This window comes from Mastigoproctus giganteus, chromosome 6 (assembly GCF_048544385.1).
Source record: "Mastigoproctus giganteus isolate SK-2022 chromosome 6, ASM4854438v1, whole genome shotgun sequence".
In the NCBI taxonomy this organism is placed as follows: Eukaryota; Metazoa; Arthropoda; class Arachnida; order Uropygi; family Thelyphonidae; genus Mastigoproctus; species Mastigoproctus giganteus.
In genome coordinates, this window is record NC_143580.1 from 216,386,270 (window position 1) to 216,530,448 (window position 144,179).

At 37.4% G+C, this 144,179-nt stretch overlaps 2 protein-coding genes across 3 annotated transcripts in view; both read right to left on the reverse strand.

The window, feature by feature from the left end:
• Positions 1 to 6,098: 6,098 nt before the first annotated feature.
• On the reverse strand, positions 6,099 to 75,885 carry Dbp21E2 (putative ATP-dependent RNA helicase Dbp21E2). The gene is made up of 13 exons (XM_090376414.1): positions 75,732 to 75,885; positions 62,492 to 62,568; positions 55,331 to 55,606; positions 47,146 to 47,319; positions 41,787 to 41,987; positions 39,491 to 39,562; positions 34,167 to 34,251; positions 28,793 to 28,899; positions 26,730 to 26,931; positions 22,568 to 22,719; positions 17,548 to 17,640; positions 14,443 to 14,595; positions 6,099 to 6,212 (listed from the first exon to the last, which is right to left on the reverse strand). Exons 2-13 carry the CDS (start codon positions 62,546 to 62,548, stop codon positions 6,099 to 6,101), a joined length of 1,686 nt encoding a protein of 561 aa, XP_090232540.1. The 5' UTR covers positions 62,549 to 62,568; positions 75,732 to 75,885.
• A 13,875-nt stretch (positions 75,886 to 89,760) lies between these two features.
• Positions 89,761 to 144,179, reverse strand: part of LOC150084966 (neuroglobin-1-like) — an 83,457-nt gene continuing 29,038 nt past the window's right edge. Inside the window, exons 1-4 of one of the 2 annotated variants that reach the window (XM_090376726.1) lie at positions 127,463 to 127,659; positions 121,289 to 121,587; positions 108,845 to 109,076; positions 89,761 to 91,361 (exon numbers count right to left, since the gene is read on the reverse strand). In XM_090376726.1, coding sequence (XP_090232852.1) covers positions 91,191 to 91,361; positions 108,845 to 109,076; positions 121,289 to 121,485 — 600 coding nt within the window. In that variant the 5' untranslated portion in view covers positions 121,486 to 121,587; positions 127,463 to 127,659 and the 3' untranslated portion in view covers positions 89,761 to 91,190. Of the gene's footprint in view, positions 91,362 to 108,844; positions 109,077 to 121,288; positions 121,588 to 127,462; positions 127,660 to 144,179 lie in introns of those variants that run through there. The other variant, XM_090376725.1, reaches the window with a different exon arrangement.

Below are 144,179 nucleotides of genomic sequence, written 5' to 3' on the forward strand. Positions count from 1 at the left end.
TTCAGACAGGTAGTGTGGATGCTTAAACATAACTAAACTTTGCAGTAACAATATGTATTTTTTTGTTTTTAGAATAACTGGATTTTAATGATTTTTTTCCAGAATATTTATTATTGCAATAAAAGTTTTTATAGTTTCAAGTAATTACAGTTTGTTTTTTTCCTTACTTTATTTCACCTAATTGTCATCAAAATTTATTGAGAAATGTTCGTTTTTTGAATACTGGTATTAAGATTTTGAGCAGTATTGTAAGCCCTAGTCTGAACTACAACTGCAGTCTTGTCTAGATGATTCTGCAATGCTGCTTTATCCAGTGACTCCATTATTTTCCCAGTAACAGAAGTCAAACTAATAGATCTGTAATTACTCGTGTCACCCTTTGATTCTGCTTTGTGAATTGGGGACACATTTGCATATCTTCAGCCTGTGGGGACCTCTCCTGAATCTAAGGACGCTCTCATAATTATGGCTAAGAATTTGCTTACTTCCTTTTGCTGCCTCCTTTAATATAACCAGATAGATTCCAACCACCCCAGGCCTTTCTTATGTTTAACTTCAACAATTTCTCCTCCATTTGCTCTCAATTTTTACAAAATCATTTAGCTCCTCGTTAGAGTTTGATAAACTTCTGGCCTCAGCTTCCCTATAGAATGCCTCATGTGTGAATGTATATGCAAAATACTCATTCAGTTTGTCAGTTACCTGGCCAGGATCATCAAACGTTGAACCATCAATATCAAGTGGACCAATCTGATTTATCCCCTTTCTAGAGTTTACATGAGTAAAGAAGTCTTTGTTGTGTTTCTTCGCAATCTTTGCCAAAGATTTCTCGTTATCGGCCTTTGCTTATCAAACCATCTTTGTGATCTGATTTCAGACTAATTTATATTGACCATAAGCTTCTATGTTTCCTGATAATTTAGATGCATCCCATGCATTTTTCTTCTTTGCCACGAGTCTTATTAGCATCTGAATTTAGGTGTTAACCCAGAACATTATTTCTTAGTTGGTATGAAAATCTTAGCAGCTTCCAAGATTAATTCTTTTTAAATGTTTCTTGTTTAGAATTTGCTGTTAGTAACATCATAGTTAGTCCCACTGTATAGAATTTAAAACCTGTCTGAGACCACTGTAGTCACCTTTATGAAAGCAAAAACTCTTTCATTTAACAAATGGTAGTTACATTTTTAAGTAAATCCCACGTTGGTACACTATGATTACTACCACCTAGAGGTTCCTTTATCCGAAGATTCTTAATGCATGAATAATCGCTGCTGATAATCAGATCAAGAGTATTACTCCCTCTGGTTCTCTCTTGAACAGGCTGCTGTAGAAAACAATCATCCAATAAATCCACAAAAGTCTTGCTAGTGTTCAGTGACAAATTCCACTCAATATCTTGGAAGTTAAAATCTGCATTATAAAACATTCTGATTTACTGGCCCATCTATATCTCTGTACAGTTGTTCGTTGTACTCACCAGAGTCATTAGGTCTATAACACACTCTTACTCTCATTTTTGCTTTCCCAGTGCTTATTTCACATCAAACTGACTCAACATTGCATTGTCCACCCATGTCAACTGGATGCACTGCTTTAAATTTTATGTGTTTCTTAACTAACAGCATCACCTCTCTTTCCTTTCTATATTTTCTGTACACATTGTACTCCGCAAATTCCAATTCTGCATTCCTTATATTCTGCAGCAGATAAGAAAAATGCATGGGATGCATATAAATTAACTACTGTACAAGCTAGTCTGTAATCATGTCACAAACAAGGTTAGGCAAGTGAAGGCAGATTATGAGAAATATTTGGCAAAGGATGCAAAGAAAAACAGGCTTCTTTACTTATATAAACTCTAAAAGGAAGGGGATGAATCACATAGGTCCACTTGATATCGATGGTTTGACTGTAGATGAACCTGCTCAGATAGCTGCCAAACTGAATGAGTATTTTTACATCTACATTCACACATGAGGAGTTATTTAGGGGAGGGGAAGGTCAAAAGTTTATCAAACTCTAACAGAGTTAAATGATTTTGTAATAACTGAGAGCAAAGTGGAGGAGAAATTGTTGAAGTTAAACATAAGAAAGGCACCTGGGGTGGTTGGAATCTATTTGGTTATATTAAAGGAGGCAGCAAAAGGAAGTAAGCAAATCCTTAGCCATAATTATGAGAGCATCCTTGGATTCAGGAGAGGTCCCCATGGACTGGAGATATGCAAATGTGTCCCCAATTCACAAAGGGGGATCAAACAGTGACACGATTAATTACAGACCTGTTAGTTTAGCTTCTGTTCATGGAAAATAATGGAGTCACTGGTTAAAAAAGCATTGCAGGATCATCTACACAAGACTGCAGTAATAATTCAGACACAGTATGGGTTTGTTATGAGGAAATCTTGTCTGACCAATTTGATTGGATGCTATGATGTGTCCACAAAGGAACTGGATGAAAAAAATAATTTTGATATCATATACTTGGATTTCAGGAGAGCTTTTGTTACTTTGTTACTGTTGCACATGGAAGACTACTGTACAAATTGGAGCAGTATGGCATTCAAGCAAGCTGCCACAATGGATAAAATGATGGTTGAGTGGGAGAAGACAGAGTTGGGCCCGTTGTTTTTTTGTATATTTATCAATGATATTGGTGAAGGTATATCAAGCTTAATGTCGAAGTTTTCAGATGATACAAAGGTTGGCAGGGTTGTTAATGACTAGATTTTCTAGATCTTGTTGCAGTAGCATACTGCAACAGGATCTAGAAAATTTGGGCAGATGGTCTGAGAAGTGGCAATTGAAGTTTAACATTTACAAATGCAAAGTACTGCATATAGTAGCAGTAAGCCCAGAGAAATGTGCCAACTGTGTGGTGTTACACTCAGGGAAGTGGAGAATGAAAGAGACCTGGGGGTAATTGTGCAGTCAGATATACAGTTTTCTGAGCAGTGCAGATAGGCTGTCAGAACATGCCATGGGGTCTTGTCAATGATATACAGGAATTTTGCTAGCAGGGATAAGGAGGTGATTATCCTCTTGTATAAGGAAATGGTCAGACTACACCTTTTGTACTGCGTACAAGTCTGGAAGACTCATTTTAGGAAGGATGTAGAGTTGTTAGAATGAGTACAGAGAAGGGCAACAAGACTGATGAGGGGAACAAAGGGGTGCTCTTACAAAGAAAGGCTTAAGTTCTGCAAACTGCAGCATCTGGAGACTAGGCATCTGTGAGGTGATTTTGAGGTGTATAAGGACTTGAATGGATTGGGCAGACCCAATGCTGATGGGATTGCTCAGATTATAAACCTGAGGTGGCATCAACTGAAATTGAGGAAAAACAGTTGTCGAATAGATGTGCAATAATTTGGCTTTAGTCAATGGGTAGTTGATTGCTGGAACAAACTTCCATTTGTTGTGGAAGTTGATAGTTTAAATAAGTTCAAGGAAGAAGTGGACAAACTTCAGGAGCGAATGGATGCATGAACTGGGAAGTTCTTTTTTTTGGCTGATGCTGTATAAGCTTGTTTTCTTGTGTCATTTGTATGCCTCTACTAATATCTGTGTGACATCACATTTCTGATATCTCAACAATATCCACCTTTGACAAGCAAGCACTTTAAATTTATTTACTATACTCCTAGCACTGGTGTACATGCAAGTATATATGCACCTGTTCTTACTCTTAGTAACACAGCCCATGTATTTATTTGTTCCATGATGGCCCCCAGTAGTTCTTGAAATTCCCAGTCCCTTGCTTTCCTGGCTGCTGCTCATTCCAATAGAAGCAGTGCAAGAATCATTTCACCTTTGCCTGCAGCTACTGTTAATCTATTAGTATGAGAATCTCACAAATAATATTAGCTATTTCAGGCTGTAAGTTAAATTCATTGACATCCATTCACCCTTGAAGATATTTCCAGTTTGACAGAAAGAATTAAAACCAATCATTTTGAAATTAAATCAGATTTTTCCCTTCCTTCCAAGGGAACAAGTTCAAGTCTAGCAAGAAGTAAAGCTGTCATATGAACGGAATAGAATAGAATGCTTTTGTAAATAAAATTTTTCTAAGTTCAAAAGGTTACCAACTACCACACTTTGCTTAATATGCTATTTCTCACCAAGTCAACAAATTTAAGCCTATGTAATACATGGAAGGGTAACTACTTTTGTTTTCCCCTTTCCTCATTTGAATTTGGTTTTCTAGTGAGTTCACAGAGTAGAAATGCCACAAATGAAGAAAGTAGAGGTTTTCAATTTTTAATTATAGATGGAAGTCAGTATTATGGTATTATAATAACCTGAAAAACGTATGACTAGACTGTAAGTTAAGTAACTCTATTTGCAGCGCAGTTTTACTCTGGACCCCGTATCTTAATTAAATATTACATAAAACTGTGATTTAGTTTAATTTTTTTTTTCTATAACAAATTAAATTATTGTCATTTCTTTACAGTTATGGACAATGTGTCAGCCGTCGTCGAAGGTCTGGAACATTTAATTCGTTTGTTTTGTGGGTAAATTTTCACTGGCCATTCCTGATTATTGCCTTCCTTATAATATGCCTTATTTTATCAGCTGCTTATCTTCTGTGTATGAAGAAGTATCATGAACCACATACAGTGATAATAGCCACTCCAAGAGGAGCAGGATCCCCAGCTATGGCATATGGGCATGCCTACATGCCATCTTCAGGTTCTCCATATGCAGCATCACAACCAGTGCCTTCACCACCACGACCCCCAGGTTCTCCATATGCAAAATCGCAACCAGGCTCTCCATATGCAAAATCGCAACCAGGCTCTCCATATGCAACATCGCAACCAGGCTCTCCATATGCAACATCGCAACCAGGCTCTCCATATGCAACATCGCAACCAGGCTCTCCATATGCAACAATGCCACAACCAGGTTCACCATATACCATGCCACAACCAGGTTCACCATATACCATGCCACAACCAGGTTCACCATATACCATGCCACAACCAGGTTCACCATATGTGACGATGCCACAAGCAGGTTCGTATGGACCACCACAAGCAGGTTCGTATGGATCACTACAAGCAGGTTCGTATGGACCTCTACAACCAGAATCTCTATACGCAGCAGCAGCGGGGGCAGCAGCAGCATCATCACAGCCAGAATCTCCATATGCACCGCAGCCACTGTCTTCAATTCAAGAAGAAGAACAAACAGAGTCACTCCCACCACCTAAGAAAAAATTTTTTTTTCGCTAAAAACCAACAAAATAAAACACTTCTTCATACGGAATAATGCTTCAATCATTCATTATCATCAGTCAAAATACCAGAAATCCACTTATTTATATCCAGTGTTATTGTAACTGAATATTGTACCACTGAGAAATATGCTTATGATAAACTGCTAACATAATTGTGAAGTACAGAACATTGAAAATTGCTGTTACATATAATTTTTTAAAGATAAATTAATATAATTGCACCTTTTTTAAAATTTATCTCTGATTTAAAAATTAATGGAGGCAAAAATGCATGAATATCGAAAACAAAATGAAGAGAACCTTCATGCTACTTGTATTCCTTTACAATAATTTTATTTTAAATAAAAATAAAGGCATCATCTCTTTTTTTTCTTTTTTTCTCTCATTATTATTACTTTTTCTATACAGGGAATATGAAGAACTTCAGCACTTTAAAATTTAGCATCTCCATTTCTCATGAAGTAACAAAAAATACAATATGCTAAAATTACTTACAAAATGCTGAGAAACTTAACAAATTTTAATTCTTGTTCTTCTGTTTTATTAATAGTACTTTAAATTTAAAAAAAATAATAATAAATAAATAAATTTTCTGTTCATACTCCAGGTTGGCCACATGGAGGATATGTAAAATGTAAGAATCATTATCTAAGCCAGTATTTTCCAAGAGCACAAGAATTTTGTGTTCTAATCCATATTTAAACAAACCTGATGAAAGCATTAAAAAATATGAAATATTATTTAAAATTATTTTTGTTTTATTGCATTTGCAATTATAATTTAAACAAGTTTTTTTACAATAGCAAGTCTGTCATATAAAAAAATCATATTTACATTATAAGAACAGGTGTTAATTCTTGAGTAAAGCAAGTTCTTCATCTTCATAGCCATATAACCTCTTTTGCACTTTTCTTGTAATATTAGCATCAACTTTTGGTAACACCTGCATTTTTCTGATAGCCAACTGAAACAGAAATAAAAAAAGAAAAAAGAAAAAAATCACTTATTAGCTGAAGAGAAAACGTTAAATCAAAGCTCTTAGTAATAATTTTTACACACTGAGTAAGATCTACCTGAAAAATTACCTCCTCATCACCAAGATTTAATCTGGAAGAAATGAAATTCTGAATTCATAAAGTATAAAATGTATACTGTACCACTACTTATCAAAACCTGGTCTCCAAAAAGATTGGTGGCTGAGAATGTCACCCCTCTTTCTTTTTAAGTCTCAATTAGATGATGAAAAAGAGTAAAGTTTTTTGTTTTAAGGAATATATGCAGAAAAGAATAGAAGAAATTCTTACGCATATACAAATAAAAATGTGGCCACTAAATCGATAACCACTATAATGACAAAAATTCCAGTAACTCTTAAAGCAACCTATAAATTTGCAATCTGTATCCATGTTCTTAGTAGGAATATTCAGAATATGAAGCAACTGAAAGAAATAAAAGGTAATTTCACACTATTCCAACATAATATTAATACTCTAAATTTAAACGTTATTTGTTAACCATGCTTCTCCTCGAGATGGCCGAGTCAAGAATGATTAGCAGCAATAGTGGCATTTTTAATGACCTAAACCACATATCATCAGAAAACCAAAGTGATTCTATGTATCTAGGCATTCTGATTTATCTATGTCAAAGACAATTACAGAGGCTAGCCAAGAAATTGGAGCTCTCAGTTTGATCAACGCATTAACACCGTGCATGTCCCAGCTGAGAACACTCACCCCAAAAAGAGATCCATGTGGAACTCTCCTTGCAATATTTGCCTGAATTCAACAGAGAAGGCATTTACTTCTTGTATCAGGCCTGTGCAGTAAAGCTCAGTTTTACTTTAGTGAGTTTCAATTCAGGGATAACATGATGTTTTTCTTAAATTCAAGTAAACCCATCTACACATTGCTTTGTTTAGACTATTTCAGCTGTTAATACATACAGACACTCCCCGACTTACATAAGGTTTGCATTTAGCGGAACTCTATATAAGCCAGAATTTCCCTACATGCTTCTGCAGTACTCGCAACTACGGCTTACAATACTGGTATTTCGGTATTTTTAATTTATGAACCCGGGATACCGGTATTCCAAAAACAAATATTTTTCTGAATACATTTTGATGACAATTAGGTGCAATAAAGTAAGGAAAAAAAAACAAGTACTATAATTACTTGAATTCATGTTTTAAATAAACTTTTATTGTAATAATAAATATTCTGAAAAAAATCTTTAAAATACAGTTATTCTAAAAACAAAAAAATACATATTGTTACTGCAAAGTTTAGTTATGTTTAAGCATCCACACTACCTGTTCGAATAAAGTGAACTCTTAAGAAACATAAGCAATCAATAGTATGGTCGTTTAAAATGGATCTAATATTGGTACATACAGTATTTGATTAGCGGCAGAAAATGCCCTTTCAGATTCTATTCTGGTACTATTGTACTGAGATAATCGTAGACAATCTCAGTCCATATTTTCTAGGCTTTGAACTTTTTTATCAAAAATAGTTAAAAGCATTTCATTAATTTCCGACTCAAGTTCATCTTTTAAAATCTCATTAGAGTCAAGCAATTTCTTATTTTGAAAAGAATTTGCAGAAGATTGATGTTCTGTTCCATGTTGGTCTTCCATGGTTGAATTTTATTCATCATTTTCTGAAGGAGAAAGATGTTTTATTAAGCGAAATATAATTTTCACTATAGTATCTTTACTGAGTCTGAGAGAGAACAAAGAGTGAGGATAAGGAATAAAGCAGGGAGCAAAGAGTGCAGTTAAGGAATTCTTCATATATATAAATGCAAAGAACAAAAGGACAATCAGACTGGACCCTTATGCAATGGACGGGGATAGTATTAGATAACATAGCTGAAGTTGCAGATGAACTCAACAGTTACTAAAAATCGATATTTACATTAAAAAAAACCTTTTGTATCAATGAAATATTATGGAAGTGAAGTTGATAAAAATGTAATTATTGATGTTGAAATTTCAAATGATTATTTAATGAGAACTTTTGTGCCTATAGGTGAGTAAGGCTCCTGTGGTTAATGGTATATACCCGATAATCTTAAAGGAGGCGGCAGGTGAGTGCACTGAACCATTAAGGCTAGTTATGAGAGCATCACTGGACTCAGGAGAGATTCCGTTGGATTGGTGTAAATTGGAACATAAAGGCAGTTCTAGGAGTGTAACGGGAAATTACTGACCAACGAGTCTAACTTCAGTAGTAGGGACAATCATGGAGGCAATGATCAAGGGTGGAATTCAGGATCATTTAGATGGAAATGGAATTCTGTAGTATACATAGCATGGTTTTTGGTTTTGTAAAGGGAAAATCATGTTTAACATATCTGGTTAGCCATTTTGACAGGTCACTCGTGAGCTAGATTTAGGGAATAATTTTGACATTGTTTACTTGGATTTCAGCAAAGCATTTGATTCAGTCCCACATTAGTGGTTACTTTATAAGCTGGAGCAGGCTGGAATTATAGGGAAAATCCTAAGATGGATAACACGATGGGTTGAGGGCACCTGGCAGAGGGGTGTGAAAACGGGTATTTCTCAGATTGGGTTAATGTAAGAAGTGGGGTTCCCCAAGGATCAGTATTGGGACCACTGTTGTTTTTGATTATTTTAAATGACATCTATGAAGGGATGGAGAGTGTGAGGTCTAAACTTGCAGATGATGCAAAGATCAGTAGAGTAGTTAATGATCGCCGCCAAGCAGAGCATCTTCAGAGTGACCTAGATAAACTTCCTTGATGGTCAGAAAAGTGGCAGCTATACTTTAATTCAGCAAAATGCAAGGTCTTACACCTGGGGAACAGCAACCTCAAAATAACTTATACACTTGGTGGAGATGAACTAAAGTCAGTAGTGGAGGAACGGGACTTGGGAGTTATGATATGGTCAGACATGAAGTTGTCCGAGAATTGTGGACAGGTTACAATGTTGCATGGTGTCCTATCGATGATTTATCGTACATTTGCTAGTAGAGATAACGACATCATAATCACATAAAGGTGATTTTATAACAATTTTTTTTTTTTTTTAAATTAGTACCGAAAAACTGGTATTTTCTGAATCAATACTGGTATTTTAATACTGTAAAAAAAAAGACCGGGATCTCAAATACAGGATGTAAGCCCTACTCGCAACTATGCACGCTGAATTTGATTGAAGCAAAAAATAAATGTTTGGCGAACATGTAAATTGATTTATTTATTCAATTTTTTTATCTCATGTGCAGGAAAAATGACAAAAGTGCAAAGACAAAAATTTCAAAATTATAAGATTACAAAAAGAGAGAGGAGACAAGCATAATGTCAGCAAGTTTTACTTTTTGAGCATCATTGCCAGAATTAACTCTCCAGCTGATAAGCACACAAATGCAGAAGTTGAGGACTGTGGAGATTTAGAAGGGGTTTTTTCCAACACATCACAATATTTCTCTGCAGCTGCAGGATTGGAAAACTGGCGACTTCATCACATAATTTAATGTTTTGGAAACAAACGCGATGCTTGAACCTATTAAACTATCAGTTGCTTGCCACGAACTTGGCTTGGCTCGGGGTTCGCCGAGCTTATCCTTAATGTTTTCATAAATACTTGCTTTTGCTCGAATGGCCATTAGACACCAGGGCACTCGCCCCTAAATCTGATTTTCCATCCATATTATTAATAGCTTTCCCATCTTCGATATAGCACCTGAATGCTGTTTTGTGATCACTGTTGATCTTAAATGTGTCGATCCTTTAACATATTCTTTTATACGCAACTGTCCCTTAAAATTGTATTCACTGTTGAAGCAGTGAGACCTAATTCCTTGCAATAGATGACAAACTTTGTCCTGCTTCGTACTTCTTAATTATCTTCATTTCTAAATCAATTTTGTTTCGTTTCCTAGCCCTGCCACCATTGGTCACTTTCCCTTCGCCATTGTAATAAGTTAAAAAGGAATGAAGAGAAGATTCTTAAAATTTATTTGTTTTTTATATGATTGAAGATTTCAGTGAAGGGGAACACATTTCACCATAATTCCAGTTATTGGGATTATCGCAAATGCAATAAGTTCGAGTTTACTAGCCATTTATAATTAAATTCACTAACAGAAAAGCCCAATCAACCGGAAAGTGCAACTTGTTTTTATTGTAGTGACCTACAGTAATGTGTTTTAGGAAAATATCACAAAGGTTTGATCAAAACTGATTCTTATAAAAGAACATATAACAATGAAAGTGTAGTGCAATTCCCATTATAAAAATGACCTTTTAGAGAGATAAATAGTTTGGTTATATAGCAAAAATTTCAACTTTCAAGGTCCTGGAACGAATTACAAAAAAAAAAAGAAAAGAAAAGGAAAAAAAAAAAAAAAGTGTTATTGGGTTCACATTACAATATTTTCACAATACCTCGATTTATTCCTATGGGATGTAAAATATGTTTCCAGGATTTTTTTAAGTTTGCACTAGCCAGCAAAAACTTAATGTAAAGTCAAATTTCTGTAAGTCAAGTATTACGTAAGCCAGGGAGTGCCTGGCCAAGTATTATATGACATCACATACTTTATTATGTGATGTCATATAACTGCCACAACACAAATGTTTCTGTATCAATAAAAAATAAGGTAAGAATAAGTTATTTGTGTAAATTCCACAATAAAAGCTATCCGTGTCTGTCAATGTCAAGATGATGCTTTCAGTTAATCCAGCATCTGAAACTATTGTACAAATTGGAGCAGAATGGTATTAAGGGTAAGTTGCTACAATGGATAAAAGGATGGTTGAGTGGGAGAAGACAGAGGGTGGTAATTAATGGGTGCTTCTCTTCGTGGACTAATGTTATTAGTGGAGTCCCACAGGGTTCAGTGTTGGATCCACTGTTGTTTTGCATATTTATCAATGATATTGATGAAGGTATATCAGGCTTAGTGTCGAAGTTTGCACATGATACAAAGGTTGGCAGGGTTGTTAATGACAGTAATGGCAGTGTGCTACTGCAACAGGATCTAGATAATTTGGGCAGATGGGCTAAGAAGTGGCAACTGAAGTTTAACCTTGACAAATGCAAAGTACTGCATATAGGTAGAAGTAACCCCAGAGAAACGTACCAACTGTGTGGTACTACACTTAAGGTGGTAGAAAATGAAAAAGACCTGGGAGTAATTGTGCCGTCAGATATGAAGTTTTCTGAGCAATGCAGACAGGCTGCCAGGGCAGGTCATGGGGTTTTGTCAATGATATATAGGAATTTTGCAAGCAGGGAAAAGGAGGCGATTGTCCCTCTGTATAAGGCAATGGTCAGGCCACACCTTGAGTACTGCGTACAGGTCTGGAGACCTCATTTTAGGAAGGATGTAGATTTGCTTGAGCGTGTACAGAGGAGGGCAACAAGATTGGTGAGGGGAATGAAGGGATCCTCTTACCAATAGAGGCTAAGTTCTGCAAATTGCAGTGGCTGGAGACTAGGCACCTGCGCGGTGATCTGATTAAGGTGTATAAGGCTGTGAATGGATTAAGCCCGCTGAATTCTGATGGGACCCTTCCACTTGTTCAGATTACAAACCTAAGGGGGCATAAATTCAAATTAAGAAAAGACATGTAGAATAGATGTGCGGAAATTTGCCTTTAGCCAGCGGGTGGTTAATTGCTGGAACAAACTTCCATCTGTCGTTGTGGAAGTTGATAGGTTAAATAAATTTAAGGAGGAACTGGACAGGCATTTGGAGGGAATGGTGTGATTTTTTTTTTTTTTGGCTGATGCTGCATAAGCTCATTAGCATTAGTGGAGGCATACGATGCAAGAAAGCAAGCTTATGCAGCATCAGCCAAAAAAAAAACAAAAAAAAACCTTCCACTTCACCCCTCCCTTCGTTCAAAATACCTGTCCAGCTGAGCCTTAAATTTATTTAGGCTATCAACTTCCACAACAAGGGATGGCAGTCTGTTCCACCAACCAACTACCCAATGGCTAAAGGCAAATTTCCGCACATCTGTCCTACATCTGTCTTTCCTCAATTTGAATTTATGCCCTCTCAGGTGATTATTCTGAGCAAGAGGCAGTATCTCATCAGCATTGAGCATGCTCAAACCATTCAAGGCTTTGTACATCTCTATCAGATCACCTCGCCGGTGCCTAGTCTCCAGATACTGTAATTTGCAAAACTTAAGCCTTTCTTCGTAAAAGCAACCCTTCGTTCCGTTCACTAATCTTGTTGCCCTTCTCTGTACTCGTTCCAGCAGCTCTACATCCTTCTTGAAATTAGGCCTCCAGACCTATATACAGTACTCAAGGTGCGGCCTGACCATTGCCTCATACAAGGGAATAATCACCTCCCTATCCCTGCTAGAAAAATTCCTGTATATCATTGATAAGACACCATGAGCTACTCTTGCAGTCTGTCTGCACTGCTCAGAGAACTTCATATCTGCCTGCACAATTACCCCCAGGTCCTTTTCATTCTCTACCACTGTCAGTGTAGTACCACAGAGTTGATACATTGCTCTGGGGTTGCTGTTTCCCATATGTAGTACTTTACATTTGTCAATGTTAAACTTCATTTGCCACCTCTCAGCCCATCTGCTCAACCTTTCCAGATCCTGTTGCAGCAGCATAGCATCAGTAGCGTCCTTAACAACCCTGCCAACCTTTGTATCGCCTGCAAACTTGGACATTAAGCTTGATATACCATCATCAATATTATTTATAAATACAGAAAACAACAATGGACCCAAACACTGAACCCTGAGGGACTCCACTAATAACATCAGTCCACAATGAGCAGTGTCCATTAATTACCACTATCTGTCTTCTGCCACTGAACCATCCCTTTATCCATAGCAACAATTTGCCACCAATGCCACACTGCTCCAATTTGTGCAGCAGTCTTCCATGTGCAACAGTATCAAAAGACTTTCTAAGATTCAAATATATAATATCAAAGTTATTCCCTGCATCATAGTATCCAATCAAATTGGTCAGGCAAGACCTTCCCTTAACAAAACCATGCTGTGTCTGAGCTATAACTGAATTCTTGTCAAGATGATCCTGCAGTGCTTCTTTAACCAGTGTTTCCATTAATTTTCCTGGAACAGAAGTTAAACTCACAGGTCTATAATTACTTGTGTCAGCCTTTGATCCTCGTTTGTGAATTGGGGTTACATTTGCACATCTCCAGTCTGTGGGTACCTCCCCTGAGTCCAAGGAAGCTCTCATAATTATGGCTAAGGGTTTGCTTACTTCCTTTGCTGCCTCCTTTTAATATAACTGGATAGATCCCATCCACCCCAGGTGCCTTTCTTTTATTTATCTTCAACAATTTCTCCTCCACTTTACTCTCAATTATTACAAGATCATACACTTGCTTTCTTGCATCACATGCCACTACTACTACTACACCAGTTAAAGCTTCTCTATAATAAAATGTTGCCACGTTTCTGAAAAAGATCATCTCTATATGCTAAGGTGCATGAGTTTTGTTAGTGGGGTAATACAAATGTTTGTATGACTTAACTTTGTCTGGCATGAAGTTCGTGAACACTTTCTGGAGCCTGTGAAACAATTATTTTCGTGGGTGATTTTACTGTCTGGGAAGCCCACTTGTCAGTTCTCAGTCAGTTGTTGGTTGGTTGGTTGATCCTACAGGGCCTCAAGAAATTTTATTAATACTCATGATAAACATCTGAATTACAAAAAACAAATTATGTTATTGTCAGGGTACTTTTTCATTTCATACTTAAATCAAAATCTGCAACCTGTCATATGGCCATTCCTTGAAAATGCAAATTCAGAGCTAGCATATTATGATAATGGTCCAAAGGGATATCTTGTGTACATGATGAGGCTTTTAAGAGAACCTCTAGATTTTTAATCTATTTGCATTTGACAGAATCAATGAGTGGTCAGTGTCTTATAAAACATGTTTAATAAAGTTCTAAAATATATTTTATAGAAAACTACCTTACAAATCAAGAATCTAACCCCGACCCTCACATAGCCATCTAAATTCACTGTTTGTGGATTTACCATTCACTGACATCCTCGGGAACATAACCCCTGTGAATGGCATGATCTTATTACCAATCTCTATATTACAAAAAAGATAAGCTTAGTCTTCTTCATTTTTATATTAATATGGTACTTATAATAAAAATGCATAAATACTGAATATAAATATTTGGCTTACTTCAATGTTTTGAACTAACTTTACTTCACTGGCATGACAAACAAAGTTAGTCACATGACCATTTTCTTTGCTGCCCACACGTCCAGTTCGACCAACACGATGAATATAGTCTGACATGTGCTCAGGAAAATCAAAATTTATAATATGCTGAACCTGTACATACACATAAAATAAAAATATAACTATTTACTCCCAAATAATCAGAAGATTTTCAATAACTTTGGTAAATATTAGGTCTAAAAGAATAAAAATAACATGAAAGTTACAAATTGGGTAACATGCTATCTTCAACAATTAATCTTATTGCAGATAGTGTGTTACCCAATCTGTCTTCTGGTTTTCAGGACTGTCAAAAATTTAAAAAAAGTGTACAAAAAACAGAAAATATCATATTTTTGTAAAAATCTTTATTTCTAAATGCAATCTTTAATTTTCATGCAAAATATTCATAATTAAGTATCTGATTCAAGTAAATAAAAAAAAAACCTAATTTTACTTTTTATACACATATATGAGATTTACAGATTTAAAAAAAAATTGTCATTGCTATCTGCATCACTATTTTTAATGTATGAATTTTTTCAACAAATTTTTTAAAGCACTTGTTTCATCATAGAAATTGTCATCACTATTTTATTTGTTCTATATCTACAAAGTTTATAAGCTTTGAAAAACATCTGCTTTTGTTACAAGTTCTTCAAAAATCTGTCTTTATGCCCAATTTATTTATTAAATAGTCACCCCACAACGGTAAGATACAAGTAAGATGGGTGAAACAGGTTTGACGTGAAGTTAAAAGGATATTATTATACACATGTTAAATGAAAGTCAATAAAGCTGGATATAGTTCAATAATAGTTGCATTTAGTAAAAACATTTATCACATTATACAAATACAAATTGAGAATATCAGTAAGTGATGTTCTAAATAAAGTAAAATTATGGATGAATATAGGTAAATACCTCAGCCAAAATCTCCTTCCGATACATCAGGATTAATTCTCAGGCTATTACACAAACCCAAAACATGTGAAAAGATTTACCTATTGGAGCACGTATTTGCGAATCTATTTTTGAAGTTGTGAGTTTGTTCATTATTTGGTCTCCTCCTTTTCTGGATCACATAAGACGACTGGATATATGTGACTCATCTACTCTGAGCAACAATTAACGTTAGAGTTTTAATCTTTGCCAAAATAATAGAAAAAAGTGACATGGCGTAATATTTAACATCATATAAAGTACTGATTTGGAGAGTATAAACATAATAAATGTTGTCACCTGTGCTGCCACAAAACCATTTCCCACCCACAGCCAGAATTGCCAGTCAATAATTATGTGATGTTTATTAAAAATGTCAGTCTGAACACACTGGTAATGTTGTGCATTATCCAAGGCATCAATAACCTAGGCCAGATCAAATTTGATTTTTCTCCTCTATTATAGAGAAAACAGCTTTTCTACAAACATATAAATTTTAAAAATTTTGACTAACTTGGTTAGTTAATGTTTTTAGGAGCATTTAGCAACTAAGGCCATATTGCTCCGGGATATGCGGTGGTCATTCTCTGACCTTTCCACATCCTCCGTATTTGGTGGTGACGGGCTCGAACCCCGGTCTAATCAAGAAGCATGTGCTATGCACTGCTGCTCCTTCCGACCTGTGACTAACTTGGATAAAGTTAAACGAATGATGAGATGTTCAACAGCACTTGCAACAGAAAGGCACCTTTTATTTAATATTCTAAAGTCCAGCCATCACACATAATTCAGATTAATAGGATCAAAAATAAATTCAATTCAATGGCTTATACGAGTAATATGTAGCACAGACAAGAGCTTCTGAGACTGGCTACACTGTATTATAGTCAATAAATTCAGTGCAATTTTCCAAGTTCAACTTGCAATTTGTTACACCCACAGAAGTCTGTTAATCATCCTGTACATGTTTTGATGCTGTCTGCATTTATTTTATCACAATTTCTGCATATAAAATGTCAAATGCTGACTGCAAAATGCACAGGGCATGACACCCTTCAATTCACTAATAAAAATTATGAATGAGTGCTTGTGCGGTAGATGAACTTTAAAAAAAAGATTTCTTTTAAAGATAAATCAGCATGAAATAATTGTGATCAAGTATGATCATGTGAATAAATCACTATATTATATAATTTGAGAAATTCCAATTATATTACCATCATGTTAACTTTTTTATAAATTATTTTTTAAACAGTTTTGTAGGCCCTAAGATGTCTGCAGCATTTGATGCATATCAGCACATCAAATGGCACTGCAAATGACGTGCTGTTACACATATAAGTGTTCAAAAAAACATCCAAGTGCTGTGCTAAACAAACCTCCAACTTATGATAAAATTTCGAAGTTTGTTCTGATTTACAGCTCAGCCCAAAAGTAAGTGTTTGTTTTTAGCTGTGAATTCCAGACTTATTTTTCAACCATTGCACCTTTAGGCATAAATATAATTAGTCAGCATCATATAGGCTTAACCTGCTTGTATTGAAAATGAATAAATGAATAAAATGAATACCACACCATAATATGCATTAGTGTGTAGTGTGTGTATATATATATATATATATGAGATAGTTATTTTTATTTCAAACTATAAAGCTTAAGAAAAAGGTGAAACCATAACCTACAATATCTCGTTAGGCATTAATTTGTCCTGTCCTGAATATATCTGTAGTTTAAATGATATAAAATTATCTAAATGATTTGGATATTAGTGTTAATTCTGCTTTTATATACATATATATCATATTTTGTGTGTGTGTATGTTTAATTGTATGCAACAGTAATAGCATTGACATCACATGTTATTAGTTTAAGTTAAATAGTAGTACTGTATTGTTAAGATTCATAAAGGTATATATACATATCCATACTTGCGAACGGGTTAATATCCCTGTGATCATTTATAATTTATTTTTCAAATATCAATATGTTCGATAACATTGATTGAGGATAACAATATAAATATAATCTTCCACACATCCAATAAACAGAATGTTTATGTTTCACATTCAAAATATAAAACTCTTTAACAGGAAAAAACAAGAGGATGCAAAATTTGAGACTTACCCAAGTTGTGTCCAGACCTCTTGAACCAAGATCTGTACATGATAAAACATTTACTTCCTTTTTCTGAAACTTCTCATACTGCCCAACTCTTACCTAAAGGAAAATATAACAATGTTCTTATTTCTTAATGAAAACCTATGCTGTCATAACAGTTTTTAAGTGCTAAGAATATTTAAAAACTTAACCGGTTTTTAGGTGTGTAAGCAACAGTGTGCCTATTTGCATCAGTCAGTCTGTATGAATTTAACAGGCAAGCTGTGTAAATGATTTTAATACAATTTTAAAGAGCACACTTACCAAAGTGGGATACAAAATTTGAGTCACATGGACCAATTAAGACCATGACTTTACTTGAAAACACATCTGTTTAATATATTTAATCCATAACATGTAGTACAAACTAAATCCAGCAACTTTAGAGCTTAACCACTGTCATATTTTAAAATTAATAACTTTACTTGCAACAGTACTATGTAATCTTCCATTACATAACATAATATTATATATTTTATTCTAATATATATATATATATATATATATATAGGTAACCCTCGTTTTGCGCTGATTGCTAACCACAACACTATTTTTATTTATTTATTTTTTTTTTTTTTTGCAAATTTGTTGATAAATTAAAAGTTTAAAATCGTCAGACAAAATTTATTGCCATCATACTGTGCTATGTATCATGCACTGTTCACGTGATTTAGGACAACCCGAGCCAATCAGCAATTGGCTCAGGACAAAACGAGAAAGATTCCCACCCTCAAAGTAGCCACTCATGGATGTGGGTGGTAAAGGTCCATGCGGTGAAGCATTCAGTTGTTTACACTATTTACATGTGTTGGAAATTTATTATGCTAACATTTTTTATTAACTGTGCTATTAATAAATTAAATAATAATAATAGTGACATCCGTGTGCAGTTTTGCCAATCGCGTTATAAAGTTTTAATTTAATAGAATAAAGAGACGCCATGTCTGGTAAAAGAAGTTCATTGAATCCTAGTGCAATATTTGGAGGATGGAATCTGGTGAAAGCCACCCTAATGTGTGTGTGTGTGTGTAGGGCTATGAATATGCATCCATCGACTATTATTACAACTATGAAAAACGATAATAAAATAAAACAATCGATGCAAAGTGGTAGGAAATATTTTTGGTGCCCAGAACACCTAACCCTGTGATTTCTGATTGACTCCATTATATAAAGGATTTCATTTGCACCTGTTCCCCCAGGAACCTAACCCCGACGTAAATCGAGGGCTACCTGTATTGTATTATATACATGCAATGTATATATCAATTAAGCAAATTGCAAAGCATTAAAGAAGCAATGAATGCTAGATAAAACAGCAATTGCAGCAACTAAGGTAGAAAATTCCAATTTAGAACTTCAGGCAAATATGGGGGGAGGTCTCTAAGGCCAGTGGTCTCCAAAGTGGGGTGCATGTGCACCCCTAGGGGTGTAAGAGATAATACTCAATAAAATCGTGAGGGCTATTTTCCACACTGATATATAATCTAGATATAACACATTTTATCTATATAATAAAATCTAGATATAATGCATACCATGTAAATTATTTATAAATAAAACAAATAGTATTGCATTACATTTACTACACTTGTTACATTAATGATTTCTTATCATTTTGTACTTGAACTTCAATTTAATTTTTTTTTGTATTTTTTTATTTGTGATCTTTTAAAATTATTTGTGATTTTAAATATAATGCCTTCCATGTAAATGATTATAAATAAAAAAATATTAAATTTATATATTTAATTTTTTTTCCGGGATGTGAACTAGTCCTTTTATAACAGTGCATGACCTAAAATGTTTGAAAACCACTGTCTTAGGCTACCAGTAAAATAATATTCTTCCCAAATCCACTATAAGTTGACTTAGTATGGCACTACTTTTGCAAAATCTTGCTACTTCACTCATTGTGAAACTGCTTATTCTATGCCATAAAAAAAAAAAAAAAAAAAAAAAAATCAATTAGAAATATTCAAAAATTTCTGTACTACAAGTTGACTTAGTATTACTTCTAAGTTTTGGGTCCTATCAGATTCTTACATGAAAACTTGGGCAACTGCTAAAGGTGCCAGATTTGGGAATTTTTACCATATTATAGCATCTTTATTGTGCACCTGATAAATCAATAACCACAATAAACAAATAAACAAAAAATATTTTTTGTCATACCTCCGCAATGAAAATATGTGATTCTGGAGGAAATAAACGTACTGATTCTGAAAATCACCATAAAAAGTCTGTATCATGTCCACGTCAAAAGATGTATCAATGTTTAATGTTAAAATAAAGCAATAATTCAAGCGTGTAATACAAGTGTAAAAAAATATTATATGTTCTCCAGGGGCTGTTTATGTTTGGAGAATAGATGTAAAACCCTGAGAACATGTCATGATCAGTTAATACTTGGAAAAGCTTGGCACAGCCTACAAAAATTCTCACCAAAAATGTTAAGTCTGCTTGCTTCAAATTGTAAATTGCTGCATCGGAATTTGAATCTAAGAACCATAGATTTGATTATGTTTATCACAAGAAAACCGAGGCCAAAAGTGATCGCTAAAATTAAGAGAATTAGCTTATATCCGTTAAAATAAATCAGTATGTCATACATTTATTGGCTAGATTATGCGAAATTGGCATATTTTGGTAAAACATAACTCCCTCTATATTTAATAACTACGATGTGATGTGAAACTATCGTGGTGATTTTCGAAATCTATGCATAAAAATTTGTTAAAAACAGCATTTAAGTTCTTGGAGGTAAAAATCGTGTTGGCTAGTGTAATTATCCTTTATCTCATAGGTGTCTTTATAATTTCCATTTTTTTTTTTTTTTCACAATAGTTTTCCATCTTGGCGGTTCATTGTTTTGCTGATTTTGTGGACATTAGCACCCTAGGCAATATTGCACTCATGTACTATGCTTGCATATATGTGTGTGTTCACAGACTGCAAAAATCCAGAATAATTTATGGGGAAAGCCCTATTGCCTCTGTCTGAGATCAACTAGTTATAGCCTCAATTGAAGAGATCTTTAAAAAATTTCTTCAGTCTCCAATGGAATTCAAACACAAACCACTCCAAATGAGTGACAAGTCCACTATACTGTCATCACAGAAAACACAACTAATCTTCTGTCTCTCTTGTGATCACATGAAGTGTACTTAACTCAATAACAAAAATAGATGCTCTTGGAGCTCCAACCACTGCTGTCACCTCAAAAACCATAAACAATGGTTTCAAATAATAATTAATTAATATATTAATTAATTATTAATAATAAATACATAATTAATTATTTGTATTAATTAATACAAATAATAATAATACATATGAAATGTCAAAAGAGGCTTTATGGTGAATCTATGCTTCCATATAGTACAGCTTGCAGGTGGCTTAGAATGTTTAAAGATGGACATGATTCAATAACAAAAATGGGTGCCCCTGGAGCTCCGACCACTGCAGTCACCTCAGAAATCATCAACAAAAATTTTGAAGGTGGACGATTGCAGGATAGATGTGTGTAAATTTGCCTTCAGGCAGCAGGTGTTTGAACTTCGGAACAGGCTTCCATCTGTTGTTGTGGAAGTGGAGGGGTTGAATAAATTCAAGGGAGAACTAGAGAAATTCTTACTGCCTCCTTGAATCATTTGCCATTCTACTACTACTAACACTGATTCTGTAATTGTGAGAGAAAATCATGATATAATGGTAAGGCAGCTGATAGAGAAGTTGAGAATATCAGTAGGAAGGATGCACGGTATTCTCTTCATGACCACATTTGCATATGACACGTGTTTGTGCACGCTGGGTTCCAAAACTACTCACAACTGAGCAACAGCAAGTTCACATGGAGGTTTTGCAGGAGCTTCAACAGATGGTTACTGAAGATGGTGAGGTTCTGCACTAGGTGATAATGGCAGATGAGACATGGCTTCATCATTTCAACCCAGAGAGTAAGCACCAAAGTTCTGTTTGGAAGTCTATGTCGTCGCCAACACCGAAAAAAGCAAAAGTTGTGGTTTTGCAGGAAAGGATATGGTCATCTCTTTTTTTAACATTCAAGGAATTGTTTACCAGCATGTTGTGCCACATCATACAACTGTTACAGGACCTTACTACAGAACTGTACTGCACACTTTGTGGGATCACATTCATTCCAAATGCCCTACAGCCCTGAACTTTCACCCTGCATTCCCCCCCCACCACCAAAGTCAAAGGAGCTACAAGGAAAAAAGTTGTAAAGACATTGGTGGTAATTCTCAAATGCATATCAAAAAATGGCTTCTACCATGTTTTTGAAGAATGGCAAGAAATACTAAGTAAGTGCATTTCATCAAATGGAGACTACTTTGAAAATAACCATCAAAATATAGATCATTAATAAAGGTAAAAAGTAAAGTGCAGCCAATATCAACCCACTGCAGGATGGAAGCCTCCTCAACAATTCATGCTGAGGGAAATGGACCATAATCTGCCACGCTGGTCCAGTGCGGATTGGCAGTCTGTATTCAGCAGTCAGGGGCTTGAACCCCGGTCTACTCAAAGAGTGTGTGCTGCTGCACTGCGGCCCCTAACCACTCGGCTACGGAGGCCATGTTAATAAAGGTATGTTGACAAAAAAAAAAAAAAATCATTCTTTATCGAACAGCCCTCGCAACAGAATTTCATAGACATAATTATGTTAAGCTAAATTTACAAAAAAAAAGGGGAAAAAAAAAAAAAATATACATATATATATTTAATTTAAAATAAATTCAAAATAATATAAATTGAGGCTGAATTTATATTATTTTCATAGTCAGTTATTACAATAAGAGTGTTTTAAATTTCAAAATCATAAGAGTATTGCATATTTAATTCAATGTCTTAATTGATAGAATGGAGAGAAACTATTTATGACCTTAATAAAGATAAAAATTAATATTTAATATTTAACATTAAATTACAGAATGAAAGGATATCATAATAAAAAATTACAAACCTTGTTTGGCATGTGTCCATTGAGGAATGCATTTGGTATACCATTTTCTTCTAGAAACATAGAAACCCAATCACAGGACTGATATTTATTAGTAAAAATCATCACTGGAATATTTTTTTCATAATCATTTTTCACAAGTTCCAATAAATGACCTAGAATACAACAATTTTCTATCTTATTGTACAATAAAAAAAGGACAAAAAAGTATATGAAAATATACTTTTTTCATATAAAAAGTATATGAAAATATAAACACATTTTCATTAAAAATGTGTTTTCATAAGCACATGAAACAGAATTCCCTAATGATATATGATGAAACAAAGATAATTTACTAGCATTATACAATACCCGAAGTGTGAAAGACTATGCTTTTACATGTAATGGAATGTCTGTACTTATGCTATACATGTGTATATAGAAATCAAATTCTTTTTGAAACATCTCTTTGTTTCTATTTATTTAATATATAGACTTAACTAAATCCAGTTAGAGGAAGGCTGCAAATGTCATAGCTATTTATGTGGAAACTAAATACAAGGTATGCAGCAACTGATAAAATACCAATGTTAATGTAAACAGAAAGAGTATATTACGAAAACAATTTTTATCGAAGCCAGCCTGTCAACGTATACAAAATGTCTTTTTTTTTATATTATGATTACCGAGAGAGTTGGAAAGTAATGAATACGCAAGAAGTATAAGCAAGACTTTTATGAAACTTCTTTTACTGTAGAGATTTAGCAAATGAGCCTTGCCTGGCAGAAAAGCTCTTTTTATTACAGCAAACACTTGTACATGTCAGGCATAGCCTCTTCCTGTACCTAGCTTTGAGCAAACCAGATTTGCTACTTAGTATATCCATATCATACTGTGGAGGCACTTTGGCACAAGTTGCCTTGATATTGCACTACACTAAATAAAAAGCACTTCTCCAATGGAGAAGTATATTGCTATGCCACTACCCAGACCATGTATTCGACCCTGACTGGAGTCTCCTCAGTGGACACTCAATCAGAAGATATATCCACAATATGTGAGATGCCAGATGGTGCAATAAATGAAGCAGATGTGATTAAGTCTAGGACAAAAGCCTCAAGCTATGAAAGCTACAAAAAGTCATTGTATATGCTGGACACAGCTCCTTTCTGTACATAGCTCTGAGCAAACTGGGTTTGCTCAAAGTTAAGTAAAGATAAAACCTTGTTAATTTGAAGTTCAAAGGACTAAAATATGTCCTTTTGATTTAAACAGATTCAAAGTATTCAAACAAGATAAGATTGTCATTTTCGAGTTTACAAAATCAATAACTACACAAAAATTCAGCACTATGAATGTGCCCATATTTCCACTTAGAATTCAACTTGGATTATGTCAAAGAAATCAAATAAAAAATACAAAAATAATTAAATAAATAATAAATGGGCTAAGAAACCATTTAGTTTAGTTTTGTTCGATATGTTGAATTAATTTAGCTGATATGAGAAAATTAATATATTTCTTAATTTAGCTGATATGAGAAAAACAACAAATATACATTATTAAAAACAAAATATCACAAAAACTGATAAAGGTGCACACCTCACTGTAAATTATTCCTTAAGAATAGTTCAATTTTTTTTATTCTACAACATGAGTCTTATTTGGAGGTGCATTCATCATCATTCTTTCTCTCACTGTGGGGGCATGCATGCAATGACAAAAAGCTATGCATAGAGCCTGCATTAGTAAATCATGTTTTGTATCATCAGATGATTAGTTTATTACTAGTGTGCAAGTTAATGCTTAGTCTACTGAAAGAAAAACTTTTTTTAAGAAGGTAGCTTATAGAAATGTTTTCCAGTAGAAACAAAATTTCTACATATTTCAGACTGAGACCTGAACTGTGTGTCACAAATGTATGTCAAGCAACTTTTCTCAGAAGCAAGATGTGATGATAACATACTATAATCCTTTCAAAAAATAAAAGCCAGTCTCAAAAATGTTTGCTTGTCATCCATGTTTCTGATGAATGGATGATATGGCTCTGTACTGGCATGGCTTAACACCTTTGAAACATCTAGTAAGATTTGTATTTCCCTATTGCAAAAGGAAACTGGCTTATTTTACACTATAAAATAAAGTTTCATCTGCTGTTATTTGGTTTTTAGGAGCATTAGCAACTAAGGCCATATTGCTCCAGGGATATGCGGTGGTCATTCCCTGAACTTTCTGTATCCTCCATATTTGGTGGCTCCTGGGCTCGAACCCCGGTCTAATCAAGAAGCGTATGCTACGCACTGCTGCTCCTGCCCATCTGGCTACGGAGGCACCAGTTTCATCTGCAGTGAAAGTGTAATTCATATTAAATACAGGGAACAACGCAACTGGTCTCAGTCTTAAGTGGGAATAGAATGATCCCCATGATCAAAAATCAAATGCAGTAAAGCATATGAATTTTATTTGATGGAAAAATGTACTGCTTCCTCCTTGGCAGCTACAAGTCTTCCATCACAAATTCACAGACTTTTTAACAGAGTTCAGTCATTCTTGTCTTTGACCTCCTTGTCCATTAGTCATCTTAAGTAAATGCTTGACCCTCTTTATATGTCCACCTTTAAAATGGTGCTGTCACTAAGATTTATCTGTCCTATCACTTGTAGCTATTTGTGTTTCTGCAGCTCCTCTTCCTAGGAGCACCACAAATTTGATAACAACCTGTTGTTAATTTTTATCCACATTGAAGTTGCATTCTTATCCTAAAAGACCTCACACCAATGTCTTGTAATATCAAGAAAAGTTGTTGTAATTATCAGGAAACATTCCCAAATATGAAAAAAGACAACTGTCCTGTTATCTGCAAATTTAGTATTCAAACATCCACTTCCAAAAAATAAAATAAGCATAAAACTTTTTGAATGTATCTCATAAATATATGTTCTTGTGGAATAGTGTATAAGGTACATTCAAAAAGTTTCCAGAATTTAGTATAAAAGTTTACTGGGTGAATAGTTGGGCTTACTAACTTAATCATCTTCAAAGTACCTTCCTTCTGCACACACACACACTTGCTCCCCCGGTCTTCCCAAGCTTTGAAACATTCTTTAAAAATCAAGTTTTTTTAGTATACATAAGGCAGATCTGCTGTTTTCTTTGATGTCATCCACTGTAGTGAAATGATGACCCCAAAACTCCCTCTGCAGCTTAGGGAACAGCCAGAAGTCAGAGGGAGGTTGGGGGAATAGGGAGGCTGTGGCATGACTGTAATTCCCCCCCCCCAGCCAGGAACCATGATGGCTTTCCTGCAGACCATGTGATCACCCAACAGCAAGTGTGGAACAAACTTTGCACATATACAATGCATCCCTAAACCTTATATCAAGATTATGTGTACTGAGCCTACAGGCAGTCCAACTTCATGAGCAATATCAACAACAGTCATTTGCCTATCGCTTCGAACAAGTTTCTTCACTTTTGTGACATTTTCGTCATTTTGTGACATTGAGGGACATCCACTGTGAGGTTCATCTTCCTGTCCATTTTTGAATGGATTAAACCACTTGTAAACTGCTGTTTTCTTCAAAGCATCATCTCCATAATCTTTCTGTAATGCCTGCAACATCTCTGTAGCGCTCTTCCCAAGTTCAAAAAAGAACTTGATGATAGCACACTGTTCAAACTGCAAAATTCTGCAATCAATCAGCTGTGACACACACACACAAGTGAAGTGGTCAAGTGAGTTCCCACGTGACATGCATGCACACCAAGGTCAATGTCTCACAAAACCTCACAGCTATAGTGCAACATTTAAATACCAGTGTGCAATTCCAGGAACTTTTTGAATGTACTATGTATAATAAATTATTTTGTAATATTAAATGCATTTTATCACTAATTCAACTAGCCACATCAGTACTTTGATAGAAATTAACAAAATTAATAAGATTTTCTGTGTGACTTAAAAGAAAAACTACAATCACATTTAGGTTAATGATTTGAATCAGAGAACTAAAATACAGAATATGACAGCAATGAAGATGAATTACACAAATCAGTTTAATTTTTAGAATAACCATCTAATTTATAAAAATATCAGCTTCTAAAAATAGAAACATTTATTCTAGCCACATTATATTGCTTAGCAATTCTGACATTGTGCTTCACATAATTTTTGATAACACACCTGCCTTATGAGAATATAATGTTCGTAAAAACTTCTGGGGAACATGAGGCATAACACGATGAAGAAAAGATGTGGATACTTTCTTAAGAGAGTTAACATCGACGAAGGGTACCATCACTTCCTGGATAGTTTTAGGAAAAGTAGCACCAACTAGAATCAACTGAGCTCCATTACCTTTTCCATCTGTGCATGAATCCTGAAACTGGAAAAAAAAAAAAAATTTTGGAAGACTGCCCAAGAATATTTAAAAGACTTTATAATTTGATACAATAAAAGCATGCACAAATTTACACTACATTCTGTTAATAAGCAGATATGTCACAAAAAACCTAGCTGTACACTGCAATTTATATCTGAAACAGTAGACAAGGGTGGGCAGGTTGATGTAATCTTCAATATAGCACATGCCTTTTTCTGGTTTCAGCATGTCTTATTCTGGTTTATGAGTTACATCAGTAACAGAAGGCAGTTGCATTTCAGGGAGCCATTTCTTTACATTTAACTGCCAATGTGGGGGCCACACAAAGTTCCTCACCCGGGCCACTACTTCTCATTATCTTTATATACCCTGGAAATACTAACACTGACAATAAGGTACAGATATATATGTTCACAGGTGATGCTAAATTTTCTTATCACTCAACTCTACCAGTTACACTGGAATTTGACAGTAAGTATTTAACTGTTTTTGTTACCAGGACCACTGAAAATGGCATTAAAGTCAATCCCTCAAATTTGTTATGATATTCTTAACTGAACCCAAGAACACCTTTCACTTCTACAATTCCAGATTTCTGGTTCTTTTTAAAACTTTAATACTTCTGAAGACTGAATTTTCTGCCCAAATATAAAAAACCTTTATACTTCTAAGCTCATAGACTAACTTGAAAAGATACAAAACATATTTATCAGATATCTTACCAGCAATGGATATGTAAAAGTATATTGGTACCTAATATACCCTCCCTATCACAAAAAGTTTGATTGTTCATAATTTTCATGTGATAAGTTTCCTTAAAATAACATATCTCAGTGTATCATTAACATAGCCCATGTAATAAATTTTTAAACTTGTTCACTTCAACATGCTATTATAATACTGTTTTGTAACTGCATGTAGAGGGAGGGTGGTAGATAGGCTGTTATACGGTTCTTTAGAACCATATAACAGCCATTTATGGTATTTCTTATTCAAATTTTGTTTCACTGTCCTAATCATTTTAAAAGTTTGTATTAATAAGAATCAAACAACAATACATATCATCTGTATTAGGTGTATTGTCTTCACCTATCCACTCATCTGCATATCACAACTCAGTTCCTAGTGGATGGATACATTTTATATTTGGCTCTTAAAAAAATTGTTGAGCCATTCAAATTTCATTAAAAATGAGGACAGAAATTGCCAGATTTGTGTTGCCCCCTTCAAAAAAAGCCCCAGAAAAATTTCTTTGTCCATCCATCGGTCCATATACATTAACTCACTCCCAGTGGATGGATTTTCATGAAATTTTATACTTGGCTCTGTTCAAGAGACGTATAGGGTAATCCCAAATTTCATGAAACTCAGACCAATACAAAACCAGCAATTATTATTTCTTTATCCATTCATCCATCCAAAGGTAACTAAACTCTCAGTGGCTCATTAGGAACAATTTTTTTGAGCCTTCCCAAATTTAATTAAAATCTGAACAATATAAAGTCAGCATTAATTATTATTTTTTTTAATACATATTATACATGATATCCAGATACCATATGTTGAAACACTGAATATGGTGGTTTTTGCTATGCACTGATTGGATAAATGAATGAAAACATGAGAGATGCACAGAAACAACATGCTTTTGGTCCTTATATAAAAGTTGTTGCTTTCTTTTTTTTTTTTTTTTTAATAAACCATGAATTATTACTATTTGCTAAGATGTTTGCACCTGAAATATAATGCATTGCATAAATAAAATTAATTACTCTGCAAAATCATATTAAAAGGGTTCTGTAATCATAGCAAAAAGTTTAAGAGCCACTTTGGTATAAAATTGTTTTTATACCAAAACACTTACCATGATTCTTCTGAGAAATTCACTCAAAATGTTTGAAAAACTATCATCTAGCATTGTGTCAGCTTCATCAATTACAACATGTTGAACATATCTGAGATCATATATCCCTATAAAGAACAAAAATAAAAAAGTTTTATTTGTTAAAAAAATAAATAAAAGTTTCCTATTAATTTACACATCTATTTAAAGTTATTATTCTACAAAAATTTGTATTACATAAACAAATGGAAATTAATCTGCTAAAGGGGTATAAAATAATATTTTTCTATAGATTCCATTATAATTAATTTAAAAAAAATGGTGTCAAGCAAAAGACATGCTGTTAAAAATTTCTTGGAATTGGGATCTACAGAGGATGCAGAAAAATCAACATGAATGCAAACATAAATATTAAAAATCAACATACAGTTTGACTAAAGATCTTCATTACTAATATTACTAAAATCCATAAATGGGCTTGACATTCCTGCCTACCTTTGTATCATAATAAAACTTAGACATAAAACTTGAAATAACATCACCATCATTAATAGGTATTACAAATGGGAAAGAACCTAACACCAAAGAATATGGTACCTTACTAATAACATTATCCACGAAGGGTAGCAGATATTTATAACTATCCTTTATCCCCTACTGCTTGATCATTCCATCTTCTATGATAGTAACTTGCCTTCCTTTATACAACAGTTATTCATATGGAACAGTATCAAAGGCTAATAATCTAAATACTCGAATCAAAATTATTCTTTGCATCCAGTTCCTTTTTGACAACCCATCGCTCCATTCCTCAAGTTGATTTTGTATTACTTCTTCAATTGTTGCCTCCATTATTTTCCCCAGAACAGAAGTCAAACTTATAGGTCTGTAGTTACACACTTTACCCTTTGAACCACCCTTGTGAATAGGCAAAGCATTTCCACATCTCCAGTCTATGGGGGACATTCCCTGAAATCACAGATGCTCTCATTATTATAACTAAAGCTCTACTTAACTCTTGCTGTTTCTTTTAATATAACTGGATAGATTCCATCAGCCCAAGGTGCTGTCTTATTTACTTGTAGCTCCAAACAATTTCTCTTCCACTTTCCTTCCAATTATCTTAAAACAATTTAACTCTCAATTAGAATTAGGTATGTTCTAGTACCTCCTCTAAAAATGTCATGTGTGAATCTATATGACAATATAAATATTTATATTGTCAACAAAGCATGGGACCATCAATAGCTATGCCATTCATATGCAGTGCACCAATGTGGTCCTATTTCCTTCTAGTATTACCATAAGCAAAGAATTCCTTCCTACTTTTTTTTTTTTTTTTGCATTCTTAGTCAATGGCTTCTCATAACCTGCCTTAGCATGCCTAACTCTAAGTTATTTGATTCCAGGCTAGTTTGTACTTACTATATGTTTCTGTATCCCCTGATAATTTATATGGATTCATGTATTTTTCTACTCTGTTACTAGTCTCATCAGTTCATCTGACATCCATTTAGGTCTAAGCTTTGAAAGTATCTTAGTTGGTACAAAAAAGCTTCGTAGTTCCTACAATTACCTCCCTGAATACTTCCCATTTAGAATTTACAGCTAGTAACACCCTCAGTTGGTCCCCCATCTGAATAGAATTTAAATTAAATTCAGTTGGCTGTCTAAGGCCATTATAATTGCCCATGTGAAAACAAAATCCTTTCCTTTACCCTTGAACAATAGTTATTTCTTTATTTTTATAGTTATTTTTCTTTTTTCTTTATTACAGTTTCATTAGTTATTTCTTTATGATCATTACCAGCTTGTGGTTCCTTTTCTTAATATTCTTAATTGATGATGAATCACTACTGATAATCGAATCGAGAATTTGATTTGATTATCCATCCAACAGGCCATTGTCCGTACCAGGCGACTTCTAGAGAATGATCACAACCTATCAAATAGAACATTGCTATCTACAGAGGACATCTGTACTACCCTCAACCTATGCTTGTCGGGTGGTGTCATCACCGTTGGCGATTCTCTGTACAAACAAATACACGGTACGGCTATGGGTGCCCCTGTCAGCTCTGTCGTAGCTAACATTGCTATGGACGAATCAGAGGAATGGATATTCCTGAGCTCGCCTGTACCGATTACAATACGTGCAGATAAGGTCGATGATATCTTTACCATCATCCCACGTGGTTCAGAGTCAACACTGTTAGAGTACCTCACTCCTTATCGCTGTTCATCCAGTTTACTTTGGAATTAGAAGTGAACGGGTCCCTTCCATTCCTGGATGTTCTAGTGAAGCGAGTGGGCCCACGCCTGGAAACCTCAGTGTACCGTAAGCCAATGTGGTGTGGGCAGTTTAACTATAGATCAGCCCATGCCCCTTGCTATCTAAACAGCACTGCACGTGCTCTTTCTCTAGAACCTGGAGCCATTCTAGCTCAGAGGAAGCTAGGCGCACCAAGATTTCCAGAGTAAAAGCTGACCTAGTCAATTGTGGGTACCCAAACCCATGTATTAGACAGATACAAGCACAAGAATTTGCGACTCATCCGAGGCCGTCGTCCCTACATGACAGTATGCCTACTGCCTACATTCCTTACTATCCGGGAACGTCGGACCAGATTTCTAAAGGTGCCTCCGTAGCTGTTGTTATTTGGTTTTTAGGAGCATTAGCAACTAAGGCCATATTGCTCCGGGAGATGCGGTGATCATTCCTTGACCTTTCCGCATACTCCGTATGTGGTGGTGACGGGCTCGAACCCCGGTCTAATCAAGAAGCATGTGCTACGCACTGCTGCTCCTTCCCACCTGGCTGCGGAGGCGCCCACCTCCGTAGCCAGGTGGGCAGGAGCGGCAGTGCGTAGCACATGTTTCTTGATTAGACCGGGGTTCAAGCCCGTGACCACCACATATCCCCGGAGCAATATGGCCTTAGTTGCTAATGCTCCTAAAAACCAAATAACAACAACCACCAGATCTCTAAGATCCTTTTTTTTTTCTTTTTTTTTTTTTTTATGAAACCCCCAAACACGAAAGGTATCAAAACCTATAGTACTTAGTACCATGCATGGGTTGAAGGAGAAGTATGGGGGGAGGGGGATGCCAGAAACTTTGCTCTAGAGACTAAACATGCGAGTACCGCATGAAATACATACAACTCCCTGGTAGGAGCTTACGTGCTTTGGTCTCGAACATAAACACTCCCATTGCTCCTCTCTTACGTAGTGGAACAGTATACCGTGTAACTTGCCATGATTGTGGCAATTGCTATATAGGGGAGAGCTCAAGACACCTTCAGGATCACCTCACAGAGCATGACAGATCAATTCACCTAAGTGACATTAATCACTCCGCAATCGAGAAACATTTCTAGTCAACCCATCATGACAACCCCAGACGGAATTATGAGGTGATCAACCAATCCCGGCACTACCGTCACTACCTTTGGCTAGAATTGTTAAATATATTGAGCTGTCCAAAAGCCTTAAATCGCTGCAAGGGTACAAGGCTACACACCATCTTTGAATCAACAGTTTTTAAACTCAACAAATTCTGGCAGCTATCCCATACACGTCTGTGCACCAACAATGAACACCGATCTAGTGAATAATGTTTGCACAATCTCGCGACCATGTGCACATCTGAGCAAGCACAATTCATTTAGTATTTATTTTATTCTATCTCTAACATCTGTATTTTGTTAGTATTCTGTATGCATTTATTCACTTGCTGAAGAAGGGAGTTCATTTACCCTGAAAGCTATGAATTAATCTTAGTTATTAAAAATATAATTATTGTCTCTACTGGATATGTTGTATTATTATTATTATCTCAAACCAAAAATATTGCCTTCTCTTGTAGCCTCTGTTATATTTTAGTATGGTAAGCAGCAATCTAGCACACACGGAAATGTTCTGTTACTGAGTGAGTTCCCAACCCACAAGTTCCAATCAATATCTGGAAAACTAAATTCCCTCATGTTAAGACATTCTAATAATAACAAGTCTCCTCAACTTGATAAAATACCTAAAACTGGATCTGAAACATCAACAAGAATGCAATATTATTTAGTATATTGGGCTTGCATTTTGGTAGGAAACAAGTTTAAGTCATTTGCTTAATTCATACTTCAGGGACTCAATAAACCATTTTTAAAATTGCATAAGTCATGTATAATCAACATAAAAAAAGTGCATGGTTTTTACAATTTTTGACAAAAAAAAAAAAAAAAAATATTCAGCAATAAGCATATGAGAATGAACAGCAACATATGAAATGCAAAATTTCAATTTGGGGATGTTAAGAACAATCAATTAAAAATGAAGATCATATCTTCACTCTTAAATAACAGCATATCAAAGTTCATTGGAGATGGTTGAGGTTGGAGAGGACAGAAGCAGATGCAACACATTTTCCTAGGGCATTCCAGGCAAGTTCTATAGAATTAAAATCAGGAATACTGAACAGGCCAGTCTACATATGATACACTCTCACTTCTGCTAGATATGTGATATGGCATAACCATGCCATGAAAAGGGAAAATAAGATTTGAGAATCTCATGCTTATACTCAGAGCATATTAAATTACTACTCAATATGGTATTGATGCTTCTTCAACCACAGAAATAATGGCTCCCATGTCACAAAAACCATCCCGCCACCTCTATATCAGTCCTTCGCCATAGTGACTTCTTCATTCTTTCCGTATGAAACTCTGTGAAAAATCAGTTTATATGCTGAAATCTTGAACCATCTATAAAGCGGATGTATTTCCATCTGTTACTGATTCCAATTGTCCTATTCTTTGAACCAGGGCTGATCAGACTACAGTCATCTTGCAGAGAGACTTTTCATATCTCCATCTACCTCACAACAACCATTTCTTAAACAATAAGTTTCATCCAGGATGACATGCAGTATAGTCTGTAAAGCATCCTGCTATTATGACATATGTTGGTTTTCTCTGTGACATAAACCTTGGTCTGCCTCAGAGAGAGAGGAACTATGTTACATTAAAAAAGTTTCTCACATACTGATGAAATATAATAGTTCATATTATACTAGTAAATTCACAAAGTTTTCATTTGGCATCCTTTTCTGCAAAAAAACACAGCATTCAAGGCAAAATTTGACATAAACTTGCTATGTTTTTACAAAAACAAAGTTTAGTAATGTATGAGTATCTGTCCTTGATATGTTTTGTAAAAACATAGCAAGGACAGATATACTTAACACACACAAGTATTTTTAGTATAATATACTTAAAACACATTATATCTATTATGAATGACATTTTCTGAGTTTCCTCATTACAAGAAATTTACAAGCCATATCAGATCCCACAAAAATATAAGAAAATGTACAAAATAAAGAACTTCATTTTACTTACTTGTTGATGCTAATTTTTTAATTACTCCAAGGGTAGATATAACCATATCAATATTGTATTGGAAGGTAGGATTCATCAGCAGCCTCTGTCATAAACAGGAACAAAATTCAGACTAGTTGGGAATTTAACTAAAGGAAGAGGATAATTATTGCAAGCTTCATCAAAAAATTTTTAAAATAGCTAAGCACATTTAATTCTTCATGTACTTATTAAGAAAATTAGTTTATAAGCCATTATGTACTAGTTTTTAGCAGATGAATGAAGGCTTTTGCAACTTCTAGTGTCTTATTTATATTCCTGAGTAAAAAATAACTCTGGTAACCATCTACAAAATGATTCAATTAAATTTGTACAAAGCATTAATATTATAGCAGCTTCCTCACTACCTTCTCCAGAGGCTAAAATAACTATTTAATGTTTAAAAGAATACATAATGTTACACAAATTGAAATGTTATACAAACAAATATAAGAACGCTTACAACTGGTGGGGGCAGGTATTAGTGTCTACTGACCTATCATTTGGTGCAGCAAGTGATAAGGAGAGTAGGTACAGTAGTTAATATAGTTCTTTTACACCTCTCAAGAATGCAGCAAAAAACCTGTTGCCAACCTAAGCCTTTGTGTAACTTTAAACTTTAATTCTAAATAACTCATTTTGTAGTACTTAATGCAGACTTGTGTTTTTATGACACTGATTCAATACCTGGATTCAGTTCCCATATCAAATGCTGTTTTAATTATTTTCAGTGCTTCTTTACAACCAAGTTCTGTTGAAATCTTAGAATATTATTAAGCTGTATTCTGCTGTTTCAAATATTCTGTTGAGGAGGTTTCCCTTGTAAAATCATTTGTTTCACTGCAGATTGGTAAGGTTTTTCCCTGATGCAAAGGACTAATCAGTTATAGTCTTGTGTAAATCTTGTGATATGGTCATTTTCGTGACAGATAGAGAAGTGGCAAAAATGATCTCAAGCAGACTGCCCTTTCTCTACATGTTCAGAGAAAACATCAACAGGATCTAGGAATTTTTCTGACATGACTTGCTAGTAGCAGTTCTGATGCTAGCAAGTGACTTCAAACATATGCAAAAAAAGTTGTCACTGAATTCTGAGGCTTTGGAACAAAGAAAAACTGCTTCATCATAGCCTTACACCAGAACAAAAGGAAACTCTGTCTGAAATTTGTGTTAACCTGCTGCAAACTTCACTTAATAACAACACTTCCATTACTGATGGAGATGAAAGTTGGTGCTTCCAAGGTGACCTTTCAATGAAGCAACAGAGTCGAGTCCTATCACCTCTCTCAAAAACAAAGTTTGTGCTAAAGCCAAAAGTGAAATCTCTCTTAACTAGTTTTTCAATACTGAAGGGATTGTGTACAAGGTGTTTGTCCTTGTAGGCATAACTGTTAATCAAGAGAATTCTACAATGTATACCCACGAATATTTGTCACCACCACCTTGAGATGTGGAAATCAAGAAATGGTTGCTCTTGATTGATAATGCATGTGCACATCCAGCAGTACACAGCTCAAAAGAGTCATATGAGGCCATTGCTAGAAGGCCTGCTATGAGTACATTACACACATTCAAGCAGCCATGACAGAGTATGAATATGAACAATATTCCCTAAAATGACTTTCAAATTTGCTTCAACAACCCCCAGAAATACTGGTAACATTGCAATTATGCAGAGGTGGACTAATTTCAGGAGGAAAGTCATTGATTATAAATACCTTCCACGATTTTTTTTTTTATAAGATCAGTCCTGGAACTTTTGGGAACAAAGTTGTACACAGTTTCATTAGTTAATGTCCTCTTAAAACATATCAAACTTAGTTCCAGTTTCCACCTTCTTTTAAGAATATACATTTCCATTCTTGCATTGTTGTAGGTTAACAAATCCAACCTTAATTGTAAAAAAATATTGAGCTTTTGAGAAAAAGGTTCATGGATGTACATTTGGTATACATTTGTGAGCACCAGCAAGATGGAACCACACATGGAATTCACCAGACTGTAACAACACACCTTTGGACTTAACATAAGGGAAACTAAATCTTCAAGGTTCCTACAGCCTCAAATCAGAGAAAAACAAAAAAATTCAACTCATTTAAAACAGGGGAAGAGAGAAGATGATAGAAAAAAACCTGGTGCGATCTCACAGACCACGCTTCACAAGTTCAGAGTTAACCAAGATGTTAATTTTGAACATGCTCCTACAGTAACATATGCTGTGAGCCATGATCCTGCTGATGTTATTTAAGGATGTGCTGTGACAGTGAAGTTTTACTGTTGATAAAGGAGGCAGTCATCTTGGAAAGCTACGGTTCTTTTACTGCTTTTAATTTGTAATATTTTGTATATTTTAATTTTATCTATCATTTTATCGCTTTTAATACTACAGTTGTTAGTGTATTTTATTTTTACAAATTTTATCCTATCTTATTTCATTTTATTATATTTTAATTTATGTTAATAAAGTTTCAGTCATATATGGTTGGTGTATTCCATTGCAGTTATTATGAGCCAGGATGTTCTGTAATTCCTTTCAATACAACATAACAGTATTCACTGCTAAGTTGCTTATAGTTCTCCAGATTTCTTCCTTAAATAACCTAGCAAAAAAAAAATCCTGAAATAATTCTGTAAGATCCCTTTTTTTTTTATTAAAAATGTTAATACCTTATCAGCTTACAATTAAATCTTGAAAATTAAAAAGAAAAAGCATCAATGCAACCTTAAAATAGAAAGATTTTAAATGAACACATTACAGATAGGGACTATGCACTTCTCTTAAGATGACTGCCACTTATTTGTAGCACAACACTGATGGTAGTAGTAACACAATTTAAGAGATAAATACAGTATTACGATGCAATAGTCTTTGTCCTTTCCTCATTCAATCTATAAAGTACATGTATAAACCTTATAAAATTTTTAACCACCATGCAATATTCTGCATCTTTTGATTTAAATTATCAGAAGATACCTGCCCACACACCAAAGGAAGATCTGTTTATCTGTTCTGTAAAACCAAGGGAGCCTATCTTTTCCTTGTCCTATTTATAAAATAGGAGCACAAACTCTTTTTAAGTTCATTAGACAATGAATAAATAAATGCCTAGGGAATCTATTACATGCATATTAATAAATATATATCAAAGATAAAATATGGCATTCCAAGGATAATAAAAAGTCATGCACTGACAGGAAATATCCTTCCTATTTTCTCTTATTTTCATCATAGAAATGGTGAGAAAGATGTTGTATAGAAGGAAGATGCAATTACTACACATTGGAAGGAAAATAACTAAATTTAATGCATCATACATTCCAACGCCTGTATGTATCGTTATCAACATACGAAAAGAAACAACAACTTTTTACTCACATTATGTGGTAAGAAAACACTAATAATACTGTGAGTGTGATAACTGACCAGCATACTGTAACCAATATTAAGTCCCCTAATTAAGTTTTGCTAAATTATGTTTTTTCTGTAGAAATATGTGTTCACAGGCCAATTTGCATACTGTGAGGGCTAAAAACCAGAGTAACTGTCAATCTTAGGCAGAGGGATACCCTGTTCCCTCTGTTGAAGACTGGGTAACTACAGGCAGTTCCCGCTTTACGAGTTCTTTTTTTCAAGTCTCACCAAAATCGAAAATATGAACATTAATTGCAATAAATAAATGTTAAACATTCATAACGGAATTTCAAGCCATATGCGTAGCTGTACAATACTATAGTACTACTTAGTATTGTATAAAAACCAAACTATTATATTAGGCCACCCGAATATTTTTTATTCATCTGCCTTGCATTGTGTATTATGTCTGTAAATTGAGTGTGTGTTATACGATCAATCTGCCTGTCTTGCTGGACGAAGGGATAAACCTTGCTATCTACACCTGAGACCGACTAACTCAGTCACAGAGTGAAAAAAGCCCATTAAAGATCCTCACATCGACAGGATTCGAACTCGGGCGTTTTCCACCCGGTGTGGGGAGGACAGTGATGATACCACTGTGCCACCCACTCAGACTTAGTATTGTATAGCTACGCATAGGTTTTTTTTTTTATTATACATTCGTTTGTTTATTCAGGCAGATGAGAGCATCGCACTGACTCATAACATAAAGCAGTTACCAAACTGATGTTACAAAGAGTGGTTATGTTGCTCTTCATTTCTGCTGTCTCATCTTATTTAAAATTTATCCCGCTTATTAATACTGTACAGTATGCCAAAGCAAAGTAATACTACGGAGAGTGATGCTAATAAAAAGAAACAGCGAAGAGGAATAACATTGGAAACAAAATATGAGTTCATAAGCAAACATGATCTAATTATACTAATTATACGGTGATGATGAAGAAGAATAAACATTCTTTAACATTTGTATGACATAAATAATTTCTTTATTATTATAATTTTCTTGATGATTTTAAAGACTATGTTTTCATTTATTTGGATAAATAAACCATTGTTTAAGCATAAACTATTTTGTTGACACTTTTATTTAACACTGCTATGGTCAAATTTGATTGTTGAGAACATAACCCCTGTTTTTAACATTACATCTATGGGAAAAGAATTCTTTTCCCATAGATGTAATGTGTGCTTTACGAGTGTGCACCAAGAACGAATTAACTCTTAAGTCAAGAACTACCTGTACAATCTCAGGCAAATATTGTAGTTAGCTAATTGCTTTTTTTGAAGAGAATTTTATAAATTCCTCCAGTCACTGATGGGAGTGGAACCCAGGCTTCTCCAAACAAGTGGCAGGTGGTGATGTGGTATGTGAACTAAGCTACCAGAGAGGACAGGAAAGACCAAGTCTCTAAAAAGAATCAAAAAGCTTGGCGAAGTGATTAGCAGAGAAAGTACATTCACGTTAATAACACAATCCTGGGTGCATTTAGTGAGCTAGTAGAAAAGTGGTGCAGAAGCAAAAAGTTGCAATAATAGTGCTTGCTAAGTTGTGGGTATATATGTGCAGATCAGGATCATATTAAACATTTTCTGGTTTTAGTTTCATTCCACCATACATGGTGAGCAGTTTGTGCAATTGACCATCATCCGCTGTTCCAAATGAATTTTGTGATTATTTTTAGTAACTTAGTTCTTTACCACTTAATGTAAGAAAAACACTATCATTTTGCTTCCTACCATTGATAATAATACCAATACCAGAATGTGTGGTGAATTAAATTTAAAGCTATTTTTCTTTCCAACACATAGCTGCCCCTGAAAGACTCATTCTTGGGAAGAAAGATGTTAGTAGTAAACATTTTATATAAAGGATGACAAAAATGCTTACCTTTGTTCCTTGCCCTCCTAAAATTAATTTAACATTAATACCACAACACACCCCTATTTTCTGAGCAACATCCTAGAATAAAAATAACAGTACTAAATATATAAATAAAAATTTATGGCAATTATATGAAGATATTTTCACTAGTTGTTTTTCAAGACAATCTAATGTTAAATGGCCACATGGGTATTCAGAAATCTTATTATTAAAAGTTTAGTGCAGCTATGTATAAATATTTTCATCTAAAAAAATATTTCCAGTCAATACACCGAGCACTGTAAAAATATGTATATAATAACAGAGAAGCATGGGATCAAAAGAATCCTGGGACCTACACTTGATTCTGTTCATGTTTTCCTTCAAACAGTAACCCTTAATAAACATTAAGAAATGGCACATGATAAAATATGAAACATTACCCAATGATATGAAAAGGAGAAAATAATGAAACATTATCCAAATGATATGAAAATGAGAAAATATGAAACATTATTAAATTCTGGAGTCAGTTTCTTCACTAGGGTACACAGAACAGATCGAATCATACTTGCTGACCATTTTCTAAGATACTTGCAAGGTTTAAATACAATTTATATACTTTCATTATCACAGTATAACAAACTGACAGAATAGCACACTATTATTCACCACATGGTATTGAATAGAGGCACAACAAACTAATATACTCTGTCTCACTGTGCAGATAAAATAATTATGACACTATGTGTTGGAAAAAAGGTCATGGTTATTCAAATTCAATAACTGTAAAAATATACAAACAATAATAAAAAAAATGTGAATAGTTAAAAAGTGAATTTATTGTGCTAAGTGATTTACAGTATACTAACCACAATATGCAATGTTTTTGGATTCTGTTTTAGGTTTGACATTATTCAAAACAGAACACAGTAATGTTGTCAATGCTCACAGTGCCAAATAAACCACATGAATAACTATAAAGTGAATTTATTGTGATAATTGATTTACAGGGTACTAACTCACCACAATATATCTACTTAACAATGGCAACATTTCTGGATTTTGTTTTAGGCCTGATGACATTATTCAAAACAATCACTTCAAAGTAAATTTACTTTATAGACAGCCATGTGGTTTATTAGTGTTCTTTTTCTCAGCAATTAATTATGACTCATTCTTTCATTTTCATAACATTATAGTTTAAACTTCTTATTCTTATAAAACTATTATAAAATATTGATGTTATTGTTGTACTGAAACAATAAAAAAACAGAAACTTGGTCTTGGTAAGCAGGGAACTATTACTGATGACATTTAGAAGGATGTTTTGTTAATAAAGGTGATGAAAACATATAGAGGACTGTATATTTAGCAGATCTGCAAAATGAAAAAATTAAAAGAACTAGCTGAAATGTAAAGAAACGAAAAGAACTAGTACTGAAATGTGACAGTCCAGAAAAGATAACCTTTAACATCAACTCAATCAGTTTTTCTCAGGCATAACAGTGCAAACAGAAAGGGATGAATGGAAAGCTAGCAAATATTGCAACAAATACAACTTTTTTTTTTTGTTTTTTGCAATCAACTCCTCACCACTGATGCTTATAAGTGTGACAAGCTACAAGGAGTTTCAAAAAATTAGAGAGGGAACAATGACTATGAGCATTCAATTGTTTTTTGGAGGGGGGAGAATTCTGATTCTCCCAAACATCCACTGATGTTACAAAATTCTATCAATGTGTTAAAAGTATTAAATGAAACGTTATATTTAATATTTCTGTACAGGAAGATTTTACCTTAGAAATTAGCCAGCAGCACTAGTCAGTACACTCAGCATAGTTTACATTATTTCTTACTGAAGAAGCTCCCTTGATTAGCACTGATTCACTCAGCACTATTTTCATGGAATCAATCAAGAGAGATACTGTAAATGGATATGAAATATCACAATTCAGAGAAAAAGAACAAATCATAACAAAATATCACACGTGTATAATCTATCAATCTTTGCATGCAAATGAAGAGAAGAGTCAATGATCGACTCAACTAATTTGATTTGTTTTTTTTTTTTTTTAGGAGCATTAGCAACTAAGGCCATATTGCTCTGGGGATATGCGGTGGTCATTCCCTGACCTTTCCGCATCCTCCGTATTTGGTGGTCATGGGCTTGAACCCCGGTCTAATCAAGAAGTGTGTGCTATGCATTGCTGCTCCTGCCCACCTGGCTATGGAGGCGCCAACTTATTTGAAGATAACAAAAATGGAGCTTTTCTTGATAGTCTAACATGAGATTTGTGCAAAAGTAAACACTGATACTTACTGCTATTTGCTCTGCTAACTCTCTTCCTGGACATAATATCAAAACACTGGGGGAATTGGCAGGATGTTCACCCATGTCACGTATTTTACTCAATAAGAGACGTTGAAAAAGTGGAACTAAGTAAGCAACTGTTTTTCCACTACCAGTTTCTGCAGAACAAACTACATTTTGACCACTTAATATTTCAGGTATCGTTAATGCCTAAGAAAAGAAAAGTTCTCAGTGAATTTATATCAATATAATATAAGCAAAATTTCATTATAAAAGGGAAATATCAAGAAAAACTGAACAATTATATTAAAAATTCTATAGCCAAATACCTCTGAAATTATAAGCAAAATTTTTAGTTACTTCCCAAAAGAACTTCACAATTTGGATCAGGTTAATTTGTAGCACATAATTAACAACCCACATTTCTAACCAAAACCTAGAAACACTGCATTTCAACATCTTTAAAGATCATTTAAAGAAAAGTTATGATTTTAACAGCTTTTCCTTGCTTTGTCAAAGTCGACTAAAAGCAGATCAGCTAAGGGTTTTCTTAATTGCTTTTATGTCCGCATAAAATTCTTATAGAGCTCATTTTTTTCAAACAATAAATTTATTATTATTTTTTTATTATCCAAGCATTTCATCAGTTATAGCCCAGAACTAATGCACAATTTATTACTGACATACTGTTCTTTAGAAGTTTTAAGTGTCCTGCATCATGTATGAATGATGTCATGGTGTATTTTTAAAAACAAACATCACTGCATCACAATATTATCCTGGGTATAACCCCCATGCACAAGCACACTGTGGGTGACCAACCAGGTGTGAACCAAAGTAAGCAGGGGTCGAGGTGTGGCGCCCACACCACATAGAGGAATGCCCCCCTCTGTGTTACCAGGCAACACTAGGTGGTAGATGACTCTCACCAACCAGTGCAATACCACTTTGTGCTTACTGGAGGATTGAAGTGGTGGAACCCATGTTTAGTCTCCAGAGCTAAGTTCCGATCAACCCTTTCCCATCTCTTCCATTATGCATTATGACTGATGACTTTTGATGTTATGATGGACATCATAGCGAGATTCAATCTTCCTTACATTTCGAGGGTTCAGCTCTAAAACAGTGTTCGCAGGCCGGCCGCTAGTTAGTACACTGGACCGAACCTATTGGTAACTCTCTATGAGGCTTCTGGATTAGCTAGTGTATAATCTTGCTACCTCTACTCTGCCAGATAGTGACTGGAGGGGGCATTGTCGAGGCCACGTTATGTCAAGGATCTGGGTATATTTTTACCATGTGTATGCCATATCCAAAAATTTCATTACTTCATGAAGCATGTGTCCCCCCCCCTTTCTTACTATTGAATACACCATGCATTGTCAAACTAATAGAGTAAGCTTATCTGCAAAAATATCTAAACCTCCCAAACATTTCCTAGTTAATTTTCACAAATATACATGGTCTCAGTTCTAATCTCAATGATGTCCATTTCCAATTGCAGTCTGCCAAACTCCATGTACTTTTTCTGACAGAATCTCAGTTATCGGTTGATTCAACTACTGCTCATCTCAGTTGCCCAAATTATTCACTGTATGATTCTTTTCACCTCAAAGGTGGTACTTGTGCATATGTCCATTCCGATATTCCCTGTCAGTGACTTAGTAATTTGGAATCTTCTCTTTTCGATCTGCTCTGGCTTAAAATCTCTCTACCTCATTGTGCCAAATTCATATGTTCTCTCTACCGTTCTCCCAACTCCACTAATAACTTGGAGCTCTTTGACTTCCTCTTTTTGCAACTTGACTTTCTCCAGTCCAACTTTCCTAACAGTGAGGTAATTTTCCTTGGTGATTTTAATGTTCACAACTCCAGCTGGCTTCCGCTTTCTACTCACACCGACCAAGCTGGTCAAGATGCTGAGGCTTTTTCAATTACTAATGACCTCGCACAGATTGTTTATTTACCTACCAGAATACTGGACAATCCTAACCATACATTCAACACGCTTGATCTTTTTCTCACAAACAACCCTTCTAAGTACACGGTCGAAGTGAGTGGTCCTTTAGGCACATCAGATCACAACTTGGTGATTGTCTCTTCTCTAATGAAGCCTTTATCTCATGGCTATTCCCAACCTCGTGTTGTTTGGCATTACAAGAATGCAAAATGGGATGACCTGCGAGATTTCTTTTCTTCTTTTCTTGGTTGGATTACTGTTTCAAAACTTCTGATGTCAATGTTTGCTCAGAACGTGTCAGTGAAATTATTCTTGTAGGAATGGAATCCTTTATTCTACACTCCACTTTAAAATCTTGTCCTTCATCTAAACCTTGGTTTTTCAATAAATGTGCTAAGGCTGTTCAAGAGAAGAATGCTGCATATCGTGATTGGCTTGTTTTGAATTCTTCAGTTTCATTTTCTGCCTACATCAAAGCTTGCAACAATTGTAAAGCAGTTATTAATCAGTCCAAACTAGATTTTGAACGGTCTAAGAGTAGAAAACTTGCTTCTTGCCCTAATGGTAGCCGAGCATTCTGGTCTCTTGCCAAAGCTATTGACCACAACTTTTGCCCATCTCTCTCTCTCTCTCCCATCTCTGTCCAAAACAGATGATTCTGTTGTCACTTCAGCCAAGGATAACGCTGACCTTCTAGCATCCCATTTTTCTTCCACTCATGTATTACTGATCTTGGTAAAACACCTCCCACCATTCCCAATATGCTCCATTCAGTGCCTCCTGTGGTCTTCCATCAAAAGGATGTCAGAAGGATTTTGACGAAACTTGATGCTCAAAAAGCTCCAGATCCTGATGGTATTTCTCCACTTGTTCTCAAAACCTGTGTTCCTGAACTTACTCCTGTTCTCTGCTGCCTTTTTTTCACTTTCTTATTCCAAAGGCGTTTTTCCTTCTGCTTGGAAATTTGCTCATATCCAGCCAGTTCCTAAAAAAGGGTGACAAATCCCTCCCATCCAATTATTGTCCCATTGCAATTACTTTCTAAAGTAATGGAGAAATCAATTAATCGCCAACTCAACTACCTAGAAACCTTCCGTCTGATCAACGATCTCCAGTATGGATTTCGTCAGTGTCGATCCACTGGTGATATTCTGGCTTACGTTACCCATTTATGTACAAATTCAATGGAAAAGTTTGGTGAAACACAAGCAGTTGCTCTTGACATCTCAAAGGCTTTCGATCGTGTTTGGCATAAAGGTCTTCTAAACAAGCTTCCATCTTATGGTTTTCCAATTTTTTTTTGCAATTGGTTATTGAGTTTTCGCTCTACTCACTGACTGAGGATGATGGTAGATGGCTTTCTGTCTTCTAACTTCTCCACTAATGCTGGTGTCCCCCAAGGTTCAGTTCTTTCCTCCACTCTTTTCCTCTTGTATATTAATGACCTTCTTCCATTGACCGGAAATCCTATCCATAGTTTTGCCGATGAAAGCACATTGCATTCCCCTTTCCAGTTTGAGAAACCTTGCCCTGCTCAATCAGCTTCAACTTCTTGAATATCTGCTACCAATTCCTTAAATGACAATCTCCAGGTAATTCTCCAGTGGGGCAAAGACAACTTTTTTTTTTAGTTGATTTCAATCCTTCTAAAACTCAGTCTTGTCTTATATCTCGCAAAAAGCATTCTTCTGCTCCTATGCTTATCTTTGGTGACACTCCAATTTCTAGGCAAAATGATATATCTCTTTTGGGGATTACCCTGACTTCTAATCTCTCTTGGCACAAGCACATTATAAATATTGCTTCCTCTGCATCTAAAAAACTTGGTTTTCTCTTTTGCTCTCGGCGTTAGTTTTTTTCCAAACAGCTGTTCACTCCGTACAAATCATAAATCTGCCCTACCATGGAATATTGTTTCCACATCTGGGGCAGTGCCCCCAAAACTTCTCTCAGGTTTCTAGATTCCATTCAGAAGAGGGCAGTTAGATTAATTAATGACTCAACTCTAACAGTCTCTCTCCACTCACTGTCTGTCTCATAGATGTACTGTTTCTGCTGCATTCCTTTCTACAGATACTTCCATGGGTACTGTTCTTCTGAATTGGCTTCTATAATTCCCACTCTCTCTTTCAAAACAGTCAGAACACGTGCCACCACCAGCCAACATCCGGAAACGAAACAAAATTGATTTAGAAATGAAGATGATTAATTAAGAAGTATGACAAGCAGTACAAAGTTTGTAATCTATTGCACGGAATTAAGTCTTGCTGCTTCAAGAGTGAATACTGTTATTTGTTTTTTTTTTTTCTTAGGAGCATTAGCAACTAAGGCCATATTGCTCCGGGGGTATGCAGTGGTCATCCCCTGGCCTTTCCGCATCCTCCATATTTGGTGGTCATGGGCTCGAATCCCTGTCTAATCAAGAAGCATGCTACGCACTGCCCCTCTTGCCTACCTGGCTACGGAGGTGCCACACAGTGAATACTATTTTAGGGGAGAGTGCGCGTATAAAAGAACATGTTAAGGGATCAACACATTTAAGATCAACAGTGATCACAAACAGTGTTCAGGTGATATATCGAAGATGGAAAAGCTACTAATAATATGGATGGAAAATCGGATTCAGAAGCAAATGCCCCTGAGTCCAATGGCCATTCAAGCAAAAGCAAGAAGTATTTATGAAGATATTAAGGATAAGTACGGCAAATCCCAAGCTAAGTTTGTGGCAAGCAACGTGTGGTTTAATAGGCTCAAGCATCGCACTGGTTTTCAAAACATTAAAGTATGCAGTGAAGTTGCCAGTGCCAATTGTGCAGCTGCAGAGAAATTTTGTGATGTGTTGGAATAATCCCCTTCTAAATCTCCACAGTCCTCAACTTCCGCAGTGGCGTGCTTATCAGTTGGAGAGTTAATTCTGGCAACGATGCTCAAAAGGTAAAACTTGCTGACATTATGCCTGTCTCCTCTCTCTTTTTGTAGTTTTGTACACTTTTGTAATTTTTCCTGCGCATGAGATAAAAAATTGAATAAATAATTTTATTTACATGTTCCTTGAACATTTCTTTTTAGCTTTAATCAAATTTAGCATTCATAGTTGTGAGTGCTGCATAAGCATTTAGAAAAATTCCGACTTGCATAGAGTTGCGGAACGCAACCCTTACGTAAGTCAGGGAATGGCTGTAGTCTGAAAATGGTTATAGATATAATTTAAAGCCTTAAAGTTTAAAATAAATTAAAGCCTAATTAGAAATAAATAAGAGCATTTAATATTCAATAAATTAATTAAATTATCTAAAACATTGATTGAAGTAAGCCGAAATAGTATTCTTAGGCAAACAGTACATGAATCTAAAATATACATGAATTCAGGGTTCTCATATTGCATATTATAATACTAATATTGTATACCTGGATAGGTGTAGGTATCTCCAAACCTAAATTTTTCAACCCATCTAAAATTCTTTCATGCAAATTAAAATGGAGAAAATTCTGAGCCTCATTTTCTTTGGTGTATCCATAAATTGCAGCTTCATCTTTTCTCCATGTATCATCTTTGGGGTAGTATGTAGGTAATGATGGATTCTAAGCAGAAATAAAAAAAAAAAAAAAAAAAGTAAATGAAGCATCAAATATGGAATTTAAGCACTATAATCAGTATAGCATAGTTACATCAGATTTGACTTTTGTAATAACAATAATGCCCACCAAAATAATAACCATTTTGGTCCTCTATTATTTGCAGTATACATTAATGACATACAAGACTGTATGCAACATAGACATCAATACAACATACTGACAACATACAGACTGTATACAACATAGACATCAAAATGCTCTCATATGCAGATGACTTTAAAATATACAAAACCATTAAATCAATACAAGACTGTGAAATACTGGAAAAAGGATTAGCCACTATCACCCTGTGGATTAAAAATAATGGCCTAATACTAAACTTAGACAAATGCTGCACAATCTCTATTGCAGACGTTCATAAAAAGTCTGCAATAGAGATCAAAGTCTGCAAAAGTCTGCAAAGAGTCTGCGGGTTGGGGACGAGAGTAACCTTCTGCAGGTGAAGTTTTTTCTGTTTTATTAACTTAAATTGGCTCGAATTGGCAAATTAACTTATTTTCTAGAGTAGCTCTATATTCCTAGTTACGATACTTAGTTTAAATTTTAACACAGATAGAGATTTTGTAGGTTATTACTTAGTATCGGTAAGGGTATCCAATCCACATGTTTTATAAATTTTGCAGAGCCGGCAAACCGGAAGTTTTTAGCTATAGTTAGCTGCTTTATTGACCAATTGTTATATTAAATTATTTTCTGTAAGTAGCTTATAGACCTAGGCAAGATCCTTGATTTATTCTGAATCGATACAGCGAGACTTTGGAAGTTAGCATTAGCATTAGCAGAGGCATATGATGCAAGAAAGCAAGCTTATTCAGCATCAGCCAAAAAAAAAAAAAAAACCCACTCCCATTTCACCCCTCCGTTCGTTCGAAATACCTGTCCAGTTGAGCTTTAAATTTGTTTAGGCTATCAACTTCAACAACAAGTGATGGAAGTCGGTTCCACCAACCAACCACCCGCTGGCCAAAGGCAAATTTCCGCACATCTATCCGACATCCGTCCTTCCTCAAGTTAATTAATATTTAAGTGTCCGTAGATTTACCGTTCATAACTTGCCCCCATTGTTACACAATACAACACTATATCCCGAACTAGAAAGCGTTAGCTTAGTATAGTATAGAATATGATCAACTAATCAGTAAATTTATTAATCTTGTTGAACTTCATTGTCAATTAAATTGTACTTTTAATTAAATACATATAATGACTTAGATTTTACGAACGTAACATAATTAATTAATACATAACTTGATACGGAACTTATATAAAGAAACTCGAAGATAATACTTGACACTTAAAAAATATATATAGATATATAGTGTTACAACTGTGTTGGGATACAAGTTTAAGGTTATAATTTTGTACTGAAATTGAAAGTTTATTGAAATTGAATCAGAATCATGACTCAGACCAGAGCAGCAAAGCAAAAGGCTCAAGCTAAATGGAGTGCTGTGGCTCAGGAGAGAACTGAGAGGGGCAGTTGCCCTCTGAATCACAGCCTTTTTTTTAAAATGCACTGCTTGCTTGATGTTTGTGGAGCAATCAGGTATGGGACATGATATTGCCAAGGGAGATGTCTTTGTGTGTGCGCGATGTAAGGAGTGTGAGGAAATGAGGTGACAACTCAGTGTTGTTATAGGCCTATATGAGAGCTTGAAGGACAGGGTGGATGCCCTCGAAGCATTTAAATTGAGGGGCCCATCAAGCTCTCAGCTGCCCACATCAACGCCAGAGCTTGCACTTGATCATCATGCAACACAGTGGCAACCCCCAAGGAAGAATGCGCTGGTCCAACAGGAATTAGTAGTTGCTGGTGACTCTATTGTCAGGGAAATGGGGAAAATGCTATGTAAAAAGGATAGGTGGAACAGGACCAAGGTATGTCTGCCAGTGGCAAAGGTTGATGATATTGTAGAGCAGATATCATCTTTTAAGGGAACAAAGGGTGATATTGTTGTATACGTTGGAACTAATAATATTAAGAGTAGGAGATTGGCAGAATTACTTAACAAGTACAGGTCACTGTTGAAAAAAAGCCGTGAATTACGGTTGAATTTGAAAGAGTCTGCAATTCTGCCCAGACACGATAGGAGGGAGTAGATGATGAGAGCCCTGTCGATCAATTCGGCCCCGGAAAGATTGTGCAAGGCTCAGGGGGTAGAATTTTTTCCAGCCTGGTCTGTACTTGTTAACAGGAGAGACTGCTTCTACAGGGATGGGATACACTTAAATAGAAAGGGTGCAAGAATATTTGCTGATGCTATCGAGGCAGTGTTAGGTGGGTCGGAAAACTGCTAGCTTGGGAAGGATAGAAGGGCTAATAGATTAACAGTAGCCACTGGCAGAGGTGAAAATGATGCTTGCACTGCTTCTATTGGAATGAGCAGCATCCTGGAAAACAAGATTCAGGATATTTCAGAAACTGCTGGGAGTCATTGCGGTACAAGTAACCACATGGGTTGTGTTAGGTTAGCTAAGAATAGGAACAGGTGCATGTATACTTGCATGTACACCAATGCTAGGAGTTTGGTAAATATATTTGATGAATTTGAGGTATTGCTCAGAACATCAAAGGCAGATATTGTTGGGATATCAGAGATGTGGTGTCACACAGATATAAGGAATGCAGAACTGGAATTTGGGGAGTACAATGTGTACAGGAAGGATAGACAAGATAGGAAGGAAGGAGGGGTTATACTATTAGTTAAGAAACACAAAATCCAAGGAAGTTTTTTTTTTTTTTTTTTTTGGTAGTTGTTGGCACATAGGCTTCTATGGCCATAATGCACCTCCCAAAGTTTTTGCAGTACTCTGATCCAAGCCCGAGGCGGGAATTGAACCCGCGACCTTTGGGTTGCCAGGCAGGCACTTTACCACCCAGCTAGCCCGGTCGGCTTCCATGGAAGTGAAGCCAGTCAACATCACTGGACATTGCAGTGTCGAGGCAGTTTGATGTGACATACTGGAATTTGTGGGTCGGTCGCTCTCACACTAGCAAGACTTTTGTAAATTTATTGGATGATTGTTTTCTACATCAGCATGTTCGGGAGGCAACCAGAGGGAGTAATACGCTTGATCTGATTATCAGTAGTGATTCTTCATGCATTAAGAATCTGCATATAAAGGAACCACTAGGTGGCAGTGACCACAGTGTGCTGAAGTGGATTTACACAAAGAGGTAACTACCACCAGGGGTAAAAGGAAGGGTTTTTGCTTTTGTAAAGGTGACTACAGTGGTTTGAGACAGTATTTAAATTCTATACAGTGGGACTAACTGATGATGTTACCAACAGCAAATTCAAAATGTGAAGCATTCAAAGAATTTATCTTGGAAGCTACTAGGCTCTACATACCAACTAAGAAATATTGTTTAAGGTTTAGGCCTCAATGGATGTCAGATGAACTAATGAGACATGTGGCAGAGAAGAAAAATGCATGGGATACATATAAATTAATGGGTGACATGGAAGCCCATGATAGATATAAGCTGGTCTGTAACCAAGTCACAAAGGAGATTAGGCAGGCAAAGGCAGATTATGAGAAATCCTTGGCAAAGGATGCAAAGAAAAACAACAAAGAGTTCTTTACCCATGTAAACTCCAAAAGGAAAGGGATGAATCAGATTGGTCCACTGGATATTGATGGTTCAACTGTTGATGATCCTGCTCAGGTGGCTAACAAACTAAATGAGTATTTTGCATCTACAATCACCCATTAGGAGTTATTCAGGGAGGGGAATGCCAGAGGTGAGTTAAACTCTGGCTGTGAGCTGGATAATTTTGTAATAACTGAGAGGAAAGTGGAGGAGAAATTGTTGAAGATAAACAGAAAAAAGACACCCGGGGTGGACGGGATCTATCCAGTTATATTAAAGGAGGCAGCAAAGGAAGTAAGCAAATCCTTAGCCATAATTATGAGAGCTTCTTTGGAAACAGGGGAGGTGCCCATGGACTGGAGATGTGCAAATGTGATCCCAATTCACAAAGGAGGATCAAAGGGCAACAGCTAAACTAACAGGTCTAATTATAGACCTGTTAGTTTAACTTCTGTTCCAGGAAAATTAATGGAGGTACTGGTTAAAGTAACACTGCAGGATCATCTAGACAAGACTTCAGTTATAGATCGGACACAGCATGGTTTTGTTAGGGAAAGTCTTGCCTGACCAATTTTATTGGATACTATGATGTGGTCACAAAGGAACTGGATGCAGGGAATAACTTTCATATCATATATTTGGCGCCTCCGTAGCCAGGTGGGAAGGAGCAGCAGTGCGTAGTACACGCTTCTTGATTAGACCGGGGTTCGAGCCTGTCACCACCAAATACGGAGGATGCGGAAAGGTCAGGGAATGACCACCGTATATCCCGGAGCAATATGGTCTTAGTTGCTAATGCTCCTAAAAACCAAATAACAAACAAACATATCATATATTTGGATCTTAGAAAGGCTTTTGATACTGTTGCACATGGAAGACTGCTGCACAAATTGGAGCAGTGTGGCATTGGAGGCAAATTGTTGTTATGGATAAAGGGATGGTTGAGTGGGAGAAGACAGAGAGTGGTAATCAATGGACACTGCTCATCCTGGACTAATGTTATTAGTCCTTCAGGGTTCAGTGTTGGGTCCATTGTTGTTTTCTGTATTTATAAATGATAATGATGATGGTATATCAAGCTTAATGTCCAAGTTTGCTGACGATACAAAGGTTGGCAGGGTTGTTAAGGACACTAATGACAATAGGCTACTGCAACAGTATCTGGAAAAGTTGAGCAGATGGGCTGAGAGGTGGCAAATGAAGCTTAACATTGACAAATGTAAAGTACTACATATGGGAAGCAGCAACCCCAGAGTGATGTAGCATCTTGTCAATGATATACAGGAATTTTTCTAGCAGGGATAAGGAGGTGATTATCCCCTTATATAAGGCAATGGTCAAGCCACACCTTGAGTACTGTATACAGGTCTGGAGGCCTCATTTTAAGAAGGATGTAGAGCTAATGGAACGAGTACAGAGAAGGGCAACAAGATTAGTGAATGGAACAAAGGGTTGGTTGCTCTTATGAAGAAAGGTTTAAATTTTGCAAATTAGTGTCTGGAGACTAGGCACCTGCGAGGTGATATGGTTGAGGTGTATAAAGCCTTGAATGGTTTGAGCATGCTCAATACTGATGGAATCTTTCCTCGTGCTCAGAACAATCATTTGAGAGGGCATAAATTGAAATTGAGGAAAGGCAGATGTAGGATAGATGTGCGAAAGTTTGCCTTTAGCCAGTGGGTGGGTGGTTGGTGGAACAGACTTCCATCCTTTGTTGTGGAAGTTGATAGCCTAAATAAATTTAAGGCTGAGCTGGACAGGTACTTGGAACGAACAGAGGAGTGAAATGGGAGCGGTTTTTTTTTGTTTTTTTTTTGCTGTTGCTGCTGCATAAGCTTGCTTTCTTGCATCATATGCCTCTACTAATGCTAAAAAACATAAATCAGCTATTCCTACAAAACCAATAATCATGACATAAGGAGAGTACAAGAGGTTTCAGATTTGGGAGTATGGTTTTCTGCCAAGGGAAACTTCAATATCCATATCAATAAGACCACAGCAATGGCCTCCAAATCTCTTGGATTACTTAAAAGAATTTTGAATTTTATACAACTCATAAAAACAGCATGTATAACGATCATCAACCCGATACTTGAATATGCCTCACAGATCTGGAATCCTCACACCAAAATACTCATAAAACAAGTGGAACATATTCAGTAATCCATAGTCAGATTTTTAGTGTACAAGTCTAGGTTGGAAATGGACACCAAATCTTATCATGAATGGTTGCACTCATTTCAGGATGGTACCACTCTCCCAAAGAAGGGCTGTGGCGGACTACAAATTCCTGATGCATCTCGTGGCTGGAAAGCTGGATGCCCTGAGCTGTTCTCAATTTTAGCTGCCCTTCAAGAGCTTTGAGAAGACACAATCTGCTGGCACTAGAGCCATTCAGAACTGATAATCTAAAATTCAACTATTTAAACAGACTCTTATGAATGGTGAATTCAAGATTGCTAAATGAATCCAACATTGATATTCTAGCTGGCTGAAGATATCAATATCAAAAAAGAATTACAAAGGTTCTATATTCAAGAAACTAGAAAATAAGAATAATAAATGATTAAATAAATAAATAAATAAATAAATATATATATTAAATATAAATATTTCAATAAATAAAAAAATAAAAATATAATAATAACAATAATAATATATGCTAATCACTCAGATTAAAACTGTAAATTATGATCAAACAAGAAAATATAATAACAAAGGTATTGTTAGAAATACACAAATCTTTGTCATCCCATCTTTGCTTAAATGCAAATCACCTGTAATATATGATATTCCATTGTATGCATATATATCCCATTTATTTATTGACTGTAAATAGATTATTATAATTGCTATATTCCTCCTCTGTAAGGCTTAGGCTGTTCTGGAGTAATAAAAAAAATAGATGCACTGTGATTTTTAACAAAAATTTACTGAACATAACGTGAGATATGTACACAAATACCTGGCAGTTTTTCCTTCTTCAATTTTAATGGAATTTGGAATGGCTCAACAAATGTTTCTAAGATACCAGAATATAAAATATGAATATCTATTCACTGGGAGTCACGTTTTTACATGTGGATAAACAGCCACTATAAATAAAGTGTACACTATAAAAATTGTGGGAATGCTGAGGTTAACAGGTGCATACGCATTTTTAAGCATAACTAAAAAAAAAAAATAACCTTTTTTTATATCCCACTACAGCATCAACGTATGGCAACATATATGCCAGTTCCTAGTTAACAACAGGCAATGCATTTTTTGTAACAATACATATTCATTTGTGCAAAATGCATATCAGTGATCAAGTAAACAGCTTCAGCTAATCCTATAATAATAAATAAATAAATCAGTCCGTTCTGTAGGCATATTTTTAAAATTTAATATAAAATGTCATCTGGCAACAATCGTTAAAATTTTACTCCAGCAAGTATACAGTTCACGTTGTGCATCTTTGAGTACTCTGAAATGTTATTCTTTATTTTGACACTAAAAATATTCTTTTCTCTCAAGATGGTATGTCTACAAATTTTATGAAAATACGTATGCTGTACATAACATGCCTATTATCTGATTTTTCTGTTAAAATTTTACAATTCTAGCACAACCAGTGATGCAGACAAACTCAAAATTGATTGAAATTCAGGTTACCATCTATCCAATAGACAGATTGTTATTTTATTATGCATAAAATGGATCAGCAATACCCACTGAAGGGTATTGCTGATCCATTCACTTTCACACATTCACTTTCCAATCACTGCTATCAAAGTATAAAACATTATCCTAACTGATTTCCCGGATTCCTGTAATTTTATAAATGCCATGACAATAGTATATTTGCCCTAACCTTTTTTCTCCTATTTATATCTTACAATGCAACAATCAAGAAACTCATCAGATAGAATTACTTTTACATTTCCTTGAATCTACCATTTCTACATATTTTGTTCAAATGAAAACTGTTATTTGTAAAATATAACATTTTTATATAAAACAATATGACAGTGCTTCAAAACTTTCTTTCCCTTTCTTAGAAAGCCAAATCCACAACCAGCTATGATCCCTTAACTAGACTAGCATTAAGAGGCTTAGTTCCTTTTTTTGAGATTATGACTGGTATTTTAAATTTATGATGGATTGCACTCTACTTTTTGAGAACCACTGCACCACTATTCACATGTACCTTTATAAGACACCATTTTGATAGTTCCCTTTCATATATCCTACCCAGATTCACTGTTTTGTTTATGTAACATCATATTAACCTTTCTTGCTCATTCACACATTATTTTATTTTTACTAGAAGCAACATAATAAAAAAATAAATTGATTTAAAATTTAATCACGTACCTCTCCAAAACTATTTATTGTAAAATGGTCACCAGCTGATTTCCTGTGCGCCCATCCTGCTGAAGCAAGTGGAATATTGGAATATCTTGGATAGGTCTGTCCCCTGTAGTGGTTATAATGTGAATTACGGCAGGATATTATAGGTTTGCTTCTGTTACCACCATATCTCTGCTTATATTCTATTTCTTGTTGTTTCTTTGAGGATTTCTTTCTTATCTTATTCATTTTATTCTCCATGTAAGCTGGCATTGTAATAACTGGTAAGCCTGATGCAGACTGAAAAAAAAAAAATCAAATTTATTTATCTGTAATCTATATAGTAAATATGTATAAGCGTACACTATTAAGTACTCTAACAACAGGTATTGGGAAAAAAGCTTGAAAAACAATGGCTAATCCAGAGGCAAACATATCGATAGCAATGTGCTGGTTTTGAGGAGCAAATACAAATAAGACGATAATCTCATCCAAAAGTGTGTAATATAAAGTTGCTCAAATGAAAACTGGACAAAAATGAACACATACAGGAAACATTTGTTTACTTTAATGGAATCTGCTATTATACACCAAGTTAGGCAAATGAAAATTTTAAATTCCTATGTGTGCACAAAAATAATTAATTATTTTGATGGCACTTTTATTTTCAATCTTTTCCAAATAAAACTATGAAAACCCACATGTGCATATAATTAGGTTTAACTTAATCATGAAATTTTCCTAGCTATGTGAAAATTAATGGACACTTTTGGAATTTTTAAGTGGAGAATTCAAAGAAAAAATTTTCAAAAATAGCTATTAGGAGTTTCAGATGTGTGAATGGAGTATGTGAAGCATGAATTTCTGAAATATTGTTGGGGTCAAATTGTCCCTATTGCACCTAAAGCAGCATTAAGGAATATTGCAATGTTTTCCTATGATGTAAAATACCCTTCAGATAGAATAATGATAGCTGTAGTCGAAAGACTGTTGAGTAAATGCTTCACATCATCTGCTTGAATGGTTGTCCAGTCACTATGACAAAAGCCATATATGGGTTAAACATGTTGAAAGCCATACTGATCTTCAGACCTTGTTTCTGTATTTCGGGAATTCTATGCTGATATGACTTGTATCAGCATAACAATGTCCTATTTCATACAATTAATAACAACAATTAGAGATAAATGTAAAGGAAAAAACTGCTTTGACAATTTCCAAACTCAATCTTAATAAAAGTAAATACTTCAAAGATATTTTAGGACAGAAAATGAAGGTTGGATCAAGATGGCTAATATCTGTGAATGAGTCAGTTGCTTCTTGAGAGATGAAGGAAAGAAAATTCTGGTGTCTGTACACAGAAAGTTTGCTAAAAGTATCCAACAGGACTATGTCTGTGAAGGTAGCAGTGGCATTGTCAGCATCCCTTTAAAATCAGATGGAAAAGGCCCTAAGTTCGAATCCTGTCAATGAAGTGAGGAACTTTTATGGTTTTTTTTCCCTCTGTGGCTGAGTTAGTCAGTCTCAGGTGTAGGTAGCAAGGTTTCTCCTCCCCAGAAACTTGCATTTTTCATCCAACAAAAACAGACAAATCAACCAGAGAATACACACAATTCGCAAACATACCACACTTGGGCAGATGAGTTGATATTCCGGGTGGTCCTATTGTGATATTTATTTTTTTTTTATATCCAATAGGACTATTTCAGCCAGTGAAACTCACGGACCACCTTGAATATTAAATATTGCTTTTGTAAAGCAACAGTCTGAATACACATTAGCAACGAGCATATGAAAGTAGAAGTAATATCTTTCTATACATTAAAATAATTTTCCTCCTAATGATATTTATTCAGCCAATGGGAGAAGAGGGATGTGGGTTACATGTAATATGTAACAAATACAAAAATACATAACAGAAGCTTATTTTACTGTGGTAAAACAAGCTTCTCTTTAAGCTAACTTGACCTGTGTTTATCTAACATGACCACGTGGTATCATTCTTGATTTCCATATGTAACGTATTTATTTAAATAAACTAAATGCAACAAGGCATAATATTTTAAGATTCTATATCTATATAATATCAATGTAGATACACCACAGACAACTTTATAATGTGATCATAATGTGAAAGGCACCCACCGATGAAAAGTCAACTAGCTTTGAAATGGTCCGTCTGGGTGGTGGTGCCCACCAAGAATAAATAACAATCGTCTTTTCTATTAGTGAAGCATTACTTATTCAGGGTAGTGCAATACTTGGTAACTCATTGTGAAGGATGAGCACAATATGAGATACATATGAAATGATGCCTTTCACACTATGATCGTAGTTTTTCTTTAAGAGTTGTCTATGGTGTATCTACAGTGATATGAATACGGTGCTATTTCTTGTAATCTGTCTATCTTGTGAACTCCTCTGACTGTTTGGTCATCCCGGAGTATAAACAGAAAATTTATTTATTATTATACAGATATCATAACATATTTATGTATTCATAGCCGAGGAAGAGAGTATTTTATAAGTTTCTGTAAGTATTTTATTTTATTTTATCAAAAGAAGAGAGTGCAGCGAGCGGGGGGACAAAGCTCCCTAGTACACATTATGTTTTTAATAACATAAATTATTAAATATAAGTGGTGGAAAGGAGTAGAATTAATTAAAACTGAGTTCACACCAAGAATTTTACTTTTCTTTTATTATTTAATCTTCATGTTTCACTAAAGTTAGGAATTTTAGAATCTTAATGCTGTGCCAATGAATGTATTCAAATGAAAACAGCAAACTTTACATAATTAAATATTTCCTATATTTTCCTACTCATCTTTTGGAAGCAGTGGTTGTGATCTGTAATACTGAAGACAGCACACAAAGCAATTTCATTTAATCATTTCAACAAGACGTCACAAGGAGAAACAGGCATGCACCAGTGTTCCAATTTAATTTCATAAAACAAACCTTGAATGCAAGCAAAAACCCTTCATTCACTACATTTGTACCCATTTTTGCAAAATAATAGCAAACCAGTTTCATTTCCTAATGTATAGACCCCCCCCCCCAACACTTCAACCTCCAACCATTTCAGAAATTCATTGCTGGCAAGGAATCAGAATATTCAATACATGTATCTCATCCTCAGAGATAGAATCCAAGTTTGCCGCAGCACTTTACTGCACTGCTGAGCCAATTCCATTGCAGTTTTTAATCCATGTAAAGCTTTACCACACAGAGGAATACATTCTTTTAATGTATTCCTCTGATTTAAAACTTGTTTTTGTTATTCTAACATTGTTTTGTTTCATTAGACAGACAAAAAAAAATTGTCGAAATTTCAATAATGTAAAATAACAATTGAGCGAGTAGTTATTACACGATTAAAGTTATGCCATTTGAAGTACAGGAATACCTCGCATAGCGCGGGTTTCACTATAGCACGATTTACAAATTGAAAAAAAAAAAAAAATAATAACTGCGTTACACACCAATACATTTGATATGTATTATGCCAGCACATAGGCCAATGCGTTATGGATTCAAGGCCATTCTGACTGTTGTCGAAACTCCCATTATATATGGACTCTGCTGGCATTCATACATTAGTAAACATTCTAGATTCCGAGCAAGCTGTACAAATATTTTTCGCTGTGTATTTTTATTAAAAATTATTTTTTAAAAACGTTACACCTTTATAAGCAAATACGAATGGAAAGAAGAAATGTATTGGCGCTGAGTGTTCTTCTAGATCCAAACATCGAATGAGGTATGAAAGTAAGGCAGGCGTTGCAATATGACATTCGATGTTATAAAGAGATGTATGCAGATAAAAAGAAGAAAAAACTGAGCAAACTAAGCTGATCTGTTATTTTTCAAAATAAAAATACAGTACATACTTCACTTATATTCTTTCGGTACGTACACACTGCAATAAAAATCATTTCTACTGTACTTACTAATATTTTTGATTTTTATCATTTTAGTTTCTTTTTTTGCAAGAACTTCATGTGCATCAATTTATAGTAAACAAACACCTATATATTTTTGCAACTTGACCCATATAATCAAATTGTCGGAATGCATTACATTAAAATACATACTAATAATACCTCGATCAGCGTGGTTTCGCATAGTGCGGTATTTTTTTGGCATGAATTAACTGCGCTATGTGAGGTATTCCTGTACATATATTTAGTATTTGCCACAAAGTGCAAAGAAGCCACAAACTTTTGCTTTACTAGCCAAAAAATAAAAATAATAAAATATAAAAAGAAAATAAATATATTAAAATAAATAATAAAATTAAAAAGGAAAATAATTTGTTTCTCTCCTTGCACAGGTAACTGTCCAGCTGACCTCTGAAATTTCCCAAGTTCTCAGCCTCAAACTACCCACAGTGGTAACTTATTACACAGTATTCCAAGTGAAACCCTACAAATGCCTTATACAGGGGATTATAAAATATGAGTCAAAATGATTCCTCGCACTTCAATGTCATTCATTTCAAGAGGGCACAATTTTCAAAGCATAATCTACTATAGTAAGGAGAAAAAATAGGCAGCTCATGACCTTGAGCTGCCTGAGCTAATGTTTTTTTTTTTTTTTATGAAAACCCCAAACACAAAAGGTATTAAAACCTATAGTACTTAGTACCGTGCATGGGTTGAAGGAGAGGTATGGGAGGAGGGGGATGCCGGAAACTTTGCTCTAGAGACTAAACATGGGTTTCACCACTTCAAGCCTCCAATAAGCAAAGTGGTGGTATTTCACCGGTTGATGAAAGTCATCGACCACCTACGTGAGTATGTAATGAGTGAGGAGGAGAGGGAAGCTACCTATTGTTTTTCATTTTACTATAAATGCATAGGTGAAAAATTTCTCCTTAGAGCTAATTTTTACCACTTATGTTATGAAAGTATTTTTTTCTGTTTTTGTTGTTAACTTTTTTCCCCTACCACCTGTGTTTTATGTATTTTTTTTTATTAATTCTAATAGGCAATCCTTGCCAGAAACTGACAACCCTGCCACATAATTACATTACTATACATAATCAAATAAGTGAGAGCATACACGTGCTTGATATTTTCCTACGTTGTATTAGTATTTAAGAATAAACAAGGAGCTACCTTTTATTCCGCTGAAAGGAATTGTTCTTGATCAACTCTCCTTTTTGTGAATTATAAAATAATAAAACAAATTGTTGTTAAATTAATCTAAAAATAATTTAAAACTCATAAAGTGTTCCATATTATCGGTCCACGAGTAATCCAACACTCCCAGGATCGGCGCGGCACATTCCAACCCTAGGAATATCAAACTCCCATGTAACCTCTAGTACTGGAAAACATTTTGTTGAAATTGCAAATCTAAATAGAGGTAAAATATTCTTAAGAGCGATATAATTAAATGTAGCTCATGGTGTCTTGTCAATGATATACAGGAATTTTTCTAGCAGGGATAAGGAGGTGATTATTCCCTTGTATAAGGCAATGGTTAGGCCACATCTTGAGTACTGTATACAGGTCTGGAGGCCTCATTTCAAGAAGGATGTAGAGCTGCTGGAACGGGTACAGAGAAGGGCAACAAGATTAGTGAATGGAACAAAGGGTTGCTCTTATGAAGAAAGGCTTAAGTTTTGCAAATTACAGAGTCTGGAGACTAGGCACCGGCGAGGTGATCTGATAGAGGTGTATAAGGCTTTGAATGGTTTGAGCATGCTCAATGCCAATGGGATTCTTCATCTTGCACAGAATAATCACCTCAGAGGGCATAAATTCAAATTGAGGAAGGACGGATGTCGGATAGATGTGCGGAAATTTGCCTTTGGCCAGCGGGTGGTTGGTTGGTGGAACCGACTTCCATCACTTGTTGTTGAAGTTGATAACCTAAACAAATTTAAGGCTCAACTGGACAGGTATTTCGAACGAACGGAGGGGTGAAATGAGAGTGGTGTGTTTTTTTTTTTTTTTTTTTGGCTGATGCTGAATAAGCTTGCTTTCTTGCATCATATGCCTCTACTAATGCTAATGCTAATGCTAAATTTATGATTAAAATCCACTGCGATTTCATCCCCTTATGCAGACCAAAACTTTGACAAGTGTCGTGTTCGTGGGGGTGGGAATAAAACTGACGAGATTAGTATGTACGGGAATTTATATTTATAATAAATGACCAAGAATCAGAAATGAGGAATGGCCGATGGATATCGATCGAATTTCTTGGTAATTTCATTTCCAAGGTTTCGGCAATTAATAGCTTAGTATAACATGTTGTATATTTAAAATTCTAGCCGCATTGAAAAGGAATGCATGATTTTCATGTATCACGTGAAACACTTCAGAAATGCTCAGAAACTTCATATCTGCCTGCACAATTAATCCCAGGGGCTCACATCTGGTGAATATGGGCTTGGCACACCCAGGGTCCTGAGCTGGATATCATTCTTCTCTTTCTTGGTGATTCCCTTCTACTTTTCTCTCTCTCTCTATCAGAATAATTCAGATATTTTTTTTGGCTGGTGCAACATAAGCCTGAGGCTTATGTTGCATCAGCCAAATGCACTTTGCACCATTTGGCTAATAATAATAATAACACAAGTTCTGAAGCATTCACATACAAAGCACAGACTGATGTTTCATGTTGTTTTACCCTCAAGTCTACGACACATATTGTAGATCTAATGTAACTAGAATCACAGTCAACATGCATAATGTGGTAAATGAGGTCACATAATTGTACTGAAAGTGATAATACAGTGTGATTCTTTACTGTCGTAAGGTGCCTCCGTAGCCAAGTGGGCAGGAGCAGCAGTGCGTAGCACACACTTCTTGATTAGATCAGGGTTCGAGCCTGTGACCACCAAATACGGAGGATGCGGAGAGGTCAGGGAATGACCACCACATATGCCCGGAGCAATATGGCCTTAGTTGCTAATGCTCCTAAAAACCAAACAACAACAACATACTGTCATAAATAATTTATGGACAGGTTTTGCTATTATTTTCATTTCTGTACCTCTAGAAAGATTATTAATTTGTCTGTTCCATTGTTTAATTTCACATAGGGTATTGCAATAAAATATTTTTTACTTTTAATTCTGTCATTATTTGTATTATTAATTATTCTATTTTTAGCTTCTAATTTTATATTATTGATGCATATAATGGTGAATGATGAATAATAACTTACCTGAGTGCAATACGACCGCACAATCAATGCAATACGAAGTGCATTGAAAGAAGCCATTTTTTAATATTATTCGAACCCTGAAAAAGAAAGAAAGTTTTAGTTTTTTTCTACTAGTCTTATTTAAACTAAAATATTTTATACAAAATATAGTAGTAGTAGTAGTAGTGGCACGTGATGCAAGAAAGCAAGTGTATGAGCTTATGCAGCGTCAGCCAAAAAAAAAAAAAAAAAAAATCACACCATTCCCTCCAAATGCCTGTCCAGTTCCTCCTTAAATTTATTTAACCTATCAACTTCCACAACGACAGATGGAAGTTTGTTCCAGCAATTAACCACCCGCTGGCTAAAGGCAAATTTCCGCACATCTATTCTACATCTGTCCTTTCTTAATTGAACTTAAGTCCCCGTAGGTTCGTAATCTGAACAACTGGAAGGATCCCATCAGAATTCAGCGTGCTCAACCCATTCAAGGCCTTATAGACCTCAATCAGATCACCACGCAGGTGCCTAGTCTCCAGCCACTGCAATTTGCAGAACTTAAGCCTCTCTTGGTAAGAGGATCCCTTCATTCCCCTCACCAATCGTGTTGCTCTTCTCTGTACACGCTCAAGCAAATCTACATCCTTCCTAAAATGAGGCCTCCAGACCTGTACGCAGTACTCAAGGCGTGGCCTGACCGTTGCCTTATACAGAGGGACAATCACCTCCCTGCTAGCAAAATTCCTATATATCATTGACAAAACCCCATGACCTGCCCTAGCAGCCTGTCTGAATTGCTCAGAAAACTTCATATCTGACTGCACAATTACTCCCAGATCTTTTTCATTTTCTACCACCTTAAGTGTAGTACCACACAGTTGGTACGTTTCTCTGGGGTTACTTCTACCCATATGCAGTACTTTGCATTTGTCAAGGTTAAACTTCAGTTGCCACTTCTTAGCCCATCTGCCCAAATTATCTAGATTCTGTTGCAGTAGCACACTGCCATTACTGTCATTAACAACCCTGCCAACCTTTGTGTCATCTGCAAACTTCGACATTAAGCCTGATATACCTTCATCAATATCATTGATAAATACACAAAACAACAGTGAACCCAACACCGAACCCTGTGGGACTCCACTAATAACATTAGTCCATGAAGAGCAGCACCCATTGATTACCACCCTCTTGTCTTCTCCCACTTAACCATCCTTTTATCCATTGTAGCAACTTACCCATAATACCATTCTGCTCCAATTTGTACAGTAGTCTTCCATGCGCAACAGTGTCAAAAGCTTTCCTGAAATCCAAGTATATGATATCAAAATTATTTTTTGCATCCAGTTCCTTTGTGACCACATCATAATAACCAATCAAATTGTCAGACAAGACTTTAGCTTAACAAACCCATGCTGTGTCTGAATTATTGCTGCAGTCTTGTCTAGATGATCCTGCAATGCAACTTTAACCAGTGACTCCATTATTTTACCCAGAACAGAAGTTAAACTAACTGGTCTGTAATTACTCGTGTCACCCTTCGATCCCCCTTTGTGAATTGGGGATACATTTGCACATCTCCAGTCCGTGGGAACCTCCCCTGAGTCCAAGGATGCTCTCATAATTATGGCTAAGGGTTTGCTTAGTTGCTTTGCCGCCTCCTTTAAAATAACTGGATAGATCCCATCCACCCCAGGTGCCTTTCTTATGTTTAACTTCAACAATATCTCCTCCACTTTGCTCTCAGTTATTACAAAATCATTAAGCACACTGCTACAATTTGATAACCTTCTTCCATTTTCAAACTGTAATAATTCCTCACGTGTGAATGTAGATGCAAAATACTCATTCAGTTTGTTTGCCCTCTGAGCAGGATCATCAACAGTGGAACCATCGATGTCAAGTGGACCAATCATATTCATCCCCTTCCTTTTAGAGTTTATATAAGTAAAGAAATCCTTGCTGTTTTTCTTAGCATCTTTTGCCAAAGATTTCTCGTAATCCGCCTTCGCCTGCCGAACCTCCTTTGTGACCTGATTACAGACTAGCTTATATCTGCCACAGGCTTCTGCGTCGCCTGATAATTTATATGCATCCCATGCATTTTTCTTCTCTGTCACGAGTCTCATTAGTTCATTTGATAACCATTTAGGCCTAAACCTTGAACAATATTTCTTAATCGGTATGAAAAGTCTAGTAGCTTCCACGATTAATTCCTTGAATGCTTCCCACTTAGAATTTACTGTTTGTAACATCGTCAGTTGATCCCACTGTACAGAATTTAAAAACTGTCTGAGACCACTGTACTCCCCTTTACGGAAGCAAAAACCCTTTCCTTTACCCCTGACAGTAGTTACCTCTTTGAGTAAATCCCACTTCAGCACACTGTGATCACTACCACCTAGTGGTTCCTTTATCTGCAAATTCTTAATACACGAATGATCACTGCTGATAACCAGATCAAGAGTGTTACTTTCTCTGGTTGCCTCTCGAACATGCTGCTGCAGAAAACAATCATCCAATAAATCCACAAAAGTCTGACTAGTGTGTGAGTGACCAACCCACAAGTTCCAGTCAATATCTGGGAAGTTAAAATCCCCCATTATAAGACATTCTGATTTACTGGCCCACTGTATTTCTCTGTACAATTGTTCATTGTACTCATTCAAGTCATTAGGCCTATAACACACTCCTACTCTTATTTTTGCTTTCGCAGTGCTTATCTCACACCAAACTGACTCAACAGAGCACTGTTCATCTATATTAACTGGGTGCACTTCCTTTGATTTTATGTTTTTCTTAATTAACAGCATAACACCCCCTCCCTTTCTGTCCTGTCTATCCTTTCTGTACACATTGTACTCCCCAAATTCCAGTTCTGCATTCCTTATATCTTTGTGACACCACGTCTCTGCTATCCCAACAATATCCGCCTTTGATGTCTTGACCAACACTTCAAATTCATCAAATTTATTTACTATACTTCTAGCATTGGTATACATGCAAGCATACATGCTCCTATGCCTATTCCTTGTTACCCTAACACATCCCATATACCCAACTATTCCATGATGACTGCCATCCGTCCCTGAAACCCCCAACACCCCTCGCTCCAGGTCGCTTCTTATTCTAATAGAAGTTGTGCAAGAATCACCTTCACCTCTGCCTGCGGTTACTGTTAAACTATTAGTCTTTGTATCCCCCCAAACTAGCAGCTTTCCGACCCACCTAACACTGCCTCGATAGAATCAGCAAATATTCTTGCACCCTTTCTATTTAAGTGTATCCCATCCCTGTAGAAGCAATCTCTCCTGTTAACAAGTACAGTCCAGGCTGAAAAAAATTCTACCCCTTGAGCCTTGCACAATCTTTCCAGGGCCGAATTGATCGACAAGGCTCTTATCATGTACTCCCTCCTATCGTGTCTGGGCAGAATTTCATACACTTTCAAATTCAACCCTATTTCACGGCTTTTTTTCAACAGTGACCTGTACTTGTTGAGTAATTCCGCCGGTCTCCTACTCTTAATATCATTAGTGCCAACGTGTACAACTATATCACCTTTTGTGCCCTTGAAAGATGATATCCGCTCTACAACGTCATCAACCTTTGCCCCTGGCAGACATACCCTGGTCCTGTTCCACCTATCCTTTTTACAAAGCATGTTCCCCGTTTCCCTGACAATAGAGTCACCAACAACTACTAGTTCCTGTGGGACCAGCGCATTCTGCCTTAGGGGTTGCCGCTGTGTTGCATGATGACCAAGTTCAAGCTCTGGCGTTGATGTGGGCAGCTGAGAGCCTGATGGGCCCCTCAATTTAGATCTTTCGAGAGCATCCACCCTGTCCTTCAAACTCTCATATAGGCCCATAACAACGCTGAGTTGTCGCCTGATTTCCTTACACTCCTTACATTGCGCACACACAAAGACATCCCCCATGGCAATATCATGTTCCGTTCCAGAGAGTTCGGCAAACATTTCACAAGTTGCACATTTTTTTAGGCTGTGATGCGTTGGAGAATCGTCCCCCTCAGTTCTCCCTCGAGTCACAGCACTCCTGCCACTTTGTGCCCGTTGCTTTGCTGCTCTAGTTTGGGGCATGGTAGTTTAAATTAATAAAATCAATAAATTAAATGTCAATAGTATTTGAATAGAAACTATTAAATAGAAACAGTGAAGCGTATTACTATATAATTATGCCTTAGAGCTACCTAGCTACCTCAATTAAAAAATTTGAATTCCCTACCACTATATACAAAAACAATGGCTACAAAAATCGAACGAAATAACGGTTTTACCTATCGTAAGTAAAATCCACAAAAACTCTTTATCTAAATTAAAATAAAAAATAACCAGCGTAACTATAACTATATGACTACGTAATTAAGTACAATATAAAATAACAATCATGTAAATAAAAGGCAAACACTTATCGTTTTTGCGGAGCCTGTAACTGACAGCTGTAACTTTTAAAGAGAGTCAGTGCCCTCTCTTATACACATAGAAGTCCTCTTTATTTGTCCTCTTATCCAACATAACCATCATCTTGTAGTTAAGGGCATTCAATCAGAGTTGTCAACCTTGGGCCCCAGGTTTCTCCAATATTTTGTAAATGTTGAACTTGGAATTCCATTTCATGCTAGTGCAATATTGTGAAAACACCTTTGATTTTGATGATTTTAACAATTCTATAAGAATCCTATATCTGTGGCATCCATTTTTTTTTCAAAATTGAACTCGAACACTTTTGCCTATATCCAGAAAATGAACTAAAGATCTCACTTGTATTGACACAGACAAACACATACAAAATTTAAAAATTTATTCCTTGGCACAGGAATCCTAATTAATGAGCACTTGACTGCTGATACTCATGGAGCATCAGCATTAGAGAAATACTGCTTTAGACATTCTAGAATCCATTGATCCATAGGGTGGATCACGGATGTTACAGTTGGCAGTGACAATATGTTCCCTTTATGTCCCTTTCCTTAAGTTCTTCACAAATGGGACATGAACAAGTGTTATTTTCTTTAGCACTGGCATTAGTAGAGGCATAAAGGTAAAGTGCAGCCATTATCAACCCACTGCAGGATGGAAGCCTCCTCAACAATTCATGCTGAGGGAAATGGACCATAATCTGCCACGCTGGTCCAGTGCGGGTTGGCAGATCGACCGTATTCAGCATTAGGGGCTTGAATCGTGGTCTACTCAAAGAACGTGTGCTACTGCACTCCTGCTCCTGACCACTCGGCTATGGAGTAGAGGCATACGATGCAAGAAAGCAAGCTTATGCAGCATCAGCCAAAAAAAAAAAAAAAAAAAAAAACCCCTCCCATTCGTTTCAAATGCCTGTCCAGCTCAGCCTTAAATTTATTTAGGCCATCAGCTTCCACAACAAAAGATGGAAGCCTGTTCCATCAATCAACTACCCGCTGGCTAAAGGCAAAATATTCTTATTTTACCTTCTTGAAGAAAATAAACTTTTCTTCAAGAAGGTAAAAATTCATGGAGAACAAGCCATTCTTTTAATAATGCAGAGTCCATCCATGCTGATCTTTGTGAGTGATAAACTAATAAACATGAAAAATGGGTTGATTCCATGTCAAGTGGCCTAATTTTGAAGATGGTTCCTGCTCAACCATTTTCAATTTTGTTGAAATTTGGTGTAGATGTTTAAACAGGTTTCCAAAGAAGCTGTGCAAAATTTCAGATCAAAATATAGTATGCTTGAGGCACCAGAACCTTTTTTGTGGAGGTCACTTTTTTTATGTAAACCCCAAACACGAGAGGTATTAGAATCTATAGTACTTAGTACCGTGCTTGGGTTGGAGGTTGAGAAGACGAAAGAAGATATTTGTTGACATTGGACGTGTGTCACTTGTGTTATGTGGAGCAAATCACAAAAAATTTTCAGTTTTAAGTGTTACTGTTGCACAACGTTGAGAGGTAGTGCTCTGAAACTTGGCTGTCACAGACCGTCCGGACTTTGCCGAAATTGGGTCCACTTGACTTGAGTGTCACCCAAATATCAGTTCCATCAGCGTTTTAGACTCCCAGGTAGCAAGTGCAGCTTGTCTGGCATATCTGAGAGAATGTCTGTGACAACCTCAAGGACCTCTTTGCAGGGTATATCCGACTAAATTCATCATCTTCAAAAAATTCCATCCCCTTTTGCTTTACTTACTCAGAAAGCTTTTTTCCTTGATTTTTTTCAGGTATGGCCATGATCCCTTCTTCTGCTTTAAGTTTTCTAGCTTTCTTGACCATTGAGACACTAAACTCTTCCACTGTTTTCTTTATGGACCAACTAACTGGAGCTAGTGTTAATATTTGAAGTATTTCTGAATGACTTGATACCATCAACTTTTCTTTCAATTCTTTCAGCAGCTCATTGTAATCTAAGCAGTTTCCACACTGATAACTTGCACTTGGCTCCATGTCATTTGGGTTCAAGCCACCAATAGATGCAATTTTACTGGCAATTACATCCTGCACTTGACTTGCTTTCCTTTTGGCATAGCCTTGTGAGTCTCTCTCAGCCATTCGGTGAAATTTTAGAGGAGAAATACCAATAACCATCGAACTTATGTTCAAGCTTTCAGTCACATGCATATTATAGTCAAAGGAAGAATACCAATAGCCATCAAACTTGTCTTCAAGCTTTCAGTCACATGCATTTTGTCATCATGGTTTGATCCAGATGAAGTTGATGTTCCTGCTTTTCGGCATGATGGGCACAGCTTCTGGTCTGGTTTTATGTCTACCTTTGTTATGTCTTTCAGGTAGTCTGCCATTGACAAATCAATTGGTTATAAACTTTTTTTTCATATGATTTTTCTCCTTGAAAGGATTGCAACATGAATGCTGCAAAAATTCAAATTTTGTCAAAAGCAAAGCTTCATGATGTAGACAAATTGGTGTCTTCTTCACCCGGTTTTAATCCACAACATCGACCTTTCAGCTGTTGTTCTTCAAATTCAACTTCTTTAAATAATTTTAACCCAGTTTTGCGTGTATAGGATAGCACATGACATTTAGAATTATCCACATGACTGATGGTGCACGAGTCCAGCATATCTCCAGCAAAATCTTTTGATTTCATGCTGACTAATAAGTGGACGTTTCTGGAAGCAATGTAAACTTAATTAACCTTATTACAGTCAAACAATAAAAAACAGAGGAACAAAATAAACTGTTCATCATGAAGATAAAACACATTAATAACAGCATGGTTCAAATATTAGCAATTTATACTTTTTTTGTGAATACTCTAGAATTCTTGGGTATTCTACTAGAATATTCCAGAATTATAGAATATACTCTATTTCTAGATTATTCTAAACATTAGGGAGGATTAAGGAAGTGTTCTGCAACAAAAAAGATCTCACAAAATAACAATACGGCACATAAAACTACCTGATGTTTAGGCTTAATTTTAAGGCCTTAAGTGCAAAGACACAAAACAGATAAACCATGAGCTTGTAGCTGAAACTCTGCTCTTTCCAGTGGTGACAAAATGAGAGAATTGAAGGTGTCACATTAAGATATTTGCCCCTAAAGATAGGCCAAATTTTGAGTCTATCTTTGAAGGAAAATATCTCGGCCAGCAAACAAGTATAAGAGCTCATATTTAGTTAGGCTGCAGATGTTAAATGGAATGCCCAAAGAAGAAGGTACCAAAGGTTTTTATTTCAAAGTTATGACTTTCCAAAGTCTTGCTTAAATTTGTCGCAACAAATTTTTGGTGCCATTTTTAGACTGCATTGGAAAAAATGTGAAGGTTTTTGAGCTTGGACACCAAACGTTTTGCATTCTCTGCCAAAGGTTAACTAGGTATACCAAGTTTCAGAGCACTACCTCTCGCCATTGTGCAATAGTAACACTTAAAAACCTTTGAAAATTTTTTGTGATTTATTCCACATAACACAAGTGACCTCCACACAAAAGGTGCTGGTGCCTCAAGCATACTATATTTTGAACTGAAATTTTGCACAGCTTCATTTAAAACATCCACACCAAGTTTCAACAAAACTGAAGATGGTCAAGCAGGGACCCCTAGGCCACTTGACAATGGAATGACCCAAATTTATATTTTTAAGTTCTAGGATTAGTTTATTTTTTGTGTCCTAGTGCTGCAGGTTCTTCTCTCCCATCATTATTATAGGTAAAATCTTATAATTTAGCCCATTTCTGTTTTTATTGTAGAGCTGTTCTCCAATCAGTTTCTCTATTGATAAATAACCTTAAATATTCTGTAAATTTTTGTTCAGCAGATAATCTCACTCTGCTAATACTTAATACATGAATACCATAATGCAGTTTCTAATGTCAAAGCCATCTGTCACTTGCTGTAAAACTTTCTGCACCATCACTCTTTTGATACAATGCCAAGGCCTTTTCTTTGATGCTGCTTTTATGAGTTTTGTAATTGTCTTTCTTGAATAAACCATGGTCATAATGCATTGTCTGCTATCTGTAATTCTGGTGTCCTTAAAGTGGAGCAAGAACTTAACAACCCTTGTGACACAATTTGAGCACAAAATCCTAGATTTTTAGAGACACATTTATCAAGTCTTTCCAGAGCATACAACTTAGTTTTCACAGAAACAATTCTCTTTTCTTTTCTTGTCCACATTTCTTATAATTTACATACTGTAATTACAATAACAAATAATTTTACTGATGCAACATGATTTAAAATAACACGCAACTGACTTCGTGAAAGGCAAACAACTCAACAGAATCTGCTGTACCACACTAACCACAAACATACTGGATTTAAAATAACACTCAACTGACTTCGTGAAAGGCAAACAACTCAACAGAATCTGCTGTACCACACTAACCACAAACATACTGGATCAGTAGCATCAGATAGCATTTTAAAGAGGGAAGGGGAAGCATTGGTTAAGCAGAGGTCAGTTAAGAGAGTTTTTTCTACTGAACACAATACCAACATGTATTCTACTGTACATAATGTCATACTATACATTCTACTGTACATAATTAACATTAGCATTAGTAGAGGCATATGATGCAAGAAAGCAAGCTTATTCAGCATCAGCCAAAAAAAAAAACACACACACACACCACTCCCATGTCACCCCTCCGTTCGGTCGAAATACCTGTCCAGTTGAGCCTTAAATTTGTTTAGGCTATCAACTTCAACAACAAGTGATGGAAGTCGGTTCCACCAACCAATCACCCGCTGGCCAAAGGCAAATTTCCGCACATCTATCCGACATCCGTCCTTCCTCAATTTGAATTTATGCCCTCTGAGGTGATTATTTTGAGCAAGATGAAGAATCCCATTGCCATTGAGCATGCTCAAACCATACAAAGCCTTATACACCTCTATCAGATCACCTCGCCGGTGCCTAGTCTCCAGACTGTAATTTGCAAAACTTAAGCATTTCTTCGTAAGAGCAACCCTTTGTTCCATTCACTAATCTTGTTGCCCTTCTCTGTACCCGTTCCAGCAGCTCTACATCCTTCTTGAAATGAGGCCTCCAGACCTGTATACAGTACTCAAGATGTGGCCTAACCATTGCCTTATACAAGGGAATAATCACCTCCTTATCCCTGCTAGAAAAATTCCTGTATATCATTGACAAGACACCATGAGCTACTCTTGCAGCTCGTCTGCACTGCTCAGAGAACTTCATATCTGCCTGCACAATTACCCCCAGGTCATTTTCATTCTCCACCACTGTCAGTGTAGTACCGCAGAGTTGATACGTTGCTCTGGGGTTACTGTTTCCCATATGTAGTACTTTACATTTGTCAATGTTAAACTTCATTTGCCACTTCTCAGCCCATCTGTTCAACCTTTCCAGATCCTGTTGCAGCAGCATAGCGTCGGTAGTGTCCTTAACAACCCTGCCAACCTTTGTATCATCTGCAAACTTAGACATTAAACTTGATATCCCATCATCAATATCATTCATAAACACCGAAAACAACAACGGACCCAACACTGAACCCTGAGGAACTCCACTAATAACATTAGTCCACGTTGAGCAGTGTCCGCTGATTACCACTCTCTGTCTTCTGCCACTCAACCATCCCCTTATCCATAGCAGCAATTTGCCTCCAATGCCACACTGCTCCAATTTGTGCAGCAGTCTTCCATGTGCAACAGTATCAAAAGCCTTTCTAAGATCCAAATATATAATATCAAAGTTATTCCCTGCATCCAGTTCTTTTGTGACTACATCATAGTATCCAATAAAATTGGTCAGGCAAGACCTGCCCTTAACAAAACCATGCTGCATCTGAGCTATAACTGAATTCTTGTCTAGATGATCCTGCAGTGCTTCTTTAACCAGTGCCTCCATTAATTTACCTGGAACAGAAGTTAAACTAACAGGTCTATAATTACTTGTGTCAGCCTTTGATCCTCCTTTGTGAATTGGGGTTACATTTGCACATCTCCAGTCTATGGGTACCTCCCCTGAGTCCAAAGAAGCTCTCATAATTATGGCTAGGGGTTTGCTTACTTCCTTTGCTGCCTCCTTTAATATAACTGGATAGATCCCATCCACCCCAGGTGCTTTTTTTATGTTTATCCTCAACAATCTCTCCTCCACTTTCCTCTCAGTTATTACAAAATCATCCAGCTCACTGCCAATGTTTACTTTACCTACATCATTCTCCTTCCTGTATAACTCCTCATGCGTGAATGTAGATGCAAAATACTCGTTTAGATTGTTAGCCACCTGAGCAGGATCCTCAACTGTTGAACCATCAATATCCAGTGGACCAATCTGATTCATCCCTTTCCTTCTTGAGTTTAAATAGGTAAAGAACTCTTTTCTGTTTTTCTTTGCATCCTTTGCCAAGGATTTTTCGTAGTCTGCCTTTGCCCGCCTAATCTCCTTTGTGACTTGGTTACAGACCAACATATCTATCATAGGCTTCCATGTCACCCATTAATTTGTATGTATCCCATGCATTTTTCTTCTCTGCCACATGTCTCATTAGTTCATCTGACAACCATTTAGGCCTAAACCTTGAACAATATTTCTTAGTTGGTATGTAAAACCTGGTAGCCTCCAAGATTAGTTCCTTGAATGCTTCCCATTTTGAGTTTGCTGTTGGTAACATCATCAGTTGGTCCCACTGTATAGAATTTAAATACTGTCTCAGACCATCATAGTCACCTTTACGAAAACAAAAACCCTTCCCTTTACCTCTGATGGTAGTTACCTCCTTGAGTAAATCCCACTTCAACACACTGTGATCACTGCCACCTAGTGGTTCATTTATCTGCAGATTCTTAATGCATGAAGAATCACTACTGATTATCAGATCAAGAGTATTGCTCCCTCTTGTTGCCTCACGAACATGCTGATGTAGAAAGCAATCATCCAATAAATCCACAAAAGCCTTGCTAGTGTGCGAGTGACCAATCGACAAATTCCAGTCAATATCTGGGAAATTAAAATCCCCCATTATAAGACTACTACTATTATATTACCATTATAAGACCATTATACTGGTCTTACCATTATAAGACCAGTATAATGGTCTTATAATGGTAAGACAGCCAGTATTACCATTATTATAATGGTCTTACCATTATAAGACCATTATAAAATCCCCCATTATAATACCACACACACATGACTCAACAAACACGATACCAATCATATACAGTTTTCATTAAAATAATGTGAAAAAAATTAAAAATTTACTCCATCAGGACTGGCTGCAGTTCTGAGGTAACACACTTGGACACAAATTCACGCACTGCAAGCTGAGCCTATACACTGCCACAAAAAACACACGCAACCCACTGTTAGCTAGTGCAGTGTTATGTCAGCTGCAACAAAAACAGTTATAATGAAGTCATGAAGCCTTGGCTGTCCACAATATAAACGGACATTTATTATTTATTTATTTCAAAAATAAATTACAAAGCACAACGTTGGTGCAAGCTCATAAGGGAGATACCATCTTCAGTAAACTACTCATGCCACATGTATACAATTTAAAAGTTAAGTACAAAGACATTTGCTACCAGTTGTTTAATTATTGAAGAAATAATATAAATACATTTGAATGCCCATAAATTCTAAATAAACTGGTGACTATTATTATTCTCACACATTATTTCTCTACTTTTATGGAATTCTGTGCAATATAATAACATTTTATTTCTCTCTGTCCAATTAAGCAAAGTACATTAGAACAGGAGGAATAACAAGATGCTCTAATGTTCTTGGTGTTCCTTAACAGCCTAATTTATAATATTTACTGACATACACATGCTTTAGTTAATATATAAAATTAACAAGCATTGAAAATGTCCTTGTAATTTGCAAATTTTGAATTAACGTCTAAATTTCCTTTGAATGGTTATTTCCAAGCTGTTTGATAAGTTCTCTACAAACTTGGTGGAATCCTTGCAAGTAAGATATGGTTCTTCATAAAATAAGTTTGTAATATAATTGATGCAGTCATTCTGAGGGCAAGTAATGTGGAATATTGGTGGCTAGTAATATCTGAAAAGAATTTACAACTGCTACTAACAAAACTCATATCTACAATGATGCTCAAAACAGGAAGCTTCCATAAGTAGCACTAATGTAACAAAGGCTTCCCTGAATTGTTGACACCTCAAGCATTAATGATGGGCCTAGTTACTACAGTAATAGTAAAGGATACTTAAAGTTTACAAAAATTTACTTTGCAAAGAAACTTGCCATCCTTTACAACATCCTGAATAAGCCTTGAATACTTACTGAAGGCTCCCGATTTCCTTCACTTAGAAAAGACTGCCCATACTAGTTATGGGCAGTCTTTTCTAAGTGAGACCATGTTATGGTCTCAGAAGCTGTACTTATCATCCCCCTTCTTGTCACTCAAAATGATGTGTCGAAACTGACCTTCCCTTTGAATGCTCATGGTAACTATGGCATAATATATTAAATTCGACATCCAGTTCAGAAATATAACAGAAGCCACTATTTCTATAAGGGTGTGCTATTCAAAATTATCCAGGGAGACGACAGAATATCATGTCTACAAATTGCATGTATTAGATATCCAGTAGCTTGTTTCAGGAATCGGTAACTCGATTTTTTTTTTTTTTTTTTTTTTTTTTTGAGGTGGGGGAGGCAATGTGCTGAATCGAACCCAGACCTTTCTGCGAACAGCGCTTATAATCAATATTAACTGCAAAGAAAATGCTGTGCAATCGTCGCAATGCACAAGAACACTGTTACCAAATAACTATGAAACCACTAAACTTACAGCAGAATTATGTTAACCTTGTATTACAAAATCCATAGAATGAAGTAAAAAACACTATAAGCTATCATCTTCACTGGAATTCACTGTGGTTGGTATCTACATGTTTCTTTATTATTATTTTATTTTTTTTTAATTATCAAGTGTAAGTACACTATACTACAATTAGCACACACAAAACCATTTTTTTCAAAAACGTTACAGAAACCACGCTGTGCAAGGGATGAAAGCGCACAGCGACACCTATCGTTAAAATACAAAATGCAAAAATCGTTAACTAATACTGTTACCAAAAATCGTTACGTGTTCTGTACAGTACTGTATTTATTTTAGAAGCCAGGAAAAATTTCCTGTCCAAAGAGATAATGGCGATTGATTTGCTCCTGTAGTAGAGACAGTTTTCTCTAGTTTAGCCACTGGCAATAGTATCGTTATCATACCACAAATAGCCCACAAAGGTCAGAATATATAGGACATTTGTCGGATATCATGTGGTCATTTCATAGTCAACTATAGCAGATGTTTTGAAGAGATAGAAATTTCACTGGCCTATTCATCGTCCTACAGAAAGGGTAGTGGAGGAAAGCTAATTATGCCTAAGAAAGGGAATAAGACCTTCTTCTCGTAAGCGAATACAAAAAAAGGAAGCAAAAAGAGTGTAAATTAAATAAGTCCCTTAATGGTTACATTAAAAGGACCAACAGAAATAGCAGAAGAGTTGAACAGACACTTCTCAACAATACTTACAATCGAAAGCAAGCTTGAATCCTGGAAAAATTTACGGAGTCAGATTGCTGTTAAGTTTGTGATGTAATGAGCTCAGAGAAACCTTTCTTAGAAAAGCTATTTAAAGCCAAAAGAGAACAAGTCTTCGGCAGAAGATGCTGTATATTCTGTCATAATTGAAAATACACGGCATATTCTCCTCGCAAGTAGCATAATGAATATAATCTCAATTTTCCGCATATCATGTGGAATAGGTCCGAGTTCAAATCCCATCAATGACACAAGGAATTTTTATGGACTTTTTTTGTTTCTTCACATCATGGTTGAGTTAGTTGTTCTAGGTATCGGGCGAAGTTTGCATGGTTTTATTCTCAGAAACTCAGATTTTTTTGTTCAGTTAACAGACAAATCGATCACAGCATACACGCAATTTATAGACGCAAAATACTGACACCTCATAACCTTAGTTCTTTTGTTGGTTAACACAAACAGATTGCAGGTGAATGCATCAGAAGGGTGCAAATGTTTATGATAAAGTCGTTAGATTTTAAGAAAGCAGTGCTAAAGAGAAGTTCAGTGAATTTGAATTTGAATTCTACGATCATGAAATCTATGGCAAATGATGCTATTCAGAATGGAATGGAATGCCACTGGTTACTAATTAATATACGTAGAACCTTTGTACCATTCGAAACTTTCTGCCATTGTTTTGGTATATTAGATCATATAGTGTAACGTATGTCTCTAACTTGATAGCTTAAGTATAGCGTAAAACTAGATAGCGTAATAAGTAGAACTGCATTTAGGAATCTGTTAGTTTAGTGTAGTTGTATTGTCAATTAATCAATCAGATTTATTAATCTTATTAACTTTTATTGTTAATCAATTAAATTGTATTTGTTGGATGATTGTTTTCTACACCAGCATGTTCGTGAGGCAACAAGAGGGAGCAATACTCTTGATCTGATTATCAGTAGTGACTCTTCATGCATTAAGAACCTGCAGATAAATGAACCACTAGGTGGCAGTGATCACAGTGTGTTGAAGTGGGATTTACTCAAGGAGGTAACTACCATCAGAGGTAAAGGGAAGGGTTTTTGTTTTCGTAAAGGCGACTATGATGGTCTGAGACAGTATTTAAATTCTATACAGTGGGACCAACTGATGATGTTACCAACAGCAAACTCAAAATGGGAAGCATTCAAGGAACTAATCTTGGAGGCTACCAGGCTTTACATACCAACTAAGAAATATTGTTCAAGGTTTAGGCCTAAATGGTTGTCAGATGAACTAATGAGACATGTGGCAGAGAAGAAAAATGCATGGGATACATATAAATTAATGGGTGACATGGAAGCCTATGATAGATATAAGTTGGTCTGTAACCAAGTCACAAAGGAGATTAGGCAGGCAAAGGCAGACTACGAAAAATCCTTGGCAAAGGATGCAAAGAAAAACAGAAAAGAGTTCTTTACATACTTGAACTCGAGAAGGAAAGGGATGAATCAGATTGGTCCACTGGATATTGATGGTTCAACAGTTGAGGATCCTGCTCAGGTGGCTAACAATCTAAACGAGTATTTTGCATCTACATTCACGCATGAGGAGTTATTCAGGAAGGAGAATGATGTAGTTAAAGTAAACATTGGCAGTGAGCTGGATGATTTTGTAATAACTGAGAGGAAAGTGGAGGAGAGATTGTTGAGGATAAACATAAAAAAGGCACCTGGGGTGGATGGGATCTATCCAGTTATATTAAAGGAGGCAGCAAAGGAAGTATGCAAACCCCTAGCCATAATTATGAGAGCTTCTTTGGACTCAGGGGAGGTACCCATAGACTGGAGATGTGCAAATGTAACCCCAATTCACAAAGGAGGATCAAAGGCTGACACAAGTAATTATAGACCTGTTAGTTTAACTTCTGTTCCAGGTAAATTAATGGAGGCACTGGTTAAAGAAGCACTGCAGGATCATCTAGACAAGAATTCAGTTATAGCTCAGACGCAGCATGGTTTTGTTAAGGGCAGGTCTTGCCTGACCAATTTGATTGGATACTATGATGTAGTCACAAAAGAACTGGATGCAGGGAATAACTTTGATATTATATATTTGGATCTTAGAAAGGCTTTTGATACTGTTGCACATGGAAGACTGCTGCACAAATTGGAGCAGTGTGGCATTGGAGGCAAATTGCTGCTATGGATAAGGGGATGGTTGAGTGGCAGAAGACAGAGAGTGGTAATCAATGGACACTGCTCAACGTGGACTAATGTTATTAGTGGAGTTCCTCAAGGTTCAGTGTTGGGTCCGTTGTTGTTTTCGGTGTTTATGAATGATATTGATGATGGGATATCAAGTTTAATGTCCAAGTTTGCAGATGATACAAAGGTTGGCAGGGTCGTCAAGGACACTACTGACGCTATGCTGCTGCAACAGGATCTGGAAAGGTTGAACAGATGGGCTGAGAGGTGGCAAATGAAGTTTAACATTGACAAATGTAAAGTACTGCATATGGGAAACAGTAACCCCAGAGCAACGTATCAACTCTGCGGTACCACACTGACAGTGGTGGAGAATGAAAAGGACCTGGGGGTAATTGTGCAGGGAGATATGAAGTTCTCTGAGCAGTGCAGACGAGCTGCAAGAGTAGCTCATGGTGTCTTGTCAATGATATACAGGAATTTTTCTAGCAGGGATAAGGAGGTGATTATTCCCTTGTATAAGGCAATGGTTAGGCCACATCTTGAGTACTGTATACAGGTCTGGAGGCCTCATTTCAAGAAGGATGTAGAGCTGCTGGAACGGGTACAGAGAAGGGCAACAAGATTAGTAAATGGAACAAAGGGTTGCTCTTACGAAGAAAGGCTTAAGTTTTGCAAATTACAGAGTCTGGAGACTAGGCACCGGCGAGGTGATCTGATAGAGGTGTATAATGCCTTGAATGGTTTGAGCATGCTCAATGCCAATGGGAGTCTTCATCTTTCTCAGAATAATCACCTCAGAGGGCATAAATTCAAATTGAGGAAGGACGGATGTCGGATAGATGTGCGGAAATTTGCCTTTGGCCAGCGGGTGGTTGGTTGGTGGAACCGACTTCCATCACTTGTTGTTGAAGTTGATAGCCTAAACAAATTTAAAGCTCAACTGGACAGGTATTTCGAACGAACGGAGGGGTGAAATGGGAGAGGGTTTTTTTTTTTTTTTTTTTTTTTGGGCTGATGCTGAATAAGCTTGCTTTCTTGCATCGTATGCCTCTACTAATGCTAATGCTAATGCTAATGCTATTTAAATGGAAATCATGCCCCAGAGTAGAACAGCAAAGCAATAAGCACAAAGTAGCAGGAGTGCTGTGGCTCTGGGGAGAACTGACAAGGATGACTCTTCAACTCATCACAGCCTAAAAAAAATGTGCAACGTGAAATCTTTGCGGGGTTTCTGCAACAAGATGTGATCTAGCCAAGTAGGGTGTCTCTATGTATGTGAGCTGCAGAGAATGTGCAGAAATTAGGTGCCAACTCAGATGATGGGTGCATATGAGAGTTGGAGAAGCAGGGTAGATGCCTTCGAAAGAAATAAAATTAGGTACCCGTCAAGCTCTCAGCTGCCCAACTCAACACCAAAGCTCATTCTGGTGCCACAGGCAACACAGCGACAATCTTCAAGGTAGAATGCGTTCATCCCAAAGGAGCTAGTTATTGTCGGTAACGAAATTGCCAGGGAAACGGGAAATAATTTGTGCAAAAGGGGTAGGTGGAGTAGTAGTAGTAGGGTATGTCAACCAGGGGCAAAAGTTGATGACGTTGTATAGCAGTAATTATCTTTTCAGGGCAGAAAAGATGATATGTTGTACACGATGGCACTAATGAAATTAAGAGTAGGAGATCTGCAGACTCTTTTTTAACAAGTAGTAGTAGTAGTAGTAATAGGGGCATGTGATACGAGAAAGTAAGCATAGGATCTTATGCTGCATGAGCCAAAAAACAATTTCACACAACCATTCCCTCTAAAAGTTTGCTCAGTTACTCCTTGAATTAATTTAAGCCATCAATTTCCACAACGGCAGATGGAAGTTTGTTTCAGCAATTTACCACCCGCTGGCTAAAGGCAAATTTCCGCACATATATTCTACAACTGTCTTTCCTCACTTTGAATTTAGGCCTCCTCAGGTTCGTAATCTGAGCAAGTGGAAGGATCCCATCAGAATTCAGCATACTCTTCCGATTCAAGGCCTTATACTCCTCAATCAGATCACCTCAGATCAGATCAATACAGGTCAATGTTGAAAAAAAGTTGGGAGTTAGGGTCATATTTGAAAGTATCGGCAATTCTGCTAAGACAAGATAAGATGGATTATATGTTGAGAGCCTTGTCAATCAATTCAGCCTGGAGGGATTATGCAAGGCTCATCGGATAGAATTTTTCCCACCGTGGTCTGTGCTTGCTAACAGGAGTAGCTGCTTCTGCAGGGAGGGGAACACTTAAATAGAAAGAGTGCAAGAATATTTGATGATCCTATCGAGTCAGTGTTAGGTGGGTTAGAAAACTGCTATCGTGGAGGGATTCACAAACAAATAGATTAACAGGGGTCGCAGACAGAGGTGAAAGTGATTCTTGCACTATTTCTATTAGAATGAGCAGCAGCATGGAGAGCAAGATGCTGGGGATTTCAAAGACTGCTGTGAGTCATTATGGAACAAGTAAATATATGGGCTGTGTTAAGTTAATTAAGAGTATGGACAGGTGCATGTATACTTGCATGTACACCAGTGCTAGGAGTATAGTAAATAAATTTGAGGTGCTGATCAAGACATCAAAGGCAGATATTGTTAGGATATTAGAGATGTGGTGTCACAGAGTTGTAAGGAATGCAGCGTTTGAATTTGGGGTGTACAATGTGTACAGACAGGATAAGTAGGAAGGAGAAGTTATGCTGTTAGTAAAGAAACTCATCTAAGGCAGTGCGTTCAGTTCACATGGGTGGACAATGCAATGTTAAGTCAGTTTGGTGTGACATAAGCACTGGGAAAGCAGAAATGAAGGTAGGAATGTGTTATAGGCCTAATGACTCTACAACGAACAACTATATGGAGAAATACAATGGGCCAGTAAATCAGAATGTCATGTAATGGGGAATTTTCACTTCCCAGACTGGAATTTGTGGGTTTAGCGCTTGCACACTTGAAAGATTTTGTGGATTTATTGGATGATTGTTTTCTACAGCAGCATGTTTGAGAGGCAACCAGTGGGAGTAATGCTCTTGATTTGATTATTAATTTTTTTTGAAACATTTTTAGCATTCTTTGATACATTTGTACATCTCCAGTCCGTGGGAACTTCCCACGGACTGGAGATGTACAAATGTACCAATTCACAAAGGGGGATTGAAGGGTGATAGCAATAATTACAGACCTGATAGTTTTACTTCTGTTCTGGGAAAATTAATAGAGGCACTGGTTAAAAGAAGCACTTCACGATCATCTAGACAAGACTGTAGTTATAGTTCAGGAACAACATGGATTTGTTAAGGAGAAGTCTTGACTAACCAATTTAATTGGATACTGTGACGGTGTCACAAAGGAACTGCATGCAAAAAAATAATTTTGATATCATATACTTCGATTTCAGGAAAGCTTTTGACACTTTTGCCCATAAAAAAACAGCTGTGTAAATTTGAGCAGTGTGGCATTAAGGGTAAGTTGCTGTTATATATAAAGGGCTGGTTGAATGGGAGAAGGCATAGTGTTGTAATCAATGGAAACTGCTCTTCATGGACTAATATTATTAGTGGAGTCCTCCAGAGTTCCGTTCCGGGTCCAATGTTGTTTTCTTTATTTATCAATGATATTGACGAAGGTATATCATACTTAATTTCCAAGTTTGCAGACGATACGAATGTTGGCAGGGTTGTTAATGAGCAGTAATGACAGTATGCATCTGAAGCGGAATCTAAAAATGTTGGGCAGAGGGGCTGAGAGGTGACAAATGGAAAGTACTGCATGTGGGTAGCAGTAGCCCAGGAATAACGTACCAATTGTGTAGTAGTATACTCAGAGTAGTGGAGAATGAAAAAGACTTGGGGGTAATTGTGCAGGCAGATATCAAGTTTTCTGCGCAGTGCAGACAGACTGCTGATTGGTTTGAGCAAGCTAAATGCTGATGGGTTTTTCCTCTTTTCAGATTATGAACTTGATGAGGCATAAATTCAAATTGAGGAAAGAAAATTGTGGAATAGATGTGCAGAAATTTGCCTTAAACAAACATCCATCTGTCATTGTGGGGATTGATAGCTTAAATAAATTCAAGGAAGAAGTGGACAAACCTTTGGAGCGAATGGATGCGTGAAATAGGAAGGTTCTTTTTTTTTGGCTCATCATTTGACCGTACTAAAGTTAATGCTAATAAAAGGCTGCTGTACAAACTGCAGTAAAGCGACGTTAAGGACGAGTTACTGTTATTGATAAAGGAATGTTTGCGTATGGGAAGGCTTAGAATGGTTATCGATGGCCAACGATCTTTATAGACTGATGTTGTTAGTGCAGTTTCCCAAGTTTCAGTGCTGGACTCATTGTTGTTTTTATATTTATTAATGATGAAGGTATATTAGGCTTAATGTCTAAGTTTACGGATGACATAAAGATTGGCAGGGTAGTTAATGATATTAACGAAAGTAACCAACTGCACCAAGGTCTAAAAATATTAGGCCCATGCGCTGAGAAATGGCAGTTGAAGTTTACCATTGACAAATGCAAGGTACAACATATGGGTGACAATAATTCCAAATGAACATACCAACTGTGTGGTATTATACTCAGCGTAGTGGAATATAACCTGGAGATAATTGTGCATTACAATTCGAAATCCTCTGACCAGTACAGACTGCCTACCAGGATAGTTCATAGGTTTTGTCAATAATATACACTAAGTGATCACCGAATTAATATCACCTACCTAATACTTCGTAGGTCCTCATTTTGCCCTCAGTACAGCAGCTATCCGACGTTGCGTTGATTCAACAAGATGTCAGAAGCGTTCGGGAGGTATGGCCAACCAAGCTGTGTGTAATGCGGTCAGCAATACAGGTATGGAGGTGATTGGTGCATCCAGATGCCTGATATGCCTTTCCATAGTGTCCCACAAGTGCTCTATGGAGTTGATATCGGGGAATGTTTGGAGGCCAATCGATATGCTGGGTCAGAACTGTGTTCCTCGAACCATTCCTGCACAACAAATCCCCGATGGCTCGGCGCATCGTCATCTTGGAAGACACCATCGCCATTCGGGAAAAAGTGTAACAAAGCGGGATGTACACAGTCAGAAAGCAGTTGACGATAACGGAGACCACTGATACCTTGTCGCACATACACCAGGGGTCCACGTTCCTGCCAGTGAAACATGCCCCACACCATACAACAGCCTCCACCGGCCTGCACTTTTGATACCATGCATGGTGGATGAAGAGCCTCATGTTGTTGACGCCAAATCAGTACACGACCATCCACGGTGTGGAGTAAATAATGTGACTTATCCGACCAGAACATGTCCCTCCAGTCTTCTAACGTCCAACTTGCATGCTGTTTGCACCAGGCGAGGCTCTTATGCCTATGAACCTTGGTTAGGAGAGGATGCCGTAGGAGTCGTTTGCTGGTATAGCCGTGAGAGCGTGCGACTCATGGTCATGCCAGATATTGTTCCAGGTTGGCCCATGTTATATTGGGCAGTCAACTCTTCAACAGTGCTGTGCCTGTTCGCCTGAACGTGTCGTCGGGCCGGCGCTCGCCTCTAACATCAACCTTTCGCTGACCTTTGCAGTTTTGCCGTCGGGTCGTCGTCTGATCATTTTAGCCAGTTCAGCCATTTGGGAAATCGAGGCACCAGCTCATAGAGCACCCACAATCTGTCCTTTATCAAAGTCCGATAAATCCTTCCTTTTACCCATCACGCTCGGAATTTTGAACCACTAACACCTTATCTATGCTATGTAGGTCAATGAAGTCCTCACTCTCGTACCTCACGTGGTTAACGGGACGCATTCAGTTTTCATAGGGGTGGTCATAATTCAGTGATCACTCAGTGTATAGGAAATTTGCCAGCAGGGATAAGGCGGTGATTGTTGGGTTGTATAATGCAATGGTGAGGCAACATCTTCAGTGCTGTATAATGGTCTGCAGGCCTCATTTTAGGAAGGGCGTGCATCTTTTGAAACAGGTGCAGAGAAGGGGAACAAGATTGGTGAGGGAAGCAATCCGATAGTTTTACCAAGAAATTTTAATTTTTCATGTTGAAGCGTCTGAAGACAAGGCACCTGCAATCTGAGCTGCATGAAGTGTTTAACATCTTTTCTACCCGATTACACAGCATGGAAAACTTCATACCTGTTTGTATAAAATTGAGTGTAATGAAAGAGCTAATGTAGGACCATCTAGGACGGAATACAGCAGTCACAGCATGTATTTATTAGGGGAAAATCTTTAATCAATTTGACTGGAATCCATGTTGCAGTAACAAAAGAACTGGATACAAAAATAATTTTGATATCATATACTTGAATATCAGGAAAGATTTTGAAACCGTTGCTCCTAAAAGACTACTGTACAAATTGGAGCATTGTGGCGTTAAGGGAAAGTTATTGCTGTGGATAAAGGTACGGCTGAGTAGAAAAAGAAGACAGAAAGTCGTTGTTGATGGACACTGATCTTTGTAGGCTAATATTCGGCGAATAGGGGAAACCCTGGAGCCCGCCAAAAAAAAAATAATAAAATACTTTGAATACTTTGTAGGCTAATATTATTATTGCTGAGTCTATTGTTGCTTTCAGTTTTTATATTCTACCTTAGCGAAAAACAATTATAGCTTTATTTTCCGTTATTGTTAAAAAGATGAGTTTTTTTTTTACCAATAACTTATTTTATTTTTCTCTATTTTTCGAGAAATGTTCACAACATTTTGGCACTGATGCCATTTACATACCGAATTTCTTATACCTTTCTTATAAAAGTCTTTTCGCTGCTGTTGGCACAATTTGTTGATGCTCCTTTTATCTCATCTTTCGTGTGAAATTGATATCCTGCCAGATCATTTTTCATTCTTCCAAAAATATGAAAATCGCAAGACGACAAGTTTAAGTTGTACGGATGATACTCAGTCACTTCCTACAGCAGTTTTCTGGATGGTTTCCTTAGCATGTTGAGCTGAGTTGGTCTTAACAAAATGACACCATCAGTCAAATGTTGTTCTCGTGGGTAGTAGAGTTGGTAGAATAGCCGTCCTCCCACACCGGGTGGAAAAGACATGTGTTCGATTCCAGTCGATGAGGGGAAGAATTTTTATGGGTCTTTTTCACAACGTGGCTAAGTTAGTCGTTCTCTGACAAGGATAGCATGGTTTTTACTAGCGGAAACTCGGGTTTCCATCCATCAAACAGAAAATGACTACAAAACACACACAATTTCCAGACAATATATATATGAGCAATATGGCCTTAGTCGCTGATGTTCCTAAAACCATATAATATAAACAGTTTCGTTTTCGTGGAAGTTCACAAAACAACTTTGAGGACTCGTGCGCAAATCTGTGAGTGATTGTTCAACACATGACGTTGTACAGTAGCAGTTTCTGTGAGTCGATGAACAGCTTCAGCATAACCTTCTCGATGTTTTCAAAATCTTCGGCTTCGTTGGCCATAATGATGACTGATGTTTACACTTCAGACTGCATCGCTTACACTCTAATTCAAATTGGTTTCATGATTCACCATGGTTAATCAATAACTCTGTGCGATCCACGAAGTCAATTCTTATCTCTTCATTTGCCTTACGTGCTGCCAACGTTATCGCATTCGCGAATATTTCTGTTGAGAAATCTGAGCACCTACTTCGCAGACCTTACTGTTGTGCAAATTTCTTCGGTAATGATGTAGGTAAATCCCTGACTGATATCCAACTTACTGGATACGCCATTGTCTGTCACGACAACATTCTTCTCTGAGAATTATGTGATACTAGCTTTGATGAACCAATCAGTGAGAATGCCATAATGTTTCTACAGCTCCGCATCCTCCTTGCACATATGGAATGCTCAGCATACCCTAATCTTCAGTAGAAGCATTAGTACATCAAACCCTACATTTACACCTATGGGGCTGCACATAATTTAACTTTAGAAAATCGAAATCTCATTTTCACTAGACTCACCCTCTCCTAGTAAAAATATTAAAACCTAAACTTAATGGATCTAGGAACAAAATATACACTAATTGGCCACCATATACTGAGTAGATCTCTCCTTAACTCCCAGAAAAACTTGAACTCGTTGTGGGACGGGCTCAATGAACTGTCGAAAGGGTATTATAGGACATTGATCAATGTTTCCTCAATTGTTTCCCACAGTTGTGAATTGAATTGTCGCAGATCTCTACTCCTTTGAGATCACTGCACCTCATCCAACAGGTGCTCATTTGAATTGAGATTTGATCACTGGGAAGATCAATACAGTCGTCTGAATTCACTCTCATATTACTGGAATCAGTGCTATAGAATTCTGGCCTGCCTTGTGGTTTGCTGCGTTACCCTGTTGGAAAAACGCATTCGTACATGGATACATTGCAACCATGAAGAGATGCACTTGGTCGGCTTCTCATATGTACCACGAAAATACTCTCCACACTAATACGCTGCCACCACATGCCTGCATTGCTCACACCTAACAGGATATGTTCAGGGGGTCTATGCTGTTTTCCTTTTCTGTATTCTGGCCCTCCATCAAACAGCAGGAACTAGCCAACCAAAAGTAGGCAAATGCAATTTTATGGATATAATATACATGGGGTAGATGAGGTAATTCTCGGGTGACTCTAATATGACTTTTTCCGAAATGTTGGCGTCCTCGCGGGTCGCACAACGGTTATAATCACCGTCCTCCTCACACAAGGTGAAAAAGACCCGAGTTAGAATCCCATTAATAACGCGAGGGCATATTTATGGGTATTTTTCACTCCTTATCTGAGTTAGTCAGTCAGAAGCAAGGGTGGCATGGTTTTTTCTCCCGGAAACCCGGGTTTTTCGTCTAGCAAAACATACAAATTGACCAAAGATATATATAAAGTTAAAATCAAAGATATATACACTTATAAAAAAGTAAACAAACGCTGGACTGAAATTTCAAAACGAGTCTACTACAAATATTCGGTGAATAATTCTTTGTTGTACATTTTATTGTCTTGTAAAGATGCCTTAAATTACAAGATATTTATATACTAATTAACAAAATCAATATGTATTTATATACTAACGTGTAATTAATCTTAACATATCTTTAATTATATTCAAGTGTACCACAACAGTTACTGCTATGATAACATTAACTTCCTGTTTTGTTATAACACAAATATACAATATGTAACAGATTAAATTGAAAAATTAAAACCAATCATACTTGCGTACACTGTATGCATTCTTTATTTGACTTAAAACTATGTACAGCTAGCACAACATTTTCAGAAATACTCCTTTGTTTTTAACGAGCAGTACGCCGAGGATAAAAAAATAAGCAAAGATGCCCAGAGATAGACAGTAGATAGAGAGAGAAACAGAGAGAGAGAGAGAGCTCCAAATAGCTTATATTTTACACAAGGGCATGAAAAAAAAAAACATAATTTTTGCCTTACGATTTTATGAGGGCCTGTCCGGTCGTGTACCCTCAGAATGTAATATTCATACAATTCTTTAACGAAGAGATCACTCCTTTATGTTTATGAAAATACCTTCCTCTATCAGAATTTCTAAAACTTACAACTCATTTTACTTTCCACAAGAATGTTTAAAAACTGTATGTGTACTTGATTTTTTTAAAAAATAATACATTATTTTTCGCAGTTCTCAACCTCACATCGAGATTATTAATCCAGAAGAGACTGAAATATTTAAGTTTTCAGTTTTTATTATATAATTTTTTTTAGTAATGAAGTTGTTATTCCATATTCGAAAAAAATAAATTTCTTTTAATATACTAGTATTTCGACAGTTTTGTATAATTTTTGTATAAGTTTTGTATAAATAGTGTGAATAAATTAGTTTTTAAGCCTGTGATTGAAGCACGAAATCTTTTGCTAGGCCTAGTCTCGCGCATGCGCTAAAAGATATTTAGGTTTTGATCTTTAGTAAATTTCTGTTAACTAAAATAAGATATTTCTTTAAATATACTAAATTTAGTTTTTATTTTATTTTAATTAATTTTATTATATTAAATTTCTATTAATATTTCGATAGTTTTGTAGAAATGGTGTCAATAAATTAGTTTGTAACATACGTGACATACGAAATCAATGGTAAGTTGAGGCCAGTCTCACGCATGCGCCGAAAAGATGTTTACGTTTTCATTTTTAGTAATTTTCTGTTAACTAAAATCTACTTTTTATTTTATTTTAATTAAATTTATTATATTAAATTTCTTTTAATATTTCGATAGTTTTGTAGAAATCGTGTAAATAAATTAGTTTGTAAGTCTGTGACATACGAAATCAATATTAAGTTTAGGCCAGTCTCACGCATGCGCGTAAAAGATGTTTACGTTTCCATTTTGAGTAATTTTCTGAATAATAAGAAATCTTAGCATAATAATGACTGAATTTCTTTACATCAAGTTTCTCAAGCTCAAAAATTGTCTGGCTAATCCCTTTTTATGTTTTCATTAATTCTTTAAGTCAGGCATGAAAAATGAAATTTTAATTTTATTTCCTCAGTTTTAAATTGAATATTTCGTAAGAAATTGGAAAGAAAAAATAAAAAAACAGTCCCACTAGAAACATAACATTTTTCTTGAATATTAATGCATTTTAATATTAAAATGTTAATTTAAATTAACATTTTAATATTTCTTGACTTGTAAATAAACTTTAAAGTTATTTTACCTTTATACTAGAATAATATCTAATCTTACATGCAATGACTGGCTTCAAAATCTACCATTTTGTAATTTTTCTTGAGCATACTTTGGGGGGGAGGGGGGTGTTCCTCAGTTTCAAAATATTGCCTTACAAGTTTATAATTTTTGCATAAAAATCGGTGGAAAAATTACGAAAAACCCAAAGATCCCTTAAAGGTGACAAATGATAACATGCAATGAGAGGAACTTTATTTTGTTACTTCGTATACATAATGATATATATTACAGAAACAAGTACTAATAATATTAAGTGAATTTATTCCAAGAGAGATGACGTCATTTAAATAATCTAAAATATAGCGATAATAAATTAGATATTCAAATGAAATAAGACACGAGCTTGTGGCCAAAAAAAAAAAAAAAAAAGAAAGAAAGAAAGAAAGAAAAATATTCTTAAAAACACTTGCATGGAATCGTTGTACAGGCTTGGTACAGAAATTTGAAAAGTCTATTTAAATTTCTAACAAAAAGTCAACAAACCTCAACCGGTTCTAGAACTGCTCATGCGCAAACTTCCACCATCAACATCATGTAAGAGAATTCCTGGCTTAAAATTTCTGTATTTATAATATTATAATTAAAAAAAATAAAAAATTCTTCTTGAGACCTTAGACTGCCTTTTTCAAAAAAAATTAATTTTAAACATATCGTTATTTTTACTTGAGAATTAACATAATGCACACTACGTTGAATGTACATAATGCATTGTGGCTCTGAAGATGAGAACGTATAATAATTCTTTAAACGTTAGTGCATTAATATTTTATGTACCTCCAACAGTGTTCATTGGGTTAATTTTTCAAGGATGTATTGTATGGTGTTGTTACCGGAGATAAAATAATCTTTAGCTCAATAATCGAATACATTTTCTCCTTGGACGTACATGCCTAGGCGTACAGATAAGGTAAAAATTCGAAGGCAATGGTAATTCATCCAAAAAAAAAAAGTGGCCTTAATGACGAAGTTAAATGAATTCATGACATTTTTAAGAACTGGGCTTAGTGGTCGTGTTGATATAAAATACAGTTCTTAATTTTGAAACAAAAAGTCTGACCACCCTTTTTAGCCCCTTTTTAAATTAAAACAGAAGGGGAATGGTATTTTGAAACCCTGACTTTTGTACAAACCACTGACATAAATCAATCCACCTTTGCAAAAGAAAATAATATTCTGTTGACGAACTATGAGGACATTTTTTATATATTTGATATTTCTACTTTTTTTCTGGTGTCTGTTCAAAGAGACTGGGACTGTTAGCTATTAACAAATTCCAGTTTGTACATTTGCTTCAAACTATACCTATAATACATCATACAGTTTTGTACAACAGCAAAATACAAAAGCTATGCCACACAAAAACCTGAACATGAGGTAAAAGAATGGCCATTACCATTCCACTTACAATAAATATATGGACGATATTTATAGAGGGAGGGGTAGTCTGGATTTGTGATTGTTATTAAGCTACATCCCAAAGAGACAACATCACGATCTCTAAACATAACATCTCATCCATACACTTCGAGAGCAGCTCAGTTTTTGATTACAGTTTGTTTTCAAGGAAATAAATGTCTTGTGTTTGATTCACAGTTTCAGAAACAGTCCACAAGGTAGCGACACAAGTCAAGAAATCCGTCACCTATCGCACCAACCACTCTTTGCACAGTGGGACGTTTCTTAAACACTACCAGCGCAAGAGCGAAGTCAGACGGACGGCTTTCTCAAGGCTCGAGCAACGGATACAACCTCTTACTGCACCACAGTATCTCCTTCCGTTGCCTTGGCAACCGAGGGATGTCAAACGTTGTTCTGTGTGACGGGTTTCTCCGCTTCTGCCGCCATGTCGTAACCTTTGATGATGTTCTCCAGAATGAAGTGGATGGTTATCTTGTAGATGTTTTCAATGTTCTCCGTGTAACGATCTTCCAGCGTTTCTTGTACGGCTGCCAGGAAGGGGCTTTCGATGCGCTATGGAGAGAAAGAGAGAGAGAGAGAATAAAATAGAATTAGTTAAAGTAATTACATTGTCTTAAGCAATTTTTACAGTAAGAAATCCTAGATGGTTCAGTTAAGAAAATCAGTTTTGGTTTGTTTTTTCTTTTAAGAATGAAGTTGAAATTTTACATGGATCATTGCTCAAATAACAACCAAAGGTGGAATTCGTGTTGCGAAATCTCAGTACATTCACTGTCCAAAAAATTAGAAACCTTTAGCAAAATAAGTCATCGCATGGTATGATCACAAATTCTTTGCTATCAGTTTAGGCAAAGAAAGACGTATTTCCAACCGTACTATGCTGCTTGAGTTGAGGAATCTAGGGTTTGGTGGTTGCCTGCTCATACGAAGCCACTTCTTGTAAAAAATCGGAAAATTCCATTGAAGTGGTGCTGCCAACTCCAAGACTAGACTATGGAACAGTGCAAAATGATCATGTGGAATACGAGTCTCGACGTCTTTGCACGAATGGTTGGGCGAAAGTATGGCGTTAAATTTACAAAGCATCTACCACTTGAGGTGGTATCATGGAACGAAAACGTAAGCGTCTGTTAGTATGGATTCGGTGCCCTCATACCGTTATAAAGACTCGTTGCGTCTATTGAATACATTTCTGTGGTATTGGACCAACTTCGAGCCTGTAATGTTTAACTCAGATTTTACCCGGATTGAGATGGATTCTTTGAAGACGATTACACAAACTACCCGTCATGCAATTTGTATATCTGAATGTAACGTTCCCAAGATTTCCAACATCTATCCTGGCCGCCTAATTGTCCTGATCTGAATCCAATTGTGAATATCTGGGATATGTTGGAAAGAGCAGTTAAGCATTATAAATCTCTACTGACCACGATGGAAGGATGGTCAAATCTGGAGCTAGACTGCCTCAGACACCTATTAGATCCATGCCACGACGTGTATGGGCCAAAGGTGGTCCTACTAGATATCAAATAAAAGCTTTTATTTTTTTGGCTAGTGATTGTAGAAGCGAAAGACCATGTCTAAATCTGACAGAACATATTGCTACACGCTTTAAGCAAGCGGTGGCTTGAATTGCACCGTTAATTAAAAAAATATACCGGACTTCAGTAAGAATTTAAAAAGATTCAGGATATAGGGTTTACATCCAAAATTGCATCACACATTTAATGATGGTGATACAGATAGGAGAGTTGAATTCGCAGAAAGGTTTCTCCAGATGTGGGGAAATAATGAAAATTTCCCTTGGTCATGAAGCTGCTTTCAAGATTATGTGTTAGCCAAAGGAACTAAAACATACAATGGCTCTTTGTTAGAGAGAATCCCCTAACAGGGAGCCACAAAGAACGCTAATATTAATAGTAAGAATCACCTTTTGCCCGAATTACATGGCATGGATTCCATTAGACGTTAGAGAAAGTTTAACTCTGAATTTGACCATTCTTCCATCAGGATATTTATCACGTGCTGCATTGTGATCAGTAGAGGACTGCGAAGTCGAACTGCCCATTCCAACACATCTCAAACATTCTCAGTTGGATTAAGATCAGAAGAATTAGATGGCCAGGGTAGATGTTGGAAATCTTGAAAATGTTCCTCGAATCATTCAGATACAATTTTATCACGTTAGATAATTGCGTTTTCATCTTCAAATAATCCACGCAATCCGGATAAAAATGAAGCTGTCGTTGTACAGTTTCAGACGCAATAGTGACTTGACTATATTGAGCTGTTTTTATTGTGTAGTAGGGTTTTATGAGCATCAGCAACTTAGGACATATTGTTCCCTGTATATTGGCTGTAAATTGCGTGTCCTGAGATCGATTTTCTGGACGAAACACCCGAGTTTTCGGGAGAAAAAACCACGCTACCCTTGCCTGACACCGACTAACTCAACTTTCACGTAGTGAAAAAGGCCCATGAAAATTCCTCCCGTAATCGACGGGACTCGAACTCAGGTCTTTTCCACCCGGTGTGGGGAGGACGGCGATCCCACCAACTGTGCTATCCACGAGGGGCCATATTGCGCCCCATATATATTGTCTATAAACTGCGGGTATTCCATGGATTACCCACTAAATCAAGACCATGATCTTTTCCCACTGTTCCATAGTCCAATCGTAATGTTGGCAGCACCTCTTCAATAGATTCTTTCAATATTTTTGAAAGAATCTTCCACTCATTTATACGAGGAGCGTTTGAAAAGTTCGTGGCCTGAGTAGGAAAAAGTGGGAGTACAATGTAAAAAAATTCTGTACATAATGAATAATATTTCAAATAGTAGCCCACCAGGCTTAATGCAGTTTCGATAATGTCTTTTTTAATTACAGATCCTGCAGTCAACAAAGTTGTCTGAATGAGGAAAGATGTTCAGTCATCCAATATGTGGAGAAAAAAAGGGACTAATGCCAAAGGCAATTAGTCCCAGAAAGATGACCTACGCTGTGAAAGACCTGCAATGTCTATCACTCAGAAGTTGTTCACAACGTGTGCATGATCTGATGCTGAATGATCAACGAGTGACAGTTCAATACATTGCCAGTGTCTTAGGCATTTCACGTGCGTGCGTAACGCATAATAACAGAGATTCTCGTTACGAAAAAGGCGTCAGCACAATGGCTTCCAAAGTTGTTGATTGCATATCAAAAAGGTACAGGAGTTGTCATGTCAAGTGAAGTGAATATTTGCATCGTTTTAAGCAATTTAGCATAATTCCTCTCAAGGTTTGAGATGTTGGTCAATCACTTTCAACCAGAGATTCTAAGGAGACTACAAAGAGCGGAAACAGTTCTTCTCCTTCTCCAAAGAAAGCCAAGTCAATTCCTTCTGCTGGCAAGGTGATGGAATCAATTACTTTCAGCAAGGTTAGACAGTCACAGAGGCATATTACGTAGACCTAGTGAGACGTTTTCATGAAAACATCGAAAATAAATGCCGGGAAAAACTCAGCAAAGGGGCCTCGTTCCACCAGGACAATGCACTTGCTCACAAGTCTGCCACTGCTAGGGATGCACTGCATTGCTGTGGATGCATTTCTGGAGGTCCAAGAGAAAACTTTCTTCGCCGCTGCAACCAATGCATTGCAGCATCTGTGGCAAACATGTATTGACTCCAAAGAAGACAATGTTGAAAAGTACCAGATTCCTCAAATAAAAACCTTCATGCTCAGGCTATGAACTTAGCATTAGCATTAGCATTAGTAGAGGCATATGATGCAAGAAAGCAAGCTTATTCAGCATCAGCCAAAAAAAAAAAAAAAAAAACCCTCTCCCATTTCACCCCTCCGTTCGTTCGAAATACCTGTCCAGTTGAGCTTTAAATTTGTTTAGGCTATCAACTTCAACAACAAGTGATGGAAGTCGGTTCCACCAACCAACCACCCGCTGGCCAAAGGCAAATTTCCGCACATCTATCCGACATCCGTCCTTCCTCAATTTGAATTTATGCCCTCTGAGGTGATTATTCTGAGAAAGATGAAGAATCCCATTGGCATTGAGCATGCTGAAACCATTCAAAGCCTTATACACCTCTATCAGATCACCTCGCCGGTGCCTAGTCTCCAGACTCTGTAATTTGCAAAACTTAAGCCTTTCTTCGTAAGAGCAACCCTTTGTTCCATTTACTAATCTTGTTGCCCTTCTCTGTACCCGTTCCAGCAGCTCTACATCCTTCTTGAAATGAGGCCTCCAGACCTGTATACAGTACTCAAGATGTGGCCTAACCATTGCCTTATACAAGGGAATAATCACCTCCTTATCCCTGCTAGAAAAATTCCTGTATATCATTGACAAGACACCATGAGCTACTCTTGCAGCTCGTCTGCACTGCTCAGAGAACTTCATATCTGCCTGCACAATTACCCCCAGGTCCTTTTCATTCTCCACTACTGTCAGTGTAGTACCGCAGAGTTGATACATTGCTCTGGGGTTACTGTTACCCATGTAGTACTTTACATTTGTCAATGTTAAACTTCATTTGCCACCTCTCAGCCCATCTGTTCAACCTTTCCAGATCCTGTTGCAGCAGCATAGCGTCAGTAGTGTCCTTAACGACCCTGCCAACCTTTGATTCATCTGCAAACTTAGACATTAAACTTGATATCCCATCATCAATATCATTCATAAACACCGAAAACAACAATGGACCCAACACTGAACCTTGAGGAACTCCACTAATAACATTAGTCCACGTTGAGCAGTGTCCATTGATTACCACTCTCTGTCTTCTGCCACTCAACCATCCCCTTATCCATAGCAGCAATTTGCCTCCAATGCCACACTGCTCCAATTCGTGCAGCAGTCTTCCATGTGCAACAGTATCAAAAGCCTTTCTAAGATCCAAGTATATAATATCAAAGTTATTCCCTGCATCCAGTTCTTTTGTGACTACATCATAGTATCCAATCAAATTGGTCAGGCAAGACCTGCCCTTAACAAAACCATGCTGCGTCTGAGCTATAACGGAATTCTTGTCTAGATGATCCTGCAGTGCTTCTTTAACCAGTGCCTCCATTAATTTACCTGGAACAGAAGTTAAACTAACAGGTCTATAATTACTTGTGTCAGCCTTTGATCCTCCTTTGTGAATTGGGGTTACATTTGCACATCTCCAGTCTATGGGTACCTCCCCTGAGTCCAAAGAAGCTCTCATAATTATGGCTAGTGGTTTGCTTACTTCCTTTGCTGCCTCCTTTAATATAACTGGATAGATCCCATCCACCCCAGGTGCTTTTTTTTATGTTTATCCTCAACAATCTCTCCTCCACTTTCCTCTCAGTTATTACAAAATCATCCAGCTCACTGCCAATGTTTACTTTACCTACATCATTCTCCTTCCTGAATAACTCCTCATGCGTGAATGTAGATGCAAAATACTCGTTTAGATTGTTAGCCACCTGAGCAGGATCCTCAACTGTTGAACCATCAATATCCAGTGGACCAATCTGATTCATCCCTTTCCTTCTCGAGTTCAAGTATGTAAAGAACTCCTTTCTGTTTTTCTTTGCATCCTTTGCCAAGGATTTTTCGTAGTCTGCCTTTGCCTGCCTAATCTCCTTTGTGACTTGGTTACAGACCAACTTATATCTATCATAGGCTTCCATGTCACCCATTAATTTGTATGTATCCCATGCATTTTTCTTCTCTGCCACATGTCTCATTAGTCCATCTGACAACCATTTAGGCCTAAACCTTGAACAATATTTCTTAGTTGGTATGTAAAGCCTGGTAGCCACCAAGATTAGTTCCTTGAATGCTTCCCATTTTGAGTTTGCTGTTGGTAACATCATCAGTTGGTCCCACTGTATAGAATTTAAATACTGTCTCAGACCATCATAGTCGCCTTTACGAAAACAAAAACCATTCCCTTTACCTCTGATGGTAGTTACCTCCTTGAGTAAATCCCACTTCAACACACTGTGATCACTGCCACCTAGTGGTTCATTTATCTGCAGGTTCTTAATGCATGAAGATCACTACTGATAATCAGATCAAGAGTATTGCTCCCTCTTGTTGCCTCACGAACATGCTGATGTAGAAAACAATCATCCAATAAATCCACAAAAGCCTTGGTAGTGTACGAGTGACCAACCCACAAATTTCAGTCAATATCAGGGAAATTAAAATCCCCCATTATAAGACTCTCTGATTTACTGGCCCACTCTATTTCCCTGTACAGTTTCTTATTATACTCATCAGAGTCATTAGGCCTATAGCACACTCCTACTCTCAATTTTGATTTCCCTATGCTTATGTCACACCAAACTGACTCGACACTGCCCTGTCCAGCGATGTCAACTGGCTTCACTTCCTTTGACTTTATGTGTTTCTTAATTAATAGCATAACCCCTCCTCCCCTCCTGTCCTGTCTATCCTTTCTATATACATTGTATTCCCCAAATTCCACTTCCGCATTACTTATATCTGTGTGACACCACGTCTCTGATATCCCAACAATATCTGCCTTTGATGTTTTGAGCAATACCTCAAATTCATCAAATTTATTTACCAAACTCCTAGCATTGGTGTACACGCAGGTATACATGCACCTGTTTCTATTCTTATCTGCCCTCACACAACCCATGTGTTTACTTGTAACGCAATGACTACCAGCAGTCTCTGAAATATCCTGCATCTTGTTTTTCAGACTTCTGCTCATTTGAATAGAAGCAGTGCAAGAATCACTTCCACCTCTGCCAGTGGCTACTGTTAATCTATTAGTCCTTGTATCCCCCCCAACTAGCAGTTTTCCGACCCACCTAACACTGCCTCGACAGCATCAGCAAAAATTCTTGCACCCTTTCTATTTAAGTGTATCCCATCCCTGTAGAAGCAATCTCTCCTGTTAACAAGTACAGTCCAGGCTGAAAAAAATTCTACCCCTTGAGCCTTGCACAATCCCTCCAGGGCCGAATTGATCGACAAGGCTCTCATAATATACTCCCTCCTATCGTGTCTGGGCAGAATTGCAGACACTTTTAAGTTCAACCCTAATTCACGGCTTTTTTTCAACAGTGACCTGTACTTGCTAAGTAATTCCGCCGGTCTCCTACTCTTAATATCATTAGTGCCAACGTGTACAACTATATCACCTTTTGTGCCCTTAAAAGATGATATCCGCTCTACAACGTCATCAACCTTTGCCCCTGGCAAACATACCTGGTCCTATTCCACCTATCCTTTTTACAAAGTATGTTCCCCGTTTCCCTGACAATAGAGTCACCAACAACTACTAGTTCCTGTGGGACCAGTGCATTCTGCCTAGGGGGCTGCCCCTGTGTTGCCTGATGACCAAGTGCAAGCTCTTACGTTGATGTGGGCAGCTGAGAGCTTGATGGGCCCCTCAATTTATTTCCTTCGAGGGCATCCACCCTGTCCTTCAAGCTCTCATAAAGGCCCATAACAACGCTGAGTTGTCGCCTGATTTCCTTGCACTCCTTACATCGTGCACACACAAAGACATCCCCCTTGGCAGTATCATGTCCCGTACCCGACTGCTCCGCAAACATCAAGCAAACAGTGCATTTTAATAGACTGTGATTCAGAGGGCAACTGCCCCCCTCAGTTCTCCCCTGAACCACAGCACTCCCATTAGCTTGAGCCTTTTGCTTTGCTGCTCTGGTCAGAGTCATGATTCCAATTTAATTCAATAAAATTTAAAACAAAAATTAAATCCTTAAGTTATATCCCAAAATAGTTATGTTATATATATATATATATATATATATATATATATATATTTTTTTTTTTTTTTTTTTTTTTTTCGGTATCTAGTGTTCCCTTTATACAACTTCCGTATGACGTGTAGCACTATAGTTATGTATTAATTACTTATTTGTTACGATTAAGTCGTTATATATATATAGAGTTAAAAGTACAATTTAATTGACAATAAAGTTTATCAAGATTAATAGATTTACTGAATAATTGACAATATTATATTATGCACTATACGACACTAAGCTTATGCTATCGTGTAAAAATGGCGGGAATTCACGAACGGTATTTCTACGGACTCGTAAGTATTGATTAGCTTCGAAATCTCGCTATCTCAATTTAGAATAAACTAAGGATCCTGCCTAGGTCTACAATCTACTTATAGAAGATAATTTGATATAACAATTGGTTAATAAATCGACTAAATTTGGTTAAAAGACCTCTCGTTCAATTTGTGACACGTGGATTTGATACCGTTACCGATACTAAGTAATATCTACGAAATCTCTGTCTAAGTTAAAATTTAAACTAAGTATCGTAACTAGGAATATAAAGCTACTCTAGAAAATAAGTTAATATGACAATTTAAACTAATAAAGCAGAAAATAAATCAGGAAAAACTTCTCTGTTTGAAGAGCTTTAAGGAGCAATGTCTGCACAGGCTAACCTCGCACCCAGACTCCTTATCAAACGTTTCCTCGTACTTTATGAGATGGTTGCTTTAGACACACGATTTCCTTTGTTTTCTACATTGTGACTGCTCTTAAACGTGCTTCAACTAAACACCTTTCTGAAAATGGGAATGATCACTTGACTTCTTCATGGGATCGACTAAGAAGTCTCAGAAAAGCCTAGTATTTATTTAATGCCATGGGACTCGTGATCACACCACCAGACAACTTACATTTGCATATTGTAAATTTACAGCGGTGGACAAAAAAAACTGCATCGCCTTAAAAAGAGGTAACATTCGTAGTGAAACGTATAAGATAATGTTTGATTATAGTCATTTTCTTTGTCGCAAAGCAAAAGGTATTGCATCAGATAACGCTTCTATTGCATCAGACAGTAATTGCAAGGTATTGCATCAGACAGTAATTGCAAGGTATTGCATCAGCCATTTTTATAAATACGGCGATGGAATGTTCAGTTGAGACCAAGCAAAAAAAGTGTAGCTGTTGCTCTGTCCCAGGAAGGGCTTTCTACGCGTGCTATCACTGATAAAATAGGCTGCCACCAGTCAACAGTATCCCGGGTGCTGAAATTAAAGCGTGATGTGAAGAGAAGACCTGGATCAGGCAGTAAGAGAGTGACTACGCCTTCCCAAGATCGATATTTGAAACGTAATCGGGTGGAGTCTTTTTATTGGATTTCATTCACAGAGATATACATCCCATCTAACAAATGCACTTCGAACATTTCTGCAACCCACAATGCAGCGCAAAACTCACAAGTGATGCAGTTTTTTTGTCCGCCACTGTAATTATCTGTTGAAGTAAATTGCAAAAGGTTCCCAATTTTTTCGCCAGTGAATGTATAAAATAAATATCGAAAATATCCACCTTCTTCTTGAATACATACAAGGATCCTTGTGGAAGACCTGAGTTCGAGTTCAGTCAATGACGTAACGAATTTTTATGGGCATTTTTCAGAACCTGATTGAGTTAGTCGGTCTCAGGCATGATTTTTTATCCCGGAAACTCGGGTTTTTTGTCCAGCAAAGAATATCGACCACAGAATAGACGCAATTACAGACCGCATGCGCGAAGCAATATGGCCTTAGTCGCTGATGTTTCTAAAGCCTTTCAACAACAACAACATGGTCTGTATATCTTGGTGAGATCAGGTAAGCGCTTGAAAATAGGTAGCTCGGTTTACTGGAAAGCTGCGTGAGTTTTGTGAAACATTGAGTTATGACTGCACTCTGTAGTGCCTGATCACGATCTGGCACCAAATCGATTCCTCTGTTGATTGCGACACAGTATGAGGTTCGTCATGATCAACAAATTTTCTGCCGTCTCCAAAACAGACTGGTTTTGCCTCGATGGAGCTATGAATCACGTGAAGTGTCAACAAAACATACCATAGAGAAGTATTTGCTTAAAGAATAACAGATAATGTTCAAGATTAAAATGAATATGGCATTAAACAAGTGCAAAAATGTATATTATTAAATAGAACAGTTTAATCAAAGATTAAATCCTAGAAAACTAAAATTTCTGAACGTCACTCTTTAATTTTTTGTACAATGTCTGAAGATAATAGAACTCTTTTATGATAATTGCTTGTTAGTTGTCAAGAAATGTCACGTTATTTTAAGAAGAATGGTGAGTTTGTTTTATAAATCCAATACCCGACGATCCAATACATCTCAAAGATGTTCGATAGGGTTGAGATCAATGCTCTGGGCTGGCCAATCCAACTTTTCAACACCCGTGTCCTCAAACCACTCTGTTACGACTCGAGTAGTATGGCATGGTGCGTTGTCTTGATGATACACACCAGGACACAACTACTGTCCATGGGTGGAAGAAACCGATGTATCTTGTGCTTGTTGTAGAAGTTTATGACTAGATCTCTGGATAGATGATCTGAATAAGCAGTTTTCAGTTGGTGCTCATGAAATTTGACGATTTTCTAGACATCTCGATGTAAGAAGTACACTTCTCAAAGGCTGAGTAAACAAAGAATGTATTATTAAGAATGCTGGAAATTCCAGCTTGTTTAACCAATGTTTAGTCTTTTGCGAAGAGAGCTGTTCATGATTGGTGTGATGAGAGAAGGGACGCGGAGAGCTCGATAGCTGTAGTAGTGGAAATGTGTCGATGTCAATATTTGCTCCTTTTAGCCCTGGAGGGTTGGCTTTAAGAGTCAGTTTCGGGCCCTGCTAAGAAAAGAAGGAGAAGAAGAAGAAGAAACAGAGATAGGATTCCTTTCGAAAGACGCTTAAAGATCGTAAGACCTAAATCTACTTTTCTTTTTAATAAAAATCGAAAAAAAAAATTCAGAGACTAAACTAGAACTGTCGTTTTAGGAAGAACGCTTTTAAAATTTCACTGAGAGTCTCTTGGCCACAGGAACACTTGACACCCGGGGCCAATTCAACTCATTGATCAAGATTTAATAGTAACAGCTGGTCACTTTACGTTTGATTCTTGTCAGAAAGCGGTTTGCGCGTGATCAATGGAACTGGAACTGGAAAATCGTGTTGAAATACGATACGTTTGTTGCGTTAACAGAATTAATAACTTATGGTTTATATCGTGGTGTGCAATGTTTTCTTCCACAAAGATTAATACACCCCAGACTGCAACCTCAGTTAAGGATGTTATTAACAAACAAAATGTCAAATCAATTTTCTGTGAATTATCGGTAGCCATTATACTGTCTCACTGTGCTTCTTTCCTTTTTTTATCTTGACCTTTTGATGGAGACCATCAATAGTTCCATCAGCTGGTTCTGACGTTTGTTCTTTCTGCTTGCTCAGAATCGATGGCTATTATATCCTCGATAACTGGTTAATATATATACACCCATAAATAATCCATGATTTTGATGATGGAGGAGTTGGTCATCAGGACCAATTCCTCCAATGTAACTAAAATGAGGCAGAGGATAAGAGGAATTTCATCTTGTAAATCGTGTAATCATTCCTTAAAAACCGTAATAGGATTCTCCGGTTAAATCTTCCAGGCAAAAGAAAAGGACCAATTAAGGTGGACAATAATTCCTGCCCAAATATTAATGGCAAATTGTTGCTGATGCGTTGACTGGACGATGGCATGTGAGGTCTCTTCTGCCCAGTCATGGGTTATCGGGAAAACTGAAAATTGGCAGCGTCATTTCTTATGATGTAACAGATCTAGTTCTGACTGGTCTACCACCATCTTACTGATTGATTCTGTATGAAGCAAGACAAGTACGAAAATAGTAATGAACTTTCGTTCCTCCCAATGCTGCTGTAATGTGGTTTGCATATTCGGACACCAGTTGGTGTTTTCTTATTGATTAATTTGTGGAACATAAAAAGGGCTGTAACTAAGAAACAATGTAAATTCGAACATACACTGCCTTACCATTAATATCCAAACACCTGCCTTTAGACAAAAAGAAGAGCTTTTATTGTGCCATTTAATATTTTATTCTGAAACCTTTTGCTTTTATGAAGGCCTTCAATCTTCGCGGCATACTCTCAAACAGCTTTTTATTAATGCCAGGTGATATGTTCCTCCACTTGCCCTTTAACGCAGCCACCAGTTCGGCCTTGTTCTTCGGGCTATCTCGACGTGTACGTACACGACGATCCATACATCCCAAAGATGATCGATAGGATTCAGATCAGTACTCTGGGCTGGCCAATCCAACTTTTCCACACCCATGTCCTCAAACCACTCTGTTACAACCCGAGCAGTATGGCATGGCGCGTTGTCTTGCTGATTGAGGTATTGGCCTTCCCCGAAGTATTGCCATAATGTTGGAAGTGCATAATTGTCAAGAATAACCTGGTATTGCACAGCATTCATGATTTTGCCGATAACTACCAATGGGCCCAAGCCAAACCATGAAAGGAGCCCCATACCATGACACTGCCTCCACCAAACTTCCTTGTTGGGAGGATAAAATCAGGAAGGAACTGTTCCCCTGGCATTCGCCACACCCAGAAACGGCCATCAGACTGGTAGAGCGCGAACCTGAACTCATCTCTCCATAGGACTGTTTTCCGCTGCTCTACAGTCCAGGATTCGCTCTCCTTACACCGTGTTAATCGGCGCCCAAGATTTGTTGAGGTGATCAATTCTGTTCAACCGTTGAGGTAATTGTGTTGAACGTGTCATCTTGCATGCCCACTTTTGCAATTGTCTGTTCGAAGCCAGTGTGCATATTTATAGCAAGTTCTGTGACGTGTTGCGTGCATAGGATCTGTTTCCCCATCCATGGTGGGGTGTCCGGATATTAATGGCAGGGAAGTGTATGTTTTACTGAACTTTTTTCGTTGTTTTAAGATCGTGGATCGATCCTAAAACTACGGTCCAAAAAGTACGCGTAATAACAATCATATCGCATCCAATGATGGGCCTGTATGTGGTAAGGGGGACCCCAGTGATGATGTTGGTCTGCCAGATTAGCATCACTGGGATCCAACGCTAACAGCCTAGGTTCCAGGCTGCCAACATAGGAATCCAGCCTGTTTGTTGTGCGCTGCGACCCTTTGAAAAAACAACAAAAAAAAACTATTTATTAGGGTCACCCAAAATGTTAATTCAACTACCCATGCGTATTGTGTCTGTAAATTGCAGGTGTTCTCTGGTCGATTTGGCCTGCTTTGCTGGACGAAAAATCTCGGGTTCCGGGGGGGGGAGAACCTTGCTATCTATCCCTGAGACCGACTAACTCAGCCATAGAGTGAAAAAATCCATTAAAGTTCCTTGCGTCATCGACGGAATTCGAACCCGGGCCTTTCCACCCGGTGTGGAGAAGACGGTGACGATACTACTGTGCCAAATGCCCAGACTTGGAAAGGGGGATCTGATGGTTGAGGGGTCCAGCTTCAACATACCACTTTGGCCCTTGCTTCGATAAGAAGGATGGTCTTGGGATGGCACGCCCAGGATCAACCGGCTTGTGAGTTCACCTGCAAGGGTCAACCATGTCAATGCCATGCCTGTACCCTCATGGTATGAGGGACAGGATTCAGCCTGGTGACGATGTTAATATGGTGTCTGGGTAGCACTGGTGTCCCACAACTGAGTACATTTATTGCTTGCCGGGTAGTGGGCGGCGTCTCATATGGTCCCGGTGGTGAAGGGGGGGGGGGAGGGTGCCCGAGAACCGAACCAAAAAAAAAAAAAAAAAAAAACACCCACTCATGAATCCTAATAATCAAAGCTTTTCTTCTGGGACCCCAACATTGTCCCAACCAGATACTAATATAATTTACGATAATACCACCAATGCAGCAAAGTTCCCATGAGCAACACAGTTGGTATAATCACAGTGCTCCCCACAGCAGACAGAAAGTACATGAGTTGGAATCCCGACAACGACACGAAGAGCGTTTATGGGTGAATTTCACAACATGGATGTGTTAGCTGGTATGAGGTGACGGTGGCATGGTTTTTTCTCAGGGAAACTCGGGTTTTTCGTCCAGCAAACCAACCACAGAACACCCACATTTATAGACTTATTATATATGGCGCAATACGATCCAAGTTGCTGATGCACCTAAAACCCAACAACGTTGTTGGGTTTTAGGTGATAAAACCTTTTACGTGGCAATGTAGTAAAACAATCTGAGGTGTTTCTCCCAGGCTGGAAAAAACACCACGCTTCCTGGAAATTCATTAGAATGTTGAACAATCCATTGGGAGGATGTTGCCCTTATTTATTGAGATGGGTCTGGAAGGGTTGGCCAGGTCGCTGTTTTTATTTACACGATTTTATTTACAGAATTAGCATTTTTAGCATTAGCATTAGTAGAGGCATACGATGCAAGAGAGCAAGCTTATGCAGCATCAGTCAAAAAAAAAAAAAAAAAACCCTCCCATTTCGCACGCTCCATTCGTTCCAAATGCCTGTCCACCTCAGCCTTAAATTTCTTTACGCTATCAACTTCCACAACAAAAGATGGAAGATTGTTCCACCAATCAACCACCCGCAGGCTAAAGGCAAACTTCTCCACATCTATTCTACAACTGTCTTTCCTAAATTTGAAACTGTGCCCCCTCAGCTTCTTAATCTGAGCAAGAGGAAGAATCCCATCAGCATTCAGCTTGCTCAACCCATTCAAGGCTTTATACACCTCGGAGGTGCCTACCTCTAGGCGCTGCAATTTGCAAAACCTAAACCTTTCTTGGTAAGAGCACCCTTTTGTTCCCCTCACCAATCTTGTTGCCTTTCTTTGTACTCGTTCTAGCAACCCTATATTCTTCCTAAAATGAGGCCTCCAGAACTGTACACAGTACTCTAATTGTACTGCGGGATAATCACTTCCCTGTTGGTGCTAGCAAAATTCCTACATATCTTTGACAAGACTCCATTACCTGCCAGGGTAGCTCTTCTGCACTGCTCAGAGAACTTCATATTTGACTGCACAATTACCCCCAGGTCTTTTTCATTCTCCACTACCCTGAGTGTAGTATCCTACATAGTTGGTACGTTTCTCTTCGGTTATTGCTACCCATATGCAGTACTTTGCATTTGGGCATGTTAAACTTCAGTTGCCACATCTCACCCCATTTGCCCAACTTACCTATATCCAGTCGGAGTAGCATACTGCCGTTATTGTCGTTAACAACCCTGCCAACCTTTGTATCATCTGCAAAGGTGGACATTAATCCTGATATACACAAAACAACTGTGGGCCCAACACCGAACCCTGAGGAACTCCACTAATAACATTTGTCCACGAAGAACAGTATCCATTGATTACCAGTCTCTGTCGTCTTCCACTAAACCTTCCCTTTGTCGATCGTAGCAAATTACACTTAATGCCATACCTCCCCAATTTGTGCAGTAGTCTTCCATGTGCAAAAGTATCAAAAAGCTTTCCTGAAATCCAAGTACATGATTTCAAAATTATTTTTTGCATCCAGTTCCTTTGTGACCACATCATAATATCTAATCAAATTGGTCAGAAAAGATTTCCCCTTAACAAACCCATGCTGTGTCTTAATTATTACTGCAGTCTTGTCTAGATGATCCTGCAATGCTTCTGTAACCAGTGATTCCATTATTTTCCCCGGAACACAAGTTAAACTAACAGGTCTATAGCTACCAATGTCACCTATTGAACCCCCATTTTGAGTTGGTGATACATTTGCACACCTCCAGTCCATGGAGATCTCCCCCTGAGTCCAAGGAAGTTATAGTTCCCTAATTATGGCTAAGGGTTTGCTTGCTTCCTTTGCTGCCTCCTTTAACATAACGGATAGATCCCATTTACCCCGTGTGCCTTTTTCATGTTTAACTTCGACAATTTCTCCTCCACTTTACTCTCAATTATTAGAAAATCACTTAGCTCCCTGTTAGAGTTTGATAAACTTCTGGCACTCCCCTCATTGAATAACTCCTCATGTGTGAATGTAGATGCAAAATGCTCGTTTAGATTGTTAGCCGCCTGAGCAGGATCCTCAACTGTTAAACCATCAATATCCAGTGGACCAATCTGATCCATCCCTTTCCTTCTAGAGTTTACATAAGTAAAGAACTCTTTGCTGCGTTTCTTTGCATCCTTTTCCAAAGATTTATCGAAATCTGCCTTCGCCTGCCTACTTTGTGACTTGATTAGAGACCAACTTATATCTGCCAAAGGCTTCTCTGTCACCTGATAATTTAAATATCCCCTGCATTTTTCTTCTCTGCCATAAGTGTCATTAGTTCATCTGACATCCATTTAGGTCTGAATCTTGAACAGTATTTCTTAGTTTGAATGATAGTCGCCTCCAGGATGAAGTCCCTGAAGGCTTCTCATTAAGAATTCAACATTGATAACACCATCAGGTGATCCCACTGTACAGAATTTAGAAACTTCTGAGATCCCTGTTGGAGTTGAGGACCAATTTGAGATAATTGGTCACTGCTGTCTGCAGATTCTCTTTGAGTCACACTAAAAGAAATGTGGACAATATAATACCGTATTTAGTACATTGTAAAGCGAAGTTATAGTTCCCAAAGTTACCAACAGGGAAGGCTCACATATGGTATCGATTTCATCGTGGCAATCGGCAATACCGAATTATTTGGAGGCTCTCAAATTCGAAAGAAATAAACTTTAAATAAATAGATTCCTTCAAATCCAAGGCTTTGCATTGATCAATCTAGTTATAGTGAGTAATAAGTTCAAATGACTTCTTTTCTTTTAAATCGATCGAACTTTTATTTCATAGATAAGTACCACGAATTTTTCCATCTCAATGAACACGCGTGTCTTATTCCAAGTACAATCGACAATGAAGTTTAAAGTGTTTCCTGGTTACAGATGAGGTCGATGATGGAGTGGTTTCAAAACACAAACTGCTGAAAAGCGAATAATCATGGCCGACATATTGTTATTGTTGCAATAGAACCATCGCGAATAGAAACATTCGTTGGGATTTATACTCCAAGTCAAGACTGTCATCTCAAACAAAGGGTTTTCTGAATCCGAACTGTCACAGTTTATTTCGATAAACAAAACACACTTCAATGTTCTGACACAACGCTGTTCCATTACGAAATGAATAAAGATGTTTGGAGTAGATAATTCGTGTCTGGTTCGATTTGCCCGTCTGCTGGGTGCACTTTTCATTTACAAGGACGTCTAAACTACATCCTTCTCTTCCTCCAAACAGCTTAGCGTGAGAAAATTTTTCTTGCTGTTACCATGGAGACTAAAGTCGATCCAAGAGTTTGTCGTCAATTTTAAAACTGTTTTCTGCAGGTAATTTATTTATTCGGTGGGTGGTAAGGCGGTCTTAGTATCTTAAGGTCTTTGAAAGAGGGCCGGTAAGATCAACTTCATATTTTATAGTTCCAATTAAGCCCTTTTTGTAACTCCCCAAAATGTCCTATCGGATAACAAGTGGTAATACTCACCATGTTCCACCCACCGGATAGAAAAGACCTAGGTTGAACCCTTTTTGGAGCAATGCTTTTTATTTAAAGTGCGTAGTGCAATACTGAGGCGACTATCTGAAGTAGTGCAATGCAAACGCAACTCGTGAAGTTGGAAATTACTCCTCGTTTAAATGAATACTATCTGTGTGTAAATGGAACTGGTGTATCTGGAGTAATGAAAGCATTTTCATTAAAAGCCTTTATCTCTGATTAATCCCCCATTGTGCCCGAAACCCCCCTCAATATCGGCCAAAACAAATTGTAGACCGCCCTCTGTATTCGAGGTTTCCACTATATAGACAGTTCGCATTCCACATGTTTCCATGGAGAGGACAGATGTTGTTGTAGTATCAATATCCGGTACTTAGAGCAGGTGGCACATTGAGCTATTGATTACAGAACATTGTACGATAACTCCAACATGCTCTCTCTCTCTCTCTCTCTCTCTCTCTCTCTCTCTCTTTCTCTCATACCCATAAAGCTTAGCGTCAATGCAGTTGGAGTCGAAATTACTGATGAAGCAAAAACATTCTCATTGGACACTGAATATTCAGTTATTTTCGCACTTTTATTTTAAATGTTTTTATTTTGAAATAGGTGGGTGTTGAGGGCACATATCGCTTTGCGTCTGCGTGTAGCGCATTATTAACAAAGAATCTAACATACCCAGAAGTATTCGCTCTTGAAACCTGCCACTTTTCTATGCATCTTCCCCACATTGTGCAGATAATCAATGCAGTAATCAACGTTATCCAATGACATGATGCTTTCATCTAAGGTGGACATGACTAGAGATGCGTGTTCTGCCAACTCAAGGCTTTCGCTCTGGGATTCTTTTGTCCTGAGATTCCGGAATTTTTCAAACAGGTCCAGCATATCTTCATGGTCTTGGAATAACCTGCAGTAACAAAAAAATAAACATACAAATTTAAAATAATCAGAAAGGGGAAATCGATGTTTGTGCAAAACTGTCAACAACAAAGGATAATGTTCCATTGGTAGGATGGACATCCTTCCCCCACGGGGTGGTAAAAACCTGAGATCGAGTTCCATCGATGACGTGAGGAATTTTTATGGACCATTTTAACAGGTGGCCGAGTTAGTCGGTCTCAGGCAAAGGTAGCATGGTTTTTTTCTCCCAGCCACTCGGCTTTTTTGTCCAGCAAACAGAAAATCGACTTCGGAATAGACAATATATACAGAGAAATATGGCCTTAGTGGCTGATGCTCCTAAAACACAACAACAACAACAACAACAAAATAACGTCCCATAACTTTTTTTTTTTACATTTTTGTATAACATCTTTAAAGAAATAGTCTGAGGAACCATGGGTTGGCTTTGCATTTGGAGCGCCTACCTAATATCTCGTGCGGCCACCTTCTGCTTGTAATGTAGACAGATGGCATGGACTACACAAGGTGTAGCCTTGTATAGTCCTTTTTCAGTAGGTCCCAAACATGCTAAACTGGATCCAGATCGGATGAGTTGAGGGACCATGGGAGGACGGAGAATTCATTGTCAAGTTCCTGAAATCAGATAGCAACCTGATGGCCTTTGGGCATAGCGTGTTGCCTTGTTAATAGACGCCGAAGTTGTATGGATATCCCTTCATCATGAAGAGGAGTACTTGGTCGGCAATATAAACGTAGGTGTTCCGATCTAGCAGTTGGAACTCGCCAGGGCGTTCCACGAAAACTGGTCCCCAACCATAACAAAGTCGCCTCCAGCTTGCTGAATACCAACAGTGCTTCTGGGTGTCTCATGGACTCGTGTTTTCTGAAAATATGAACATGCCTATGAGCATGCTAGAGTTGGAAATAGGATTCATCAGACCAGGCAACAGATTTCTACATTTCGGTGGTTCGGCGTTGATGCTGACATAGTTTCTTGTGTCTCGCAGTGAGCATGGATCACCGTGAGGACATCGGCCACTGTCTGCGAGCTAACATCTGGCGCATACTCCATGTAGATATTGGTATTCATAATCCTACATTATACTGCGTGGCTAGCTGGGCCACCCTGCTGCCCCACTGCTTTGTTACCAGATAAACACTCGACGCTCACCACGGGCGTCCACCACACATGGATGTTCCACGTTTGACCTTTGTCTGATTGTTCGACCGCCGTTGTGCCAGCCACAGTACATTCATGACACCAGAGAATGGGAGCACTAAACCATGTTGGCTGTTGTCGAGATACTGGCATCTGCACATTTTGTCTCCAGAATCATTTCACGTTCGAAGTCGGAAACATCTCGATGTCGACACTCAAAAAGTGATCGCCACGTGTGCGAACTACAATCTTATATTAGCCGCTCCCAAATTTGAGCCTTCACCAGTATCACAGACTTGTCCATTCTTACACATATATACAGCACGGAGAGAATGCCCAGATGGATGGATATGGTGCTGGCTAGTTTAGAAAAGCAGAAAAACATGAGATGGGAAAGTTACAGCGATGCAAAGTAGTGAACTCTATGATAGCTATTGCTGGATCTGTACTAAAATCACAAAACAGGTTAGGTTGGGAAAGACTTTCTAAAAATCTCTACGATTGCAAAGAATGGACGATGAGAAGTGTTTTATAGACATTTTAGCATTAGTATTAGAATTAGTAGAGGCATTTGATGCAAGAAAGCAAGCTTATGCAGCATCAGCCAAAAAAACAAAAAAAAAAAAAAAAACTCTCACTTCATCCCTCCATTCGTTCCAAATGCCTGGCCAGCTCAGCCTTAAATTTATTTAGGCTATCAATTTCCACAACAAAGGATGGAAGTCGGTTCCACCAACCAACCACCCGCTGGCTAAAGGCAAATTTCCGCACGTCTATCCTACATCTGTCTTTCCTCAATTTGAATTTATGCCCTCTCAGGTGATTATTCTGAGCTAGAGGAAGAATCCCATCAGCATTGAGCATGCTCAAACCATTCAAGGCTTTATACACCTCAGTGAGATCACCTCGCTGGTGCCTAGTCTCCAGACACTGTAATTTGCAAAACTTAAGCCTTTATTCGTAAGAGCACCCCTTTGTTCCATTCACTAATCTTGTTGCCCTTCTCTGTACTCGTTCCAGCAGCTCTACATCCTTCTTGAAATGAGGCCTCCAGACCTGTATACAGTACTCTAGGTGTGGCCTGACCATTGTCTTGTATAACGTTGCCTTGTATAAAGGGATAATCACCTCCCTGTCCCTGCTTGCAAAATTCGTATATATCATTCACAGGGCTCCATGACTTGCCCTGCCAGCCCGTCTGCACTTCTCAGCGAACTTCATATTTGACTGCACAATTGTCCCCCAGGTCTTTTTCACTTTCTACTCCCCTGAGTGTAGTACCACACAGTTGGTATGTTTCTCTTCAGTTATTGCTGTCCATGTGCACTACTTTACATTTGTGAATGTTAAACTCCAGTTGCCTCTTTTCTGACTTTATGCCCAAATTATCTAGATCCTGTTGCAGTAGCACACTGCCATTACTGTCATTAACAACCCTGCCAACCTTTGTATCATCTGCAAACTTCGACATTAAGCCTGATATACCTTCATCAATATCATTGATAAATATACAAAACAACAGTGGACCTAACACCAAACCTCTGTGGTCACCTTTACGAAAGCAAAAACCTTCCCCTTTGGCCATGATGGTAGTTACCTCTTTAAGTAATTCTTACATTAGTATATTGTGATCACTTTCACCCAGTGGTTCTTTTATCTGCAAATTCTTAATGCATGAAGGGCTTTTAAGGGCACAAAAGGTGATATAAATAAATTTTCTGTTTATACTCCGGGACGACCAAACGGTTAGAGGAGTTCACAAGATAGATAGAATAAAAGAAACAGCACCGTATTCAGCAGTCAAGGGCTTGAACCCCGGTCACTCAAGGCACGTGTACTTATGCACCCGCGCGCCTGATATTAAGAGTAGGAGACCGGCGGAATTGCTTAACAAGTACAGGTCACTGATGAAAAAAGCCGTGAATTAGGGTTGAATTTGAAAGTGTCTGCAATTCTGCCAAGACTCGATAGGAAGGAGTGTATGAGGACAGCCTTGTTGATCAATTCGGCCCTGGAAATATTGTGCAAGGCTCAAGGGGTAGAATTTTTTTCAGCCTGGACTGTGCTTGTTAACAGGAGAGATTGCTTCTACAGGGATGGGATACACTTAAATAGAAAGGGTGCAAGAATATTTGCTGATGCTATCGAGGCAGTGTTAGGTGGGTCGGAAAACTACTAGCTTGGGGGGAGACAAAGACGAATAGATTTAACTGTAGCCACTGGCAGAGGTGAAAGAGATTCCTGAACTGCTTCTATGGGAATGAGCAGAAGCCTGAAAAACAAGATGCAGGATATTTCAGAGACTACTAGAAGTCATTGCGGTACAAGTAAACACATGGGTTGTGTTAGGGTAGCTAAGAATAGAAATAGGTGCATGTATACTTGCGTGTACACCAATGCTAGGAGTTTAGTAAATAAATTTGATGAATTTGAGGTATTGCTCAAAACATCAAAGCCAGATACTGTTGGGATATCAGAGACGTGGTGTCACACAGATATAAGGGATGCAGAACTGGAATTTGGGGAGTACAACGTCTACAGAAAGGATAGACTGGGAGGAGGGGTTATGCTATTAGTTAAGAAATACATAAAATGCAAGGAAGTGAAGCCAGTGGACATCGCTGGACAGTGCAGTGTCGAGTCAGTTTGGTGTGACATAAGCATTGGGAGATCAAAGTTGAAAGTAGGAGTGTGCTACAGGCCTAATGACTCTGATGAGTATAATAAGGAACTGTACAGGGAAATAGAGTGGACCAGTAAATCAGAGAGTCTTTCCCAGATTAACACACTAGCAGGGCTTTTGTGGATTTATTGGATGATTGTTTTCTACATCAGCATGTTCGGGAGGCAACTAGAGGGAGGAATACTCTTGATTTAATTATCAGCAGTGATTCTTCATGCATTAAGAATCTTCAGATCAATGAATCACTAGGTGGCAGTGATCACAGTGTGCTGAAGTGGGATTTACTCAAAGAGGTAACTGCCATCAGGGGTAAAGGGAAGGGTTATTGCTTCCGTAAAGGCGACTACGATGGTCTGAGACAGTATTTAAATTCTATACAGTGGGACCAACTGACTGATGATGTTACCAACAGCAAATGCAAAATGGGAAGCATTCAAAGAACTTATCTTGGAAGCTACTAGGCTTTACATACCAACTAAGAAATATTGTTCAAGGTTTAGGCCTAAATGGATGTCCGATGAACTGATGAGGCATATGGCAGAGAAGAAAAATGCATGGGATACTTACAAATTAACACATGACACAGAAGCCTATGATGGATACAAGTTGATATGCAACCAAGTTACAAAGGAGGTTAGGCAGGCGAAGGCAGATTACGAGAAATCCTTGGCAAGGAACGCCAAGACAAACAGCAAAGAGTTCTTTACTTATGTAAACTCTAGAAGGAAGGGGTGAATCAGATTGGTCCACTTGATATTGATGGGTCAAGTGTTGATGATCCTGCTCAGGTAGCCAACAAACTAAATGAATATTTCGCATCGACATTCACACATGAAGAGTTATTCAGCGAGGGGAATGCCAGAGGTGTATTCAACTCTAGCAGTAAGCTACAGAATCTTGAAATAACTGGGAGTAAAGTGGAGGAGAAACTGTTGAAGATAAACACAAGAAAGGCACCCGGGGTGGATGGGATCTATCCAGTTATATTAAAGGAGGCAGCAAAGGAAGTAAGCAAACCCTTAGCCATAATTATGAGAGCTTCCTTGGACTCAGGGGAGGTACCCATGGACTGGAGATGTGCAAATGTAACCCCAATTCACAAAGGAGGATCAAAGGCTGACACAAGTAATTATAGACCTGTGAGCTTAACTTCTGTTCCAGGAAAATTAATGGAGGCACTGGTTAAAGAAGCACTGCAGGATCATCTATACAAGATTTCAGTTATAGCTCGGACACAGCATGGATTTCTTAAGGGGAAGTCTTGCCTGACCAATTTGATTGGATACTATGATGCAGTCACAAAAGAACTGGATGCAGGGAATAACTTTGATATTATATATTTTGATCTTAGAAAGGCTTTTGATACTGTTGCACATGGAAGACTGCTGCACAAATTGGAGGCAAATTACTGCTATGGATAAAGGAGTGGTTGAGGGGGAGAAGAAAGAGAGTGGTAATCAATGGACACTGCTCATTGTGGAACTAATGTTATTAGTGGAGTCCCTCAGGATTCAGTGTTGGGTCCATTATTGTTTTCTGTATTTATAAATGATATTGATGTGATATATCAAGCTTAATGTCGAAGTTTGCAGATGATACAAAGGTAGGCAGAGTTGTCAAGGACACTATTGACACTATGCTGCTGCAACAGGATCTGGAAAGGTTGAGCAGATGGGCTGAGAGGTGGCAAATGAAGTTTAACATTGACAAATGTAAAGTACTACACATGGGAAACAGCAACCCCAGAGCAACGTATCAACTGTGTGGTACTACACTGACAAGTGGTAGAGAATGAAAGGGACTTGGGGGTGATTGTGCAGGCAGATATGAAGTTCTCTGAGCAGTGCAGACGGGCTGCAAGAGTAGCTCATGGAGTATTGTCAATGATATACAGGAATTTTTCCAGCAGGGATAAGGAGGTGATTATTCCATTGTATAAGTCAATGGTCAGGCCACACCTAGAGTACTGTATACAGGTCTGGAGGCCTCATTTCAAGAAGGATGTAGAGCTGCTGGAACGAGTACAGAGAAGGGCAACAAGATTAGTGAATGGAACAAAGGGGTGCTCTTACGAATAAAGGCTTAAGTTTTGCAAATTACAGTGTCTGGAGACTAGGCACCAGCGAGGTGATCTCACTGAGGTGTATAAAGCCTTGAATGGTTTGAGCATGCTCAATGCTGATGGGATTCTTCCTCTAGCTCAGAATAATCACCTGAGAGGGCATAAATTCAAATTGAGGAAAGACAGATGTAGGATAGACGTGCGGAAATTTGCCTTTAGCCAGCGGGTGGTTGGTTGGTGGAACAGACTTCCATCCCTTGTGGTGGAGGTTGATAGCCTAAATAAGTTTAAGGCTCAGTTGGACAGGTATTTTGAATGAACAGAGAGGTGAAGTGGAAGTGGGTTTTTTTTTTTGGCTGATGCTGCATAAGCTTGCTTTCTTGCATCAAATGCCTCTACTAATGCTAATGCTAATGAAGAATCACTACTGATAATCAAATCAGGAGTATTACTTCCTCTAGCTGCCTCCCGCTCATGCTGATGTAGAAAACAATCATCCAATAAATCCACAAAAGTCGTGCTAATGGCGAGTGACCAGACACAAGTTTCAGTCAATATATGGAAAGTTAAAATCTCGCATTAAAAGACACACTGATTTACTGGCCCACCCTATTTCTCTGCACTATCGCTCATTATACTCATCAGGCCTATAACGCACTCCTACTCTCATTTTTCCTTTCCGAGTGCTTATGTCACATTAAACAGCCTCAACACTGCATTGTCCACTAACATCAATTGGATACACTTCGTTAGATTTTATGTGTTTCTTAACTAATAGCATAACCCCTCCTCCCTTCCTATCCTGTCTATCCTTTCTGTAGACGTTGTACTCCCCAAATTCCAGTTCTGCATCCCTTATATCTGTGTGACACCATGTCTCTGATATCACAACAATATCTGCCTTTGATGTCTTCACTAGCACTTCAAGCTCATGAAATTTATCAACTATACTCCTAGCATTGGTGTACCTGCAAGTATACATGCACCTGTTTCTACTCTTAGTTACCCTAACACAACCCATGTGTTTACTTGTACCGCAATGACTCCCAGCAGTCTCTGAAGTATCCTGCATCTTGTTTTCCAGGCTTCTGCTCATTCCAATAGAAGCAGTGCAAGAATCACTTTCACTCCTGCCAGTGGCTACTGTTAATCTATTAGTCCTTGTATCCCCCAAGGCTACCAGTTTTCCGACCCTAACACTGCCTCGAAAGCATCAGCAAATATTCTTGCACCCTTTCTGTTTAAGCGTATCCCATCCCTGTAGAAGCAGTCTCTCCTGTTAACAAGTACAGTCCAGGCTGAAAAAAATTCTACCCCTTGAGCCTTGCACAATCTTCCCAGGGCTGAACTGATGGGCAGGGCCCTCATCATATACTCCCTCCTATCGTGTCTGGGCAGAATTGCAGACACTTTCACATTGAACCCTAAACGCGCGACTTGTTTTCAACATTGCCCTGTACTTGTTGAGGAAATCTGTAGATCTCTTACTCTTAATGTCATTAGTTCCAACGTGTAGAACAACCTTTTGTGCCCTTAAAAGATATCTGCTCTACAGCGTCATCAACGTTTGCCCCTGGCAGCCATTTATTTATGTATATAAATAAATGTATTTATGTATGAATACAAAGAATAAAGGAACAAATCAGATTCGACCCATGCGCAATGGATACGGGACAGTCTTAGATAACCAGGCTAATGTTGTCGATGAGCAAATACTTATTTTAGAGTTGTTGTTGTTGTCGGGGTTTTATAGACTCTCATCAGCTGACGAATCTCTACATGCACATGGAATGGACAAAGAAGTGTGCAGTCTTGTTATGGGCGACTTCAATCTACCCCACGTTCATTGGAATAAATGGGATTGGAAAAATAGGTAGCCAGAGGGCTTGATTGGACCCCGGAGAGATTCCTTTAGTTTGAAGAATTGCCAACGTATTGCCAATACGTGAAGGCTGATTTAAGAATGAAGTCGGTAACTACAGTCCGGTTATTCTTAGTTCAGTGGTAGGAAAAGTCTTAGAGGCAATGATTAAGGAGTATTTAGATAGAAATGGTATTCTCAAGCTCAATTTAATTTTTTAAAATTATTATATTATGGTTACCAATAATTTAATGCTGGACTGAAAAACCCCAATGTCTGGGGGGATAAAACCTTATTATCTACGCCTGAGAGCGACTAACTCAGCCACGGATGAAAAAAGCCCATTAAAGTTCCTCGCATCATCGACGGGATTCGAACTCGAGCTTTTTCCACCCGGTGTGAGGAGGATGGTGACGATACCACTGTCATAGTTTAATTTTGTCAAATTTCATCATAGTTTATTTCGATTTTAGGTTTGCGAAGTTACCATATCAGCTGGAACATGTTGGAATTACTGCTGCAGAGCAGAAGGCAGAGGGGAAGGTTGTGATTAATGCATATTCTTCAGATTGCTGTGTCAGAAGTGTGGTCTCCCAAGGGCCGGTTCTTTTTAATGGAACTCTGTAAAATTGGTCCAGAAATGTTGGAGATGTTATGAAAAGTGTATGGTGACAAAACCATGAATTAGCCATGCGTGTACGAATGGCACAAACGGTTCAGAGGGTGACGGGAAGATGTCCATGACGACAAAAAAATACAGGAAGATCGCCATCTTCTAGGATAGATGAGAACTTGGTGGGGTTGAATTAAAAAGATAAGTAGAAGAAAGAGTTGTGGGACTTACGATACAGGCAGGAAAGCTCATGGTGTGCCACTGAAGATTTATGAAAAAATATCCTGTACAGATGGGGAGATCATAGTCCCACTGCATCAGGAAATTGTAAGACCACATTTGGAACACTGGGTTCAATTTTTGGAGACCTCATCTGGAAAAGACGTTGAGCTTCTTGAAAGCCACCAAAGACGCAACTCACATGGTAGATGAGAAAAAAGACGATCGTACGAGGAAAGACTTTGATGATGTCGGCTACAGAGATTGGCACCCAGACACATTTAGAGGGGACCTGATTTAGGTTTATGATACTCTAAGAGGGATTAGTAAAATGAATGAGGGAGGAATTTTGTGTTATAAAGAATTACAGAACTAGGAGACATAAATTCGAATTACAGGGAAAGGAATTGATTACTGGAACAAGTTGCCTCCACAGGTAGACGAGGCTGACAGTTTGAAAAAGTTCATGTGAGGTCCTAGCACTTAATTTTTCTATTTTTAAATTTTCCCTCTGGGTGATTGAGGCTGTCAGCTTGGTGAAATTCAGAGGTCAGTTGAATCAAATTTAAGGACAATATATAAATAAGCCACAATCTTAATTTTAATTGTAATCACAAGAAATATCGCTTGCCCAAATAAAATTAATTCGTTTGTCTAACATGGTTGTGGCATTCCAATTACGCTAGAAGGCGCTGTTTGTTTTAATGGCGATCTGCAACTGTTGAGTCTCTCCTGACCATATCTAGGCCATTGACTTCTGTGGTGAATGCTCCATCATTTCTATATCACTAACAGGCCCTTTGAACTAAGTGCAGATGGTACACAAGCGAGCGGATAACACCTAAATCGATTGTCTGGTGATGGTGGAGCATCACCAGACATCACCAGGCGGAAAACAACTTTTTTTGTTGTTTTTTCTTCAAGTGGAAGCCATCAGAAAGTGTTTATTGTTTGCGTTATCTTTGTCGGGTAGCGAACACAAAAGAAACTTGGTCTATTCTGTAAGAAGGATTTTGAGGTCATGGAGTTGTTGTGATAAGATGCAAAAATCCTTAATTGGTGAAATATGTAAAGGACCTTCTATTGATCAGCAGAAGACGTTTGGTTTAGTGCTATGAACGATAGATGGCAGTACACGTACATAGGACAGGCCCACTTTGAATATTAAGAAAATTGTGGTTTATTTAATGAACATGAAGAAAAATAATTAATTACGTTAATTTATAATTATGGAGTTTATTTTAAATTTTTTAATGAATAATACTGATTAATAAAATCAAAAGCATTAACTAGCAATTATTGCTGGTTAAACTTTCAGCTCCAGGCATCATACTGACAATGACCAATCTAACAGAGAGTCAAAGACCTTGGATCTCATTTTCGCTTCCACTTGCATCCACCTCAAACTTATTATTTCAGTAGAAGTACACCATAATCTTCATTTCTCTATCCACCAAATGCTAAATATGCCCATCAACTGCTGTCCTCAACTTGCTAGCCTATTTACAGAATGGCTCAACTCCATTGCCCAGAATGTAGCCACTAAAAATCAAACTCCATTCTTATTCTAAGCACTGGTGAAGTCCTCATCTTAGTGATGCTCTTCACAATAAACTTGTACTAAACAAGACCTAGAAGAAATCTAACGTGCCCCATGATCGGATTGCCTCTCTCATGCAAGGGAGAAGGTATTCAGTTATTCAATAAATCCAAATCTAATGCCGTTAAAATTACCTGCAGAACACCCTACAGAAAGGTAAGGTCCTTATTTCTGGACGCAGTCACCAATTCCCAGTTTCCCTCACCCACAAAGGGAAGCTAGATCATGCAACAAGATTTAGTCCTCCCCGTCACTACCAGTAGAAGTGAAGACAACCTATCTCTTCTCTGTACCACATACTTCAACCGCTAACAAGGAAATAAATTCTCTTCCAGATTCAAATTCTTCAGGATACGATGGCATTCCATTCTCTCTCCTTGAAAATGCAACGTCCTTCTTCCTTCTTCAATTTCCTTCTTCCTCATTCATAAACCAACCATTTTGTCCTATGCTAACACATCAAGATCTTCGCTGTTATCAAACCTGAAGACAAATCCAGCATGACTCTCACAGGAACATTTCACAATTCGTTCAGTACCTTCGAATGCAACCTGTTTCAATCAGCCCATAAAAGTAATAAGTTGTGCTCACTCAAGAAAAATCTGTGTCCTATTCAGCCCAAAGAGGTAAGTGGATGTTGAGGATATACTGGCTATACAAAGTTTGGTTTATTGGTAACATCCACTTACCTGAAAAGATTTATTACATGTGTAATAATTAATATTATTGAATATTTACTTTTCTTTCATTTCTGGGGATAAACCATTGACGCTATGCAAAAACTAAGGTCATGTTCGAAATTACCATACCCAGAGTACACCAGGAAATACAGATAACAACTTCAACCTCCCTTAATGATCTCGCAATCAGAGAGAGAGAGAGAGAGAGAAATGAATTGTCTTCTGTTAGTTCCAATGGATTAAGCTACAAGATCTACATAATTTCCTTAATGTCCTCCATCACTTTGGAAGAAAATGAGACAATGGATAGCCGTGCATCTGATCATTTGTCTGATGCAAAGACTGACGACGCATCTGCCGCTGATAGATCGTACAAAGCGAATTCATGCCGTAACTAGCGAGCTACGGCTGTATTACAAACGACCCACGCTACGTGCGATGCTGAGGTCTGCAATTCTACTTTAATGGCTGTTATAATAGAGCGGGAACTATCTCTTGCCATCAACGCCGAGTGTACTGATTCTTAATCATTACCTATTTTCATTACTCCATCGAGAGAAAATTTGATCAAACTATTTATTTCATCCATTGTTGAATTGCACTGATTGGACACTTTAAGTACACCACCCGATAGCAAGCAAGAGTCTCTTTAGCCCTCAGAAAAGCCTGCATTTGTGGTGTCCAAAGGTATCTAAAGAGTTGCTCCTCGGACTATCTATCGTCTAACCTTTGAACAACAAGCATGATCTGGCTGCTTTTTGAGCACACTTCATATAACGTTGATCAATCCCTCTTGTTGTTGTAGGGTTCTTAGAAGCATCAACGACTAAGGCCATATTGCTTCGTGTATATTGTTTGTAAATTGAGTGTGTTCTGAGGTCGATTTTCTGTTTGCTGGAAGAAAAACCCGAGTTTCTGGGAGAAATAACCATGCTATCATCACCTGAGACCGATTAACTCAGCCACGTTTTGAAAAAGGCTAATAAAATTCCATAGACAGGACTCAAACTCAGGTCTTTTCCACCTGGTTTGGGGAGGATGGCTATCCTTGCAAGTGTGCTATCCACGAGGGATAATTTCCCATTCAAGATCCACCATTGCGAGGTTTTAATTAACGGTTACTGTCCCTTCAAACTAAATGTTAGGAGTCCTTGGGGGATCGGTTCTGGACCTACTGCTATTTATTTTATATATCAATAACCCAGCCTTAGCCCTCAACAGAATGGATGTCAAGTTCCGAGTATATGCTGCTAATTTAAAAATTTACAATCCAATCATAGTTCAACCTCTAAAATTAACCAATCAGACGTAATAAGTTTGGTTTTTAAATTCCACTTACCTTACAAACATGCTGACTCCAGTAGGTTCCATCGCTCTAGCGATGGCTTTCCACGACTTCGAAATGCTAAACCTTTGTCTCACTGTTAGGGGCATCCGAGGATCTTGTGGTGCAGGGGTCACAGAATCGGGAATGGCGGCTGTGTTGTTCGCCTCCTGATTCTTATTGGGCATTGTCTTGGCAAAATTACACCCCATGGTGGAAAGCACACCTTTGAAACTACTTCACGTTTCTTCCGGTATGAAAAGGTCACCACATGGATCATGCGTTGTTAAATACTTCGACTCTCATTGTATATCCTACAAATGATACCAAAAAAAAACAAGATTGAGATGGCAAAATCAGATTTTGAAGAGTTTATTTGATTAGATCAAAGATTTGAAAAATACAAACACTGCTGTAACTTAACTTTTGGACACTAATATATGTATGAAGTGTAGAAATAAGGTTCCTGGACTTGTGCAACAAAAAGAACACTCATCTTCAGTGAACAATACAGTCGAGGAAATTAGGATTGTGTTGACAAGTCCGGATAAAGTCTTGTAATGACACTCTTGTTGCTCCTGCTCATCTGCGAGGCAGTGTGGCGCAAATCTTCATGCGGAATTTGAAGTTGTTGTAGGGGTTTTAGGAGCATCGGCAACTAAGGCCACGTTGCTCCAGGTATGTCTGAAAATTGCGTGTATTCTGACGTCGATTTTCTGTTTTCTGGGAGAAAAATCCGAGTTTCCCGCAGGAAAAATCATGCTACACGCTCCTGAGACCGACTAACTCAGCCACGTTGTGATAAAGGCCAATAAAGCTCTTCACGTGATTGGATCTCAGGTCTTTTTTAACCCGATGTTGAGAGGACGACTTTGGATTTGAAGAATCATCTTCTTAATCATATCTAACTAATTAGCCTTCATTTTCAGGGTCAAACGACGGTCTCTTCCCTCAATTTCCCACGGACGTTCACTTCTTGGGTCATCACGAACATCCTCTTTAAATCACTTATACCATTCAAACACTGGTATTTCTAATATTTTTCATTTTTGCTTATTGCTATTTTAATAATCATTTATATACATAATAATTTAAATAAAAATAAGCGAAAATTATTTAAATAAAATTGTAAACAATGAAAAATAAAAAGGAGGGAACGCAGTCAACAAAACAACAGCCATAGTCGGGAGTGACCACACTTTTTAGAACAGCCAATTGTTCAGCCATTAGTTTTCACGCTCTGACATACTCACTTGATGAAATACATAAAAATTTCTCCTTCAGTGGATCATTTCTGCAATGACTGCGTCAGAAAACGAAATACAATCATTCAAAAAGCTGTTGCGAGTGTCTGATAACCTCTAACTTTTTTCGAACAGTGTATTTGTCTCTCAGTTTTCGAAATAACTATTCCTGGTCTTCAACTGTTGTTTTCTTATCAAAGAGCAGTTGCGGTTACATGCTCCTGAATATATTTCAAAAATCATCTGCCCTCCTCCTCTACAATTTCCCAGGAGCCCTCCTCCTTTCAATCCAAAGTCGATATTTAATCAAGATGAAACTGGAAGACTTCAAAATGGATGAGAGAAAACAGAATTTATTATTTTAGTAAAAGGAATTGGCTACCATTTGGCTATTACTCTCCATCCTTTACCTATATTGGTATGAAAATAAAAAGAGGAGAAATATATCCATTATGGCAAAAGAGTCTCTAACGTAATACAGTGGAAGGAATTCATGGAGGGACTCGAAAGTCAATATATTCAGCGCTCCACAAAACTTCTCCAGATAAAGAAGAAGAATTATTCATAAATACGAGCCCAAAGAAGCAGGGTAGCATTTAAGTATAATTAAATTTAAGGAGGACTGTTCCTTAGCTCAAACAAGGTTATGTTTCTTCTCAAATAACCAACTGTGAATAATTCATCCTCTCGGATTTTGTAGATTCGTATTTAGGTGGAGAGCAATACATCTTAATCAGGATTCCAAAATCCTGCCAGTGTGGTTTAAAAATATCAGAGCCATGTGGTAATCATATTTTTATTCTTTCTTCGTTGAACCTTGTTTCAAAGATCCCTCTTAAGTTGTCAAAACAAATCTCCAAAAAGTTTACACACTCTCTCTAAGTGGAATACGAACTCTAGCAAAGTGATTTCGTAAGAGGACATCCTAAATCCACCCTCCCCCTCCCTCGAAGTAGTACCATAAAGCCATCAACACACTAATCCATCATGGGTATCATAACAGTACTTAGAGATTCAATGCCGAAACAGAAAAACTTTAGCGCATGCTCAGCGCATGGAGTTGCAAAGCCAATGTCAGAAGGTCATTGAGGTTAGGAAAAACAAGATGACACTTGGCATTTTCATTGCAGTCTGGAAAATTTAGAGGGAGTTTTCATTGTCTGTGGGATTTAAGAGAAATACAGATTCAACTGAACAGACGTAGCTGCAAACATAACCTTAAATTCAAATGTCACATAATGGGCTCTGGGTAAGACGCTTTTGAATAAATGGACTTTTGGGAAATACTCTTGATGAGGATTAAGTTTGAAAATGAACACATCTAGTTCTGAAGCAAACTCACCTATATTTCTTAAACTGCGCTAAGGATGGAAATCTATTTATCTAGAAAAAGAAAATGCTCCAATGATTGGTATATCGCCAGGACATCAGGAAATTTCTCTGTGGTCCCCCAAAGTGGTCCAAAGACAATTGAATATAAAATCCCACAAATTTTAAACTTTGTATTTAAGTTATTCTTAGTTTTTGAAAATTTATGGGCATGTTTTGGAGACTGATAAACCCAAAGCTGCTGTATTACCTTATAAAGAATCCTAAAAGGACCAGCAGTTGCGTATTATACAATTCTTGAAGCCGATTTCTAACTCCACTGTTCCCTTGTAATTACCAATCCACCCTTGATGAAAAGTCTTTAAAGTTTTGAGTACTCGACATTGTCAAATCATCTTTGCGCATCCGTTAAACAAAAATCTATGGTAGGTGACGCAATCTGAATTAAGCCTACCTAATTTTATCTCAATATTTTTTAACTTAGACCTTGCCAAGGTCCAAAAGGTCCACCTGGGTGTGGTAGATGGCCGGAGAAAGCTACCTACTGTATCGTCACGACAATGAATTTTGGCAGAGTCAGAGAGGTGGTCTTAGGATGTTTTTCATGGTTTGACCTGGGACCATCTTCTTTTGGACAAAACCGTAAATGTGGAGATATTTTTAGATTCTGGATAATAATGCGTTGCCCACGTTGTGGCAGCACATCAGGGAAGGTCCATATCTGTATCAGCTGAAAAACTCACCATGTCATATTGCTCATGTTGTGACGGACTGGTTTGGACTGGCCATCCAGAGCCCTCGCCCTGACCTCAATCCAACTTGGAATCTCTGTGGTGAATTGGATCATTGGGTGCCTCATGGGAGGCTTCCAGAAAACAGAGCAGAACTGGTGGGCGCTTTGAAGGCCCAATGCCAGAAAATTTGGAGGATATTTACAAAATAATTGGTAGAGAGGGTCCCACTGAGACCAGAGGCTGTTGTGAAGGCTAAAGATTTCAGCACACATTATTAGTTATTCCTGTAGGAAAACGATAAGCAGGTGTTGGGATATTAATGGTAGGGCAGGGTATATTCGCTAAATCGACACGCGCATTCTGTCTTTCTCTCTCTCTCTCTCTCTCTCTCTGTTTCGAAAAAGTAAGTTGGTTTCTATGGAGAACGATGGGCCCATGTCACGATTTCACGTGTTTAATATTCAAAGAACGATGTCTGTGTTGAAAGCTGTTTTGCACAATACGTATTCACGAAATTCAGGATATATATTCCTCAAATATTTCCATATCCATTGTGCACTTGGAGAAGTCTTTGAATGTGGACCTACTTGTTGAAATATAAGTTATACTTTAACAGTTGTTTGGTGTTTGCTGCAAATATGTGGTAAAAATAAGTTTTTTCACATTGTAATGTGCACGCTGTTGTAACTTTCTCGTGCTGGACGAGAAAGTCGATTTTCGGGGAGGAAAAACCACACTACCGTCGTATGAGACCGACTAACTCAGCCACGTTGTGAAAAAGGCCCATCAAAATTCTTCCCTTCATCAACGGGACTCGAACTTAGGTCTTTTCCAAGTGTGGGGAAGACGGTAATTCCACCAACTGTGCTGCCCAAGAGGGCTAAGGTGCCTGATTATCAAGCTGTGTACTCCATATATTCGAAGTCTTTCCTGGGCGCTTTTTTGCAGATCTCACCAGGTGAGTTGCCAGTCATTCGCTTGTGTGTTTGTGCGTGTGTGGGCTTAACGGCGCAAGGACAACATAATGTACTCTAAGTATGGTAAAGCTCCATGCTTTTTTATCAATATGAATTGCGATTGAAGTTTAGAGTGCGTTATAGAGTTGTATTCTTTTGAGGAAAGTGAAGATTTTGCCAACATGTGGTGTACCTGCTAGGAGATGAGCAATACTCAGAGTGTTCGTTGATGAAAATGAAGCAAAGAGAGTTTGTCGCTCACTGTTGTAAATTGGGCAATCAATGAGTATATATTGGACAGTGCGATGGGTATTGCAGTTCGTGCATTGTGGTGGGTCAGTGGCTGCAAGCAGATAAAGATTGGTGTACAGGATCGGCAGAAGTTTTGGCATCTAGGTTCGCATGTTCATTTCTAGCAATTCCAGCATGACCAGAGGATCCAACAAAAGGGAACTTTTTACTTCTTCTACTTTAACTAAGTTACAGTCCAGATCTGTCTAAGGAGTTATCATTCTTTGTATTCTGTTGTACAGCTTGGAGAGTGCTAATGGAATCTGTATAAATAACACTGTGCAATATGGTTGTTGAGAGTGTGTAATTTACGGTTAGTGGATAGCACAGAGTTGCTACGTGAATGATAGTGTCAATCACCGGTATGGTAAAAAATGCCCTACATAACAGCCTAACAGCAATAGGTCTCCCAGAGAACACAGAAGTTCAAGAAAGTCACAATCTTGAACGCCTGCAGGACAATCAGAGAGTTCCTCGACCAACAGCAATAGCACCATAACAACCATCCTGTGCGCTTGGTAGCAGTACCCGTTAGGGAGAAATAATATGACAACAACGACAACAATAATAATAAGATGGATGAAGAAGACACTCCATGGCAGACACTACAACGACCTCCATCAAGCCTACATAGATGAGATGGCGTTTAATGCTTCGCTCATGAAATGAAAGCTCATTCCCGAGACCGAGGGGTTCATGCTCACCTTTCAAGGCCAGTTAATCAACACCAGGAACTACAGGAAATACATCGCCAAGGAACCCGGAGTAACAAATGACGCATGTCGTCGATACCACCTCTCAAAGGTGCCAAAGAGCCCCAGAAACCATCTAGCACATCACCGCACAGGCTATACTGGGACAGTGCAATAATAATGGACAAGACTATCCCGCACAACAGACCAGACATAATCCTCATCAACAAGAAGAAAATGGCTACCTACCTGATCGACATTGTGGTGCCCAACATCAGTAACCTCCAGAAAACCTACGAGGAAACGATCAAGAAGTACTCAGACCTAAAACAGCAAGTCAACGATATGTGGCATATGGAACAAGTAATGACCATCCCGATCACCGTGTCAACCACTGGCATGGTGCCAAAGAGCCTCAAAAAGAACCTGTAGCTTATAGAATTGAAGTCACTTCCAGTAAGATTTTTCTTATAAAAACGTTTGCATCTGCAATTATTCTTGTTGCTGTACAGTATTGAAGATGTGGTATAATTATTGAGTTGTACGCTGAGATTATCACGTCTTCATCTCTACTAGCAAAATTTCTGTATATCATTAAGAGTATCCCACGGTCTGTCCTTTCAACCATACCAGAAAACTTCATGTCGGACTCTATTATGACCCACCAGATCGAGACTGCAGTTACTACCCTGCACTCTGGCCCTGTATGGAACACTTGAGTCTCCTCCCACCCCAAAGGATAATTTGTCTGCATTTTTTAACAGCAAAATACTCCCGTTCTCAACCTGGGATTTTAAAAACTGCATTTTACTGTGGGACACGTTGAACACCTGACCTACGACATGAAGTTTGATCTCAGAAATTCATTCCCAGCCTCACTAATTCGAAGTTTTCGCATTACTGCGAATTAGTGAGCCCTGATATATACAAAAGCATTGCTTACCACAGCTGCAATCATCCCTGGCGTCCTTAGTACAGTAGCCGTCCCATATGTCCTCTTCCAGGTCTCATTGTAAGAAGCTTCAAGTGGTTTACCTTCTTTCAACGGGCTGTGTAGGGTGGTAGGTGTGTCTTGTGGGTTCTCATTCCGAGATAATCCTCAGATTTCCATAGCTTTCCCTTCTTCGAGGTTCAACACGAATTCTTGCGTCAAAAAGCCGTATGGAGCAGGAGAGAGAGAGAGACGAAGTGCACAGACGCTTTGTTGACCTTGAGAGATGACATTATTGATCTCACGTGCGTTTGCTGACATAACCTGGTTTGTAAGCCACTTGAAGGAGGTGTAGAATGAAAGCCCACCAACCATCTAATAGGTGGATTGCTGGTCCGAAATGAATTTAATCCACACCCACAATCAGAATTCTCACTAGAGATTATTTGATACAAAACTGATCATAATAATAGACAGAATTTGAATACGTTCAGTACTGTAGCTTAGTGAGAAGAAATTACACGGATTTGTTATTATTTTCTTTAATTTGGTTTCTAATAAATTTGATTTTCTTTAAGATATATTCTTAAACGAATAAAGTAGCTTTTTTATATAAATATTATTTATATGACCATTATTTGTTGCTTCGCGCGATATATAAACATAACTATTCAGAGATAGAAAAGTACTTCGCATTACCGGTGGTGGCGCTTTAGTCTTATAGCCCGATGTGAAAAAATATGTACAAAAATATGTCAAAAAAATTGCAATTACAAAAAAAAATGCCTAGAGATATAAAAATACGTTGTATTGTCCGTGGTGGCGCTTTAGTTTTCTAGCAAATTTTTTATCTAGCTATATCTGAATAGAAAAATACGTTGCATTGCCAGTGGTGGTGCTTTAGTCTTCTAGCCCGATGTTTAAAAAACTAAATGCAAAAATATTTGTCCATAATTGTCCAGAGAGAGAAAAATGCGTTGCACTGTCGGTGGTGGCGCTTTAGACTTCTAGTCTGACGTGAAAAAATAAATGCAAAAATATTTGTCAAAAAATTGCAATTACAAAAATTGCAATTTTTTATCTAGCTATCTCTGAATAGAAAAATGCGTTGCATTGTCGGTGGTGGCGCTTTAATCTTTTATCCCGATGTTTAAAAAATAAATGCAAAATTATTTGTCAAAAAATTGCAATTATAAAAAAATAATTGCCCATAGATATGAAAATGCGTTGCATTGTCGGTGGTGGCGCTTTAGTATTCTAGCCCGATGTTGAAAAAACTACGAAAAAATATTTCACTAAAATGGAAATGCCAGATTATATTCTCTTGGTAACGTATTATTTACTTTCAAAATGTAGCAGTTGAAGTGGGGTACTTTGATCTTTCCTCTTTGATGACATCATCAATATCAAAGAGGACCTCTCAAGGTATTGTGAAGATTCCAATGTGATGCATGCCATCTGCAGAAGAGGGTCGGTTAAGATAAAATTGATCAGCACTTTAAAGACAAAAATTATTAAGTTTCAAAATTTCGTGTATTTTTCAGCGGATTAAAATCTTAAGAGATTAAGATTTTTAATAAATCGCTAATTAAAATTTAAAATGTTTAAATAAACATTGCATTTGCGGTTTTTCATGAAGACAGGCGACGATCAGACCAAAATGGTATTAAGTTGGTATAATGGCTTAGAGAAGCGTTACAACAGCTGTATTGCAATGATTAAATCCGTCCTTGCATATTAATAGAAGGCATCTGCGTTCAGCGATCCCATGTTTGTAATCTGAGTACGAAATTGCTTCTGTTCCTCTGCTTTGTCCTGGTTTTATGGTTTATTAGTTCTGGCTTCTCTCCAAAACATACTACTACTTATGTATACTTTACACAGATGCAGTAAATGAGCTCGTTATAAGCTTGGTTTCTCACAATTTCCGAGCAGACATAAAGCGCATTTCCCCTTGATGGCATAATTATGGATATCGCCAGGTTTAGCACCCCCAAATATGAATCTTATCAAAATAAAAGGAAAAAAAAAAAAGTTTCTTCGTGTTCGCGGATTTTTGTAGACGCGAGAAACAATCCACCTTAATCCTCATTTCAGTAGAGCTTTGTATAAATCTCGAGGAGTTTGGTTAATTTATTTCCGAAAATTGAGAAGCACGTCTTTCGTCGTAGGCGGTCGAAATTTCCTTGTATGTCTACATTTTAAGAAACTCTACTGCTGGTAAGCGTCAACATCTATTAATTCAATTTAATGTCGAGATTAAAGAAGAAACAAATCAGCTAGCGTTACCCAGTCCGTGTTAGCGAATAATTATTAACATGGATTGTGCATCAATTGCAACAGCGTCCTCTTCCGACGATATTTGGAAAATAAAGTTATTTACTACAGATAATTTTAACTGTCTTTAAGATTAGCAGTTTCGGTAATAGTGCCTCTCTTCAACCGGTACCACCAAACATCCGTTTTTCGAAGTCTGTCAGATTACATCCCATGCCCATGTCGATCAAGTACTCTGTATGGACTGCATGCCACGAATCTGTAGGATGACAGTTACCGGTTCTCACCACTATATGGAGGAGAGGAACTCCTGGTTACTACAAGACGAGGGTGGTCATAATGTTTTGATTGGACAGTGTGTATACTAGATGATCTCGTATATTGTTGCTAAAGATGGATTTTTCCTAAAATAGATTTCCTAAAGATAGATTTTTCTAAATATGGATTTTTTCTTTAGAAAAAGTTCTAAAGATGGATTTTCTAAAGATGGTTTTTTCTAAAGATGGATTTTTTCTTTCTTCGTATTTTTCTAAAGATGGATTTTTTCTAAAATAGATTTCCTAAAGATAGATTTTCCTAAAGATGGATTTTTTCTTTAGAAAAAATTGATCTTTAGAAAAAGCTCTAAAGATGGATTTTCTAAAGATGGCTTTTTCTAAAGATGGATTTTTCCAAAGATGGATTTTTTCTTTAGAAAAAGTTCTAAAGATGGATTTTTTTCTTTCTTCGTATTTTTCTAAAGATGGATTTTCTAAAAATGGCTTTTTCTAAAGATGGAGTTTTTCTAAAGATGGTTCTAAAGACAGATTTCCTAAAGATGGATTTTTCTGAAGATTTTTTCTTTACAAAAAAATCCATCTTTAGAAAAAGTTCTAAAGATGGATTTATTCTAGAGATGGATTTTCTAAACATGGCTTTTCTAAAGATGGATTTATTCTAAACATGAATTTGCTAAAGAAGGTTCTAAAGATGGTTCTAAAGATGGAATTTCTAAAGATGGAATTTCTAAAGATGGAATTTCTAAAGATGGGATTTCTAAAGATGGATTAATCCAAAATATTGATTTATTCTAAAGGTGGATTTATTCTAAAGATGGTTCTAAAGATAGATTTCCTAAAGATGGTGATTTTGTAAAGATGGATTTATTCTAAAGATGGATTTTCTAAAGATGATTCTAAATATAGATTTCCTAAAGATGGCTTTTTCTAAAGATGGATTTATTCTAAAGACGGCCTTTTCTAAAGATGGCTTTTTCTAAAGATGGATTCTCTAAACATTGCTTTTTCTAATCATGAATTTTCTACAGATGGTTCTAAAGATGGATTTACTCTAAAGATGGAGTTATTCTAAAGATGGATTTTCTAAAGATGGTTCTAAAGATAGATTTCCAAAAGATGGCTTTTTCTAAAGATGGATTTATTCTACAGATGGCTTTTTCTAAAGATGGATATTTTCCTAAACATTGATTTTTCTAAAGATGGATTTTTCGTTTTCATTTGTAATGTCATAATCCAGATTTTGTCCAGAAGAAAATTGGACAAAAGGACTCTTCGTTAATGCATAATTTACCTTAAAAAACGTGACTATTTCTTTTTATCTTACCAAGATGGAGTTTTAGCTAAGCTTTTATAAAAAGGGTCTTAAAGATAAAATGTGCGGCCGAAGAAAGTAGGTCACGTGCGGAAATAAAGCTTTTTGGTGACACTTACCCTGCTTCACACGTGTTAAATCCATCTGTAAATGATCGATTTTGAAAGCATTATAAGGAGATGCAAGCAGTCGTCTAGGGAGATCTGATGCAGAAGATAAATTTAGCGTGACTGCGCATGAACACATCAATCGAATGAATCAGGATGGGATTAAAACCCTCAGAGGTGATTAACCTATTCCGTGATTCGCTTTGATGGCCGGCGAAACCAAACAACGCTTCCGAAATGCGCTACATCCACACCAACTTGCAGATTAAAAGGATTTATTCCACATATTAATATCGGCTTGTTTGACACAAATAATTTAAACGACGTAATCGGTGGCGAATCCATTATATCTCAACTTGCGTGTGATTTATTAGAGGAGAATATCCAACGGGGGTTTGAAAAGATTAAACTTTAGAAGGACAATAAACAGCTAGAATTTTTGGTCTGGCCAGTCTATAAATATGCTAGAGGCCTTCCAGAAGACGGTAGTATGATTGTGAATGCTAGATTCCGCTTTCTACACAGTTAACAGACTTCCAGCGCGGAATGATAATAGAGTGCTACATAAGTAATCGGTCGATGATTGGTGATCTGCAAATGAAAGCGGACTGGTGCTGAAAAACTTCTAAAACTGACGGAGTACGACAAGAGAGCCAAGCTAAAATTGTCCTTCCAGAACACAGGTCGACTTTGTCGCAACACACAAAGACCCTCAGCGAGACGTTTGACACATATCAGTACCTGTACAGTGCTCAAGATGCTGCATGATATGGGTTACTAGAGTTGTGCAGCTGTCCTCAGGCCATTAATCAATCCAACAAATGTAAAGCTGCCATTCTTGTACTGTAGACCAATAGAAATATATGCTTTAGAGTGACTTCTGCGTTAAATTTCATTCATCCTAAAGATATACAGTTCGGCTGAGCTCTTTGTCCTAGGCATTTCAATGCTTCAATGTTATTCGTTTCACACTTCGTTCTCTTCAGACCACGGGAATGTTAAAAGATGGTTGAGTACTAGTCTTTTCTCTTCATTCTTAATCACTGGACACGGTTCCCTAAATTCAAAACTGATACATGAGTAGTATCTTTGATTCTCCTAAAGCCCAAATGAATTCTTATGAATCCTTCCTTTTCCATCACTGTTTTTGAAAAATACATCTACCTGACAGGAAGTATCTGGTTGGAATATATGCAGTATCGATCTTCTCTTCTCCCAGGATTGGTTGTAAATTTGGTCATACTTGGACTTATGATAAGACGCTGATCGCTGCGTCCCTGGACTTACCTGATTTCACTTGAATGGCTTGGACTTCCTGATTAAACATTCTTACCAGATAACGTACACTTGCCTCTTCTTTCATGTATCTGAGAATTTTATCTTATATTTCTTCCCGGCCCATTAATGGGACAGAAATTATGGCAACTTGTATTTTACAAGACGTGGGACTTAGTCCACTAAGGACAGTAGCCGTCGTGGGTAGCACAGTTGGTAGGATCGCCCTCCACCCCACAAAGGGTGGAAAATATCTGACTTCGAGTCCCGTCGATGAAGGGAGAAATTTTTATGAGCCTTTTTCACAACGTGGCTGAGTTAGTCAAGCGAGGGTAACATGGTTTTTTTCTCCTGGAAACTCGGGTTTTTCGTCCAGCAAATAGAAAATTGACATCAGAAAACATGCAATTTGGAGCCAATATACACGGAGCAACACGGCCTTAGGAGAGTACGTGTACACAATTGTGACCCACCTCCTTGTGGCTTGGAAGGGTACTGTAAAACAGCACTGCACTCATTGATGGCCATCAAAGAGCCATGGAAGACCGCCCTACATAAGACACAACAGACCTGTGCACATATATCCGCTCTTCAAGCCACATATTCACAATCCTTGTTTTGTGATGGAGCATTGTCATGTTGGAAGGTACAAGCTCCACATCCATAAAATTTCAAACATTTCAAAGATTTAATTTATATGAAAGGTTTGAAATGATCAATCCTACCAATTTATACGACTTGACATATAGTAATAAGGATACCCAGAAATCAGCCTACTATGATATGACAGGTTCTCACTTAAAATAGTAAGAAGAGTAATGCGAGCCCCTCGTAATGAGAATACAACATCTGCGTTGCCCATGTGAAAGTTGCACGTGCTGATAACAACGCTTCAAGGGCTGCAACCAACATTAATGGTGTTAATTTGGGTCGAGAATATTTTTCAATGAACTTCTAAGAGTCAGATACAATCAATAAACGAAGTTCTTTTTTTTTTTTTCAAGATGGAATTCCAGCTGCGTTTAATTTGATCTTTTCTTCGTCTATTTATTGTTTACAGACGCGACTAATACTAAAGATTGGATTTTCATTAAGCCAAGTGCACTTTTGTTTGGCGTTTTGTCAAGAAATGGCCTCTGTACACAAACTGACAAAAGGAAAGGTCGATGGTATTTCAGTCTCTCTCTCTCTCGAAGGATACAGTTTCTTTGCGAAAAGCCAGCGCTATAAGTGATGTCAATTCTTCTAACCCTCACCACAGACGCGCACAAAAAAAGTCAACCATAAAAGCATCAAAGATACTTTATAACCACAAGAGAAGCACTAAAGTCTAATGAAATAGAATTACTGTTGACGTTGGTGAACCCAAGAAGTTTGTCAATATTTAGGCGTGAAAAATAAAAGTTAACTGATCGAATAGAAAGTGACAAAAACCTTCAAAATAAACAGATTTCTTTTCTCTCTTTCGATATCTAGTAAGAAAGACAGAAAAGAAAAATCCGGAAACAGAATTCGACAAGAATCTGGATAAATGCGAATAAATACAGTATTTTCTACTTATAGTCAAGTGCTGCCACCTGCCATTTCTAATATATGTCATATAAATTTAATATTATATATTCGAGTGCTGCCACCTGCTGTCTCTAATGTATACCTAAACATTATAAAATATTATAAATAAAATGAAAGAGACGCGAATTAATTTAATGGAGTCTGTTTAGGGTACTGGAAAGTTTTTCTGCAAGAAGAGAATTTTCTAAAATCTCATATGAAAAAAGGAAATCAAATAGTGGTAAAGGAGACTCGCCATAATCTTTTTTTGGGTTGTAATTTTTCATGAGACCTTCATCTTTATGAATATCGCCAGGGAAATCATGGTCTCTCCCATGCGTGTGGGTATGAGAAAAGATGTTTTGGTTTTTTTTAAAAAATCTTTCTCCTCTAGCCGCAGTTTGGGATGTTTTCTCAAGTCCTCTGCAAGATGCTGCATAATTCATCTTTTTACAGTCCGCATGAGATAGGGTTAATGTCTAGCTTAAGTTCACGCTGTTAGAGCACTTCTGCGGCAAATTAAATCTTCGCCTAGTGGAGCGTTCATCCTGAAAGCCGTGGAGACGAGAAATGGCCTGGTGGCAGTTGATTCTCTACAGATATCGTAGGGCATCTTTCTTTCGTGTTCGTGTCATGCAACGCATGACCGTGATCCGGCTGCAACCAAGTGCGGCCAGATCTAAGGTCTAAAGAAGAGAAATGGCATTAACAACTTATGGTTGTGATGCGCCTGAATGAATTTACCCAGTACTAACACAAATATTATCACAAAGTTTCAACAATGAAATTCCTAAACAAAATTAAACCTCAGCTGCAGTGGTTAATATATTCTTTGCGCGATGGCTACCAAAATAATTGTAATTATGTTGGTGTAGGTTAGCATGGAATGAGATGACAGAAAGAAAATCAAATAACACTCCACAGAGATCAGAAGTCTCCAACCAACATTTGTAAATTGCTCAGCCATTCCGAATTAGCAGCAATATGAGATAAACAGACAGAGAACGATTCCTTCACGGGGAGGAAAAATTCAATCTTCAAGTCAAAATGACAGCTTGACCCAGTTTGAGGAACATTGCTGTTACACGTAAGACGGAAAGAAGTTGTTTGAATTTTACGCCAAGGACAACGACTTGAGGCTTCAGTGCATTTTATATATAAATTGCATATATTCTATGGGGACAACCTCTTTTATAATTAAAAAGGTCGAAATAGAAACCATGAAAATTTGAGACCGGCTAACTTGGCCACGGTGAAAATAACCCATAAACTTCTTTTCATCAAGATTGCGCTCGAACCCAGGCCTTTTCCGTACACTGCAGATGAACCGTGTAGATGACTGGAAAGTTTCTCAAACAAAACACGCTCATGGAGGACATTGATAATTTTATCGCGGTTCGGCTATTGCTTATTAGGCTAGATATCACAAACGTGGTTTTCTAGCCATGCGTTGATTTAATCGCATTTTTAAAATGGTCTTCACGGAATTTTTAGAGCCATACCTTCAGAATAGCCTTTAGGGAGCTCTGAACTGAATCCACTGGAGTAAAGACTATAGCCACGGTTGGAACTCGTGACATGTTACAGAAGACAACTGAAATTTGACTCTGAAGTGACCATTGGCGAAAGAAGAAGAAGCCAAATAAGATTTTATAAATAGGTTTTCAGCCTTTTAAGGTACAAAAAACCTTGCGACGTAGATTTTGGCAGATTTTTCAACCAGCTCTACAATCTGCTAATTATTAAAATTGGGCATTTGATTATTATCGGAATAAAAAGTTGTATTTTATTCGCTTTGCCTTCCCTGCTAGTGACCAAGCTACTAAAGCATTCATAGTATTCAACCAGTCAATAAAAGTTACAAATTGTAACCATTGTATGTGGTTCATTTTAGTATTCACTGCCCTCTTGCGGTCATTAACCTTATTGATGGTCTGGTTACGTTTTTCACAGCTGATACCAGCACGCCCATACTGAATATTGAGTGTATGCTAACTTCGGTCCCAATGTATTCTCGCATTGGGAATATGTCTGACTTAGAATAAATGAAGCCTGGTAGTAAAATATAACCGGGGTGTTTTCTTCTACCGTCTGCCTGTATTATACGAATCCTATGTTTATGGATCATCATTGGAATTCCGCCCATATCCTACAGCGTTTCTTCGGCAATAAAATGAATAGACGTAGAAATCGAGAACACGTTTGCATGTGTATGACCGCTGTTAATAAGAAAAAAAACATGGTAGCATTTGAGTATCTACCACGAAAGAAGATGCCAAACTTATCTTCGAACATTGTCTCGATGAAAATCTTAAGTTAATCTCTTCTGATTGGTGATGCGCTACTCGTAATTCTTTCTTGTGATTTCGAATGCGGTTGTTCAATTGGAGAAAGTCTGTGAATTTTCTGGAATAAATTCAGCAATTTACTGAAGAGAGAACATTGTAAAATGGGAGAATATTCCTTTAAAGTCTGGACTGTTCTAAAATCTGCATATTTACAAACAATCGACTCCCGATTTTCGAAATGAAAATCTCTTTCAAACGCATTGCTAATGCTTACACCTAAGAAATCTGAATATATTTTCCATAACCAAAAACAGACTCTTTGAAGACTTAATAAAACGTGGCTGGAGTTTATACTTATGGTTTAAATTTTCGTTTTCAGTGAAAGCCATCAAAGAGATGTTTATTTAAATTGATACAGTCGATAAAAATCGAATTCAAAAGCACAATTTACAGCCAAGAGATTTAAAACACACGATGTACTTTTAACAAAACATCTTTCAAGTCATCAAGTTTATTGTGTTCTCAATTTATATAAATCCCCTTTTAGCATTCTAGTTTAGTTCACCGCAGTTCTTTTTTTATAACTACCAAAGTTAGAAAGGAGGTAACGTCTATAAGGATTCACCACTGTCATTTGCAGTTCATCTTGCTAATTACACCCGAAACAAAATGGCTTTGAAGACAATCACTGCTTTGAAAAGCCGAATACCAATTCGTGTACAGTTCTGAGTTATAATTACATCTAATAGAAATGGAGGCGCTTTGGGAAGACTTTGTTTGTTGAAGTAAACCCTGTGACTGTTACCACACGGTGGCTGGCGATCAATTCAGCACGTACCTATCGGTAAGGGAGTCCTTTGATGTTGGGCGCGAAGCAGAAGCATTAGCTTTAACAAGGAAGTGAAGCCCATAAATGATTTATCAACATGTAGAACTCTAGTTCAGATTCGTACTCTTGGATATAGGCGGTACCACTTCAATCGTCCAGAAACCTGTAATCAAAAGCAATTTCTCTTCTAAGTCCCCTTTAATACAAGCATCTACGGATAACAAAGTTGCTTCACAGTGTGGTTCACAAATAGATTGCATTTCGAAACGGGAGAGGCTTTTTTGGTATTTTTCACATCGAGGTTGGAACAGCCGGTCTAGGGAGGGTACTATGTTGTTTTTAAATTCAAGAAACTCATGTTTCATTCCATAAACATACAAACCGACTATGAATGCACGCAATGTTCGAACACGATATTCAAGGACCTTACCAAGGCGGCTCAAGGGCCAAATTAGAATACTGATGAAGTGTTTTTAACTCAAATGTTTTGTACACTGCCTGGCCGATTTATTAGGACTGTAGAGACTTGGGCTATAAGTAACTATCTCCGCTGTTTTCTTGTTGTGTTTTAGGAAGATCAGCGACTAACACCACGTTTCTCCGCGTATATTGTCTGTAAATTGCGTGTGGTCCAAGGTCGATTTTCTGTTATGCTGGTCGAAAAACCCAAGTTTCCGGCAGAAAAGACCATTCTACCTCGCCTGAGACCGACTAACTCAGCTGCGTTGTGAAAAATACCCATAAAAATCTCGTCATCGACGGGACTCGAACTCAGGTCTTTTCCACCCGGTGTGGGGAGGACAGCGATCCTATCAACTGTGATACCCACGAGGGCAACAATCTCTGCAAAATTATCACAGTTCGAATCCTGTAAATAATGCGAGGAATTTTTAAGAGCTTTCTTCACAACGTGGCTGAGATGGTCTCAGGTGAAGGTAGCATAGATTTTTCTTCCAAAAACTCGGATTTTCGTGCAGCAAACAGGTAAATCGACCATAGAACACATGCAACTTTCAGATATAACATATATATGGCGCAATATGGTCTAAGTCGCTGATGAGTTTCCATAACTCTACAAACAACCAATCTGGCAACGTTGCATATCTATCCCTAAGGACAAGGGTAGTTTGAAGATGACAATGCAGCCATTCACAGTTCTAAATGTTTGAGAGAGTAGTTTGAGGAACACAAGGAAGACTCCAAGTATCTAGACAGGTGAGTTCGTCATCACAATCTGATCTGTCACGTCACTCTGGGAATTGAGGGCAGTTTTCTTACATGAATGGTCCAATATTTCTTGTGTCACTTTTCAACACTTCCATTCCTTATCGGATCGAACCATAATGATTTGGGCTAACAGCGGTCCAACACGCAATTAACTCATGGTCCTACTAAAGTGGCTAGGCAGCGTACATCCTCCTAATTCGAAAAACAAGCCTATTGAAATGATCTAAGAATTTATCTTTTGTAAGCTTATTATTTTTTTGAATAAAGAAAATTAAATAAATAACAAAAGAGCACCAAAAGGGTGGTCACGCAGACGCGAACTTGCCCTCGACATACGAAGAACGCGATGAGAAATGATCTGCAATCTTGTAAACGCGAGCTGAGCTGAAATTCCTGTTAGGTTTATAATAATCTTTTCGCCTCACTTCGGACTACCTGGATAACAACGAAAGCTGTAAGGACCCAGCCTTACAATAATTTAATAAAGTTTGTTAAATATTGGAAGAATTAATTGTGGCGTATATAGTTAGTTTCAGTCATGTATCATTTGTTAAGAAACACTGAAATTCGAAGGTTAGTCCAAACACACCCAGTTAGTTAAATCTCGGTTGTATGGAAAAATTCCTTAAGCGAGTCAGTAAAAGCAATCATAATGGACCGAAACAAATCCCACTTAAGACAGGAGCATATACACTATAGAAAGGGCACTGAGTGCGGAAGTGGCCCTATTATAGATTTCACGGTTCGACCTCTAGCAGGTGTGGGCGACTAGAAATGGATATGGGGGTGAGGTCACAAAGAAAGCCTGAAACTCTTAGCTGACCGGAACTTACGTTTAATTTCGAGAAATTACCAGTATTTTCCAGATTATCGGAAGTTCGGTCACACTAGGAAAAAGAAAGCACGCCCACGGAAATGAAGGGAGACGAATAGGATCACGAAGGAAAGGATAGGGAAGTCAACGATTGGCCAGGAAGAAAGCGGTGGGAAATTTGAGAGAAAGGAGAGAAGGGAAGAAAAAATTGATACTGATCATTCGGAGAGGAGTTTTTGTGGTGGAAGCAGTCCTGGAGAGATGGAAGCTGTAGTGGGAGAATTGATTATAAGAATTTATTTTGTGAAAGTCTAGAGTCGGAAGTATCGTTCCCTTGAAGAAGTTAATGCAGTCTATGGAGGAAGAATGGTGAAACGCCCTAGAAGCAAATTTCTCGTTTGAGCAGTTGAGTGACTAGTCGACCCGAAAGGTATCCCAGTCCTCGGACGCAACGCAGATGGAAGAAGAAAGGAGATAAGATCCGGTATTATCTTCAGCCGTGCCGTACCCGGTAGAGAAACCCAGGATAGATTACTGTGTTCCCCGGATGAGCAACCTTTCGCTTTCCAGTCCTCACCCCGAACAGATAGGAAGAGAGACCGAGCAGGGAGGAATACCAGACCATTGCGTAAGTGTTAGAATAAGTACTGAGAATATAATTTGTAAAAAAAAGGGGAACTAATTTAATAATGAAAAGGACTCTAGGAGGACGCTATAAGTTTAAGAGAGAATGTCAAAGTACTAAATATATATACATATATATTTGAACGAGTGTAATACTTAAGGAGTGATAATTTAATTTAGTATAGAGATCAGAGTAATGCAATTTAAGAGTAAGTTAATCTGTAGTAGGAAGTAAAAATTTTGTCCTTGAATTATTGTGAATGTTAAATTGCTGTGAGTATGACTTATTTGGGGTAGAAAATGATTAAACAAGTAAACAATTAAATGAGCATCTAGCCCTAATTATGAAATAGTGGATTAATTGAACGGAAAGGTAACTAAGTAAATTGGTTGGATATTGTTGACTGGTGACATGTTTGCAAGGAAGGATTCTTGAATGAATATATATGTATTTCCTAATAAGTTGGGAAACGAGCACTTATGAAATTATAATTTTGTCTGTTCATTGGCTGATGGTGGTTTATTGACTTACATGGACTGTTAAGGAGCAAAGAGACTGATTGTACGTTGTGAGGGTAATAAATGTGCGGACCTACTGAAATCTTTGTAGAGCAACAAGAAGAGACACAATGATATATATATATGTATATGTAGATATATATAAGTATTAGGATTTAGTAGTTCTTTTGATAACAAGGTTGACCGTAAATTACAAGATATATACACATTTAAAAATTAGTAAAATAACAAGTGTCAAACTAAATACTGTATTCTTTTAAAGGTTATTGTAATTTTCTTATATATGATATGACAATAAAAAAAATTTTATATTCTACATTCTTGTGTGTGTCTGTCATTTCTAAACTCAGCCAGTCCAGTGGAAGAATACCTTAATATATTAGGGGTCCCCGTGAGTCTGGGGATTTTCTGAAATCAATCAAGTCAGGTGTTAAAGTGGGAGGGGTTAAAATAAGGGGATAAAAAAAATATATATATAACATAATATAATATAATTGTAGGCCTCTTTGAGGAATAGGATTTTCAGAATAATAAAGATAACTAAACCCACCCCCACAAAGCCATCAAGTGTGTCGTGTTACCTGGCTATAGATCAAATACAGACGACAGTTCGGGGTAATCAGCGACACTCCGAGGCAGCCGAAAACATTTCTCGAAGGCAGAGAACAACATCGTAATATCAACAGCTAGACTTCGTTATTTATGGTCTCCTGGCCAAACGAGCTAAGAAATATTAAGGAGCAGAAAAACAACTTTGCCAACCTTGCAGAAATTAGAAGGGCTTATTAAAGCGCACCTCCTGGGTGTAATAAGCTGGTGGCGTTATCTCTAACAGAAACCGATGGTAATATTCTCTTCTTACGTAATCATTAAAATGCACCAAGGATTCAATGTATTTACAGCTTCCAGTCGGTATTTCTTTTCCATCATTCCTGCGTGATGAACTTCAACATTTCTTTTCGGAAGAAAGAAGACTGTGGGGGGGGGCGCTCAGTCCTCTTTCTAATCTAAGAAAATGCGGCGTTGTGAAGACGTTAATGCCTTATAAATATTGATTGCGTATTCCCGGCAATAAACTTTGATGACTGCTGCTTCTGATTTTACAAGCGCTGGATGCCAGAACACTTTGAGCTGAGGATTTTCACTCGCTCAGTGATCACTTTCATCAAATGGATGTTTTCTTGGAAGAAGTGGGAGAAAACGAAAACTCTAAGACCATCATTTATACATGCAGTGCTTGGTAAAGTAAATAAACACACCTAAAACACGAATCACAGTAAATGAAACGTAAGAAGTCCAATTAATTTTCGATTACTGTTCTAATAAGTAAATCATACTTGAAACGTGCATAATTCTACTGCAGTAAATGGGTGGAGGGTTGGGAAGAAGGATTACGGTAGTTTAAATCAATAACTATAGTATTTTTGTTGAATATACTCCAATAGTTTGAAGTTTAAACTGACTTTTACATTTTCTTATTCAACTAATGGCTTTAAGGCTTAGGTGAACGGGCACTATGGGAAAATTCCATGACCCCCCCCCTCAAAGAGGTAAAAACCAGGTCTGTTTGTTCTCTCATATTTCCTAGCTGCTCTTTGCCATAAATTCTGCTGTTTCTCCTGTCCTCTATACCCCATATAACGGGAAACTGGTTCCATTTTCTTTGAAGTAATGATGATCATTCCATACAATGGGATAACCATCATTATTTTTTTTCTCCCAACAAATACATCTGAGACCTCTTCAGATTCGGTACCGATAACTGGAATTGAGTCTGCAAAGAATGCTGGTAATATTTTCTTGGTCACTGATAGCAAACAAAAATAATGGTAGTCGGAAGAAATTATTTTCATTTAGGGTCAGAAACAGCTACTGGATATAATATTCCAATCATATTAGTCTTTTCAAAAAGACTACAAAGAGAGAGAGAATAATTCTGTTTTCTACTATTATGTAGAAGATATCGTGTCATGCAATTTATGGTAATTCGTTGATGTTTTAATCAAAGTTGGTTGTTTTTTTTTTCAACTTTTTTCTTTATCTTCTTTGTTTCCTTCCTCCCACTCCACATCTTGCATTCTCAACTTTACGCTCTTTATAGAAAGTGGCAGATTATTAATTTGTGGTGCATTTGGCTTTCATCTTGGAGAGACAAATGACTTTGAATTTTGAACAAAATCGGAAATTTCCATTAACTTATCTGGAGCCATCACGAAGGAAATGTCAGACAAGCTGTCTACGCGGGTAATGTCCCCCCTCTAGGCGCCGCCCCTTTAGCGAACTTCGTCGATAGCGAGTTTTACGAATACGATAATTTGATTACAGGATATCCTTTTTATGTAATTAAGAAAAATACGTTACGCACCTGTCCTCCTTCCATTTGCGATAATCACTCAAAAGAGATTAACAAATTTCGAATTAATCATCAATTTGAATTTAAAAAAAAAAAAAATGTAATTATTTATGAGCGTGTAGATGCTCTTCGAATTATTAGTCGTAGAATTATTATTAAAAATAGTTAAGCAGGTACATAACCTTTTTGAGCTTCTAGAAATAGAATTAAATACAATTTTAATATTAAAATTATATTATAATTTTATTTCTATGCACTTCAGGCAGATTTGTTTAAATAAATTTGTCTATTATTTAATTATTTATTTATTTATTTATCCTGGCAGACCATTTTACAGTCAGAAATGAAAAATAATGCCAAAAGATTAATATTCAAAAGAAATGTGACATTGGCGAAGTTTACACAGCAAAAATTGTAATGTTAATGAAAATTCCTTTTTTGCGTAATTAAATAGACTATTTAAACATTGTAGAGTTTGATAATTATTATACGTTTATCACTTTTAAATAAACGATATTAATATTAAATAAACCTTTAATTGTTGAGTAAAAATGTTTAGTTTTATTTAATATTTAAGAAATTTTTGTGATTAATGACTTTAAAAGTTATATTTTGAGTCTAAATTTTTTAAAATATCTGCTCCATCTAATAATTAAAATATACAAATTTTAATTCCCCAACTTTGTATTAGACGAATTATTTTTGCACTTATTTTTACATTTTGGTTTTCATCAGTAGTTTCGTAATTTATGTACATTATAAAAAGTGTACAGTAATATCACATTCGTCCCGAAATGGAATGGAATGGAACCAGGCCTTCCTGGAGGAAGGCCTGGTTCTCTGAACTGCAGAACGTTGGGTCCATGTAGATCTAAAGTACTGCAGACCAGACTGTAGAGAAACCATCTTTTTCATCCAGCAAAACAAGCAAACACACCAGAATACACAGTTTAAAGCCATAATATACTGACGCCTCAAGGTCTTAGTTGCTTTTGCACAAATACCAAAATAGTAAAAACCTATTTGGAGACTAAACCAAAATGGCTGCTATATTTTAAACTTGGATAAATGAAAAAAATGTTAAAATTATCCGATGTTTACGAATTTACCAAGAAGGATAGTTTTCTTTATATACTTGCATTAGAATCCACCTACACTGGAAGTATCTCTCTTTTGAATTTGGCTGTTTGTGTCCTAAGATGTCTATTCGTGACTGGATTGTCAAAGAGGAACTGTTTGTTTTTTTTCGTTAATAAAAACATAAGCCTCTATCCA

Excerpts from the sequence above, each read along its gene's own strand:
- Dbp21E2 (XM_090376414.1), bottom strand. The coding sequence starts at position 62,548 with ATGGCTTCTTTCAATGCACTTCGTATTGCATTGATTGTGCGGTCGTAT. Across the intron at positions 47,320-55,330 it reads CAATAAATAGTTTTGGAGAG|AATCCATCATTACCTACATA; the intron begins GTACGTGATTAA and ends ATTTCTGCTTAG. Across the intron at positions 22,720-26,729 it reads ATTATATTCTCATAAGGCAG|GTCATTTATTGGAACTTGTG; the intron begins GTGTGTTATCAA and ends GTTGTATTCTAG.